General features: G+C 37.7%; 2 protein-coding genes and 1 long non-coding RNA gene across 7 annotated transcripts; 1 reads left to right on the top strand and 2 right to left on the bottom strand.

Annotated features, from left to right (window-relative positions):
* Positions 1-9,248: 9,248 nt before the first annotated feature.
* LOC149682636 (uncharacterized) lies at positions 9,249-73,817 on the bottom strand. 4 transcript variants are annotated; one of them, XR_016365454.1, is made up of 7 exons: positions 73,401-73,817; positions 73,263-73,309; positions 15,237-15,445; positions 15,139-15,158; positions 14,489-15,046; positions 14,388-14,418; positions 9,249-14,303 (listed from the first exon to the last, which is right to left on the bottom strand). It is a non-coding gene; the product is annotated as an uncharacterized LOC149682636 (long non-coding RNA). The 4 variants fall into 4 exon arrangements; XR_016365453.1 differs by having other exon boundaries at positions 14,388-15,046; XR_016365451.1 differs by having other exon boundaries at positions 9,249-15,046.
* A 2,986-nt stretch (positions 73,818-76,803) lies between these two features.
* Positions 76,804-85,500, bottom strand: LOC149682637 (uncharacterized). 2 transcript variants are annotated; one of them, XM_089834293.1, is made up of 3 exons: positions 84,349-85,500; positions 79,364-80,242; positions 76,804-79,294 (listed from the first exon to the last, which is right to left on the bottom strand). In XM_089834293.1, the coding sequence occupies exons 1-3, from the start codon at positions 84,944-84,946 to the stop codon at positions 78,921-78,923; spliced, it is 1,851 nt and encodes a 616-aa protein (XP_089690419.1). In that variant the 5' UTR covers positions 84,947-85,500; the 3' UTR covers positions 76,804-78,920. The 2 variants fall into 2 exon arrangements, with proteins under 2 accessions (XP_089690419.1, XP_089690418.1); XM_089834292.1 differs by having other exon boundaries at positions 76,804-80,242.
* A 677-nt stretch (positions 85,501-86,177) lies between these two features.
* LOC149682638 (uncharacterized) lies at positions 86,178-106,798 on the top strand. Its single transcript, XM_089834414.1, has 2 exons — positions 86,178-86,411; positions 105,788-106,798. The coding sequence occupies exon 2, from the start codon at positions 105,815-105,817 to the stop codon at positions 106,307-106,309; it is 495 nt and encodes a 164-aa protein (XP_089690540.1). The 5' UTR covers positions 86,178-86,411; positions 105,788-105,814; the 3' UTR covers positions 106,310-106,798.
* Positions 106,799-117,485: the final 10,687 nt, after the last annotated feature.

The following is a 117,485-nucleotide window of genomic DNA, read 5'->3' on the forward strand; positions in this document are numbered from 1 at the left end:
TAACCTAACCTAACCTAACCTAACCTAACCTAACCTAACCTAACCTAACCTAACCTAACCTAACCTAACCTAACCTAACCTAACCTAACCTAACCTAACCTAACCTAACCTAACCTAACCTAACCTAACCTAACCTAACCTAACCTAACCTAACCTAACCTAACCTAACCTAACCTAACCTAACCTAACCTAACCTAACCTAACCTAACCTAACCTAACCTAACCTAACCTAACCTAACCTAACCTAACCTAACCTAACCTAACCTAACCTAACCTAACCTAACCTAACCTAACCTAACCTAACCTAACCTAACCTAACCTAACCTAACCTAACCTAACCTAACCTAACCTAACCTAACCTAACCTAACCTAACCTAACCTAACCTAACCTAACCTAACCTAACCTAACCTAACCTAACCTAACCTAACCTAACCTAACCTAACCTAACCTAACCTAACCTAACCTAACCTAACCTAACCTAACCTAACCTAACCTAACCTAACCTAACCTAACCTAACCTAACCTAACCTAACCTAACCTAACCTAACCTAACCTAACCTAACCTAACCTAACCTAACCTAACCTAACCTAACCTAACCTAACCTAACCTAACCTAACCTAACCTAACCTAACCTAACCTAACCTAACCTAACCTAACCTAACCTAACCTAACCTAACCTAACCTAACCTAACCTAACCTAACCTAACCTAACCTAACCTAACCTAACCTAACCTAACCTAACCTAACCTAACCTAACCTAACCTAACCTAACCTAACCTAACCTAACCTAACCTAACCTAACCTAACCTAACCTAACCTAACCTAACCTAACCTAACCTAACCTAACCTAACCTAACCTAACCTAACCTAACCTAACCTAACCTAACCTAACCTAACCTAACCTAACCTAACCTAACCTAACCTAACCTAACCTAACCTAACCTAACCTAACCTAACCTAACCTAACCTAACCTAACCTAACCTAACCTAACCTAACCTAACCTAACCTAACCTAACCTAACCTAACCTAACCTAACCTAACCTAACCTAACCTAACCTAACCTAACCTAACCTAACCTAACCTAACCTAACCTAACCTAACCTAACCTAACCTAACCTAACCTAACCTAACCTAACCTAACCTAACCTAACCTAACCTAACCTAACCTAACCTAACCTAACCTAACCTAACCTAACCTAACCTAACCTAACCTAACCTAACCTAACCTAACCTAACCTAACCTAACCTAACCTAACCTAACCTAACCTAACCTAACCTAACCTAACCTAACCTAACCTAACCTAACCTAACCTAACCTAACCTAACCTAACCTAACCTAACCTAACCTAACCTAACCTAACCTAACCTAACCTAACCTAACCTAACCTAACCTAACCTAACCTAACCTAACCTAACCTAACCTAACCTAACCTAACCTAACCTAACCTAACCTAACCTAACCTAACCTAACCTAACCTAACCTAACCTAACCTAACCTAACCTAACCTAACCTAACCTAACCTAACCTAACCTAACCTAACCTAACCTAACCTAACCTAACCTAACCTAACCTAACCTAACCTAACCTAACCTAACCTAACCTAACCTAACCTAACCTAACCTAACCTAACCTAACCTAACCTAACCTAACCTAACCTAACCTAACCTAACCTAACCTAACCTAACCTAACCTAACCTAACCTAACCTAACCTAACCTAACCTAACCTAACCTAACCTAACCTAACCTAACCTAACCTAACCTAACCTAACCTAACCTAACCTAACCGTAAGGCAGATGCAACTAATTTAGTTTATAATGACTTTAGTATGCAAACACACGAATGTTAGTATTACGAAACTTACTTTTCCTTTCGAGGATTCGATCCAGGGTCTGTCGATTGATGGTCCGATACTCTTCCACTAGGCCACGGTGAGACGGAAACCACCATTGCTTAATTAACTTTTGACGAAGAATTATAAAACACTAACAACAGATAACATTTCTGATAAAAAATTCCCAATAGACAGAAACCGCCCAACGGGCTTGATTGAGAAAAGCAATACTTAAAATTTCGATTTATTGGGAATCGGTTTAACGGGATTCGATTTATTGGGATTTCGGTTTAACGGGATTCGGCGTAATGGGACAACTCCGGTGGAACATTGGGAGAGATCTGGAGGGTTTCCAAAAGATTAAAAGAGTCAAAACATTCCTCAATGAAAACCAGAATCTTATATGGGTATGCATACAGACTCTGTTTCAAAACATCATTAGATGATATAGAGAAGGAAGAGCAACTGCCAATTGAGCTAAAGAAATAAGACAGAGGTGGAATGTTCTTTCCGAAAGAGCCCCTAAGGTACTTTGTGCAGGAAGTTAATAACACAGTACGATTACACGCAAACTCAGATGCTTTTAAACGACATGGGAATAACATGATTAAGGTAAGGCAACTATAAAATTAAACTATATATTTGATAGGATAAAATGATAAATAGAAGTACAATTTTTAGGTCTGTGTTTCAAAGGTGATTGAAAATAAGAAAATTGAAGTTTCATTCTTTGAAGGAATGAACAAGATTCCTCATTTAATGGAACAGTTTAATAAAGAGAGTGTTGAGTTTTTTTTATAAAATATGACTTAGAAAACTCACACATGCGAGATTACAGGAATTCATAAGTATTCAAAGTAGTTGTCATGTTTAACAAAGGAGGCCAAAATCTCAGGGATAACTTGTACAGTCAACTAAAGAAGTTATATGCCAAACCATGAGTTAATAATATGTTAGCTCCCTATAAGTTGCTCAGGCTCCATAGGCGTAATGTATCCAGCGATTTCTTCTCATTTCGCCCGCGCGGGAAAAAAATCCGAATGTTGCGCTCTCTCTTGACGAAAAAAAAACCCGCTCGTTCGGCTCCTCGACCTCGAGTCGTCGGCTGCTTTTTCCCAAGGGAGTGTTTTAGTCGTGAATGTTTATGTTTAAAAATTTAACATTAAATCATGGCGTTGTGTCAGTACTGAGACAAAAAAATGCAGGAACTCAATGCAATTTACCGATATTGATAAAGAATTCTAAAGCTAAGAGTTGTTATTGTGACTTGAAACTAGAAAATTATACAACTGAGCTAAATCCAATACACTGATCTGTTAACTGTTTTCTTAACCGAGGCTACTGAGCGAAATATTTGGCTGCTTAAATAGCTCCGATATCATTGGCCAGCTTGCACTACACGCGCTTCCGGGGAAAAACCGGAATGAAGAGTAAATAAGATTTTCGTTCACGTGGCGGCCGCAGAGCGTCGCATATAATTGGGAAGCCGGCGGCGCGGGAGAAAACGCTGGAGTATAAAAATGAATTGCCTGAGTAACTTATAGGGAGCTAACATATTATTAACTCATGGCCAAACACAAGAATGAGAAAAAATCGTCCATGGAAACTGATGTATCAAGTAAAAAGGACGGAAAGCAATTGGTCACAAGAAAAAGAAAAGTGGATAATGGAACTAAAGAGCCAAAATTGAAAATCGCAAAGAAAACCACAACAGGGGAAGCAATGAAAACACCAAAGGAGAAGCCAAAGAAAGCACCAAAGGAGAACCCAAAGAAAGCACCAAAGGAGAACCCAAAGAAAACACCAAAGGAGAAACCAGAGAAACCAAATAAAACACCAAAGGACAAACCAGAGAAACCAAATAAAACACCAAAGGACAAACCAAAAAAAACACCAAAGGACAAACCAAAAAAAAAAAAAAACACCAAAGGAGAAAATACCAAAGGACAAGCCAAAGAAAACACCAAAGCAGTCAATCATGACAGAATTTAAACCAATGAAAACCTCAAAGGATAAACCAAATAAAACCATAACAGAAAAACCAGGAGCAGATGACAAAGGAGTCTCGGACGCTAGCTTCCATAATGTAGAGGGCAATGGGATCCGCGAACGTCACGGTTATTAACCAAAATCATTACGCCAGTGCCACCTCTCGTAGGAAATTTGAGCTTTATTTTCCAACCAATAGCGTGGCTGCAAAGTCTCGAAAGGAGATCTGGGAAATCGCGTCTGGAGCCTCTCTTTAAAAATATGTATCGTCTGCTTATAATTAGCCTAGGCTTAACGAGTATTAGAGTTAAAAAATGGATTTCAACGACTTTTTAATCTTTTTTTTAGACTAAAATTGATAATGAAAGGCCCAGTGAGTAACGTATGTACACTATTAAAAAACTAAAATGTGTTTAAGTGCCAATTTTTTCTAAATTTCTTCTTGAATTAAATGATAGCTACAAGAGGTTGGGAAAAGAAATCACTCACGATCTTTTAAAACCCAAAAAGTAAGAGACAGTGATTTCGTTTCCAACCTCTTGTAGCAGACAATTAATTCCTACCTTTAAGGTCACAAAATGTAGTCTTATCTTTTATCTTAATACCAACGGTTACAGCTGTTTGAAAAAAGTAATTATATTGTGTATATTTATGTCGCGATCGGGTAAGACGAACCTCAGTAGCCACCGTTAGTCCGTTATTACAAAAAAAATTCCCAGCAGACTTTGATGCCAGATATAATCCACCAAAAGCATCGTCTGCTATAATGTCTGATAGCGCCTCTATGGCAAACGATACCGCTACAGCTGTGACGTACGCGGGTCCCATTGCCCTCTATATTGTGGAAGCTAGCGTCCGAGACTCCTTTGTCATCTGCTCCTGGAAAAACCAATGAAAAGCAAAAAGGAGAAACCAAAGAAAACCCCATCGCAGAAACCAAAGAAAACTCCATCTGAAATCTCAAGGTATACGGACTAAATACCCCCAAGACAAAAGACCCCCGGTCATAATCCCCCCATTTTTAAAAACGTACAAAATCCCCCCTCTCTCAAGACAAAATCCCCCGGTCATTTTCCCCCCATCCTAGTTAAGAGTACAAAATCCCCCCACTCTGTAGACAAAATCCCCCCACCCTCTAGACAAAATCCCCCACGCTCTAGACAAATTCCCCGGTCATAATCCCCCGACAATAAAAAATACAATATCAATATTATCTAAAACACTGGAAGCCTCAGCGATCTGGTGGCGTAGTTAATTAATTAGCTGGCACCTTTTCGAAAATATTCTCCTATTAATTAGCTGGCACCTTTTCCAAAATATCCTCCTATTAATTAGGTGGCACCTTTTCCAAAATATTCTCCTATTAATTAGCTGGCACCTTTTCCAAAATATCCTCCTATTAATTAGGTGGCACCTTTTCCAAAATATTCTCCTATTAATTAGCTGGCACCTTTTCCAAAATATTCTCCTATTAATTAGGTGGCACCTTTTCCAAAATATTCTCCTATTAATTAGCTGCCACCTTTTCCAAAATATTCTCCTATTAATTAGCTGCCACCTTTTCCAAAATATTCTCCTATTAATTAGCTGCCACCTTTTCCAAAATATTCTCCTATTAATTAGCTGCCACCTTTTCCAAAATATATTAGCGACCAACAAAGGTATGCCTTTTCCAAAATGTTATTTTTTACATTTATTGGGGGGAATTTGTTCTGGGGCTGGGGGGAATTTGTCTTGGGGCTGGGGGGAATTTGTCCTAGGGCTGGGGGTATTTTGTCTTCATCATCTATTCGGGGGAAATTGTCCGGGGGATTTGGTCTCCTACCTGAGAGGATTATGTCCTTTTCTTCTCTAATGGGGGGATTATGTCCAGGGGGGATTATGTCCTACATTCAATCTCAAAGATAACGAAAGCGGAGAAACCAACGAAGACTTCAAGTATAAGAATGAAGGAAACCACAAAGGAGAAACCAAAGAAAAGCCCTAAGATACAATCCAAAAAAGCTTCCAGGAAAATAAATCAGTCTATTCTAACTAGTTCACAAATAGAAAATAATTTTCCCAGACTAACACTGAGAAATATTTCCAAAAATTGTGATAATGTCTTAACTAGTCCCTCAACGGGGAATAATATTTCCAAAAATTGTGATAATGTCTTAACTAGACCCTCAACGGGGAATAATATTTCCAAAAATTGTGATAATGTCCTAACTAGTCCCTCAACGGGGAATAATATTTCCAGAAATTGTGATAATGTCCTAACTAGTCCCTCAACGGGGAATAATATTTCCAGAAATTGTGTTAATGCCCAAACTAGTCCTTTAACGGGGTTTAATTTTTCAGGAACTTGTGATAAGGACAAATTCGTGATGCCTGTAAGGAAACTTTGTTTTTAAAGTAACTCTAGGCCAGACCATTTTAACTAGTTTATTCAATAATAAAACAAAACAATTTACTGTAAATGTCTTTTCCTTTTAATTCCTAGCTGTAGTAAAATAACTCATAACAGGCTCATATAACCCGCGTCATCTTTTAGACAATCACAACTGATTTTTAAAATTATTTTGACATATTTCCGATTTGACTAATTTATATTATCATCTACTAAAGCCAGATTATCATCGCGATATTCGGTGTTTGAAAAATGTCCACTGTGAATATTTTTCACTATGCGCACAGCCTTCTGGGAAGAGCTGTAATTGGTTCCAGTTAGCTTGCTTCCACTAGCATACTTTAGTTGAGAAAAGAGTGACTCCACTGCACTACCGTTAATTCGAGATGGTGATACAAAATTGTTCGGATATCTTGCGAGGAAATCTTCTGTGAACTGCAGAAACCCAAAAACTGCTATCCTCAACAAGTCCCACGTTTGCCAAGATAGGAATTATTTTTGTTTAGGACTTCGCAAATTTATATTGGGATCGTTTATTAAAATTTCGCTAAGCCAGTCACTAAAGTATTGGTAACCGCCTTTTATTGACTCTATTTCCTTGTCTGCCATGGAGAAAACTCTTCCCTTAGACAAAAAGCCGCTTTCAAATAGCTGATTACATGCTTGTAAATAGAGGTGGCATTCTTTAGTACTTTTGCGACTTGGTAAAAATTCACTGGGGTTTATAGAATGAGCATAAAGTTCTGATAAAACTTGTGGCTGTTGCATAATTTAGGCTGGTTTTACATTTAATTTGGTCCAAGCATCTCTGGTTATGCTGTTGCATGCATTTTTGGAATGTAGCGTAAAAGTCCCTTTCTCTGTGTTTCAATTTCCCTTCTGTCCATTTCAGTGATGTTTAGCCAACCAAATTCAACGCCGTTTCTTTGGAAACACTTCGTTCTTGACACGTAGGAAGAGTATAAAGCGTTAATTAGGCTTTTTAGTTCGTGTGATGGGCAAATGATCCAATATATTTTTCGTCCTGGGCAGAAAGGATTTTCGAAACTGGGGTTTATTTGGTAGTTTCTGAAAGAGTCTTCTACTATGTACGAAAAAGCTTCTTGGCCACCCATAGTCTTCTTAATAACGGCTAGGCTGGAACTGGCTCCCTCGCACGTTAGAACAGAAGTGGTAAAACCATATGCGTTTAAAGCACGTAAAGTTTCCAGAATGCAAGGAAGCAATTTACCTTGCCTAACAGGAGAACCATGTATTGAGTTGGTAGTGTTTCTGAAAGATCAGTAGAAATGTCATTAAGAAGAGGAAACTCCTTTTCTTCCATGGCAAACCCGAGAAATTGGTGATTTTTGGAATACCAAATAAGTTTTTCTATAACTTTAACTTCATCGAAAATTAGCACGCCATCTCCTTTTGGTATTGACAAACCTTTCTTTTCATTTGAGGATTTAAATTCTTCGTACTTGACTCGTTGTTCACATAAGTGCTTGTGGTTAATCCCCGGCGTGTTATCGTACACTTGAGACCTTTTTTTCAGGGTACTAGCCGATGGTAAATTGAAAATTTTGAACGATTTGAGCGCTTTGTAAGCAGCTGGACTTCTGGAAAACACTGACAGAGCGATCCTTGTGGTAATTGGGTTCCAGCGATTTCCAGTATTGCCTTGATTACACTTTCTTTGGTCCATGTAGAAATCTCTTTTGGCAGCTCGTTCTTTTTTTCAGCGTCTCTTTGCAAGGCCACTTTTAACAATTCTTTTTTTTCCCCGGAATCCATGATAACTCCTTCAACTTCGTCTTTAAAATCAGTTTTTAAAACCTTTATAATTGAATCAATTTCATTTGATTGTTCATTGTTTAACATTAAATCCTTATGTTCGAGCTGTGATTCGAGCTTTGCAATTCGGTTACTTAAAAACCTTCGGCTTCTTTTTATGCTCGCTAATCTGGATTTTACACTTCGTGGGGTCAGTTTACTAATAGGATATTTACTATCAACTCTTGTTCTTTTCACCTTAATGGCAGGATCTTCTTCGCGTTTCCTTTTCTTTTTGTTTGAGAGAACTTCAGCGCTTTTGAAGCAAAAGGAACATTGTCCTACTTTGGATGGTTTTTCAGACGGGTAGAAGACTTTGCAAAAAGTGGATTGAACTCTATGAAATGGTTCCGAAAAAATTTTGAACTTTGAGCCGGATGCTAAATCAGAATTGCATTTAATTCCAGGGCAAAATTTAATATTTAAACCCTTCACGAGGTTTAAAGCAGCATCGATATCATCCCACTTAAAAGTATTATCTAGGTTTAGAATCTGTTTTACTTCCACTTCACGGAAAGCAATGATAGTAGAACATTTTCCTTTTTCTGTGAGTATGAACTGAACTGGGTCTAAATCTTCTGGCAAAAGTCCAACATTTTTCCGTTTGTCACAAAAATTGTCCTTTCTTTTCTAATATTTAGAAAACTCTAGAATTTGAGGTAAAAATTCAGTTTGTAAGTGCTGTTTAAACTTTCAAGTATTACAAAGTTAATGTTTACCCTCGTATTAAGTTCTAAGGCGTGACATTTATTAAGAACTTCCTGTAATAATATTGCTCCGATGTCATTGGAAGCAAATATTCCTCTTTCAACTGAATTAGTTACCGAGTCATTCGTCTGAGTTGAATTATTTATCATCAAAGTTAACGTCTGTGACGTGAAATCTACATATTTTCATTGGATAAACAAATGCTTAAGCTTAAAGACAGAGGATAATCAAATTAAAACATACCCTTTGTTAATGGCCTGCTTAGAATTGCTACATCTTTAACCCTCGGATTTTATTTTGGTTATGGGAGAATTTAACCGAAGTCTGGCTGCTAGCCTGTTTGGTTCCAACATCCTTTAATTTTACAGTTTGTGACCCTCTATCTCTTAAAAGTTTCACATTTTGACGGTTACATTGAGTAGCTACAGAAATTAATTTCTTTGAAGATGACTCTTCCATGTTGATCCGTTTCGTTATGAAGTTATAGAGTTTAGCAGACGATATATTTTATTACATGCTTAGTTTTAAAACATTTCCCATTTTATTTTATTTTTAAACATTTTCTTTTGCATAGTCAGTAAGAATTTTCCGCTTATTTCAAATTTTTGATTAATATTTGTATAGTTTGATAACATTCCCGTTTCTTTTATCTTTAAACATTTTCTTTTGCATAGCCAGTAAGAATTGCCTGTTTATTTCGAATTTTTATTTATTATTACTAACAGTTTTATAACATTTCCTTTAAATTTTATCTCTAAATATTTGTTTCGCATAGTCCGTAAGATTTTTCTGTTTATTTCGAGTTTTTATTTAATATTTCAATTGATTGAAAACAGTTTCGTTTTCTTTAAATATTTTGTATTGTATAGCTGGTATAAATTCTCTGTTTATTTCCGTTATTTTTATAATTCTATCTTAGTTTGATAAAATTACTCTTTTATTTTATCTTGAAATATTTTCATTTGCATAGCAAGTGAGATTTTTTTATTTCTAGTTTTTATTTATTTGGTAATAAATAAAAACTAGAAATAAAAAAAAATTAATAATAATAAAATTTTTATCTTTAAACGCTGTGGTTTGCATAGTCCGTAAGATTCTTCTGTTTATTTCCATTGTTTTTATAATTCTGTGCCTAGTTTTATAACATTTTCCGGTTTTATTTTACTTGTAAACATTCCGTTTTACATAGTGCGTAAGATTTCTCCACTTATTTCCATTATTTATGTTTAAATGTATCAATGAAAATACGCTTTCCTATTCCAATCAAATAATGCGTAACAGCCTTAGTTACAATTTTTCGAACTTTAATCATGCATTTCTCTTTTTGAAAACACTATTAATTTAAGCATGGATATAACAATTCATATTTAAGAGTCATAATTTCGGTATTTCAAATTCGTGTCTCATCTTAGAGCTGTTCCCATACAATTTCGTGCTTTTTATATAATTTTTTACATGTTAATTGCACTAACATTTGTTATTTTAAAATACTCGTTTACATAGTAGGTAGAAAGTAGTTTCAACCAAGAGGAGTAAGCACTGCACCTGGGACATTTACACGAATTCAACCGGAGCCAATTCAACCATATAGCAAAAATACTTTTATAATCGACATATTCTCTGATAATTTTAAATATATTACACGGTTACACAATTAATATTTTGATTTATCTGTACTGTCTATTTATTTTGTTCAAGTGTTTGGTGGATTTCTGAATTAGTATTCGAATAGAAAAGTCATACCAAACTAAGAAGGATATGTACAGAAACTAGCATCAACTATATCAATGACTATTTAACGAAAAAGATGATAAAATTCCAAATTCTCTAATTACTGCAACAGCATGAGAACTGTAAACATCAACTTCTATTAACCTTCCTCTGCAAAAAGACAATTAAACATTATATCTTTGGAATAGGTATCAGTTACCCTTAATCCCCATACATTATAAATCTCCAATAAATCCCTATCACTTTTAAAAGCATCAATAAAAATCACCAATGAAATAAAATATTCATAGGTGAATAGCTCCTCGACGCGCTGCTTTTAACAGTGCTAAAATGATTACCCGGAACCACTAAATAACCCTCATTCCCAATCCCTTTTAAAATCGACAATGACTTTATAGTGAGTAGCCCCTCGACGCGCTACATTAAACGTTTCTAAAATTATTAAACGCAACCCCTAAGTAACCCTCATTCCCAATCCCTTTTAAAATCACTAATATAAATCCCCAATGAGTGAAAATTACCATTAGAGAATAGCTCCTCGACGCGTTATCTTTAACAGTGCTAAGTTGATTACCCGAAGTATACCTTAATCCCAATTTAAAATCGACGAGTGTGTAGCACCTCGATATTAACCGTAATCCAGACAAAACCAATAATCCTCATTCAATTTAAATCACCAATGAATCCCTTATAAAGCATTAATGAAAATCACCAATAAATCCCCAACCCTTTTAAAAGCATCAATGGAAATCACCAATGAACGAAGATTTTCATTAGTACATAGCCCCTCGACGCCTTTAACAGTGCTAAAATGATAACCTGTAACATCTATGTGAACCTTAATAGAAGAACAATGTTTTAGTGATTATCTCCTCGATGAGTTACTTTTAACAGTGCTAAAATTATTAAACACGTAACGCTCAATTAATACACGCACTGAAAGTTTAAGTTTACATCATAGACTTATACCCATGCATATTTATAAATGTTTAACATTGACTTATGCCCAGGAGCGTTTGAAAGAGAAAGAGTTCGGTAAAACACCCAAACAACTAAGTTTTTATTTTGTAGAAAGTTGATCGGGTTCTTATATTTATGGCTTGATAGGTGAGAAATTTTAAAGAGAGTATGATTTTTCCCATTTTATGTTGGGCAATATGACAAATTTGTGTGCTCACAAAAGACATACAGATACTAGTGTTTGTTCATTAATATTCTTACAGAGCATCCGCATTTTACACTGTCATAGATAAATCATATTCCTTTCTCCTTTAAAATCACCAATGAATGAAAAATATCACCTTAACACAATTTATCCCTTTTCACTCTGTGTTAATTTATATGTTCAGAGTACATTCCCAATGCACTGTTATAGACAAATCATAATCCTCTCCCTTAGAAAATCAGCAATCAATCTTTTTATTCTCCCTTTAAAAAGACGACTATACCTCTCCTACATCTACATCTTCTTCAGACCAAGTCAAACTTATACCCCCATCGTTCGATGTTCATCAAACGATGTGGCTAAAAAAGAAAATCTCCCAGTTTCTGGTCCTTCTAGATTGATTGTTCATGCGTAGAGACACACGAACCTCCTTACCTCGCCTCGTACCCTTGCTCGTACTAGTGTTTGGGCTATAGCCTTCTTGTATCGGTCGTCCAAATTGCAAATTCCAAGCTAGTTTTTCGCGCCATCTATTAATATATTATGATAATTTTGACATTCACTTAGTCACTTACAATTATCATAATAATAACTTCAAGACCTTTAACGAATTAATTATAATAAAAAATTTGAAAATTCTTTAAACAAATATAATGAATGGAAGAAAATGCTGTCTTCAATGGAGAGTTTCATACTTATAGGGAGCTTTATTTTATTTTCTTATGGTTAAATAAATAATATTTTTATTCCTCTGAAACAACACACAGTTGACATTGAATTACCATTAATTTGAATTGTGACCACCGAACTCTACGCGCATGTCTTAGCACGGAGTATTCATAAGGAATGAACAGAATGTCTCTTTATGTAACGTAATGGACATAATGAAGCAAGTACTTAGTTCCTCAAGACCTATTGATGTTCAGTGCGGTTCAAATGCATCTATTCAGTGACTATCTATTCATTTCCCTCTCCATTAGAGTTCACTCAGCTTGGCCCGCTTCTATCTCCTATCTCCCCTGCCATCTCTGCTACCTGTAGGCGAGGCTGTACGGCATTTGGCTGTCGATCCGAAGGGTGGCGGTTCATATCTCGATGGAGGAAAAAACAAGACGGCCCAAGGGCTCGTAATAGTAGCCATATCGTACGAGTGAATAGCCCCTCTATACCCTACCCTAATGAGTGGATAAGCCCTCTATACCTTACCCTAATGAGTGAATAGCGCTATCTTTTTCAATGCTTAAATGATTTACCGTGCATAAAATCAGAGTGAATAGCCCCTCGATTCCCTACTCTAAACAGTGATTAAATTATAACCGTATAAATTTACTTATGCTGTAATTCTAATATTCCGGCGAATCGAAGAACAGATAGTTTTTAGTGATAATCCCCTCGATGAGATTACAACATAGACTTATGCCGATGCACACTTATCGCATCTTATATATTTCTAACAAGGACTTATGCCCAGAAACTTTTGAAAGAGAGAGTTTAGTTATAGTGATTACGCATTTTAGTGATTATCCCCTCGAATTACCTTTAGCAATGCTAAAATGATCAAACGCATAACGCTCATTTAACACTATGTTAGCTCTATCTAAAACCACATTTGAATTAACCGCCAAAACGTTCCAGTCAAACATAAAATAGATGACGATAGCTACCGAACGAGAACGAAACACATGAGGAGCGCGGTAGGAAACGGGGAGAATCGTTATCTATTTAATTAGCACATACATAAAAAGAAAATAAATATAAAAACCCCAAACATACAAATTCATAAGTATCCGACCCCACAGATAGAAATTCAAAAGTTTCCGACCCCACAGATTAAGAGGTACCCCACCCCACATCACCCCGACATTTTAGAGATCAGAATAAGTAATAAAAAGCTCGAAGTTTCCATCAAGTCTCTATGGTTCAGTTGGTAGAATGTCTGCCTCTTGCGCCAGCGACCCGGGTTCGATTCCCGGGTCTGACCTGAAAAAATTTTAATTAAAATTAAATCTCTAACCGAGCCCAGTAACCCCTATGGGTGGGTTGTGGTAATATAAAGTTCCTTTTAAGCTAAAATCTGACGATAACGAAGCGACAACCCCGGCCACTACTACTACTACTACTACTACTACTACGGCTCGGGTCAAACTAAGAGCCTATCGTATACTACGATATGGCTAAAAACTTATAAATGTCCAAAAAATATTGCCATACAGCTAGGAGCCAGCTCCACCTGGTGGTAGTTCTGAGAAGTACTATTTAAAAATAACGAATGAAACAAATCTGGATTGACTATCTTCCACGTACACTGAAATTTTATTTTAAACCAAAAGTCAAGAATATTTCTTTTTTAAGCGTGCATATAATGCTGAAAATTTTCTCGTTAGTCCTGGCTGTATTCCTCTACCGGCATGATCAAATGCTTAAAATTCAAGAGAGGTCGCTAAAAGGCATCATCGATACTGAGAGGGAATATTTGGTGAGGCATAAAGGGGAAGAGAGAATCAAAACCTGAGAGCCTCAAATACGAGTATACGACGAATAAATAAGGGGAGCCGTTAAAGGCCAGTATTAAAAATAGAGGGCGATGTAATTCGATTATGTTGACTAGGGTTTCCAAGTCTTCAAACCCTAATATGGTTACAGTAAATATACGAGGGGACATGTGCCTGTGGAAAATAAACACGTAAGGGATTTATTATAAGCAGACGAAAGTAAATTAATATAGTTTACAAATGCTAGAGGTTTGTAACCTTTGTTAAAGTCCAGATCTTTGTAATGGCGCTATGAAATAATTCACACCGGTTTACTACTGCTTTCTTTCAATATCCCTTAACACTATAGACTATTTTACCTGCCTGCCCGGCGTTGTCCGGGTGTTTCAAGGGAGTGGAAACCTAGAATCGTTTCCGGTCTATGTAGATAGTAAACAATTAATAGACTTTAGGTACACCCGTATCAAATGTCTGCATGTTACTGTTTTTAAAGAAAGGTTTCAATGCTTAATTAGGGATTAAACATTAAACTATAGAATACGACGTTCTCTGCTTTGTGCTGATTGGGTAATTCAGATCATAATGACAGAGTAATGTTGTAGAAAGGTAGCTCCAAGCTGGTTCAACAGTGGAAGTAATTAAAAATAGAGTTCGAAGTTCAGCTAAGTAATTTTTGTCTGGAACTTGGCGCTCGAAGTATAACAATGACTAGCAGAGCAAGAAACCTATGGAGACGAATGAAAACTGATCGCCAAAGTTTAGTATTGGTTTTTATAGAATTGGCTTTTCTTTTAACGATTTCATGTCAAGTAGTGCAAATTAGTTTGTTACAAAATTACAAGGAGTTACTAGAATGTTCTGCATCATCGACGTTTTCTTTGACAATTGGATATGCGACTCATAATAAAAATCCCCTTCTAGAAAAGATTATTGGTTAAATTTAAGGATTTTTCTTAGACAAAGTTTCCAATATTTAATATGAATCTAAAATCGGAAAAATTCATCATACTCATAAGATCAGAACTCCCGCTGAAATGATGTATAATTTATTTTAAAAAGAACACATTAGCTCAAAATGAACTTAACACCGTAAAGAATACTACATACGTTCGACTGAAACGTTGGTATGAAATATTGCTACTTGCATCTGTTTTTTCCCCAAAATTAGCGATTTAGAAATACAGCGTTCGAGCTCAACTTAAAGCGGACGCCACCGGAGGCTCGCGGGCGCTGTAGCTTTGCTGGAAGTAAATGAGGTCCGTCTTTTGTGTGTCCTTTAATAGCTCCGCCGATTACAAAACCTGAACACTGATGGGCTGTAAAAATAGCATAATTTACTATACGTGACATTAAGAGATAAGATGACACTTGAATTTCATATGGCCTACAACTATCTCAATAAGTTAGTTCTATATAGTCACACAGGAGTTGCATGGAAATGTTAATATTTATCTTATTCTTCTTTCCTATTGGTCCCAACTATAAACCTATACAATTGTTAAACAGAAAATTGAAGCAGAGTGGACAATAGACCATTTTCAAAATAGGGCCGTGTTATAGGGTTGACACGAAACACCCGGTATGTGGATCCAAAGACGTTAGATAGTTCACCAGAGTCCTTTAATTTGAAGCATTATCTAAAGTCTTCGGATCCACGCAACGGATGTTGCGTCTAATGAAATCAAATTGGTCAAATACAAGACTATTTCACACTCGACTTTGGAAAATGATCTATTATTTCATAATTTTGAGCTAATTTACTTCCTTCGGCTGGGGGGGGGTCAATCGTCCTGCCTCGCTTTCGTTGCCTCTGGTGCAAAACGATAGGATGGAGAGCTGAAGCGCTTACTAGTTGTATATCTTAATCCATAAACTGGTTTCCCAGGATTCCTCCTGTCACTCAGAGCGTATTAGTGCCACAACGTATGTACACGATTGACATTCAAACTGTTTATTTATCCTCCCCCATATCGTTTTTTACATAAAGGGGGCCAAATAATAATGGCGTCATCATTGTTCCTTGCGGTGACTAGCCAGCAGCCAAACACGATTGACAGTGCAAAACAATATTTGTGACTTTAGTTGTAGAAACTTTAAATATCGATAAAAATTTCATAAGGCCTACCACGGTCAGGAAGTGAACCGGGCCTGCGCGCAGTAGCAAAATCAATCGTAGAGCCTGGCATTTTCTATCCATTATCCAGTGGTTGATAAACGATTATTTATAAACAAAGGTGTGAGTATAAAACGATTTAACATTCAAGTTCTGTGGATAATTTTCGAGTACAGATAAAGGTAAAACGACGTGAATAATGGATATATATTGCCGAGTTCTAATCAGTAGCAAGAACGAATTCAGGTTACCATAAGAACGTTGAAACAAGGCAATGATGCCGCCATCAAGTCATACTTTTCATAATATGAGGGAGGGGTCTATATTTTTGGGAATATGGTAAATGGAGTCTCCTATGTCTATGGGCGTTGGTGTCGGTGTTAAGAAAAAAAAAAACAGTCCAAATCGTTAATGATGAACTGATACATTTAACAAGTTGGGAAAACCAAAATATTACCTCTCCGAGTCAAGATAACTACAAAGTTATTTACCTAGATATGGAATTATTTCTCTTTTTTGAAGTAAAAATTTACGAAATATTGAAGCAGTATTCCAAGCATAGCGAATATACAGTAAAGCAGACGACATTTTACATCCAATAAGGATAATCTTGGACACATGGAAATCAGTTAATGGCAAAAAGAACAGGAAATGAAGTCTACGCTTCAGCTGTTTACCGTATATTCTAATAGCTACATTCACAACTGGTTTGCAGTGTAAACACTACCGTCTCGTCTCACCTCAACAATATTCTTAGTTTCCCAACATGAGTGTTAACGTTAAATAATACCTAAGCTAAATTGTAGCTAGACGCACTGATAGTCAATGCACACCATTAAGAGAATAAAAACTCTGTAGCTTAGCCCTACTAATCTAATTGCCACCATGATCTTTCCTTCTAATATAAAATCTTAACCTGATTATTTAAGAGTGTATTTAACTTTCGGCTCACTCTGAACCGTTGATGTCTCTTCATTTCAGACACGAAAATCAAAACCCAAAGTTTACTTCACCTCAGGTCTCAATTATTTACTCTATATTTCACTAAGCTTATTGCAAGTTATACTAGATATACCCGCCGGAGTCTAGATCTTAGCTTTCTTCATGAAATTACTAAATCAAGGATTATTCTATATACAGATGTAGTATAGCTTAAGTAATATATAAACAGCCATTTCAAATAATAATATTAAAAAAAATCTTTGGAATATCAAAATGAAACAGAGCTTTAAAGCTACAAAAGCACTAAATGCATCATAATTACGAAAAATATTTCATCATATTCACTTTATATTAAGGATAAAGGGAATATTATGGTTCTGTAGGATTTATTTACACATCAAAACAAAACGAACTTCTAACGCAGCGCACTGCGGCACTAGTGTAATAACGGACGGACACTTACAGACAATTCTAGAGGGCCGGTAGGCCCTTCTAGATAAGAACCCACACCCTCCCGTAATGTTAAAGAAATAATTCACAGATTTTAGGCTTAGCGTCCCATAGAAAAATCATGGGATTTTTGGAGGTCCACTCCATCGAGTAACTCAGAAACTACTGCGAAGTTAAGGTTCGGAACACATTTGAATTATCAAGCAACTATTCAATGTTGAACTTCTGAAGTTTGATTAAGACCAATTAAGTCTAAGTATTTTATTTTAATTAATTTATAAATCATGGTGAAACCGTTACATATATTACACTGTTTGCATAGCATTTTGTTCAGCCTCCATCGGGTTTGTGGCGCATAGGATAACGCGTCTACCTATGGAGCAGAAGATTGCAGGTTCGAGTCCTGGCAAGCTCAGTGTTAATTTTTACATATCTTTTATTCAACATAAATGAAATAATCCTATAAATACAATGTTTGGATATCTTTTTGTTACGAAGTACGGGCTTGTGGCGTAATGGATAACGCGTTTGCATTCGAGCCAAAACATTGCAGGTTCGAGTCTTTGATAGTTCGTTGCCTATTTTTGATGAAGAATCTTAGTATATATAAGGGAAAATTCTTAAATAACAAACTTTCAATGAAATGTGCGCGTGCTGGCGCGTGGTTTAGAAATAACTTTTTTTTTAAATCTATACAAAAAGGTCAACTAAACTTAATTGAGTCACCAACCGCCTTTTTACATGAAATAAGTTACCACCCGCCTATCTATGGTGAATTAATTTACCACCCGCCTACCAATTGTGAATTAATTCACCACTCCCCTGCCAAATGATTTAAAATTTTAATCTTTCCCATAAAATAATGAGAGGCACTTGGAGTGAGCCAATATGCTCACAAACATCTTACTGGAACATCGAATTAATGACGTTTGACATGCATATTATTATTTTTATAATAGATTAATACAAATTAAGGCTGAAGGAACAGATATTATATAAAAAAGAGTTGGTTTGCCCAAGCCTTAAAAACAAAACGATAAGTTTTTCCAGTTGACTGAAGCGGGGATATTATTTTTTTTCTATTGAATTTTAAAGACAATCCGTATTTTACTACTCTTTAGAATTTAATTCAATCACCTGATTTTACTGCTAATGGATTAGTTTCCTATAAATTAATTGAAATAAAAAATTACTTATCTCAGATTTTTCAACAACAATTCCATTTTCCTGAAACATTTTATCATGCATTTATTATTTTGAGGGATATCGTGTAAATTTAATCAAATTGACTCTTTCTTTTTTAACTTCCGAGAATTTTCCTTTCAAAAGGCTTTAAACTCAACCAACACTTCTAAAATCTTCCCCACAAGTACTGATATACACAGTTCAATATTTTTAAAGCATCTAGAATCCCTGCCATAATGAAGTTGTAAAGAATCTAGATTTTTTCTATTGGAGAGCCAGATTTATCTGGGGCAAAGTCAGTACAACGGATTTCTCAAACTTATAACGCCAAGGCTAAGCTTAGCGTGATACTAGCCACTAATGGAGCTAAAAACGGATTTTAAAGCGTTACCTAGAACGAAGGCGGTAACGGTTTTCGAAAGAAGTATGACTTCACGGTATCAGTGGACAATGTTAGTATTCCACGTTCTTATGGTATCCTGAATTCGTTCTTGTCAGTAGTAATATGAATAAAGTCAATAGCATGAATAATTATGAACAGTGCAGGAATTCGACTCCTAAAGGTTGAGATATTGTGTTAAGTCAAGGAACTGTCATTTGACATACTAACTTACTTCTCATTAAGGATATAATAATTAATAGTGTTAAGACAATACCGTGGGGCTAATCACTGTCAGATTCGCTATACACCGATTATGGATTACGTGTAATCATTTTAGCACTGTCAAGAGCAGGGCTTTTAAATATTACGCGCAATCACTTTAGTACAGTCAAGGTACAGCCGTGTACACCGATTACACTGAGTGATCAGCCCCTCGGACAATACATTGCTGTTTCAACCGTATACCCATACGGATTTCAGGCAGAAGTATTTAGGGTTCGGCATTTTTTATCCATTATCGGTGAATTAGTGGATAACCAATTATTTATAAACAAAGTTACGGATATAATTCGATTTAACATTCAAGTTCTGGGGATAAGTTTCGAATACGGATAAAGATAAAATGACGTGGATAATGGATAGATAACGCCGAGCTCTAGCCGTATTTTGATTTAGAACCGCGACCGTCCCATGTACTATAAGAGTTCAAATTCAATCATACCCCGATTATACGACAAGCCTTAAACGTTTATTACAACTCAAATTAACAGGAAAATATATTTTTGACAAAGGCTTGTACACTAATCTAAGTTAAAGTAAATGAGAAGTGCGGATAACATAACACTATGAAGAAGAGTCTTTTTCTAAATATAAAAGGAAAAATAAATGTCTTATTACAGAATAATTAGCGTTTAATTATTTTTAAAAACGAGAGCTACTCTGCCGCTATTGCTTTAGTGGCGTCTGCTTAACCGAGCCTCTTACCCCTACCTTAAACTTACCTCTCTCAGTCTGTGAGAATTCAACCAATCCCGGCTGTATTGGTAAGAAGTTCGATTTAGCAGGCGCCACTTCACCAATGGGAGCGAACTAGTCCTCTCTTCTAAGACTAATTAAATGCCAATCATTTTGTAAAACGAAATCATTTACTTCTTGTAATATTTTTCGTTTAATATTTAGAAAAAGGCCGTTCTTATAAGCGTTGCCTACGGGATAAGAATTCTTATTCCGTGGACAACGTTATAAGGTATCAGGTATAATGTTATGTTGGTAATGCTTTTCCTTTAATATTTGTTAAGACTGTGTAATGTATTGTAGCTTTGCCTTCCTCAGGCTTCCTGGCTGCCATTTACCAAGATGGCGGCGAAAGCCTGCACGCTAGAGCAGGGCATTTTCAGTCTATTATTTCTGTCTCAAATACATCTCAAGTACTATTTTTCATCATTATATTCAAATGTTCTGGGTCAAACCCTTTTAAGCCTATCTATCATGTACTTATTGCTAGGTGGGTTCATTAATGCGGTATCAGATAATAAAAAAGCTAGCGGCATATGCAACGACGTACATTTGCTAGGGTGTGAAAACATTGAAAGGGAATGGGAGGCCCACAAACATAGACGAAGCTCTTGCGTAAGCGTTTTCCTCTTCAGTTAGCAAATTGGGACCGCCCGAGGTCGCCTTTATACCATTAACAAGTATAACAATTTTGACAGAACACTACTAAACGCAATAGAAACACAGCGACTGAATTTAGAGAGCTCTATTTGGACTTAGCAAGGATAGATTTACGTCTCTGCTGACAACGGTTTATTTATCACATGCAATAGTTTCTTGAGTTGTGGAATTAACAAAAGTTTATAAGCAAAGTATATTGGAGAGTTTTTACGTTGATATTTCTTGTTAAGCGTTTTTTTTGGTAATGGAGATGTGGGGTTGTTATAACATAACAGTTCTTAGTGTTCATGATCACACAGACAGTTTTAATAGCAGTTTTCTCAAGGACATGTACAAATATAGTTGAGAGGGAGGAATTAAGAATGATAGCGAGTTTCTGAAATTGGTCTCTCATAAAATTAGCACAGTGTGAATAGTAAAAAATGTAATTGTAGATATGAGCAAAGAATACTCTGATAATGGGATTAGATTGTTATGAAGCACGATATAAAAGCGTCAAGTGAAAATATTAAGAATCAGTTTGTAAATTGGCGTGAAGTGACAATAATTTGAAATAAGATAATGAATTGTTATATACTTTTAAAGGTAAAATAAGGCACCTTGGTAAGATAAGACCATCCAAAACGAACGCACGGGGGCGGGGCCACCATTGGAGGCTATTTCCCTCGCGCCAAGAGGCAACACCAGACGGATCATTACACGTGCGGGAGGCTAGTCAACTCGCACTGCCTCTTGCTGTACTTTTTGGCGCGAGGGACATAGAATCCGATGGCGGCACCGACCCTGAGGTTTTTATTCCTATTATTGCATTAATGTAATTGTCTACAATGGCCATGAAATAACCGTGTGTCATGTTTCAAAGTGTGCCCTTGTGCTGTAAGACAACACACGTCTTACAAAATAAACATCAAATTAATCAAATTAAGCTTGACAGACACGCAACTGTTCTATTTGTTAATTTTTCCATCACCATTATCGTTAAATTGACAAAATAGACAACTCTATTTATTTTGCGACATAGCAAAAGTTTCAAATCAGCTGTGTAAAAGAATTTCGTTTTCTTACCAAAGCTGGATTAAGAAAGTTTCCAAAACGTCTCATTTCATTTTACTGTCATGGCAAAATACTCGGTATTCTGTATTCCAAGGGTTTAAAAAGGCATGGTAACGAAAGCGAGAAAACTAGGAATTGAGTAGGCGGCGAAATTGATAGCACTATTCCCTCGTCATTCAACGCCCCTTCGTCTTGAAAACGTACGTCTTCTTTAGTAGAGAGCCCGCGGGCGAGAAAACGGAAAGGAAAGGACATTGTGAATATGTTGCGTTTCTTCGGCCTCTGGTACAATATCACTTTTGAAAAAACCTTTTTTTGGTGATTAATAAAAGGGGAACAAAATAAGGTATGACACTGCTCCTTGTGTCACTCATAGAGCAACATATATGGAGTACATTACATCGTACGGCTTATAGCTTCCTATTGGTTAATAATTTCGTCTGCTCCAGTGCTCCTTGCTTAGCCCCTCTGAATGTTGCTTAACCAGGGATAAGGGAGGTGAGATGGATTGGAAATGATGATGGGCGACTTGCGGCACCGTATTTCTCCCAGTGTATTTCGCGCAGGCGATTGCTAAAGTTCTGCCACGTATCGCCACTTTTTTGTATGAGAGCTGGCTTCTAGTTTTTAAGACAGAGGGAGCGTCCTTAAGAATTTCGTCCGGTACGACCCTAACTAACCAGTGAGGATGCTGGGAGGACTACGGTGCCGTAGGTGGGGGTACACAGGCAACGCTATTGGTATGGGGGTTTCCACTCCATTTCTCTCACCTTCAAGGCTTAACCAGCCAATATGAAACAACACCTCATACTAATAATGCACTAGACACCCCACAAAAAACCGTTAGGGAATTCAAATGTTATTTTTAACGTGTAGTTAACCGATGAAAACCAGTGTTTAAGATTTACTATTTCTTAGTGTAGGTTCATAACCACTTTAATTTCTTTACTTGTAGAAATCAGTCATTTGCTTAAAAAGGTTTCTAATACAAACTTTCAATACAGATTAGCAGACTAGACAATGCACCGTGTTGTTGGGGTCAAAACTTTCGTCATTTATGTAGAGACCCAAAACTCACCATATAGTGGCAATGCCCTTTGAAATTCTTTCCCTACTTGTTATTAGCCTCTCGTCCCTTTCGGCCAACCCTGCTTAAAGCCCTCGAAAATCTCCCTTGATTCGCTATGTCAACATCGGTTCCCCGGAAAAGTTTCCGCGCCTCTAATTTTCCGACCTGATTCGCTCGATAAATTTAACCAGGGCTTAGTTACTGTCAGTTGTTTGCTTTTGCGCTAGGCGAAGTTTCTCGTGAAAAGGAGATAGTTGAAGAAAATTTCTATACCAAGAGATCTAACGCCTCATATATTAAACAGAAAACTGACCATTTTACCTATTTGGGGGAAAAGAAAGGCGTCTGAAAGTATTATCCATTCTTTGTGCACAGTCAGGGCAAAATGATTTAAAAAAACTTGGTTTATAAAACCTTCCCACGCGCTTGTGCAGTCCTATATTTTAATTTGCAGGGGTTTTTTTTTATTTACTAATTATTGAACATTAGAGATCTCTGGCCCTTTCAAATATTTCTTGAGCGTAATCTTAATCTTCTGGTGGAAAAATGTAAATTGCAACATATATCTTTTGATTTGCTACAGATATGGGAATACAGTGTAATCAGCTGGGGTAAATCATGATTCCTACCATTTGCTTATTTTTCCGTTTATCTGTTTAATTTTTCTTAATATTTATAAACTTTTCTTATTACAGTTCAAACTTTGCATATAACTTTTTCATATAACTGTTCAAACTTCTCATATTACTGTTCAAACTCTACATATTACTGTTCAATCTTTCATATTTTTCTACAAACGTTTCTAATTACTGTTGAAATTTTTGATATCATTTTTCAAACTTTTCATATTTCTATTAAAATTTTTATTATACTGTTCAAAGTTCTAATTTCTGATCAATTCTTCCTTATTTTTGTTTAATAAACTAAGATAAACATTGTTTCAAATTATGTCTTCAAAAGTTAAAAATTTAATATCTGCACTTCAGGCAATTAATTTTCTAGACTTATCTTTTAAAATCTTCCGTCTTTGTCTACAAAGTCAGTTTTTAGCCACATCGTAGTATACGATGAGGCTCTTAGTTTGACCCGAGCCGTAGTAGTAATTCTAGAGGGCCGGTAGGCCCTTCTATATATGATCCCACACCCTCCCGTAATTAGTGGTCGGCGTTTGGACAAGATAATCCACAGAATTTTGGTTAATCAGTTATTCATGAATAATAATCAGATAATTATTCGTGATTACATTGCATTTATCATAGACTTCCCGTGGATAATTTCAAATTATGAATAAAGATAAAACAAACAGATATTATCCTATCCAAATGCCGACCACGGCCCGTAATGTTAAATGAAAATTCACAGTTTTTAGCTGATTTTCCCATAGGAATAACATGGTGTTTTTGGTGCTCCAGCACATGGAATCATTTAAAAACTAAAGCGAAGTTACGTTTTGGAATACCTTCAAATTAACAAGTAACTATTCAAGGTGTGCCTTTTTCAAGTTTCATAAAAATCAATTAAGTCTAAGTATGTGCAAAACGAAGCACTGCATATTTTTGCACGTTAGTTTTTTTTTAAATTAGGATCTCACTTTTTTTAACTGGTTTTTAAGTGAGAACTAAAACACAATTTTCTCATGTCGCGCGCAAATTTTATCAAATCTCGCGATAAATTTCATTCGGCATGGAACTTGCCACGAGAATTTTGTTAATAAAAAGGCAAGGCGTTACGCGATTGGTCGGAGGACCTTCTTTAAAATTATCCTTAAAATCGGAACCTAATTTGAATTTTAAAATCATTCGGAAGTATTTCCTGAATGTTTGACTATGCAGACTGGTCTTATAATTAGTAGAAGAATCGTTAAAAAATCACTTGATTTTCTACTTCACCCTCCCTTTAAAAGTTTTACTTGATATTTTTCAATTAATATAACACTGTATTTACTAAAACTTTTACTGACGTGTCTAATTTTTGTTTAATTATGTGTCTCAGTTGAAATGCTTTACTTAGGATACCGTTTTAATTTTTTTTTAGATGTTAGTTTTGACCAAGACTTAAGTTGCCTACTCAGGCAGACTATTGAGTGAGTCTATGCAATCAATGGGTGATTGTAAAAGCTTGAAGGATAGATGGATGGTTTCTAATTTTAGTATTTTCTTTTTCTTTCGAGATCTTAGCTACAGAGCATCCAGTGTCGTCTAGTTTTTTAAACAGATTCCCAGGATACACGGACTAGCCATAAAACAGTGATGGTGGTTGATATTCTACGGCAGGTTTCATTTTGATTAATTTTCGGGATAGTGACCAGTCTTCGAAATAGCACAGGTCCACACTCCACAGATCCAAAACCAGTTTTTTTATTCGAAATCTGGGGGTTTCTGGTCCTTGGGACCAGTTTATTAATTGAGAACTTTTATTCAAATTCAGGAGGGACCAGTTTAAAAATTCTAGTCATTAATTTGTACTCCACGGATAAAGACTCCTATCCTTGACTCGTTCTCATTCTTGCCTTCCTTGCTACAACCACAGCGCACTCGATCACGCTTTGACTTCACACGCTATGGAAGCCCCTCCACACAATATTTTTCCTATGTAAAAGCGCGTGTTGGTAATTTGGGCTCGAAAAATCCAAGGAGCCAACTTTTAACATGACCGGCTGTTGTATAAATAGATTATGCTTATCAGTAGACGATAATAGATGAATTAGTTTTTTAATAGACAATCTCTCATGTATATATATGGCAGTATTAACTCAGAACGATCACTCGACGATACTCGGTGTACATGTAATCTACCGACACAATAAGTACTTTTTACCTCTCCGTGTGACGTAGTCCAGGAGAGGTTCTGTAACGGCCGTGTCTGTCTGTGTGTCTGTGTGTGTGTCTGTCTGTCTGTCCGTTGTTACACCCACGTGACCGCGTTCGCAGTTTGCGTATCGGAGCAAACGTGTTCGCCATTTCCGAACTGCTTTCACAGTCACGGAAATGGCTCCTCTACTTGAGTTCTCACACCACCAATCTTCTGGTCTTTGTCCATACCACACGGACACTAGTCTGTTCTTACTGGCTGCTAATCACCACCATCTTCTGGTCTTCGTCCATTCCACGTGGACACCAGTCTGTACATACTGGCTTCTAATCACCACCATCTTCTGTTCTTTGTCAATCCCACATTGACACCAGTCTGCACTTACACTGGCTTCTAACACCACCATCCACTGGTCATCCGTCTATTCCACATAGACACCAATCTGTATCATTGGCTTCTACTCCATTATCATCGTTTGGTTTTAGGATATACGCGGCGATCAGCTAGGGTTACGAGAAACGTCTAGCCTCCCTAAGGTGGGATCGCCACCAAAGGTTTTCGCAATTGCGCTTTTTCCTTATTATTATAATGGAAACGAATCGTATATATACCCCAAATTTGAAAAAAGCGGGCAAGAGGGGTACCCTTCACTTTAAACGTCAATATTAGCAAAGTTTGAGAAGATAATAGGTATAACTTTATTTTAAACGATTTAACTATTATTAATGTTAATTATTGAAGATTAAAATAATTAAAAATAATTATATTTATTTAAATATTAAAGATAAACCTCTCGTGCAAAGAGAGAGATTATCATTGCCTCCAATATCTACCAAGGCCCGTGCATGCGTTATATTTCCTTCATTGCCTCCTATATCTATCAAGGCCCGTGCATTGTGATATATTTCATTCATTGCATAAACATAAGCGAGATTGTTTTGGGAAAAAAATACTGCTTCCACTAATGGGTTTATACTCCTTGTTACTGTTGTATAGAGTAATCATGAGAAAAGCTTTAAAAATTACGAGAGGATAGACCTTTTTTATCCTCATTCAAAAATATTTTTTGGTGCCAAGATTGCTTTAAAAAATCCAAACGGTTAGGCATTGGTAAAAAAGACAAATGATATTTTTCAAATCTAATGAGATAACGCCCACCTAGTTGAAAATTGCCGTTTTTTTACCGCGGGAGCCATTCTTAATGAGAATTTCGATGCTAGTAGGTTGTCAATTAAACTACCGGTATATTATTGTTGTTGGAAATTGGATATTAAGTCAAATTAAGTGGTTGTAAAGAGCCAGCAGGTTTTTGCCACTTCTTTTTGTGAGTATTTGATTTTTATATGTAAAATGGAGGAAGATAATGTTGAGAGTAAGGATGAAATGCGGAAGCGCAAAGCGCGGGAAAGGATGAGGGCATAAAGGTCGACGTTTTCATTGGATACTTAAGGTTATATAATCTTCTCGACACGGAGAGGTAATATTTTGGTTTTCCCGACTTGTATTTCCTAAAGTCTTGCGCGTTACTTTTCGTACCTAAACACTAGAAGGCTATGGGAGGAACCACAAGTAGAATAATCTTACACTAAGTTTCAATGTAAGATTTTTTGCCGTAGCCTCTGGGTCTGAAAGTTCTGACGTTAAGCTTTTTAAAGTTCCCAACGGAGCTCGCGTGAATGGAGAGATAAAATTTCTAAAATATTGGCCACGACCGAGAACGAGCTTTTGAAGCAGCGCTCCACAGCGGTGGAGAGTGAAGTTAAACAGGCGGGGTTAATTTTTTAATCCGAGTAAGTTCAAGCATGGAGGGTTCATCCAAGTGCACGGTGTTTGCGTTTTTTATGGCAACGGTGTATCGTGTGGAGTGCAAACCTTTTTAAAGAAAGCCGACGGAATTATATTTTTCTGGCACGGAAATACTCTGAGTTTGTTTTGAGACCCTTTTATCCATTTCTAAATTAATACATTTACACTCGATTCGTTATTCGTAACTTGCTCCGCCATAACGGAAACTCCGATCGTCTTATAAGATATCCGTCTCTCTATTGGCTGAGTAACTCATCACAAGCGGAACCAACCTCCAATCCAAAAATTGAAGTTTCGTTAATTTTTTAAGAGTGGTGGAATTTTTTTAGTGAGACCTAGCTTTCCGCGGCTGATGTTAGTTGGCGCCGAGAAAAAATGTTAGTAGAGAAAAACTTTGGGTGTTCAACTACCATTTACTCTACAGTAAATACATTCGGCCTAGCCTTGGAATATCAAGTTTTAGGAACACTCGAGATGACACGTTCGTTAGAGAGAACCTGACACACAATACCCTCATTCCTAGGCTGGAAAGCTATGTCCTTTCAGATCATCTCCTTTTGGAGGAACTCAGTTATTTAGCCCAATTTATGAAACTACTGGTTATAATCTCTTGAAATTTTAAAGAGATGTGCAAAACAACGCTTGCTATTTTGGGGAAATTTTCAAAAGTTTCCCTTTTATAGTTTTTTGTATAAATATTAGAACGAAAATTAGCCCTAATTAAAGGGCTTGGTCATCGAACGGTTTAATAAGTTTCTTCCGTTTCACTTGATCGAATCTCTTGCAATTTTAGTGAGAGGCATTTTGAAGGGTTTTAAATTATGATGCAATGATGCAAAGTTTTTAGACGAACAATTCACTTCCAAAATATTCATTAAAATTTTGTTTTACCTTTTTAGTCGCTTAGGGAAATTTTAGGAAAAGAACTATTTGTTTTAAAACCTCGAAATTTTAACACCTTTCAATATGCGTCTCACTAAAATTCAAGAGATTCGAACCAGTGAAACTGAAGGAAACAAATTTAAACTGTTTGAGTCTAAGCCATTAAATTATGGTTATTTTCGAAAGAGAAAAACTTCGCACAAAAATTCCAAACATTAAGGCCCGTTCAGACGACACTCTTTTTCTCGCTACGCTCGCTGTGCTGAGCTCATCAGATTTTCTGGCTTCACCAGCCTCTAGAAATTGCACTGTTGAAAAAGTCTACTTTTTTCTCTCTTTGCTCGGCACAGCCAATAGAGTGCTTCCGAAAGTGACGTCACTCTTTGTTCTGTAGTCTGCTACTCTGTGGAAATGTGTTTTCTTCACTTTCACTAGTTCGAACTCTTGAAATTTTAATGAGAGGTATATTGAAGGATTTTAAATTATCGTTCAAAGTTTTAAAACGAATATTTCTTTTCTTAAAAATTTCCTAGGTAAGTAAATAGGTTGTGATTGTACACAAACAAAATTTTAATGAATTTTTAGGAAAACAACTAATCGTTTTAAAACTTCGAACGATAATTTAAAACCCTTCAACATACCTCTCATTAAAATTTCAAGAGATTCGAACTAGTGAAACTGAAGAAGACACATTTCCACAGAGTAGCAGACTACACAACAAAGAGTGATATCATTTTCGGAAGCACTCTATTGGCTGTGTTTAATTTTTTCAACTTTGTTTTCCGAGACCAAGAATGAGAAAAATTTGGCCCTGTGAACAGTGCATTTTCTAGAGGCTGGTGAAGCCAGAAAATCTGATGAGCTCAGCACAGCGAGCGTAGCGAGAAAAAGAGTGTCGTCTGAACGGGCCTTTATTTTGCAAATCTCATTAAAATTTCAAGAGATTTCAATCAGTATTTTCAAAATTCGGACCAAAAAACGGTGTTCCTCCCATTGACGGCAATGTTAAGAGTTAACTCTGGTTTTTGGCACAATTGTGTGTATTTCGCGTTTTGAGGCCAATTGGCTTCTATAGCCCGTGAAGCCAAAGCGTGATCGAATGTGCTGTGCATCAACGAAATACTCCCTTAATTTTTTAATAGGATTAGTAAAAAAATAGATTAGGGATAGGGTCACTGGTCCCAAAAAAACAGTTTAATATTGTAGACGCTGGGGGTCAATGGTCCCGAGGACTAGTTTAAAAAAATCCTTATTTCCAAGACTGATAGTGACATTGCAACGGTTTAGGCCTACCGTTGAAGACGACAGTGTACCGAAGCTTCAATTTTTAGACCTTTAGCTTATGCTCAGTCCACTGCCGTCATGTAACTACCTCGACCCCAAACATCTAGTTCGTTCCTGTTACCACTAGAACCGTGCAGACTTCGTTACTATTTGGTCGGACCAAATAATTTGGTCAAAATTGAGGTTTACTATTCGCACTAACGAATCTAATAATGGTTTTCAAAATTCTAGAATACCAAATAATGAGCTTCGAAAAACCGACTATTCTATGACGAATAAAACCACTAAAAAATTTTTATCAGTCTATTGACCAAATTATTTGGTTTTCGAAACACGATTTTTGAATTCTTCTCTTGATCTTGTGAACTTGAGGGCACTGTGATATCGTTCCGCAGGACCATGTGGCGTCGCTAGGTCTTTTTTTGGGGGGGGGGCTATAGCTATAGCCCCCCCCCCAAATAATCCGTAAACCCTAACAAAAATTTCTGTTAGCAACCTAAAATTCTGAAGCAATATATAAAAAATTTTCAATATTAAACTGTAAAATTTTGAAGAAAAAAACAGATGGAGACAAGTAAAATGTTTCATATTCTTTCGAAGTGAGCCCCAATAGTGTGGACTAAAAACTAACCAAAACTAAAAATAAACCTAAGACGAGTGAAATCCTTCATATTCGGTTCCGTAGTCTTTATCAATAAAAGGTTGTATATCTTTATAATACTATAAGTTTATGAGATATGTGACATAAGTGTGTCACTCGTTAATGAGAGCTTGTCATGAAGTGACGTAGGTGAAACGTCATATATTCTTGTAAAGCGACGCGTAGTGAGGCCTTGTCAAAAGCTTAGTACAGACTAAAGAGGAGGATGGACTGCAAAACCGAGTGTAGTCAATTCTCACGTCGTTCTTGAACTAGCTCTCATTAAGCCTCTAACATTACGAAGTAGAGGTAGTGACATACTTATGGAGCATATCTTATAAACTTATAATAATAATAATAATTCCACGTTGACATAAATTTACGGATAGTTTTAAAGGTCTACACATTTTACTATGAACCCATTATGGAATTTTTTATATTAAGTTCTTATAATAACTTTCAAATAGTTTGCCCAGATTTAGCCCCCCCCCCCAAATTTCAAACCCTAGCGACGCTACTGCCCATAGATGACGTGACTAGGCAGACAGCCTAAAAATTCTGACGTGGCTATTGTTAAATCGCTCCCTACGTTAACGTAGGCGTTTGTCGAGTCGCGTGATCTATAAGGCTATAGCTGGAATCAGCCACTCAGTCTTTAGAAGTTCATAGACAAGAAAAATCCATTAAACGATTAAAGGGTAATTCTAGATACGAACCCACACCCTCCCGTAATGTTAAAGCAGAAGTAAATAGATTATAAACAAGAAGTTAATATCTCCCCGGCATGGGCGCGTTATGAAAGTTGAGATTCCCGCTCCTATTCCGCGGCAGCGCACAAATGGCGTAGCACCTAGCGAACCACTTGACATGTACCTAACGTATCTAGTGTCGCGCCGCTCAGACAAAGTAGTGCGGGTTGATGAAGGTTTAATCGACGCGCATGCGTTCTAAAGGTAATTTCAATCAGCTGTCTGCTGTAAGACTGTGACAGTATAGCCTAGGCCTAGGACAAAATCTGTGAAGACTACATATGATTGCCTATGAATGTGATAAAATAGTAATATGAAAAATGGATAAGGAATATGATTATGACGAATTCGTGAAACAAAAAGATGAACGTATACAATACTACAATGTTGGGAGAGCCAAGGACGTTTGAAAACTTTTGTTTGCAACATGATGGAAGAGTATGCGGTATTATTCGTAGATTTCAGATAAAAATTGCACTGGGTCGATACCAAAGGCGAAACTAAAATCGTCTTTTGCGCGGCATTATGAAACTAATTACAGTTTTAGACTTTAGTATTTTAATATAATTACCATAATTCCGCAATTACCCGCACTACTACGGCGCCATTTTCCATCACATAAGCGCGGCTACCAATGATATTGCCCTAAATTTACTCCCATGATGCTCAGTAATTTGTACTGCTTTCCAATATCTCTTGTCGCTTCTATGACGTCATGCGAACATCCTATTGGTTACAAGCAAGCCACGTGATACTCGATACTCATTTTACATAGCATGCAGGCGGGAAGGTATGATTGACTTAAAGCTATTAACTTTTTGATACTACATCTGTATATAGCATAAACCTTGCTATTAATATTTCAAGAAGATGCATAGGACGCTAAGGCTTAGGTTATGTTATTATAATCAAGTTTTATGTACTTTTAGGCATATGGCATAATGAAATTAAAAGGTTGAGGCCTGATATGAAATAAAATGTGAATATTGGTTTTTGTGTCTGTTATGAAGAGGCATTAACGGTTCTGGGTGAGCCGAAAGTTAAATACACTTTCAAATATCAGGTTTAGATTTTATAATAGAAATAAGCATCATGATGACCATCATTTCAGTGAAAGGTATGGAACTATGGAACGCCGTTTCGACCAAAATTAGAGCTGGTTGTAGGATTATTTTTTTTTTCAGTTTCAATAATTCAATATATAATGTATAAAATCATTAGTTAATGGCATAAGTGGGTCATATTACAGCTCCCTATAAGTACTGGACGTAGGTTATGCTTTTGGAAACTGCGTTTTCTTCCAAGACATCCAAGCCCTTCATCTATAGCTCAGTTTTAGAAGTATAGTTTTCCCATTAACCCGGATCTGGAGTTACAACCTACGGAAGTTCCGGTTGATGGTAAAGGCTGTCAGACCGCCGTCAGTGTCGTGATTAGTAGGAAGCTTGCTATCGAGTTATAATTTTGATTTAGAATTGCTTACGTTTCTTTGCTAATTAGGAAAAACGCATAGGATCAATGTAACTAATTGCATGCCCAAATGAAAGACACAAATGAACACGATCTATGTGATATTAAAAGCACTAAACCGTAAGCGACTAAAACGTTTTGTAAAACTGAAAAATATTGACCAGCATTCTTCGGAAACGGAAAACGTTAAAGCATTGAAAATTTTTTTCAGATTTAAAAAAGGAAAACAACTTTCTATGTCGACGCACATAACCTTAAATTGGTAATAAATCGGTCCAACTATCTCCGCTAAAAACCTTTAAATCGGTGGAAACTCAGTGCTGTATTAGGGATGTATTAAAAATGTTCTGGCATGATGAAGGCTATTTTGATCATTTGAATTCATATTAATTTCCTTAAAACCTAAGCGTTTAAAAATTGCGCGAAATACATATGGACCGCCAATTATTTTTTAAAATCGGAAAAATAAAGTGGACTTCTACTATTATATTCACGACCCAAAACTATGTATGGAACAACTTGTTCCCTTCTCTCATTGGCTACCACGTACTTCCGTTTGCTTAACCCGCTTATTAAAAATTTCTTTCGCGCCAAAATCATTCCTCTGGTTTAGTTCACAGATTCGCCACTGCGTTTCGCATATACCCTTTTCCCTTCAGTGCTGGGAGACAATGACGATGCACAGCGATGTTATATCGTCCAGTACTTCTAGGGAGCTGTAATATGATTCACTTCTGTTAATGCTTGATAAACGGGTTTTGCATGCAATATTACCGCATGAAGCTTGGACACTATTCAAAATCTCATACATTGTGGTCGAAAACCCAAAATCCCTAAATATTTAAATCTCAAATTCCCTCCAAAAAATGGGTTTAAAATATCAAAATCTCTCAAATATTCAGCATCCAGCACACAAAAACGACCCCTCTTCGTGAAGTCATTACTTTAAATTTTACAGTAAATTATTTTAGATTTTGACCATTAAAATTTGAAGAAAGAAAGGTCACAAATTTCCAAATTCATTCATATACATCGGAGAATATGCTGGAGCCGCGCTATGCTTTAAAAAATAGGTACGTTTCAAGATAAATGTTTCTCAAACCAAAAGCCCAATCAAAGAGGAGAGAGAGAGGGAGATAGAATCGCGCTTTATAAAATCCGCCGAAAAATGGGAAAATAGGGGGTAGTAAAAACTATTTTCGGTGCGTTTGATTTTAGGACGCACATCCTTTGCGCAAGGGGGGATTGACCTCCTCGCCTTATCTCTGTCATCCCCTACATCAACTCTGCGCGAGAAAGCTGCGCTCAGGCACCGCGGTGAACCATTTTCACCACGCATGGATCCCGGCTGCCTATACTGATTCTCTCTCCGTCTTTCTCTACTCTTTGGCCCAATAACCCCACTAGGACGTCTTGAAGTCTTGACCCAGAAAGGACATGCGTAGAGGTTGAAACATTTTTATTTGAAATGGGAAGAATATACACCTTCCATCTCGAACATCACCCTCGTTTAATCCAAAAATGATTAAACTAGTCTTAAATGGAGTACAAAGTAGTTGCTCCTCAAAGTAAAATTCATTAAAATTCTGACTCAATCATGGAATCGTAGGTGGTCGCCCGTTTCCGCACACAATAATTTGTATGTTTTTTAACGCGTCAACGGCGATAAACACATTTGGGTGGGATTTATAAAACTCGTTGCCTAATTGCAAATGATAGTTTTCTGCACCATTGGTGGTCCTCGGATTTGTGTTAGGTGTTTCGGCCCATACCGTCGGTGGAAAATGTTCAGTTTCTATATAATTTTTTAGTACGTATATAGTCTGAAAAACTTTGAATTTTTCGCCACCATGACTGCCAAAGATTAAGTCTACACCCTTTAATTCTAATGTTTGGGAATATATCTTTGCTGCTAAGTGGGCGGCTAGCTCAAAGTCGAACAGGTTTTGATATGATATCGCCAAACTATATGGCCTGTTTTCTTGATTTCTGGAAATAGGCTTTAAATATTGTGCGGAAATGGGGTATGGTAAAAAAATGTGGAATAAAATTTCAATGTAAAAAGTGTGCGGAAATGGACCATAAAAAGTGTGCGGAATTGGACTATGATTCTCGAAAATTGTGCGCAAATGGGCATCCTCGGAATCGTAACTCGTAAACGGTGGCACTTAGGACAAAATCGGTTGTTATAGAAGTATACTAGTATAGAACATTTTTAACTCAAAATTGATGTCCCATAGAACAATCCTACTGCATGTACTTCGGTCCTATAATTATCCTCCCATTTTGGAAAACACCCTATAATTTTTCAGATACTATAATTTAATTATAATGATCGAGATTCATTTATTTTATTAATTTGTTCTTAGAGACTGATTTAGTCGCGGAATATGGAGGAGGGGGCACCGTTGTTTCCCCTGACGGCGTGACCCTAATTTGTTAATTATCAAATAATATTCAAATATATTTTCCAAATTGTAATTTGGGCTTTCCTGCATTAAGTTATAATAACTGTACAACTCTAAAGGTCTTTTCAGACTAGATGAGTCAAAATGTTCAGTCAGCAAAAATTGGTCAGTGATCAATTTATAATTTTGTGATTCAACTTGTCGCACGGTGCAACTAGTTTACTCTACACAAAGTGGACTCATCTAAATGAATCTAAAAGTTGTATCGTCTGAAAATGACTTTGAGAAAGCCATATTTTTCTTAAATTTGGTTCAATTTGACGCTAACTCAAGTCACACGTGTAACAGTATTTTATGACACTATCCCTTTAAACGGGCACTGCCCCTTTATTTTTCTAACCAGGCTGGTTTTACCTTTTTAACCACGAAGTTTTTTAGCTATTCAAAGTTTAAAACTCTGACGTCAATGAAAAACCCGAAGGCCTATAGGAACGTGAACTTCGTGAAGACAGACGCCACGAGTAGGCCACGTGTTTGTGCGCCTAATAGAAACGCTTTCGTGCTATAAAAGGGGCCTCAACCTTTGTCTGATCTCTCTCACACTGCTCCTGCTTGGTTGGACCTCTGCTCGCCGCTCTACGCCCTTGAGCATGGATTATTCACGTCACGGATTTTTCGTGAAGTCTCCGGACTAAAAAATAATCAACATGCCGGTACCTGGTCGATTCTACTTTTCGCGCCGGACGCTTTAGTGCGGGTCTCATAATCTTAAATATAAACTGAACTATTATTTAAATAAAACCCAGCCAGGGTTACATTTAATATATAAATTATTAAAATTATTATTATGTCAATGATGACTGTTATTTTATAATAATAATAATAATAATAATAAAGTTTGGTTTATTAGTGCAAAAAGCATTGAGCTTTATTTCTTTGAAAGGATTTCCCCTAGAACTTTAAAGTTTAATTTCTGAAGTAAATGATTAAATATATTAAAAACGGTAGTCACAAGTTACAATCACTTAAATATAATTGAAAGGAGATCTATTTATGTTTTTTTTTGCTAGATAGTTCAAGGATTATACTGTGGGGATTCTAATCTGTACTTGAAAACGTACGTTTGTTGTTTTTCATTTCTCCGAGTGACGATGAGGTCACGAAGAGGTATTAAACTAGACCTGTCTGGTGCGTGTGTCTTTCTCTCTCTGTCTTTATGCCTGTCACCGCCTTCGCAGTTGGCAGATAGGAGCAAACGTGTTCCATAAATTTTGAAATATTTAAATTATTCAATTATTCCTTGTCAAGAATCATATTTCGTGGATAGAAAAAATCTTTCCATCTTCTGAGAACTTCATCGTCAACTTGAAACTCTACGCTCTTGAACTTGTTGCTGGTAAGAAAACTTTGGCTTTTTAGCCACATCGTAGTATACGATGAGGCTCTTAGTTTGACCCGAGCCGTAGTAGTAGAAGTGGCCGGGGTTGTCGCTTTCGTTATCATTAGATTTTAGCTTTAAAGGAACTCGATAGTACCTCAACCTACCAATAGGGGTAGCTGAGCTTTATTTTAATTAAAATGTTTTCACATCGCACCCAGGTCGCTTGCGCAGCAGTAAGACACGCTACCACTGAGCCATAGAGACTCGACAGAACATTCGAGTTTTCATCGTTAAGTTTATCTCTTAAGTGTCGGGGATAGGGGAGGGTACCTCTCTATCTGTGGGGTCGGATACTTTTGAATTTTTATCTGTGGGGTCGGATACTTTTGAATTTTTATCTGTGGGGTCGGATACTTTTGAATTTTTATCTGTGGGGTCGGATACTTTTGAATTTTTATCTGTGGGGTCGGATACTTTTGAATTTTTATCTGTGGGGTCGGACACTTCTGATTTTTTTAAGGGTCTTTGAATTTTTTCTTTCTATTTGTGTGCTAATTAAATAGATAACGATGTGGCTGCTATTACGAGCCCTTGGGTCGACTTGTTTTTCTTTGTGTGTCCAAATATTTATGTTCCGGGCTCGCCAAGCATTTCCGTTCGTGATTTCTAGAGATGGGCACAAACCGATATGATATTGGTGACCGACATGGTACTGTACTTTAACTCGGATCCAGCTTCATTTACCAATTTCATAGATAAATCGTTTCGAGGTTAATTTACCAGTTTATCGGATAATAATCGGTAAAAATCTGTCTATAATCGGTAAAAATAGGTCAATAATCCTTAACAATTAATTAATGTCAAAATAACTTTCCTCATTAATTGCATAAAAACGCGTGAAAAATGTTAATTTTAATTAACTTTTACATGCAACCTTTAATTCACAACGAAAAGTGAAATTCATCTTTTTCATTAAGTGCATAAAAACGCTGAGAAAACTTTAATTTTAATTATCTTTTTCACGCACTTGTTTATTCACAATTATCAGCCTAGGGCTCGGGGATCGATTAACTATTAATATAAAAAATTAACATACAAAAATTTGTAAAACGAAGATTATTTGAAAGTAATTCGTCTTGATTTTCTTTGGAAAAAGGTAGATTGATGCAGATATTAGTCGTAAGAACTTTTTATCAAAAACCAACAATCTCAACATAATCATAACAATAGTAAACAAATATGTTTTTTGCGATACGTTTTGTACGGTTACGAGAAAAAAAATTGTGATCTGTATATTTCTTGAGACAAATGTAGTTTTGATTTCATTTATCGAATAGTCTTTGGACGAGTAACCGCCACTATATTTTTTTTACTATAAACTTTGATCTATTTGTAATTGTTTGAGTTCTATTTTAACGAAAAAAAGCACAAACTTGATATCATAAAAAAAAGTAATTATATTAAAAAAAAACCTAATAATTGGGAAAATGAATTTCTCTAGTCTGAACACATTAGTTGTCGATTGGGTATTACCGCGATTACCGAATAAAAGTTTGATTATGGCCGGCGCGGTTGATCGTACTGAAGTTGCGGGTGCACTTGATGAGTTGCCACGTAAAAGAAGCCAAGTATGGGGTAACTTCCACATAGAAAAAGAAATTGCAAGTTGCAAGCACTGCGAAAAGTGAGCGTTATTGCCGTTATGGCATTGTTTTTATGCCGTATATAATGAATTTATCATTGTGGACAAATTGTAATAAGTGTATGCGTTTAATGTTACCGTAGAACGTATAAAATGCCTAAGGATAGTAAATATATGGGAACAAGTCATCTACGCTATCATCTCGAAAAGAAACATCCTGAAGTTTACAGGACAAATGTGCCAGCAATGGTAATGTACCTATGGGGCTTCGTTAACAAATAATAATAATAATAATAATAATAAAAAGGCTTTTATTGGAGCAACCTTTAAGAGGCAAAGTCTTATTTACAAAGGTGTCCACTAGTTACATATTTACAGACGATTAAATTAAAGTTAGAGTTAAGATTGTATCAGAATAAATTATTAAGATAAGAAATTACAAGATTTTTAAATAGTCTTGGGGATTCTATAGATTTAATGGAGTTTTCGAGGTCGTTCCAGGCTTTAATGCCTCTAAACTTAGCGCTTTTGGTTCGAAATTTTGAAGTAAAGCTTTCAACATAGAAATTACTATCGTGGTTTCTAGAATAACTTCTTTGCCTAGGAAATATTTAAAATAAACAAATTTATAGTCGAATTAGGTTTCTCTTAATTTAAAAGCAAATCGCCTGAGTCGAATTAGTTTTGCCTAGAAGTAAATGGACTGTAATTCTAATTATTTCGTTAAAAATAGTTTTCAACTCGGGGTTTTGACTACTCGACTAGGAACGGTAATGAAAAATCGGGGTTCATTGCGCGAATGGTAATGAAAAATCGGGGTTCATTGCGCGAATGGTAATGAAAAATCGGGGTTCATTGCGCGAATGGTAATGAAAAATCGGGGTTCATTGCGCGAATGGTAATGAAAAATCGGGGTTCATTGCGCGAATGGTAATGAAAAATCGGGGTTCATTGCGCGAATGGTAATGAAAAATCGGGGTTCATTGCGCGAATGGTAATGAAAAATCGGGGTTCATTGCGCGAATGGTAATGAAAAATCGGGGTTCATTGCGCGAATGGTAATGAAAAATCGGTGCTCATTGCGAGAATGTTAATGAAAAATCGGGGTTCATTGCGCGAATGGTAATGAAAAATCGGGGTTCATTGCGCGAATGGTAATGAAAAATCGGTGCTCATTGCGAGAATGGTAATGAAAACAACAGAGTATATATTGAAGAAATGGTAATGATTGAAATTAATACAGCTTGTTTCGACTTTCGACAATTTCAATAGCTCTCCATCTAAGGAAGTAATTTAACTTTAAACAAGCAGAAGTGCAAGAAAAGGTTACAAGTATACTGGAACTTTATTAGCTTTACATAACCTTTTTAATGTACTTCTGCTAGTTGACGGTTCCACTTCTTAGGTCATGAAATGAAACGTTTACGTGTTTCTAAACTTTTACTCGAGTTGATACTATTTCAAGATAGGGTTGAGCTCCCTCCTAAATGGTAACAGAGATTTCGAGGGTTGAGTTGAATTGCAAAGTCTTTTGTAAATGGAATAAAACTATATGAAATAGTTCATCGAAACATTTTCGGTATACAATTTCAGCCTAACAAATCGGACACTGATCACGCTGCGCAATGTGTAAAGAAATGGGTGGTACAAACAGACCAAGCATTTAAAGCCGTTGAACACCCGTCGTTTAAACAAATGTTATTATCCATTAATCCTAAAAACTCTGCAATTGCACGTAGCGTACCTCAAAGTGCTAGAATAATTAAACAGGAGTTATTTGCGTCGTATGAAAACGAATTCCAAAAAGTGGTAGAATTATGCAAGGTACGTCCGTGAACCATCGAAATGTACTTTTACCTAATTTCGTGAAGTCGATTTTATTGATGAAATAAGTACCATTCTTATGGATATTATAGGCGATTCCCAGTCAGATTTCTTACACCCTGGATGCTTGGACTTCAAATAACCGGCTCCCATTTCTTGGAGTTACGTGCCATTGGATCGATATAAACTGGGAACTTAAGAACACCCTGATAGGCTTCGTACCATTTTCTCAACGCCACACTGGTAAAAATATTTGCACTGCCTTCGTGACCATCGTACAGGCTACAACTTCAAAGGTGAAGTACTAATTTTATGCGCAGCTGAAAGCGGGTGATACCAAACTAGTTCATTAGAGATAGTATTTCACTAGCTAGAGTTTAAATACACGGAAATTCGTGATGAAGTCCAAAATCAAAATAATTTAATGCAAACACTACCGTTGACCGGTTGAAAATGCCGATCTCACAGTATTTTTAATTGTTCGAGCAATGCTTTATATCATATATGAACATTTATAGAATCGCTTTTTCACGCTCTTTTCGAAAATTCTACCCAAATTTCACTTGAATTTTATGAAGAATTAGTGACGCTGTAATTTTATCGCTCGAACTCTATATAAACTCAGTCTAATCTTACAAGTAAAATGTAAGATGTTAACGAACGTTTCAATATTTATAAACCGTAGGTTCTGGGTATTACGATGGATAATGCCAGTAATAATGATGCATTTGCTAAGGAATTACAATCCAAAAGTGCACAGCTCGGCATCAGATTTAGTGATGAAACACGTGTGCGCTGCTTTGCACACATCCTCAACCTAGCAGTTCAGGATTTGCTAAAACACCTGAAATCGCAAGCGCAATACGAAAATGAAGCCGACTACGAGGATACAGCGGACGACATATCCACGCAAATATCCATCGGGCATTCAGTAACTAAGGTACTGGATTACATCACACACTTTCTGAACGTCACGTTAATGAACGTCAAATCCATTTATACATTAGATAAGGGCTATAGTTTTGAAAATAAGACTGTCGAATCATAAAGAAATACACCTTTCCGATTTAAACGTATCATTTGGATTAAATGATCTTAAGGTCATTCTCGATGTATCTACGCGATGGAATTCAACATATGCGATGTTGGCTCGTGCAACATATCTAAAACAGGTAACCGTGTTACAACAAAAGGAGTGTGAAAACATCAAAACTCGCTTTGAATTACTGGCAACCAATGGTTTCTCCACATAGTAGAGTATTTAATATTCCCATTTTGAGGTTGAATTGATCAACTCTATTTTAGGGTTGTGAATCTCAATCTACCAATATTTTGTGTCCATATGTAAGGCACACTAAGTACGACATCTTATGTTTATTTTGTTCAGTCAATCGAAGCCCTTATTAAATCTGATGCCGATTTACGAAAATTCTCACTAAGTGATCCTGAATGGGAAAATATAGACACCCTTCTCGTGCTACTCAAGGTAATAACATTATGACATACTGGACGTCACTAACAAACTGGTCCCATAACTTTAGTATGTACGTTTACTGTTCACCAAATTCCACCCGTATTTTTAATTTAAATTGTTATTGTGACGCAAATACATTATTAAAATACTGTATTTGCAATTATCTTTGGGGAAAACCGTTGATAAACGCGGTTTTTTTGTGTCATGTTAACAAGGACAAATGTCTTTCTATAGGATTTCGACCTTGCAACAAAAATCTATTCGTCCAGTCAATATCCTACAATATCTGCTGTTATGCCTGCCTATTTCTGGTTGGTCGATAAGTTAGCAAAGGATCATAATGATCCAGTGATCAATGGTGCGTGTATGGTAGCTAAAGAAAAATTAGCTAACTACATTGAAATGTCTCGCACAGAAGCGTTTTGGGTGGCTATGGGTAAGAAGGTTTCCATACAAAATTACATTTACACAACGGGATGCAGATTATGTCCAAAAATAGCACGCAAGGCATATATCTGACGGTATTTTAAGTGAAGTTCTAGGAACTTGTCCTTAAAGGGAGGGTGAAAAGGAAAATCAAGTGATTTTCCACAGTTGCAAAATGTTTTGATAATGTTTCTAGAAAGTATATATGTCAAAAATTAACACACTTTTTACGGGGTATAAAGTGTCTGAAAAGTTTTATAACTCTTTGGGCTAAAGCGCTCCGTTTCGAGGTTGTGGCTCTCAAAAATAGGCTGGAAAAAGTAAAACTCTAATATTAAAAGTAAAAATTCGTATTATGGCTTTGGTCCAATTATTCTACATTATTGACCATGAGGAATTTATCAAACAAAGTTCAAACCTAGTAGACCATGAAAGTTTCGAAAGTTCCGCTAACGTTCAACCGTTGTTTTTAGTAATGGTTTAAATTAATTACATGTTAAACAACGTAGCTCAGACGTCTGTTAATGGTTTCTTCAGCTTTACTGGTACATAATTGTATTCTTAATTTCGGTTGAAAATATTCGGAAGACCATGTTTACGATTACAAAATTGTTCAAACATGGGCATCATCAGCGATTAAGCAAACAAGCACGTTTATTTCGAATTATTGGTGAACACGTTCGAAGATTTCAGAGGTGTTACAAATGTCATCATATCCATGAAGTATACTTAGGGCTCGGGGATCGATTAACTATTAATATAAAAAATTAACATACAAAAATTTGTAAAACGAAGATTATTTGAAAGTAATTCGTCTTGATTTTCTTTGGAAAAAGGTAGATTGATGCAGATATTAGTCGTAAGAACTTTTTATCAAAAACCAACAATCTCAACATAATCATAACAATAGTAAACAAATATGTTTTTTGCGATACGTTTTGTACGGTTACGAGAAAAAAAATTGTGATCTGTATATTTCTTGAGACAAATGTATAGTTTTGATTTCATTTATCGAATAGTCTTTGGACGAGTAACCGCCACTATATTTTTTTTACTATAAACTTTGATCTATTTGTAATTGTTTGAGTTCTATTTTAACGAAAAAAAGCACAAACTTGATATCATAAAAAAAAGTAATTATATTAAAAAAAAACCTAATAATTGGGAAAATGAATTTCTCTAGTCTGAACACATTAGTTGTCGATTGGGTATTACCGCGATTACCGAATAAAAGTTTGATTATGGCCGGCGCGGTTGATCGTACTGAACTTGCGGGTGCACTTGATGAGTTGCCACGTAAAAGAAGCCAAGTATGGGGTAACTTCCACATAGAAAAAGAAATTGCAAGTTGCAAGCACTGCGAAAAGTGAGCGTTATTGCCGTCATGGCATTGTTTTTATGCCGTATATAATGAATTCATCATTGTGGACAAATTGTAATAAGTGTATGCGTTTAATGTTACCGAAGAACGTATAAAATGCCTAAGGATAGTAAATATATGGGAACAAGTCATCTACGCTATCATCTCGAAAAGAAACATCCTGAAGTTTACAGGACAAATGTGCCCGCAATGGTAATGTACCTATGGGGCTTCGTTAACAAATAATAATAATAATAATAATAATAAAAAGGCTTTTATTGGAGCAACCTTTAAGAGGCAAAGTCTTATTTACAAAGGTGTCCACTAGTTACATATTTACAGACGATTAAATTAAAGTTAGAGTTAAGATTGTATCAGAATAAATTATTAAGATAAGAAATTACAAGATTTTTAAATAGTCTTGGGGATTCTATAGATTTAATGGAGTTTTCGAGGTCGTTCCAGGCTTTAATGCCTCTAAACTTAGCGCTTTTGGTTCGAAATTTTGAAGTAAAGCTTTCAACATAGAAATTACTATCGTGGTTTCTAGAATAACTTCTTTGCCTAGGAAATATTTAAAATAAACAAATTTATAGTCGAATTAGGTTTCTCTTAATTTAAAAGCAAATCGCCTGAGTCGAATTAGTTTTGCCTAGAAGTAAATGGACTGTAATTCTAATTATTTCGTTAAAAATAGTTTTCAACTCGGGGTTTTGACTACTCGACTAGGAACGGTAATGAAAAATTGGGGTTCATTGCGCGAATGGTAATGAAAAATCGGGGTTCATTGCGCGAATGGTAATGAAAAATCGGGGTTCATTGCGCGAATGGTAATGAAAAATCGGGGTTCATTGCGCGAATGGTAATGAAAAATCGGGGTTCATTGCGCGAATGGTAATGAAAAATCGGGGTTCATTGCGCGAATGGTAATGAAAAATCGGGGTTCATTGCGCGAATGGTAATGAAAAATCGGGGTTCATTGCGCGAATGGTAATGAAAAATCGGGGTTCATTGCGCGAATGGTAATGAAAAATCGGGGTTCATTGCGCGAATGGTAATGAAAAATCGGGGTTCATTGCGCGAATGGTAATGAAAAATCGGGGTTCATTGCGCGAATGGTAATGAAAAATCGGGGTTCATTGCGCGAATGGTAATGAAAAATCGGGGTTCATTGCGCGAATGGTAATGAAAAATCGGGGTTCATTGCGCGAATGGTAATGAAAAATCGGTGCTCATTGCGAGAATGTTAATGAAAAATCGGGGTTCATTGCGCGAATGGTAATGAAAAATCGGGGTTCATTGCGCGAATGGTAATGAAAAATCGGTGCTCATTGCGAGAATGGTAATGAAAACAACAGAGTATATATTGAAGAAATGGTAATGATTGAAATTAATACAGCTTGTTTCGACTTTCGACAATTTCAATAGCTCTCCATCTAAGGAAGTAATTTAACTTTAAACAAGCAGAAGTGCAAGAAAAGGTTACAAGTATACTGGAACTTTATTAGCTTTACATAACCTTTTTAATGTACTTCTGCTAGTTGACGGTTCCACTTCTTAGGTCATGAAATGAAACGTTTACGTGTTTCTAAACTTTTACTCGAGTTGATACTATTTCAAGATAGGGTTGAGCTTCCTCCTAAATGGTAACAGAGATTTCGAGGGTTGAGTTGAATTGCAAAGTCTTTTGTAAATGGAATAAAACTATATGAAATAGTTCATCGAAACATTTTCGGTATACAATTTCAGCCTAACAAATCGGACACTGATCACGCTGCGCAATGTGTAAAGAAATGGGTGGTACAAACAGACCAAGCATTTAAAGCCGTTGAACACCCGTCGTTTAAACAAATGTTATTATCCATTAATCCTAAAAACTCTGCAATTGCACGTAGCGTACCTCAAAGTGCTAGAATAATTAAACAGGAGTTATTTGCGTCGTATGAAAACGAATTCCAAAAAGTGGTAGAATTATGCAAGGTACGTCCGTGAACCATCGAAATGTACTTTTACCTAATTTCGTGAAGTCGATTTTATTGATGAAATAAGTACCATTCTTATGGATATTATAGGCGATTCCCAGTCAGATTTCTTACACCCTGGATGCTTGGACTTCAAATAACCGGCTCCCATTTCTTGGAGTTACGTGCCATTGGATCGATATAAACTGGGAACTTAAGAACACCCTGATAGGCTTCGTACCATTTTCTCAACGCCACACTGGTAAAAATATTTGCACTGCCTTCGTGACCATCGTACAGGCTACAACTCCAAAGGTGAAGTACTAATTTTATGCGCAGCTGAAAGCGGGTGATACCAAACTAGTTCATTAGAGATAGTATTTCACTAGCTAGAGTTTAAATACACGGGAATTCGTGATGAAGTCCAAAATCAAAATAATTTAATGCAAACACTACCGTTGACCGGTTGAAAATGCCGATCTCACAGTATTTTTAATTGTTCGAGCAATGCTTTATATCATATATGAACATTTATAGAATCGCTTTTTCACGCTCTTTTCGAAAATTCTACCCAAATTTCACTTGAATTTTATGAAGAATTAGTGACGCTGTAATTTTATCGCTCGAACTCTATATAAACTCAGTCTAATCTTACAAGTAAAATGTAAGATGTTAACGAACGTTTCAATATTTATAAACCGTAGGTTCTGGGTATTACGATGGATAATGCCAGTAATAATGATGCATTTGCTAAGGAATTACAATCCAAAAGTGCACAGCTCGGCATCAGATTTAGTGATGAAACACGTGTGCGCTGCTTTGCACACATCCTCAACCTAGCAGTTCAGGATTTGCTAAAACACCTGAAATCGCAAGCGCAATACGAAAATGAAGCCGACTACGAGGATACAGCGGACGACATATCCACGCAAATATCCATCGGGCATTCAGTAACTAAGGTACTGGATTACATCACACACTTTCTGAACGTCACGTTAATGAACGTCAAATCCATTTATACATTAGATAAGGGCTATAGTTTTGAAAATAAGACTGTCGAATCATAAAGAAATACACCTTTCCGATTTAAACGTATCATTTGGATTAAATGATCTTAAGGTCATTCTCGATGTATCTACGCGATGGAATTCAACATATGCGATGTTGGCTCGTGCAACATATCTAAAACAGGTAACCGTGTTACAACAAAAGGAGTGTGAAAACATCAAAACTCGCTTTGAATTACTGGCAACCAATGGTTTCTCCACATAGTAGAGTATTTAATATTCCCATTTTGAGGTTGAATTGATCAACTCTATTTTAGGGTTGTGAATCTCAATCTACCAATATTTTGTGTCCATATGTAAGGCACACTAAGTACGACATCTTATGTTTATTTTGTTCAGTCAATCGAAGCCCTTATTAAATCTGATGCCGATTTACGAAAATTCTCACTAAGTGATCCTGAATGGGAAAATATAGACACCCTTCTCGTGCTACTCAAGGTAATAACATTATGACATACTGGACGTCACTAACAAACTGGTCCCATAACTTTAGTATGTACGTTTACTGTTCACCAAATTCCACCCGTATTTTTAATTTAAATTGTTATTGTGACGCAAATACATTATTAAAATACTGTATTTGCAATTATCTTTGGGGAAAACCGTTGATAAACGCGGTTTTTTTGTGTCATGTTAACAAGGACAAATGTCTTTCTATAGGATTTCGACCTTGCAACAAAAATCTATTCGTCCAGTCAATATCCTACAATATCTGCTGTTATGCCTGCCTATTTCTGGTTGGTCGATAAGTTAGCAAAGGATCATAATGATCCAGTGATCAATGGTGCGTGTATGGTAGCTAAAGAAAAATTAGCTAACTACATTGAAATGTCTCGCACAGAAGCGTTTTGGGTGGCTATGGGTAAGAAGGTTTCCATACAAAATTACATTTACACAACGGGATGCAGATTATGTCCAAAAATAGCACGCAAGGCATATATCTGACGGTATTTTAAGTGAAGTTCTAGGAACTTGTCCTTAAAGGGAGGGTGAAAAGGAAAATCAAGTGATTTTCCACAGTTGCAAAATGTTTTGATAATGTTTCTAGAAAGTATATATGTCAAAAATTAACACACTTTTTACGGGGTATAAAGTGTCTGAAAAGTTTTATAACTCTTTGGGCTAAAGCGCTCCGTTTCGAGGTTGTGGCTCTCAAAAATAGGCTGGAAAAAGTAAAACTCTAATATTAAAAGTAAAAATTCGTATTATGGCTTTGGTCCAATTATTCTACATTATTGACCATGAGGAATTTATCAAACAAAGTTCAAACCTAGTAGACCATGAAAGTTTCGAAAGGTCCGCTAACGTTCAACAGTTGTTTTTAGTAATGGTTTAAATTAATTACATGTTAAACAACGTAGCTCAGACGTCTGTTAATGGTTTCTTCAGCTTTACTGGTACATAATTGTATTCTTAATTTCGGTTGAAAATATTCGGAAGACCATGTTTACGATTACAAAATTGTTCAAACATGGGCATCATCAGCGATTAAGCAAACAAGCACGTTTATTTCGAATTATTGGTGAACACGTTCGAAGATTTCAGAGGTGTTACAAATGTCATCATATCCATGAAGTATACTTTGTTGTAAGTCTTTCTTGGATATCGCCAACTTCACTTTCCACATACCAAGTCCTTGAGATAGCACCAAAGAAGCAATGTGCACTGGTTTAGATTTGAAAATCTTGCTGACCACGCAACTGTCTAACCTCGACCTACCCACCTCCGAAGGAACGCGACATTAAGATAAACTTGAAGAAGGGTAAAATGTGGTGATGGTCCATCATGAATAAACTACATCATAGTCGCAACCGATCATGCATGATGGCGCACCAATCCTTTTTAATCTTTGAGTGAAGTTCGCGTTGTACAAGACAAATAATATTTAATGGATGTTCTAACATCCGCATCGCGTCAGGAATCTTTGAACGTGTTAACCAATCCTTCAAAAGACGCGCGCAAGTCGGCTTAAACATTGGTGCCCAGTTTTAACAACCCTGTAAATATAATTAAAGTGTCTTCCATTTCTTGTAATAGAAATGAAGAGTAACACTCCGTTAATTTGTTAGTAAATCTCAACAAATTACCAACGTCTAAGCTACTTAGATATTAAATTGGAATTATTTAAAACCATTAATAATAAGAAACGTATTAACGTTCGCGGACTTTTAAACACATTCACGCTCTTCTAGGTTTGAACTTTTTTCGATAACGTCCTTATGGTCTTCAATCTAACTGTCACAATACTGAACAATTTCCTTTCTTTCGGCCTATCTTTTGTGAGCCCATAACTCCGAGACGGAGCACTTTAGCCCAAAATTTCATATCTTTTCTGACGTCTTTGACTCGAAAACGCGCTAGTTAAGTTTTTGCAAACTTGCCAGAAACACACTGTATGTAATTAGATTTAATGTAATTGAAAGCCAAAAACTGTTAGTTTGAAGATGACATGGAATATATGAACTTCTCTTAGTTGTTGACCCGACCCTGAAGATGGATTTCATCCAAGCGAACTACCCAAAGGCTATGGCGAAAACAATAAAAGCGCAGGTCTTAGCTGTGTTTAACGCGTACTACGAAAGTAGTTCTCCATCAACAAGCATTAGTGGGTCCACAGAGGAGTCTGTGGGCATTTTGTCTTACTACCCTAAACGACCACTGAGATTAACGAAGGGTTCAGAACTACTAAGGTATCTGAAAGACGATCTTCAACCTCCAAAAACAAACGTTCTTCAGTGGTGGAAGGTAAACCTATAGATAAGGAAAATCAAATGATTTGTTTTATCGACTCTTCTAGAATTACGAGATCTATGTATACGGGATTTAAGCTAGGCATTTTATGGGCGCGATCATGACCTATCGGTGAACGGTGTGCGCCTTAATTTGTTTGTGGCTGACATTTCCCGTTGGTGATCGCTCTCCGTACCCATCTCTCCTATAGAAGGGGACGGCAGCCTCGTAAATCCAGTATAGTGTAACATCCATCAAATATCTCGGAATGGTTTTAAAAACCGACAAAAGGTAGCACCTCCGACAAAACGCGTAACGCGCTGCCATCCAAGGAACAAACTTTCCGTTGCACGCACTGTATGCCAAAATGTTCATATAACACGAGTGTTATTTTTTGTATCTCGTGCTAAATGTTCAACGACATATAGAGCGTGCCACGGAACAAGGCAAGGTGTTAAACGATTGGTTGGAGTCGCTACTTTCAAATTATGCATGAAATTTGAATCGAATTTGATTTTTAAAACCATTCTTAGATGTTTCCTGGATGCTCCACTCCGCACAGAACTCTTATAGTAGAATAATAGATCAAATATCACTTGACATTTTTAAAGACACGGCTATTCGAATTGGTATGAACAATAAAAAATAACATTGTGATTTTCAATATTATCAGAAGTATATAATAATTATCTTCGAGAACATAAGGACCAAGGTTACTAAACGGAATCAAAACGCGGTAAATAGTACCCTCATCATTACTCTATTAGCGCTTGACTATTTTCCAAGGCACGCTTGTGAGTTTTTGGCCCATGTCAAGACGCGGTGGGTTGATTGCTTAGGCTTTTGTATCGAATAGATCTGGAATTCACCCCAACCGAATTTCGATTAGCATGAAAGTAAACATTAAGTGTGAACCTTTGAAGAATAATATGTTACCGAACTAAAGTATAAGAGGATACATTGTGTCATCCTTCGGCTATTATGAGCTTCTGATATTACACGTTAATTTTTGTTGCAAATGCATATGTTAATTTGAACTATATGGATATGTATCAAACCGGGTCACCTGTCTAAACTAACCTTTCTGGCTTTATGTCCTGCAAGTTCAGCATAACCTTTTACTTACTAGGCTAATGAAGATACGTATCCGGGAGTTGCCAACATGGCAAGGGACTTCCTTGCCATTCCTGCAACTTCGGTTCCTTCGGAAGAAGTTTTTTCCAAAGGGTCGAATCTTGTCACGTGTAAGAGAGGAAGCCTTAATCCCGAAACAATCTCTAAGATAATGTGTTTAAAAATGTGGTGGAACAAATAGTTGGAAAGACTCAATATTAAAGTAGATGAAAGTAAATAAAGACTATTAAAGGTTTCATGTGTCCGTTTATCGATAATTTACTTCGAAAATACTTCCACAACGCAAAAGTAGTTTTCAAGCCCGGTAATCAAAGACTAAGTTCACACACACTCATTTCACTTTGCCCACTAAAACCTGTGTAATTTTGCTATTATTAACATGGTATTTGATGGTTATAAGGTGGTATAGAATGTTCCACAAGGCGAAAATATCACAGATATACTTTTTTAGTGCTTGGACGACAGGATTTTGCAGCATAGTCCACCTAAAACGTAATAACTATGATTTTTCGGATTTAATCAAAAAGATGGTGACAATAAGTGAGCTCGGCGATGAAATGTAATGAAAAAGTCTTCCATAAATATCTAATACGGAGAAAACCATATACATATTAAATTCCACAAAACAATACTAGTGATAATATTACAGATGAATGTATACAAGAAAAAAAAATATTAGGTTATTTTTTACAAATCTTAAATCAAAAAATACTACGCTAAAAGCTAGACATTGAAGCAAGTGGATTTTGCAATAGAAAATATGTTGAATTTAACCGAACATAGAATACAACCTTTTTTTCAATATAATTTTCTTCGGAAAATTTTGCCGATTAAACGCATTTGTCGGTTAAAATCCTACTAACATTATTCAGTCTCAAAAAATATCGTCTAAAAAAGTTTTTTCTTTAAACGAATAAACTTCTGAATAATTTTCGATTATTTGTAGTTAATCGTATTTTTCGGAAAAATCGTTCAAAAAACCCCGAGCCCTACTTTAAACCCCACCTTATCATAACCACATCCAGTTATGAAAGAATTGTTTTCTGAACCTTTTTTTCTCAAATGTCTCGATTTGAGATTCTTTTCTTGGTGTGGTATTGATTTCAGATTTAAGACTGAAGACTTTTCAATTCGGGTGTGATAGTGTAGGAAAAGAACCAAGACATTCCGCTACTACAATGGCTAGAAAACGATTTAAACTGCGAAGAATGGGGATGGGTTCGCGATCCCGAATCCTAAGTCCCATTCACGCCACTTAAGACCAACGTTTGATACTCATTATCTGTAACTGCGGAACCTCTTGTGTGAAAAACTGTGGATGTAGACGATTCGAATTAGTTTGCTCAGTATTGCGTGGACATTGTCGCTGTACTAGCTGTGATGGATCAAAGCAAAAGGGCTTCTTGTGGCGGAGGGGTCCCGAGTTCGGTGTGCCGGTTCGGGAGTTGCTTGGGTTCGCCCTTGGTTCAGACCGTTCCTTGCCCCGTTCGCTGAAGGTTTTGCTCGGCCGCTTCGCCCCCCGCCCAGGTGTTGCCTTAATTGGCTATTGACAAACCTCTGAGGGTCGCGGATACATTGTTTCGGTCGTGTGGCACTGATGTGCTTGGAGGGAAATCCTCCGTCCCCTCGAGCCTCCTGCTGTCTTAATCCTTCCCTGTCACCGACCACTTTCTGGCTGGGCTCGCCGCTGACGGTGTTCAGCTTCTGTCACCTGCTCAAGGGGCGTTTGTCGGGTCCGCTGGCCGATCCCGTGTGCCTTGACGGCGTTTTCGCAGGTTCAACTTGGAATATGATGAGCCCCCTCCTAATCAAGGCCTCTGACATGCAGTTATTGTGAAAAAAATCTTCAGGCTGACGAGATGAATATGAACGAACTGTTAGAGATTTGTCTTAAGTCTAATCTTTAACAACACAAGAATTATAAACCCCCATATTAAATTATATACCATAATCAACATGTTGAGAATTACAGCTTTGAATAACTTTCCTTTCTCTCAGAATTTAGGGTAAGAATTTTCGAGTGGCCATTTTTAAAGATGGCGTCCATAATATCGACTTGCAAATGGCTATTTTTTGGTGTTTATTACGTTAATGAAAATCATCTACTCAATCTAAGAATTTCGAAAAGATTTATATGTTTGAAATATATTTAGTATTTCTAGCAGTTATTTTCCAAGATGGCGCCAAAACTATAAGTAGCACGTCTTCAATATTCAACAATTGTGTTTAGACGGTCTTCAACATAATTATTACCAATTTCCATAATTTTGAAGAATATACTGTATCTAAATGACATTCCCGGCAGCCATTTTCCAACATGGCGGCCAAACTATCTAATGAATGGCTTCAATATTTTACTATGAGGTTAACACGGCTCTGATTATAATATTTATCAATTTTCATAATTTTCCAACAACATGGTGAATTATACTGTACCTAGCATTGACGGCGGCCATTTTCCAATATGGCGACCAAACTATCAAACACAGCTGTAAAATTTTTTTATGATGCTCATGTGGTCTCAGTCATAATATGTACCAATTTTTATAATTTTTGAAGAAGAATGTGGAATACATTGTAGCTGGCATTGCCGGCGGCCATTTTTCAAGATGGCGGCGAAAGCTCGCGCTCTACAGCAGGGGACTTTAAGTATATTTTTTGTTGGGTCGAAAATAACTCATGTACCAATTTTCGTCTTTATGTTCAAATGTTCTAGGTCAAACCCTAAAAGTCCTGGGCTGTAAGTGAAATTCATCATTTTCAATGATTGTATAAAAACGCGGAGAAAACTTTAATTTTAATTATCTTTTTCACGCTCTTGTTAATTCAAAGTTATCAGCCTTTTGTACGTGAAACTCATCTTTTTCAGTGATTGCATAAGACGCGGTGAAAATTTTAATTATCTTTTTCACGCACTTGTTAAATCACAATTATAAGACTTTGGCACGTGAAATTCATCTTTTTATTGAGTGCCTAAAAACGCGGATAAAACTTTAAATTATCTTTAACACCCACGTTTTAACTCGCAATGATAACTTTGCTGTAGAAAAAAAAACGTTTTCAATCAGTTATATTTCTATTCTTTAAATCTACATTTACGTTTACAATCTAAAATATGTACATAACAAATTCAACGTGGACTCCAGAACAAGATGTGGCATGATTTGATAATATTTATACAATATTAATTTAAACACAGGTGAAAAAAGAGGCAGTGAATAAACTAACAAGTTACGCTAATTGGAAACTGGAATCTTCAAAGACACTGAAGCACACGGGATTAAAATTCACGGGGACACTGAGCACATCTTTAATATTATGAAGATTCCTTTCATGACAGTATGATTATATAATTCGAAATAAAAATATATATTCAGCATTAGATGCAAATTTGTCAAACATGTTTTCACCGATTTTAGTACATTAGTTATAAGTACTGAAAATTATGAACAATTCCTGAAACCCATTTAAGGGAAAAACCTTGCGAGTTCGAAAACTGATTCAAATTTAGATTATAAAATAGATATATTTTAAACAAAATGTTTCACAAAAGAAAAAACCTCATAGCCCTAGTATAATCTCTTGAACTCTGAACCCAGAAGGGACGTGATTATAGGGTGAAACATTTTTACTTGAAATGGATAGAAAATACACCTTATACAGTATATGCAGTCTTTCATCTTGACTAACACATTCATTTTCTCCAAAATTGATTAAACTAATCTTAAATGGAGTCTAAAGTTGTTACGCTTTTTGAAACGAAAAATATTACACAAAAAAATTGGTTTATTTAATATTATGACTCATGGAACGCTCAGAATTAATTAAGCAAACTTAACCAAACTTTAACAAAAATTAGTAAGCGATCAATATATTATTTGGTGATTCAACTTGTACAACTTCTGTTCACGCGTCGCAACAAGTTAATTCGACTCGAAGAGACTTAAGAAAGACTATTTTTCTTTCAGTTTAAAAACAGCCCAAAAATAACCCACGGGTTTTACACACCTTAAAAAACCCACTTAATAATCTCATCACTAAGAACTTAAATTTTCATGAATTTGATAGTTTAAGACATTTGTTAGATATTTCTTGTTTCAGCTTCTAAAGTATTATTTAATAATATTGTTAGATATTTCTTGTTTCAGCTTCTAAAGTATTATTTAATAATATTAATTCTTTTTATAACACTTTTAAGTTTTTTTAATAAGCAGTTACTTTTGACTGACAATTTCTACCATGCACGCAACTGCTAAACATAAAAAACCCAAAACCAAATAAAACCCACAAAAACTTAATAAAACCCGGGGGGCAAGTTTTTTTAACCCTGCTTTTAGCGAAATTACAATTACTTTTAGTGAACTCATAATTACTTTTATATAAACTATAATTACTTTTATCTAAACTATAATTACTTTTAACGAAAGTATAAGCGAAATTATAATTACTTTTAGCGAAACTGTTATTAGGTTTAGGGAAATTGTAATTACTTTTAGCTAAATTGTAATTACTTTTAGCGAAATTATAATTAATTTTAGCAAAACTATTATTACTTTCGCAAAACTATAATTTCTTTTAGCGAAATTACAATTTCTTTTAGCGAAATTACAATTTCTTTTATTGAAATTATAATTACATAAAGCGAAACTATAATTATTTTTAGCGAAACTATAATTATTTTTAGCGAAACTATAATGACTTTTAGCGAAATTATAATTATTTTAGCGAAATTATAATTATTTTAGCGATATTATAATTTCTTTTAGCGAAGTTATAATTACTTTTAGCGTTATTGTAATTACTTTTAGTGTTATTGTAATTACTTTTCGACAAATTACAATAATATTAGCGAAACTATAGGGGCTATTTGCACTTCCCTTAACGTTATAGACTGCGAAGTAAAAGACGACCCCCATCATGTACATCTTAGTATCTGGCTAAAAAAGGAAATCCATATGCAGAGTTGTAGAATATATCCTTTCATTTTGTTATTTGCTCACTATCAATTGCCAGCGCAGTTTCCTCGTTTCGGGAATATAAAGACCAATTCGTACGCTTCTAAAAACTAAAGCCATTTTCTATTTTGAAGTGTGTACTCAACGATCGTCTAAAATAGTGTGAGAATGACTTGTGTAAATTTCGGATGGGCCAATTTGCTTTTATTTCTGAGGCCTTTTAGCGGAGCGCGGTGCTTTTGGCGGGATTGCCACGAAGAAGGACCACCCCGGTGGTACACTATAGCAGGATCTTTGATGAACCGCCACTGAGCCGCACTTTACGAAAGGTTGACGAAATATTTTAACGTGTTTTCACTCGAAATTCTTTTCCATAATACGTTTTCACTATAAAAGATCAATGTTGATCTTTCCCTGGATAAATAAAATACGGGAGAGATCAGAGAAAATCCTTTAGACCGAAGTTGTATTAGCGATGTGTTTCTATTTCCCCGTTCTTTCTTCAATTTCTTCACCTTGTAAATGTTTTAAAGCATATATTTACCCTAACGCGGCACATTTGATGTATTAGATACTTTACTATAATTATTGTAATAAGGTTGATACATGCGAGCAATAAACGAAATAGTATCAATTAGTTATAAACCCAATAAATATTCAAAAGTTCGGAAGCCCAAGAAATTGTTTCATAAAATCAATTAGAAGAGAATATAAAATGACAAAAATAAATCCCTTATCAAAAAGAGTCAGTGTTTTAGTTCTCCACATAAAACTTGTTAGTCCAAGGACGATGGAGGGAGGATGTGAAATCTGTGAGAAATAGGCACTCTAACTGTGGAACAGCTCAGGTTGAGTGGGAAGACAAAATGGGGAGGAATAGTCGGATAAATTGGTAATTGGTCAAGAAGGGCTACAGACGAACTAATTAGAATTAAGTCCGACTATTTCTCCCCCATTTTGTTATGTCCCACCCAACCTGAGCCATTCCACAGTTGGCGCGACTATTTCTCTCAGATTTCCTATCCTCCCTCCATCATTTTTGGTTAATCCTTCGACGATAAGAATGGCAGAAATGAAACCGCTATATAATATTAGATGGTGGGGTGGTGAAGTGGTTAGCACTTTCGCCTCGCAGCAAGAGGGTCCTGGGTTCGATCCCGGACTGTGGCACCGGGTGAAAAACCTGGGAACAAACCATTCTGCGTAGAGTTTGCAAGTTCTCTCCTCACTTGTTGAAGAAGTTTTCCTGCGCGTCTTACCCGGTTTCTCCTTTCCATCAAAACTTGCCGTGGTTAATTGTAATAGTTAGTATAGGGCGCTGTTGGTTAGCTGTGGCATAGGGGCTAGCCACCACCTCTCTATGCATTAAAATCGTGACCCATTGAAATATAGCCCACTGGGTGTTATGGACACGAAATAAAGCTAAATTATTGTTAATTTTTCTTTTTAATTGAAACTTAAAACAACGTTCCATTTCCGTTTTCTGTTGAAATAGCTTACTTTACTGGTAATCAATTTCAAAAATTTACTTATCTCGGCTTTTCGACCACAATTAAATTCCCCGAAAACATTTTATCATTACATCAATTACTTTTGAGAGAGTACGTGTATGCCGTTGCGTTTTAAAAGGTTCCTAAAGACGTTACATCCCCATTGTATTCGTAATGTCTGGCTTTTATCCCAAAGAACCGAAGTTGTAGTTGCCTATAACATCAACAATTCAACATAACGAGATTTTGATCGAGGCTTAGCAAAATTGCTTAATAATAAAATATTCTGGTGATTTTAAAGATTAAAATATTTGTAGTAAATTTCAATGACGTTTTTGTTACGAAAATCTTAGAAGCCATTGTTTGTTGGTTGGCTCACGTAAAGTGGCATCGTATCAAACTGAGCTTCATCCATCAAGCGTTACATTCATATAACCACAATTATTAAAACTTGTTAAAAGTGTGTCAATTATAGCACTTTGAGCTAAAATTATAATAAATGAGGACTTTTAGTTAACAAAATAAGGTGTGCAGTCATTACTTATTTCATTTGAAAATCACTGCTAACGGTAGCCATTTCTTGTGTTTAAAAGTTTAAAATGTAAACAAAGATGTTAAGTTAGTTGTTCTGTAGTAAGCGTGGTCTTTCATAAAGCATTACTTAATTAAATATTTCAATTATTTGGGCAGAAATGCAATTTTTTAATTAATACAATGGAGATATGGAAATAGCGGTAACGGATAAAAGCGCATGTGTAGTAAAGAACACGACTACATGGTTTTCTACCCTGATTTGAGCAAATTAGATAACGGTATCCTGAATTAACTAGCGCTACTGTTACCTATGGTGACGAGATAAACAAAGCATAAAATCATAGCATAATTACGACTTAGAAGATAAGAACAGAGGATCAGGATATGAGGAAACCTGGGTAATAAGAATGACCGAGCTACCAAGGGAAATTGTTTTGACCAAGGCTTAGTCTAATGAAATAGATTAATTTACAATAATTTACAAATTTAATGATAATTCTTACCTTAAGCGTTTTATATTTAAACAAGTTGGGAAAACCAAAATTTACCTCTCCGTGTCGAGAAGATTATATAAACTTAAGTATCCAATGAAAACGTCGACCTTTTTGCCCTCATCCTTTCCCGCGCTTTGCGCTTCCGCATTTCATCCTTACTCTCAACATTATCTTCCTCCATTTTACATACAAAAATCAAATACTCACAAAAAGAAGCGGCAAAAACCTGCAGGCTCTTTACAACCACTTAATTTGACTTAATATCCAATTTCCAACAACAATAATATACCGGTAGTTTAATTGACAACCTACTAGCATCGAAATTCTCATTAAGAATGGCTCACGCGGATAAAAAAGGGCAACTTTCAACTAGGTGAGCGTTATCTCATTAGATTTGAAAAATATCATTTGTTTTTTTACCAATGGCTAACCGATTGGATTTTTTTAAAGCAATCTTAGCACCAAAAAATAATTTTTGATACAAAATAAGTGTTTTATATTCTTATTAAGAATAAAACAAGAGGATAAAAAAGGTCTGTCCTCTCGTAATTTTTTGAGCTTTTATCATGATTACTCTATACAAGAGTAACAAGGAGTATAAACCCATTAGTGGAAGCAGTATTTTTTTTCCGAAACAATCTCGCTTATGTTTATCCTCTTTAGACTTCGCTAAAAACGTACTTCTCCTACGTAAAGTATTAATAGGCAGGCAAGGATTCATACCATTAAAGAAGGAGCGCAATATTATCCATATTTTCATTTCATATACAGAGAAAAGAAATTATTATGTTTCCGAGAGGAGCTTCCCATGTTTCTTGTTGTTTTGAAAAATAAATCGCAATGCATGGGCCTTGATAGATATAGGAGGCAATGAATGAAATATATCACAATGCACGCGCCTTGATAGATATAGGATGCAATTATTGAAGTATATCAAAATGCACGGACCTTGATAGATATAGGAGGCAATGAAGGAAATATATCGCATGCACGGGCCTTGGTAGATATAGGAGGCAATGATAATCTCTCTCTTTGCACGAGAGGTTTATCTTTAATATTTAAATAAATATAATTATTTTTAATTATTTTAATCTTCAATAATTAACATTAATAATAGTTAAATCGTTTAAAATAAAGTTATCCCTATTATCATCTCAAACTTTGCTAATATTGACGTTTAAAGTGATGGGTACCCCTCTTGCCCGCTTTCTTCAAATTTTGGGGTATATATACTATTCGTCTCCATTATAATAGTAAGGAAAAAGCGCAATTGCGAAAACCTTTGGTGGCGATCCCACCTTAGGGAGGCTAGACGTTTCACGTAACCCTAACTGATCGCCGCGTATATCCTGAAACCAAACGATGATAATGGAGTAGAAGCAAATGATACAGATTGGTGTCTATTTGGAATAGACGGGAGACCATTGGATGGTGGTGTTAGAAGCCAGTGTAAGTGCAGACTGGTGTCAATGTGGGATTGACAAAGAACAGAAGATGGTGGTGATTGGAAGCCAGTATGTACAGACTGGTGTCCACGTCGAATGGACGAAGACCAGAAGATGGTGGTGATTAGAAGCCAGTAAGAACCGACTGGTGTCCGTGTGGGATGAACAAAGACCAGAAGATGGTGGTGTGAGAACTCAAGTAGAGGAGCCATTTCCGTGACTGTGAAAGCAGTTCGGAAATGGCGAACACGTTTGCTCCGATACGCAAACTGCGAACGCGGTCACGTGGGTGTAACAACGGACAGACAGACAGACACACAGACACGGCCGTTACAGAACCTCTCCTGGACTACGTCACACGGAGAGGTAATAATATTAAGTTTAAGCAACTAAAAATACTAAAATTAGACCAAAATACTTTCCTAAAGCTTCACAAAGTTCATAAACGCTATTTATGGCGACGATTTAGACTCGAGTATTTGATGGCGTCCCCAACTTATCGCCGTTTCAACGTCACGGAGGCTCCGCGGCATTATAGCCCAGGACTTTTAGGGTTTGACCTAGCACATTTGAACATACAGATGAAAATTGGTACATGTGTTATTTTCAACCCAACAAAAAATATACTAAAAGTCCCCTGCTTTAGAGCGCGAGCTTTCGCCGCCATCTTGGAAAATGGCCGCCGGGAATGCCAGCTACAATGTATTCCACATTCATCTTCAAAAATTATGAAAACTGGTACACATTATGACTGGTACCACATGAGCATCATAGAAAAATTTTATAGCTCTGTGTTCGATAGTTTGGTCGCCATATTGGAAAATGGCCGCCGTGAGTGCTAGGTAAAGTATATTTCACCATGTTGTTGGAAAATTATGAAAATTGATAGATATTATAATCAGAGCTGTGTAAGTAAAATATTGAAGCCATTCATCAGATAGTTTGGCCGCCATGTTGGAAAATGGCCGCCGGGAATGTCATTTAGATACAGCATATTATTCATAAATTATGAAAATTGGTAATAAGTATATTATTCATAAATTATGAAAATTGGTAATAATTATGTTGAAGACCGTCTAAAAATCATTATTGAATATTGAAGACGTGCTATCGATAGTTTGGGCGCCATCTTGGAAAAAGAATTCTGGAAATACTAAATATATTTCAAACATATAAATCTTTTCGAAATTCCTATATTGAGTAGATGATTTTCATTAACGTAATAAACACCAAAAAATAGCCATCTCCAAGTCGATATTATCAACGCCATCTTTAAAAATGGCCACTCGAAAATTATTACCCTAAATTCTGAGAGAAAGAAAAGTTATTCAAAGCTGTAATTCTCAACCTGTTGATTTGGGTATATAATTTAATATGGGGGTTTATACATTCTCGTGTTGTTAAAGATTAGATTTAAGACAAATCTCTAACAGTTCGTTCATATTCATCTCGTCAGTCTGAAGATTTTTTTCATAATAATTGCATGTCAGAGGCCTTGATTAGGCGCAGCACCTAGCTGGGGGCTCATCATATTCCAAATTGAACCTGCGGAAACGCCGTCAAGGCACACGGGATCGGCCAGCGGCCCCGACAAACGCCCCTTCAGCACGTGACAGAAGCTGAACACCGCCCCAGTAGCACATGGGCTCCACAGTACAGTCTTTTAACAGTCCGTGTGTTCGCTAGGTGTCCTAAAAACTCGGGACTGATAATACACGTAAAAACAAGCCGAAAAGCAATAATGTAAACAGTCCATTATTATTACTAATTTTATAAGTCGGTTGACAGTCTTCCGAATGCTCTAAATTTAGCCTGTTTTTCTTACTCTAGATTATATTAAATCAGGCGCGACCAAGTTTTAGTCTTGTTTTGAAACATTCCGCCTACTTGACTATATAAAGTCTCGGATTTTCAGTGTTAGTCTGGTTATGAGACAGTCCGCTGGCTTCTCAATTTCAACTTTGGCAAGATAAAGTTTTAATCTTGATATGGGACAGTCCGCCGGCTTGACTATATTATGTCGCGCATTATCAGGTTTATTCTAGTTATGAGACAGTCCACTGGCTTCTCTGTATTAAGAGTCGCATTTTCATTTTTAGTCTGGTTATGAGACAGTCCGCTGGCTTCTCCATTTTAACTCAGGAACGATCAAGTTTTAATCTTGTTATGTGACAGTCAGCCGACTTGACTATATTAAGCCTCGGATTTCAAGTTTTAGTCTTGTTATGAGACAGTCCGCCGGCTTCTCTAAATTAAGCCTCGCATTTTCAGTTTTAGTCTGTTTATGAGACAGTCCGCTGGTTTTACTATATCAAATTTCGCCTTTTCAGTTTAAGTTTGGTTATGAGACAGTCCGCCGGCGACTCTGCAATTCAGTATCTGATATCCATTATTAGTATTGTTATTATATGTTTTAGGTGTCATTTGTTTTTATTTTATTCCTTATTTCAGTCCCTGACTTCCTTGGTTTTATCTTGTAATGAGGCATTCCCCTGGCTCTCCCATAATAAGTCTATGGGTACGTTCAGTAACGAAAATCTCAAGGAAATCGCTGTTTTCTAGATGTGTGGTTGATGGGCTCGAGACGTCACAGTGACGTAAAAGGCTGTTGAACGGAAAAGTGACACTTTAAAGTTAGCGCTGGTTTAGAAAATGGAGTTGGGGAAAGGTCTTACTGGGCCTCAAAACGTTACGAAGCACAAATGGCTCTTTTTAAGTATAAACGAGCTTACAAATAATGAAATTGTTTAAGAAAATTATGTCTATTTGAATGGTAGAAGTAGTTTTGTAATGAAAACTAATACAATTACTGTAGGAATAACATTATTGGAATTTAATAGTTAAATCCCGCGCCAACTTTTCGTCTGTCAAGTGTTCATCAGTCAAACGCTACGTCACGCCATCAAAAAAACCATATCGATTAGTTGGTTTTTTTGATGGGCAAGCGCTGAGCATCATGACGTCAAAACCGGAAACGCGAAAAAGCGTACAGTAGGAAAAATCTCACATCGCTTAGTAAGCGCTGCCATCAAAGAGGGTTACTGAACGTACCCTATGACTTCCTTATTTCAGAACTCTAATCAGACAGTCCAATAGTTACGATATACAGTGTGGAAGAGATCAGAGCAACATCTACCTTTGTGGAAAACCCCCAAAACCCCTGACGGACTACTTCACTGCAGTACATTTTCGACCTCGTATACAGGGTGTGACATGTGTCATTGTATGCAAATGAGAACGTGCAACAAGTATCATAGTGAATATCGTTTAATGATACGCACTTTGAAACGTTAAAGACCTACGATTAAGCTTAGGAACTAAGGCATCACACTACAAATTAAAGGGCTGTTTGGTGTAGACTCTTCAAGACGATTGTCCATTGTTTACGTTTTCAAGCATTTGAGGAGTGATTCCTTATCTAGTAGACCAAAGCATAAGGGTTCACGAGGTTACGAAGGTCAGAATTATCCGCGGCATTGAGCATATGGCACATTATTCAATCAAACGTACGCGTCGTTACTAGCAGCTTAGTTCGTATAAACGTTGTAAGTCCTGTGTCGTAGACGAATGGCAGCCTACTCCAACCGAGAAAAATTGGACATGACGTTTATTTTGGTTGAATGTCGCGGTAACATTCAACAAGCGGCATTGCTTTATGTCGAACGCTTCCCACACCGACGAAGGCCGGTTCGAAGAACCTTCACGAACATTAGAGACAACCTACGAGATTTCGGGAGTTTCGTCGTGCAAGACCGTCAACGTAGAAGAGACCGTATAATTGGTAATCATGATAGGGAAGTCGACATTCTAGCACGTTTTGAAGCCAATCCTCATACTAGTAGAAGAGGTTGGTCTAAGCCATTCAACTGTTCTTGCCATTTTACATCGGCATCACTACCGGCCCTATCATATCCACCTCCATCAAGCCTTAACGGACGATGACTACCTAAGACGTCAAGACTTCTGTCTTACCATGCGCGAGCTAATTGAAGCCGATCCAATGTTCTTAAGAAAGGTTATTTCTTCAGATGAGGCGACATTTCACAGGGATGGTACGGTAAACCGACATAACTTACATTACTGGGCCCAACGAAATCCATACTGGTTACATTACCATCAAATTCGATGGAAGATAAATGTTTGGTGTGGCATTCTGGGGAACAGAATCATCGGACCTTTCTTCTTCGAGGACAACATTACTGGTGACAGGTATTTGCACTTCCTGCGCCACGAGTTTAGTGATGCGATAGACGCATTACCATTAGCAGTGATGCAGGACCTGTGGTTCCAACAGGATGGTGCGCCACCACATTGGGCGGTCAATGTTCGCCAAGGGCTAACTGAGCACTTTCCAAACCGTTGGATCGGTAGAGGTGGACCAATTCCGTGGCCAGCAAGATCGCCTGACCTAACCCCACTTGATTTCTTCTTATGGGGATATGTTAAGGGGGAGGTGTATGCAACAGAACCTTTAAATGTAGTCGACTTGAAGGCCAGAATTCGAAGCGCAATTGAACGAATCACTTCTCAAATGCTAGAAAACGTAATACAAGGCATGGACAATCGTCTTGAAGAGTGCCTACACCACGACGGTAGGCACATCGAACAATTACGCTGATGGGTTTACCAAACAGCCCTTTAATTTGTAGTGTGATGCCTTAGTTCCTAAGCTTAATCGTAGGTCTTTAACGTTTCAAAGTGCGTATCATTAAACGATATTCACTATGATACTTGTTGCACGTTCTCATTTGCATACAATGACACATGTCACACCCTGTATACGAGGTCGAAAATGTACTGCAGTGAAGTAGTCCGTCAGGGGTTTCGGGGGTTTTCCACAAAGGTAGGTGTTGCTCTGATCTCTTCCACACTGTATTAAGCTTCGAGCGTGCTAAATTTAGACTTGTAATGGAACAATCTGCCGGCTGCTCTATTTTTAGTTTCCAACCTCGTCGAGCTTGTTGGAATTTATCTGAATTGTATCTATATCATGTAAACGTTTGACTTCTTCAATTCGTTCCGTTTTTCATTCTAAACTTCTGTTATTTTATTTAAATGATAAAAGTTTATGGAAATGTGTGGTTTCCTTTAATGCCAATGGATAGCGACATGCTCTTCAAGTGATCACGACTCCCACACTCTACGTGAACGGCCCAAAGTGTAGGATTTCGGTTGAAATAAAGGTTTAGAAAATCCAAATAATAACGAAACCTATTCTCCACTAAAGTTCCACGATTCTGCTGATGTAAATTTGAACTACAAGCAAAACTTTATTTAAAAATCCATTATATCTCAACAACTAACTGTAACATGTTAATTTACCCAGATTTAAATATAAATTTATCTTTATAAACATGATTTTACAATAATATCAAAGGAAATGTTACGGATTATGGCTAATTTCATCTTTCCCTTATATTTAGATATGCCTTCAAATCGTTCTAAATCATATATCTTTGTTCTTCTGTTATTATCGGAGATTAAATAGCAATGAACACTATCGTTAAGTGCAGTCATTTGAAAATATTTACCACTTTACGAAAGTCGCCAAATGTGCGGGAGTTCGGTCGAATGAGGCCTCCGAATTAATTTTTCGATCGAATGGTTTGTAACCGTCCATTTACCAGCCGATATCGTGTCCATTCGCCAGCCGATATCGTGTCCATTCGCCAGCCGATATCGTGTCCATTTTGCCAGCCAATATCGTGTCCATTTTGCCAGCCAATATCGTGTCCATTTTGCCAGCCAATATCGTGTCCATTTTGCCAGCCAATATCGTGTCCATTTTGCCAGCCAATATCGTGTCCATTTTGCCAGCCAATATCGTGTCCATTTTGTCAGCCAATATCGTGTCCATTTTGCCAGCCAATATCGTGTCCATTTCCCCAGCCGATATCGTGTCCATTTTTCCAACCAATATCGTGTTCATTTCCCCAGCCGATATCGTGTCCATTTCCCCAGCCGATATGGTGTTCATTCCCCAGCCGGTATCGTGTCCATTTCGCCAGCCGATATCGTGTTCATTCCCCAGCCGATATCGTGTCCATTCGCCAGCCGATATCGTGTCCCTTCCCCAGCCGATATCGTGTCCATTCGCCAGCCGATATCGTGTCCATTAGCCGGCCGTTATGTTGTCCATCCGCAAGCCGATTTTGCGTCTATTCACCTTGGGATTTCATAACCATTTACCAGATGATTTCGTGTCCATCCGCTTGCCGATTTTCTGACCGTTTGCTTGCAAATTTCGTGTCCTCTAGACTACCAATTTCGTGTCCACTAGACTACCAATTTTTAGAGTCCATTCGCCACCTGTTTTTCAGACCATGTTATTGCAAATTTCTTGCCCATTCGCTTACCGATTTTGAATCCAAGTGCATTTTGCAATCAACCGCAGTAAACGTTGGGATAGCAAGACACTTATCTGGGCGGACATTTCGCACTATAGGGTAGGGTCTAAAGTCACAAATCAGGCGATCCAAAAAACCGTCCAGCTAGTTAAAATTCGTACTGTCCCCGCAGTTGATTTTTGTTGCAGGGGCGTCAGCGGCGAGCCCAGCCAGAAGATGGTCGGTGACAAGGAAGGATTAAGGCAGCAGGAGGCTCGAGGGGACGGAGGATTTTCCTCCAAGCACATCAGTGCCACACGACCGAAACAATGTATCCGCGACCCTCAGAGGGTTGCCAATAGCGGGGTGAGCCAATTAAGGCAACACCTGGGCGGGGGCGTAGCGGCCGAGAAAAACCTTCAGGGAACGGGGCAAGGAACGGTCTGAACCAAGGGCGATCCCAAGCAAGTCCCGAACCGGCACACCGAACTCGGGCCCCTCCGCCACAAGAAGCCCTGTTGCTCTGATCCATCACAGCTAGTACAGCGACAATGTCCACGCAATGCTGAGCAAACTAATTCGGATCGTCTACATCCACAGTTCTTTACACAAGAGGTTCCGCAGTTACAGATAATGAGTATTAAACGTTGGTCTTGAGTGGCGTGAATGGGACTTAGGATTCGGGATTGCGAACCCATCCCCATTCTTCGCGGTTTAAATGGTTTCCTAACTATTGTAGTAGCGGAATAGCTTGGTTCTTTTGCTAGACTATCACACCTGAATTGGAGCGTCTTCATTCTTAAATCTGAAACCAAAACGACACCAAGAAGAGAATCTCAAATGGAGGCATTTGAGAAAAAAAAAGGTTCAGAGAACACTTCTTTAATTTACATGCTGTAATTGGATGTGGTTATGATAAGGCGGGGTTTAAAGTAATGACAGATAATCAACATCTTACAAATACGTTGAGAGTTTTTAATGAAAATATTGAGTCAACAATAACTAGGAAACGATTTATTCCAGAACATGCAGTGGGGATGGGTTCGCTATCGCTAAAGTCAAAGACCCATTCACACCACTCTGATTCTTGCATCAGATATAGCTTTGCTTTTCTTTGTTTCAGATTTTAGGATAGTAATCTTTCAGTGACCATTTTTAAAGATGGGGTCGATAACTTAGACTTGGAAATAGTTATTTTTATGGTGTGTTTAAATACGTTCATGAAAATCATCTACTCAGTAAAGAAATATCGAAAAATTTATATATCGGTAATATATTTGGCATTTCACGCAGTCATTTTCCAAGATGGCGCCCAAACTATCAGCAGCACGCCTTCAATATTCAAGTATGATGTTAAGACGGTCTTCAACAATAAATTTACCAATTTTCATAATTTTTGAAAGGTAAACTGTATCTAAATGACACACCCGGCGGCCATTTTCCAACATGGCGGCCAAACTATCTCATAAATGGCTTCAATATTTTACTATGAGATTCACACAGCTTTCATTATGATATCTATAAATTATCATAATTTTCCAACAAAATGGTGAAATTAACTGTACCTAGCATTCACGGCGGCCATTTTCCAGTATGGCGACCAAACTATCAAACACAGAGCTGTGAAATTTTACTATGATGTTCAAGTTGTTACATTCATAATTTGCACCAATTTTCGTAATTTTTGAAGACGAATGTGGAATACATTGATGCTGGCATTCCTGGCGGCCATTTTCCAAGATGGCGGCGAAAGCTCGCGCTCTACAGCAGGGGATTTTTAGTATATTTTTTGTTGGGTCAAAAACAACACATGTACCAATTTTCATCTTTATGTTCAAATGTTCTAGGTCAAGCCCTTTTTTAGCCTATCTGTCCTGGCCCATTATTAAAGCCGTCTTATCGCGCTCTCTATAGGCCATTTCATCCAAAAAGCATTATGAAGAAACTCTCAAATTATTATGAGGCAACTAAACGTTAAAATACGCCAATTTTGGTCGCGCTGATATTTTCTAGTAAATTAGTGTATCCATGATATAAAATCGCAAATCGAGTTATGTTCTAAATGTTATCAAAATTAATACTTAAACTTAATTATTTTCCATGAAAATCGCTTAGCGGAATGAGAAATGTTGTACCTTTCATTTAAGACCGTTCCCAAAACTAACAAACGTATAGTTTTTCTAACATCGGATTAACCCGATCGTTTTTTTCAGAAAATTTCCCATGTTATTTCGATGGGAAAAATTCCTGTTTTTCATAAAAAGGTGTGAATAATTTTATTGAAATGAAAACCACCCTTAGCAACTTTATTTGTATAAAATAAAATAAAGGATGGATCTTTTTGAAATTTTAACCACATATTTAGGGCCCGAATTGTAGTTCTGCGGAATGTTTTCAAAACAGCAAACGTAATAAAAAAAGTTACATCCAATCAAAAAACCACCCATATACATTAAGGGCAGTATGACGTCTTATCTAAGAGAGCTACCGCTCTCTCCGAATAAATAATTCAGCTTCCCTTTTGTTAAATAAATGAAAGAAACGTAGCTCCAGCGTTGTTGCATTGTGTTAAGTGTTTGTGTTTCAAGCTCGGGTAAAACAAGATTCTCTAGTTGAATATCAGTTACCATATACGTGCTCGTATTGTTAAAATATAAATAGGTATCATTATGGCTTCTGAGGTGCCGTCAGTTCCAGACTAATACCATTTATCTTCTCCTCGAATAGAGAACTTACACTACGCAAGTTTGCATCCCGTAATTCTCGACAGGTTTTCTGACACCATACTCTTAAGGCGTTGCTTTAAAGAATTAACAGGTTAATGTACGAGGGGCTTATGTACGAGCCAATATCTCGGGAATGGTGAATCTAATAGTATCTTTAACTTCCAGTTATTAATGGTATTACCTTGTATATCTATGGTGTTGTAGGTCACGTTGTCATGTCCGCTTAAACGCGAAAGGTCCCAGAATCGAGCCTTGGTAAATACGTGTTCTCACTAAGATTTGTTAAGTTTGAGTTACCGAATTTTTTCAAGACTGTATCTATCCCAATTTCCAATGCGGTAGAGAAAATATCGTGTACAAATGTTTCTTCCCGGTTTATGTGCCTTTTATAATTTTACCAAAGCAACGAAAACCTTTTCTCTCTCAATATTTTATGTGGTTCACTCTATTAGTCAAAGCCCGACTCAGTCAGCCCATCAGATTCATGGCTTCTTTTGACGGCTGTCACCAGTCACCAAGTTAAATCAGCTCCTGAGCTTCATTTTGACAACTTTAAAGATCTAGTTACTAAAGTTGACAAGCAGTTTACTTTGTTATTCTACTCCCTAAGAATGTGTCACTATAGCCACTACTAGTCTCTTAGCATAATTTTACGACAAAAAGGTTCGTCAACTGTGAAGTTGAACACGTGATCTAAAGAAAATAGAATTTAGCCTGAAAATTAAGTTTTCGTTAATTCTCCTATCACGCTGATAACGTTTCATCAGAGTTCTTTTAAAATGGTTAAAACACTACATTTTTGGTACGTTCTGAGTACATCAGAATTTTTAGGACTCGGAGTGTATTTAAGGACTGAGACGCTTTTGCAGAGACGAGGCTTACTATACCTTCTCGCTACTTTGAACTTCATTAATCCTTAGGTGAACTAGTGTCTCGTAAACCCCCAAAAATAAAAATAACAAGATTGTCTAGTCTAGCCCCTAATTAAACCACATCGATTGCATACTTTCGCTATCCCTGCTACAAAAACTTTTCTCCTAGCGAAATATTCCCTAAATAAAGATATTTTTTCTTTGGCTACAAGGCAGCGTGAATCACACGCCGCCAACTACTTACTTAGTTCCTCATTTATTTTTTCATTACAGCTAGGAGCCAGTACTTACTAAAAATAACGAACGCAAAATCTTCTACACACCAGGTCAAACTAATAGCGCATAGTTTAGCTACGACGTATCTAAAAATAACCATGTATACCAGCCTAATGTTTTTGCCGTCTACCAGTCTCTGGGCTTCCTTGTATTGCACTGGAGTCGTAAGGTTTTACGTTTCACATGAAGTTCACTTATACAGGGTGTTTATGAAATGTCCATCACAATTGAATGGATTTGAGTTAAAAAGGCTTTGGTGAAAATGAATAAAAAGCGCAAATGAAACCATTGCCCTATATCGCTCCGTTTTGGTGCTATTGGCCATGGGACAACCAAATCAAGAACTATAGAATAGTAAAATCTTTGAATAAGATAAGCTTATTAAAAGGGCAGAAACTCATAGCAGTAAGGTATTCAACAACTTTAATGGATAAGCTGATGGCAAGAACAGTGTGCAACAGGTTAGGTCGATCTTCACGGGGAGCCAATGCCTATAGATTTCAGATAGCTACTAGCCGTGCTTTAAATGCATTTAGTGATTGTGATAATAAACCATACTGCAATTGATTTACTTCTGATGAAAATAAAAAATACTTCATTTGATTTACTTCTGATGAAAATTAAAAATACTTCATTTGATTTACTTCTGATGAAAATTAAAAATACTTCAATTGATTAGCTTCTGTTGTAAAAAATTGCGGTTTGCGTTATCAACGTTATAGAGAATTTTCTCTATAAATTATTATATTGCTTTATTTGTACTCCGGTTAGCCCAGCTTAATATTCTGTAGAGTGAATAATCCTTGTCAAATATATTGTGCTTGCTCAGTCCTGGGATAGAAAATGTAAAGTTAATTTTGTAAAACTTTGATCGTATTTGATACAACAAAATTTAGCAGCTTCTGATTGAAAATTGATGAACTAGGTTAGAATTTGTACAATTTGGATTATAGCCTAAACAAATATTTTTTAATCAGGATTGGTTAAAAACGTTTTGTCGTTTGGGTATGATATAACCTAGATCATGAACTAAACAGGTTCTGACTTAAAGGTTAACATGATCAAAAGATTACGGTCCAATCTTTATCAAGTATTAAACAAATGTGGATCCAATGTTAATCAATTATTACAAATATATGGATCCTACCTTGATCATACTATAAACATTTTTGAATCCAAATCTTTATCATACTATAAACATGTATAGATCCAATCTCGATCATACTATGAGCATGAATGGATTCAAACTTGGTCAATGTTAATATGATTTAGATTTCACCTTCATAATGTTTTGATCAAGCATGAATAAGATTTGGATTTCGCCTTCATGATGTTTTGAGAGTATTAATAAGATTTGGATTTCACCTCCATAATGTTTTGATCAAGTATTAATATGATTTGGATTTCACCTTCATAATGTTTTAACCTAGTTTTGAACCATAACTTGAGATTGTATTAACCAAGGGTATAGAAAGATTCTTCTTTTATGAACCTATATAGTTAAACTCGAAATATATAAAAATAAGCGTTCTTTCACATAGGCTTACACTCTGCTATTCGGGTTTCCCCTGGAAAAGAGAGTGGTGTATATTGGGATATAGAAACGCAGAGTCAGCCAATACAAGAAAACAAACAGTCTTTGGTGAACATCAGGAACAGCTTAGTTCTGTCATACGCTTTTATCAAAAGGCTGATAATGCGCCTCGAAGTTGCTAGTCTGGTAAACTCTGGACCATTATTTTGCAGTGCGGATATGTTAGTGTCAAAATAAAGTATACACGAAAGAAAAGCATGTGCGAAACAGAAAGATGAAACGCAAGCCTTTTTAGTGTTGATTTAGTATCAGAGTAAAAAAATACCAAGGCGGGCAGACCGATTTACCCCCAACTCGAGCTAGTTGTCCATCAAAAGAGCGAAAACCAACAAACAGCGCAAGAGCATCACAAAGCCATGACTGACTTTAAACGTGCGCAAGGCAAGTTTCTTCTATTCAAACTAGTTTCGGGAGAACGAATTCTATTTCAAATAGAAATGGGGCGGGAGAATTAAAGAATTCTGTAAAAGTAAACAAGACGACCCAAGGGCTCGTAATAATAGCCACATCGTACCGTACTAAACAGGCGTACAAATATTTTTACTGAATAGCCCATCGATGCGCTACCATTAACTGTGCTAAAATGATTACTCGTAATTCTAACTTCATAGAAGTACAGAAAATTTGAGTGATTAGCTTCTCCATATGCTATCTTTTATAGTGCTAAATTCCTATCCCAATGAGTGATTAGCCTCTCGAATGGCTTGAAAGCGTAACATACAATGAACACCGTCTTAAGACAATTCTAAAAATTACACCAGTATATAGTTCCTTTTGCTTTCCCGCCATTTATTTGAATGTTGAAATAGGGGAGCGGGATTGAAGACGTGAAATCATTATTGTCGACGGGTGAAAGAAATTTTAAAGGGATTAGGAAACCTTCCATTTAAATTAAAGCAATACCCTAATCCTCTCTCCCTCGTTTTAAATATATCGAGGAAACATAAAACATAATTCACAATACAGTTAAATGATATGATATACTTAAGCTTCCTATTATAATCCCCATCCTTTTAAAACACAGGATGAAAAAAATATAACTTCAACACAATCCTCTCCCATTCATTCTCCCTTCAATGACGAACGAAATTTTTTATTCTACGAGAATTAGAAAAGGGCAGGTCAACTAATAGCCTCATCGTAGATATACATCATACGATGTGGCTAAAAACAGCTAAAACATGGAACAGATACAACCTTTGCTGATTGATTTAATGCAATAATTCATTTGGAAAACCAGTTAGAACTTAAGAAAGCTTGAAAGTGCAGTATTGTATTGCTTTAGCTTTAGCTTTAATTACTTTACCTTTTATGATAAACTGGATAATGTAATATCAAGAAGCGATATCTAGTTTACTAAGGAGAAGGTATAAAGTCGCCAAATTTCTAGCTTTATCCAAACGCAGGTCCGGAGTTATAATTGTCCCCCCTTGTATTTTGAAAAAGGGACTGGAACTATGGTACGCGAATACTTAGGCATCTTATACCTTCTCTCTAGTAAACTAGATATCGCTTCTGGCTAATCTACATACACCACGTACGTTGCTGAGTCAGGAACGGCAACCTAAACCGTCCTGGCTTTGTTTCGTCACTACGTCACTTGTTTAGGATTTTCGCGGCATTAAATAAGGGCAACCTATAATCGGAAGTTGTCCACTAGCCTTGCATTATGATAATGTTTCAACTGAAAACCGGAACTGTTTTGTCTCGTTTGGCCTAAGCCTGGTCACTCGCATAAAACACCTGAACTGCAGGGATTTATTCCCTTGAACATTCAGTAGGGTACTCGAGCGGAAGTGACGGCAGTTTTTGGCGCAACTCATCGGAAAATTAAGGGCTCTCCCCGAATTTGTCATGAAAATGAGTTGTCTCTCTTATTTTGTTCAGAAGGCACACTTAGGAAAATTTATAATAACATTTAAATGGGGGCCAATGAGCGGTCCGACAGGTGAGTGTTAGGCTACTTCTAGGCAGGCAATACCCGACAGGGGAATGGTTATTTTTATAACATTCAAAATTACTATTACAAAACGTTTAAAATCATGTTTTGCATCTCAGCTAAAGACTGTTTCTAACAGATTTACCTCGCATCTTCTTTTCCTAATGATTTTATTCATTCGTTAATAAGATTATCACAAAAAAGACAAGTATCGATAAAGCTGTTTTAAACGATTTAAAACATTTTCTCTTTGTACCGAATTTTTTTTCTTAGGTAAAAAACATCTGCAATCACCGAAATATTTATATATATAAATATCTGAGATAAACCGTGTTAACTAATGCAATAGCAATTTACTTTAAACTCAAAAAAACTATAACTAATCAAACCATTCTTATCCTGATCTCTTTAGACAGTTTAAACAACCATTGCCTTTATGGCAAACTAAAAATGGTTAACAACAAGGTGCTTGTTAAATTTTAGATTTTAATTCCAATTTACAAATGACATTTCATATTATTTTTTCGCTTTTTTTAATTATGCAGAAAGCAAAGCAGCAACTCACCAAAAATGTTAGTTGAATTTCCTTAAAACTTTACATAGATTTCAGACCTATTTATAAATAAATATACAAATTTATATAAAAATGTACGTAAGACAGCAAACAGAGAGGGTGAAAAACATGCTATGTAAATGATCTTACTAATTGAATGATATCCCTTTCCAAATGAGGAGATCTGTTTATCCTGCGCACAGAGATGGGAGATGCAGTCCATCTCAGACTTGTACATACAACACCTCGTAATGAGATTAGCCCTTTTTTCACTAACCAGATAAAATAACACTTCTCTCGCTGTCGGATTATGCAGCGTTGGTGTTTGTATTGGCTGAGTTCTTTTGACGAGACTAAATAGGTTTTTATTTAAATGTCATATAATACCACGAGGCCTCAAGTCTACACACTACTTCAACCCTCTTTATTCCTATCATTTCATCGCCCGCAGTGTAAACCGAAAAGATTCAAATAGCAGCTGTGACAAATCGGTGGGAGTTTTTCCCCCCTTGGTTTTCTGTGGAGTTACACTAAAAAAATCAATATGATAGCGTACCATTAACAAAGGCACAGGGATCTTTCTTTGTCATATCTATTTTTCTCTCTGAAATTTATAAAAGAGCGCCATCTAGTTTCAATCCTGTTTCTCAAACTTCACCGAAATCCCAAGGTATTAACGGCCTGACGGCTTTCCATGGTTTGTAAAATGGATGGTTGAAAAAGCGATACTCGTCCGAGTCGAGTGCGGGTATGCGTACGATTTAACTTAGATAGAAAGGGTGTAACTTCAAAAACGCCTGAAACTAATAGATCAAATATGACTTTGTGAGATATAGACCCTGGTCCCTTTCAAAAGTTGGGTGAAAAATATAGTCACCCTAGACGGAATGCTTTGATCTGGTATGTGGATCAAAGCAGATTATATCAACAAGATAATACTTCGCCCCTCACCTTTGAAGTTAAAGCCTTAGACGCGCTAATTTTACTAAAACAGAAATATAACGGTTTAAACATTTGGAATAGCAATGAACTATAACTTCGAATAAAGTAAAGCTTCCAAACCTTCTATTTTACAAACCATGCCAAAGTCTCTACAAACACAAACGGCGATAAAACGTTGAAACAGGATCTGCTTCCTCTAAAGCCTATAGGATATGCCAGGGGATCAGTTTTCGGTGATTTTTGGTAGAAAACGTTCTAGCATCAAGGCTCGGAGGCGTCAGAGGCAGGCAGGGCTATCGCCGCAATGTTGACACAAGAATATAGAGTGTCTTGAAGTTAGCCACCGCAAGAGGGGCCAAATAATTTTTTCACCCGATCCATAGCAGCTGAGCCCGAGAAGTTTTTTTCTGGATGAAAATGTTGCTCAATTGTATTTCTTGTATGTATATATGTTCTAAAGTTTTGCTGCTATACGGAAGTATGTCAGAATACACAATATTTTTCTTCCGGCATGTATGACGTCTAATTTTTATTAATATCTATTATTTTGTTGCTATGCATTTGTCATAATTATGACTTTATAACAGTTCTTGGCATAAATTGAACTGGAAAAATAACAAACACTTTCTTACACTTTGACTATAAACGTCCAATTTTGACTCTATTTTGAAGGTCGAAACATCTAGTTAAACAGAAATATTTCTTTTTATATCTTTTATATGCTTTTAGACGCTATTTGCGTACGTGTAACAACATTTTTGTCACAAAAAATTTAAAATTATCAGACGGAAACGATCTACCGGGATAAAGGTATCCTCATGAGTGAATCATATACTAGCTCCCTGTAAGTTACTCAGCCACACTGGCCTAATGCATCCAGCATTTTCTTTCCGCTGAAAAAGTGTTACCTATATGCGACCCCCAGTGAGAGAAAATAACACTACTCTCGGCACTTACGTATTTCCCGTAAAAACCGGAAAAGGGGATCAACCAATGAAACTTTGAACTGAAACGTAGTTAGTATAAGCAGACGACGCTTCAGAAATGTTGTGATTGTTTGCGGACGGTTCACAGTCGTATTTTATCTTCGAAATTATTTTAATGGGTTAAGGTTGGCCCAATAGGAAGTTTTATTTTTTCGCATTAAAATTGCAGAATTTTGGATATTTTTTGACTAAGCCCAAATGAAAGAAACTCTTTTAAATTCAGAGGCAGGAACTATTTATTAAAAAATAAGAGCTAAACAACAATTTAATAGTTATCTCGAAAACCTTACTAAACTTTTTAATAATGCGTCTAAAGAACTAATAGAAAAACTTAAAGAAAGGCCCAACCCATTTTTAACGAAGCCTGTTGTGAAACCCAAATTATTTTTAAATTAGCAAAGTAATGAATGTGACGCAAAGAAACCAAAACCTTTAATACCATTTGGAACTACCATCACTTTCAAGTTCTCGATGTATTAATTTCAAAGCCCTAAGAGAGGGCGCCGTCTACTATCACTTTCACCCGCCTCCCCTCCTCTCGAGTATTTGGAAGAAAATGCTGGATACATTAGGCCAGTGTGACTGAGTAACTTATAGGGAGCTAGTATATGATTCACTCAACGGTATCCTACATGTTAATCTAGGTTATAGTCTACCTGCGTGGCAAATATTTGGGTAACCAAATCCGTTCACGGCGTTAATAAAGAGGGATCGAGTTTGAAACATTAAAACGTACAATCTTTCAAATTTATAAAATTAGTAGGACTATACTTCTAAATAAAATCCTTAAAAAATAGTTAAATTCTCTAAATTTTTATATCAATCCATTTATAAATATTTCGATATAAAATATGTTTTAATGAACAAAACCGTATTATCGAGTCACTTGCTGCGGATAAAAAGTTAACTTGAGTCAACTTTCTCAATAATCACCGTTATAATCTGATCTCTCGTTTTCTATTTTAATTTATTTCTATAAAGCATTTAATCATCGTCCAAAATGAAAAACTAGGAATGGAATACAAGTTTCAAAGGAAATTTTGAATATGGTTAATTCTACCAAGAGGTTATGCATAGATTAGGGATGTGAGTCGGCAATTTACTGTCGGTCATTTACCATTAATTTACCAAATACCGTGGTAACTTACCATTTTACTGGACTGGTAATTTTCAAGATAAATTTAACGTCCGTTGACTCTCTTTTGAATATGATCTATTTCCTTCAATATTTATGTATTTTGTTGTACAAAACAAGACGGCGTCGGCCAAATTAGAGCCCAATCGTTGTAAGGCTCTAGCTATCGTGATAGGTTTTTACTACTTACGGTGATTATCCGTAACCCAGACGTAACTCTTAATCCCATCCCTTTTAAATTCATCAGTCAAAATCCCCTATGAATCTTAATCCCTTCTAAAAGAATCAATGAAAAGCACCAATATCTTCGACGCGCTACCTTTAACTGTGTTAAATTGATTATCCGTAACCCTGTTCGTTTTATATTTAATAAACATATAGTGATGTGTCACTTTTAGAGTATAATTGTTATAGTGTAAAATTAAATGTTATTTCTTTGGCCCCAATAGTGAAAGTGAAGCGATATACCCGGAATAAAAAGCGGGACATATGGATTTCAAATGAATTTCGCCTTGTATTATGGCATTTATTTCATATTTTCATTAAAGCAAGGTTAAAGGAAACGTACAGAAGGTTAAGTATTTTCATGTAAGGAGCTTATGGTATTTTATATCGCACTGTGCAAGCTTATTTACACACTCAAAAGCTACTTTTCGACAATAAATTAATAGCTTGCATGAAATATGTAAGGGAATTTGCTTTATCGCTACAGCACACAATGTTAAAAACGCAGGGTTAAAAAACCGGTTCTTTTTTTTTTCAAGAAAAACCCAGCCCACCGGGTTTTATTGGGTTTTTCTTGGCTTTATAGAAAATTTGGGTTTTATCTTTAGCAATTGCGTGTATGGTAGAAATTGCCATTCAAAGGTAACTGCTTATTAATGAAAGTCTTAGAATGTTTCATAAAATATAATAAATATTATTACAGGATACTTTTGAAGTTGAAACAACAAATATCTTAAACTATCTTTAAAATGAAATTGTTCTAGCATTCATATTCATCAAAATTGAAGATTTTAGTGATGGGTTTTATCATGAGTGAATCATATACTAGCTCCCTATAAGTTGCTCAGCCACACTGGCCTAATGTATCCAGCATTTTCTTCCCGCTGAAAGAGTGTTACCTATATGCGACCCCCAGTGAGAGAAAATAACACTACTCTCGGCACTTACGTATTTCCCGTAAAAAAAAGTTCGACAAAGATCAGATTAAGATTTCTTTTATATACCGGCTTTAATGTTGCAAAAGTATAGCAAGGCATTATAGTTTCAGATACCTTTAGTATAACCAATTACATTCTCTGTGCATGAAATCTGCAGAACTCCTTTTATCATGATAAAACGAGTTCCTCTTTCGTTAATAACAAGTAAATATTGTTATTTGTTCCAGAAAAGCATGCTTTCAATACGTGGCAATTAAGTGTAGAACAAGAAAAAAAACCAAAAAATAAAACTGTGACGTAAATGAATTCTTGCTTGATCTTTTTGACCTCGGAAATCGAATTTTTAAACAGTTGGATTTACGCTTTTTGGTTACGATTAAGTAATTTTGTTGAAAGTAAAATAGTTCAACTAAATTTGCAAATATTACAAAGTTACAAATCTTAAATTTATTTAATTCTTTAAAATTAATAGAGCTTTTTTATTTCTTCCAAAACATTACACTCTATTTTAATTATAGTAGACTTAAGTATTTTGGTAGTTTTACATTGAAAATTGGCGTTTCAGCGCACCTTTATCAAACCAAAAAAGCTAACGCCACGAGGTGCAGCAATGGTCTGGCGAAAGCTGACTCAAAACGTTAGGTTTAGCGTCTGAAAAAGAATGCGCTCAAACTCCTTTTTAAATGCATTTTCAATTATTTTTTACGAACTTACTGTTTATACTTTATACAGTACATTTCCCCATTTTCAGGTGATTGTAAGAAGTTAAAGCAGATATTTATGTATTATAAAACAAGTTGGCGGAATATAATATATTATTCAAATTTAAGGAAAAGAAAATACGATACGTAGACTGATATACATCTAAATTGATGCCATTAATATACCTCAAAACGGTGTGCTCGTTGCGTGGTTTTACATAAAGTACTTCCTCGTTAACATTTACTGTACGATAATGTCAACTACTATACATAGTTACTGGTTATTAAATAAATTGTATTCTAAAACCTATTGAAATAAATTTAATTGAAAAAATATCAATTATTGAAGTAAATAACTTACTGTGGGTCTAGTGGGTTTTATCGGGTAACACTCGATTGAATATGGCGTGATGTAAATGAAATTAAAACTAATAGGAACTCTTTATGAAGTAATGTTAGGCTATTTTATACAATTTAAATATTCGTGTACTAAATAAGTTATACTTTTATACTAAAAGTGAAGTAAATTAATTTTCTTTACCGAAAGTTCTTAGCCCTTGCTTTGATTTGGCACTATACGCGAAAATTTGCGACTTATGTGGTTGTTAGGTAAACATTTAGTGAAGTAATATAGCAGAAATTTACAAAACTTATTTTTGTGGGTAATAGATGCTTTCTAAAACAAACCAAAAAATCTAAACCGTTCGTTTTAAATATTTTTACTAAAAAGTCCTACTAAAATATTATTTCTCATCTTTGGCTTTTTCATGAGCGGCCGGCCACGTTATAAACCTGTCAGATAAATCAACCACAGAATTGGAAATTGGCGCTTCGTTCAACGCTTCCTCGGCTATTCCTTCCCGACCGAGTCTCTCTCCCGAAACTGGGCTTCGACTATCTTCGGTAGACGACGCTGGTAAGAGAGGCGATTCTTCGACGGGCCGACACTGAGAGCAGCCAGGCGGGCAGGCGGTAACCGCCTTAACCGTAGATACTCCACCATTCCCAGATATATGTTGATGAAGTAGTAACGGAGATCCAGTGGCAAAGGCGTATGAACCGGGTCCGAACGGGAATGCGGCGTATGTGGGACCCGAATTACCCGTCATCCTATGAACTGACGAAAATAATGAAGTCGCGGTTGAGGGTAAAATAGTACCTGATCCACCGAAAGCCCGAATATTACCTAATGATGAAATGTCCACGCTTGGCCCGAACCTGAGAGAGGCAGTCCCGAACCCTGATGACATCGTGTTAAAAAAACTACTCTTATGCGCAACCGGGGGCTCCCTAGTTGAAGTAGCGTTTCCAATTAAAGGCGTGAAGGCCGATTTAACTGAGCCTATACCATTGCAAGGGCTGTTATCGTTATTCCCACCTAAATGAAAAGGTGGAGATGGAGTGTCTGGAGGCAATCCAGATGAGCGTGGATAAACGTTATTCTGGTGAACCCCAATTCCTTGAAGTTGGTGAGCTTGAATTCCCAGCTGTTGCAAATGCCTTTCACCAATTTGAAGCTGTTGCTGATGTTGTTGATGTATTTGCGCTTGTTGTAAGTAAATTGCGTCATTCGCCGACAGAAAATGCTCAATTGCTTTCACTAAATCACCGTTGCACCCTTGAAGCACTAGTTCTAGAATGGTTTTCTTTTGGGTAGGGAATACACGTCCCAGTATTTCAATTGGGCTGAGGCGACCAGGTCGGAAATCGGTCGGCATTTGAAAGTAGCCACCACCACCGCTACTGGAAGAACTGGTGGCACCACGGGTGCTTTTGTTGGCTTGTTCAAGTTCTAAGCATCCGGTATGACGGCAATGTGACTTAGAACATGTAATTCGGCTTTTTTTAATAGGTGATGAAGATGGGGAGGTATTGCTGGCTGAGGGAACGCGTCGACTGTAGCTGGGAGAACCTGGCGGGCCAGTTGTAGTGCTGACGGTGGCTGGCGGCGTTGTAGATCTGGAGTTAGGTGAAGATGGTCGGTCCATTTTGTAGTTGAATAAAGAATTGCCGATACGTCTACCAGTTTCGTCCGTTGAGGGAGAATCGCAGTTGTGACTCTTGTCTGTAAGAAAACAGTGTTATTAAAAATACATATTATAGAAAGAGTAAACAATAATGAATTGTAGACATATTCCTCGCATACAGGAGGTTATAGGACCTCTATTTTCTATGAAATTTTTCTAAAGGGGCACAGAAACTGAAAGACTGCTATAGGCCTACGTCATCTGTAAAACACTCTAATCATAACTTGTTTAGGGTGGCCCTTGGGGCAAAATGTCATAGAACATTTTCAACTCAAAATTGCAAATGGAACACACTGTACTGAACACCCCATATATGTGACTCAATCTTTTGTCTAGTTTTCAATGGCAGAGTGATTTGAATCGACAAATAAAAATCGCCGTTTAATAAAAGACCTAATGCAAATACCAAAGACAGATCACTAGAAGGTACAAATTCGTCTTTTATCCGATTTAAACAACTAAGGTTACATACATAGATAAGATTATAAGAAATGTTCCAAAAGTATGACACTACCTATATTTCGTAATACTAGACTTGCTGAGAGCAGTTCGAGAATTGACTAAAGTCCATCTTCCTATTTAGTCTTTGAGCGCCTCACCAGGCGTCGCTTTACGAGAATCTTAAACTTTTCACCTACGTCACTTCATGACAAGCTATAACTAATCAGTGACAAACTTTTGGAACATATCTTATGAACTTATGATACTCATGATAGTGCCTTGCCCTTTGCACAATAATTCATTTAACCGAAAAATTTACATCCAGCAGCAGCAGGCAATGTAAAATTCAACGATAACTATTCTCGAAGTTGAAAATGTGAATAAGTTTGAATATACCGCTGATATAAAATGCATAGACGTTTTCAAAAACTACTATATAGCAACCGCCCCCTTTTTTAAAAACAAATCATACGTTCTTGAATCTTTTATACGATCGAATGAAAGATATTGATATTGATCGCAAATCAAATTCCTTCTATGACAGTTTCATGCGCGGATTTATTTCTTTACCTATCGACTTGAAGGTGTTCCCTAATGTTAGTTTTCCACTCACGGACACAGTAATTCAATAGATATAGTGACGGCTAAAAACCTCTCGATCCTGCCTTTCAGAGCTGTCTATGAGAAAGGTATGAGCCCGCCTACGCCCCCCTCTCCTCTATCACGAAACAGATTCACCCTTCGAAATATCTCCAGGGGCATTTACCTCGGTCTATCAGTCTGATTTTAAGGTTCACCCAGAAAATCTTAGATTCTGTGGAAGATGTTTCTTTGTAAAAGAGAACTACGTTTGATTTCCTTCTATAATAAAAACCCTATTACCAAAGTATAATAAAAGAGCGTGCTAACAAAACAGAAGAAAATGTCATTATATGAATGAGCATATACTGGGTAAATATTCCATCAAATAGCATGTTATTTTAAACTGTTACGGCGCAAAGCAGCTTAACATTCCCATAAAATCACATCAATTATACAAATTTTAATTCGTAAAACGTTTGTCACCCTAAAGTGAAGGCATTTGCAAATAAGAGCTCGACATAATCCATGGATTATGCAGGTCATTTGATCTGTATCCGTACTCGGGAATTATCCACAGAACTTATCTTAAAGCATATTATATCCATAATATGGCTTATTAATTGGGTATCACAAATTTGCAGATAATAGATAATTCCAAGCTCTATTTGCACAATTTTAATAAACCAAAAAAGGAGGAGTGGAAAAAGCGATAGATTGCGAGAAGCTTCGCCAAGTTATCATGCATGTGGATTTTAAATTGCTAAGAGATCTAAAAAAAACTGGAAGCAAAAGCAGAAAGACATTCTTCCTCGTAGGATATTAGTAATAAATAAGTACCGAGTTTCAGTCTTCCATACAAACGAAAATTCCAGCCCATGCATTAGAAACGAGATCAAGGATAAAATATAATATGATTCTCCGTTCGATCGAAAATACACTTGTTAATCTAACTTGCAAGGGCGTGCCAACTACGGGGGCTGCGGGGGCGAAAGGCCCCAGCTCAAATTTTCAACTCTATGGGAATTTAACATTAGGCAGCCATTTTGCCCCTCCTCCAGTAGAAAATTTTGGCCCATGTTTGCTAAAATAGTACTTTTCATTTCTATATCTTGTTTCCACTTCCATGTGACTATAAAATTAAGTCATAGAACTCGCAGTTGTGAGACCTTGACGCTCAACTTGGTAGTTTCGCGTCATATATATTATTATTTTTTTTTGCCATTTCACATTTCAGCCTCTCATGGGATAGGAAAAAATTAAACAAGGAACTTCAGGAAGTGACACAACCGCTATTGAACATATACGCGCTTCTCGTGGAAAATGTTTCTCCGTAAATAAATATGTATCATTGCTTTAGACGGAATTTTTCATGCCGTAATTTTTATGTTTCACCATAACACCCAGTTTGATAACTTGCTTAAGAAGGGGCTCTTGTTGATTTCTATATTAAGTAAAATTAATGCCAGACATTATGAAAAGCATTACGCCTGTAAATATTAATTAAAAATAAACTGCTAAGCACTATACATTGTGAAGACTTCCAAATAAATAAATATGTTTCTTAGAAAGTTACAAATATTAAATTGTCTTTACAATTATGAAATGCCACTATTGACTATTTTATAATGTGGATTTTATATCCAACGAGCCGAGCAGTTTTTTAAATCTAAGACAGCGCCAAATAAACTTTTATTAAATTTGTTACTCTCTAACAATAAAATATTTCCTTGAAATCCAATTGTAAACATAATTGGGATTATTCATGTTTATTATTCATTGTTCTCTTAACTCTTTGTTACGTGGAATGAAAGCGATTTGCCAAAATTGTTACAGGTATAAAGTCCAAAACAACGCACTTTTTATGCCTTTTTTGGCAAAGACTTATATAGGTTCCATGAATAATAATAGCGTTGGTTTATTTTAGCCCAAATTTTATTGGTATATTTTAGCCCTAATTGTATTGGTTTATTTTAGCTCTAATCTAAACTTTAACGACTTATTTTTTTCTAATTAAATACAGTAAAGCTTTTACTTTGAACGCCAAAATTTCATTGAAACTATTTTCATAATACCTTTAAACCTTTCAAAGTATCTATAACTAAATGTAGATTATAAAATGGCGAATTACCTTATATAATTGATTTGAATTTATACCTTTAAGCGCCATATCGCCTTCTATAATTGATTTGAAATTATACCTTTAAGCGCCATATTACCTTCTATAATTGATTTGAAATTATACCTTTAAGCACCATATTAACTAAGAAGGGTTTCCATGCAACGTACCAAAAATTATACCCTGCTATGAAGGAAAAAACTCTGCAACATAGATGCTTCTCGTGACTCGTTTGGGCCTGTACATATCATCTGAGAAAGTAGTCCAGTTGAGCATTGGAAGTAAGGGTTTAAATATCTTGTTTGTAAAAGTTCTAACTGAAAATACCGATAACCAGCCCAATTGCTTTTTATTTCCTTATGAAGCTGAAATCTCTCAGACACGTTATATTAATAAATATTTACAGTCCGTGGTCATCTTGGAATATGGCGGACAGAAATGTAAAAAACCTCCCTACGGAATGACAGTTCTATGTATTTGATATGATTTTTATAACATTTAGTTAACTGCATGGTTCGTTATGGTTTTTGGTTTTAAATATATCGAAATCTTTAGATATGGAATCCGAAAAAAAGAACGAAAACATTCTGACGAGAATCTCCTAGCCGCTTTCGTATATTAGTTACAAGAAAACTCAAGTAATTCAACTTTGATAATTTTTTAGCTAAACTCAGCTAAATAGAAGGCTTCTATTTCAGTATATTGCAATTGAGACTTAATTTCTAAATTAAATTTCAACCGATAAATAGGTGCTTTCCGTGTATATTTAAAAAAAAATACTTATTTCATGATATTCAACATTTCTTTCATTGAAAATGAAACGATATGTATATTAGAATATCAAATAAAGATTTTCAGATTACCGTTTTTTGAAAAGTGAGTATTTATGAGAAATTTTTTTAAAAAATACTACGATTAATTTTATATTAAATTTAATTAAATTATTAGGCCTATTTCATTTGATATTCTTATTATTGTTATTATATTAAGCAAAAATATACATACCGGGTATAAATTCGTTATCGGGTCGGCTCATTGCAGCAGGTTCGCTCCCAATATCCATATCAGTCGAAACTGAATCGTTTAAATTGTCATCATCAGACCCCTCGAAATCAGAGGAGCCGTCTTTCATCCCCGCTGAACCAAAGGCCGCTGTCGTCCTGGAATTACCGATTGCACCTTGTTCCGCCGTCTGTTCCGGTTGTACACCTCGACAATTAGGCGGTTGCGACAAAGGAATGCCGAAAATGGGTCCAGGTGGCAGGTATCCTAATGGAGTTCCTGTTGCCACGGCTCGGAGTCCCATGGCTATAGCATCTTCGGCGGCTTGTTGTCTCTTCAAGGCAACTTGTGCCGCCATAATACGTTGCCGCTCCGCAATCAATTTACACTTAGGGCATTCACAGTCTCTGAATCGACAGTGTCTTTTGTGCCCTTTCAGCCATGATATCATGCCGTGATTACGACACCGTGCGCATTTGGGACGCCTAGCTCCGTGTTCCGTAGTGGGGGGTCCGGGAGGCAGACCAGAACCCGAGTTTGAATGTCCCATAGTTAACGAATGACTCGATGAATTGTTACGTTGATTACTGTTGTGATGCATTGTGTCAAAATAATTAAATTACTCCTCGTGAAGTAAATATTTAAAGCTTGGCCTATTCGTTCACTTTTACATTAATAAATTTATGTCGCTTAAAACGCTAAGAGCTTACAAGAAACGATATCAATAAATCATCAACTTGTAATGGGGTGCTGAAACATTCCAACTCTGAGAAAAGTCAAAATAAAATAGCATTTTTCTTTCATTCTATTGCCGAAAAGTAGGCGGTAACCGAGGTGGATATTTGGATCTATTGTATCACGAGGCATCTGAGATAGAGATGAATGCACGATGTAACTTGCACTTACTTCGTAAAGCCAGTGAGATATGCAGTTGCTACGGAATAGGAATGACAGGTCAGGCTGCGGAGTTGTATAGAGATTTTCCTTAATATATATAAATGTATCGGTCCTCCTTTTTCCGGTTCGAGATTCGTCCGACAGGAGGCGTGCAGTCGCGAGTTGAATGTGTCCAATGAGGTTTTCTATCAGGTTCAAGCGGCATATCCCTAGCTCGTAACAGAATAATTCAACCACCACGCTCGCTTCTATGGGAGTTGCTAGCTCCCTTTTCGGCCCGCTGACGTCGTTATATTTGTATCTACAGGGCGCCCACGAGGGGGTGTTTCCTTGTTTTCCCCGCTGCATCGCGGTGTAGCATCTCGCGAAGGCACTCGGGGCTTATCCGAAAGAGAAGATAGAATCAAAGCCGCAACAGTACGGACTTAGTGGTATCTCTAAATGTTTGAAATGTGACATGTGGGAGGAGTAAAGATTTTGCTAGCTCGGGTCGTCAGTCCCATATTTTGCGCGCGCACGGGCGTATTCTCTCTTTGCTTGGGCTCTTGATATAACTGAATCTGAATCTTTTCGGTTGGGTGCGGGTTTGGAAGAAATGAGACTATTATATACAGGGTGTTTGTGAAATGTCCATCAATAATGAAAGGGCGTATTTATTGGGCCACTTTGAGTCGAAAATGTTCTATGACATTTTTCCGTCCGAGCCACTGTTTTCAAGTTATGATTGGAGTAATTTACGGATGACCCCTTAAATTTAATTAAGAAATTGAAAGACAGCGCTAATTTAATGAAGGGGTCATCCCTAAAATATTCAAATCATAACTCGAAAACCGTGGCTCGGACGGCAAAATGTCATAGAACATTTTCGACTCAAAATGGCCCAATAAATACGCCCTTTCATTATTGATGGACTTTTCACAAACACCCTGTATACTTCATATTCCTTTGGTAACACTGACAAAAGGACAGTTTCACGATAGCAAACTAGTATTATTGATTATTATGAGTAACTGATATATTTTTAATTGGCATAGGAAGGTTAACGTAACGTATTTAGTTTCAGTTTCGGTTTGAATTTAAAAACAACAGGTTAATTACAGGTACGTCTTTAGCGCTTTGTTAAAATATATACGAAACCGAAAATATGTGAAGCTGATTAGAAAAATAAGGTAATTATTGACAGAACTATTTTACGCTTTACTCGTTCGATTTATCAGACGTCACTAAACCAATGGAGGTTGGCGCAGTATAGTCCTCGCTTTTGAAATGAAAGGAGGATTAAGACTAGTTAAATGATAATTATTTTGTAATCAGAGGTAATTGATTTTTTTAATATTTTTCCTTTCATATTTAGAAAGAGGCCGTTGTTTTAAAGTATAATGTTATGTTATCTGAAATTTTCTTTTAATATGCAGTTCAAAAGATAACGCTTATTTTTGATAAACAAAACCTGTTGTTTTTTTAAGAAATAATACCGTACTAACTCTAATCAATTAAAGTCACGTGGTGTTGCGATCGTTAATTGGCTATATTCGCCAAGACAATGTTTTTTATTCACACGCTTGATGCAAATTTTGCACTTAGACCTAATTAAGTCGGACTTTAAACTTCGTAAAATTATACTAAATTAATTAAGTAGGCCTAAAATTTTTTTTTTAATTGTCTTAATTTTAATTATTGTATATCGATTAAACAATAGTTTTCTGTACAGACTGTTAAAAAAGTCTTTGCGCGTTGCGTTTTTCGCACATATTTTACTATATTTCAAAAACTATACAAGCTAGCGCTCTGGAATAAAGTGCGTTATAAAAGTTTTGCATTCCTCTTTCATATTTTACCCGTTCCAAAGTTGTCCTTTGCATACTTATACCGGAAACCGGAAATGTCAAAATTATCAACTTTGAAAATATTGGATTCTCGAGGATATAAATGCGATTTTCGGATTCCTTGGGGTCGATTCATATTTGAAAAGTGTTCACCAAATTCAATTCGGATGAATAGGTCACGAGTAATCAGCCTTTATTCAAAATCTGGCAAACTTGGTTAGAGTGGCGATAATTCATAATCGAGTATCGAATCTTTGTCGTAATAATGCTTGTTATGACACTTTATGCATATATATATGATTGGTGTTGTGGCGCAATACTTTTAAACAAATCAGTCGTTCATTAAAGGGATGGTGAAGTGGAAAATAAAGTAATTTTTTTTTGATTCTTCTATAAGACCAATCTGCATCGTGAAACATCCAGGAAATAACACCGAACGATTTTTAAACGACAATTAGTTTGAAATTTCATGGATAATTTTAAATAGGGATCTCCGACCAATCGTGTAGCGCCCCGCCTTTTTGTCAACAATTTTCTCTTGGCACGCTCCGTGTTGAATCAATTTATCGCGAGATTTGAAAAAATTTGCACGATGTGACAATTGTGGTGCGAGACATGGAGTGTGCCACGAGAATTTTGTTAACACAAAGGCACGGCGTTACGGGATTGGTCGGAGTTCCTTATTTAAAACTATTCTTAAAATCATAGCCTAATTTGAATATTAAAATCAATGGGAGGTATTTCCTAAATTTTTCATTGTGCAGACTGGTCTTATAATTAGTAGCAGAATCGATAAAAAATCACTTTATTTTCCACTTCCCACTCCCTTTAAGAGAAAACTCGCGTCTTTTGAAGAGGAGAAGCGGTTTGAAAATATTGTTATTTGGGCCATGAGCCCGTGATATCATAATATTTAGAACTCATATTAATTACGTCTAGGTCTTCAGCCCGATTCATTGCAGCCTAGTGAAAATCTCATTCATGATGGCATATGCGCTTCACGAGATCCCTTCAAATTGACATAATCGACTATTCCATATAAGAAACAACTTCAGAGGAGATGGCTTCTATGCTAGGATCGTTCGCTGAGCGATTGAGCTTCGCTAAACGGAGCCGGGGGTTGCCCATAGCCTTCCGCGTTTAGCGCAAATGTGAGGCCATTGAAAGATTTTTTATTTTAGAAGCTGAAATAGGGAACAGAGTAATCTGGGCGCGCGTCAAAGTCCCGGACCCCCTTCCTCGGGACGGTGGGATATGAAAGAAGAGGCTGGTCATAGCGACAAAGGTAAAAGGGAATTACGTATTTTTTGCCGTCCCAGTAAGCAACGTCATAAAAATCTAGTTTAAGTGAGCCAGTCTGAAATTTTAAACTTTTCATTACGTGTTGGAGGGAGGGGCTCTATATTGGGCTATGAGTCGGACTGAATTAAACGCTAACCGTTCTCTATTCCTACCTCTAAAATTAAATCTATCTCTGTTGAGGCCTAATAATAAAGCCGACCGCAACCAAAGCATGGGCAAAGGCGTATTTCACAACTGACGTTCAAATGGAAAAGCCTAAAAATTAAATGAAAAAAAAAATGAATGCCGGTAGCAATGATCACTAGTGAAAATAACAGCTAACAGCTAAAACGAACCCGAACGGTAAACACTTGAAGTTGGTCTCTCTGCGCTGCTGGTCTGTTACTCCTTTCGTTTATTTTCTATGGCTAAACAACTAACTTTGGGAGATATTGGGATATTAGGCCATTTGTGTTTTAACTTTTTAAGACTTTTATTGTGTAGGAAAGAAAAACTACCCTGTTTAAAGAAACTTTGGATAAATTTTAATATTTAGTTAAAAGTTGAAATTTATTTATAAAATTTGGACGAAAATTTTTAAATAACAAGACTTTCAAATTAAAGAATGTTCGTGTGCTTTATTAAACTATTTTTTTACAAAAAAGACAGTCACTTTCAGTTTTAATTGTTGCTTTTATTGGACATCCCCTAGTCGTTAAAGGAAGGATGAAGAGGAAAAATAAAAAGATTTTTTGATCGATTTTTCTTATTATGAGACCATTATATGCACAGTGAAACATCCAGGAAATACAGTGTCCGAATGATTTTAAAATTCAAATTAGGTTCAGATTTTAAAGATAATTTCAAATAAGCACCACTGACTAATAGCTTAACGCCCTGCCTTCCTGTTAACATAATTTCCGTTGCACGCTCTATATCTCGCGCCACGATAGTCACATCGCAAGCAACTTTTATTAAATCTCGCGATAAATTTCATTCGGCATGGAGCGTGCCACGAGAATTTTGTCAATAGGAAGGCAGGGCGTTACGCGATGGGGCGGAAGGTCATTATTTCAAATTTTCCGTAAAATCTGAACCTAATTGGAATTTCAAAACCATTCGGAGATATTTTCTGGATGTTTCACTATGCAGAATGGTCTTATAATTAGTAGAAGAATCGATAAAAAATTATTAGATTTTTAATTTCACCATCCCATTAAACACATTCTTAATCGTATTCTAAAACACAGACATAAACTCTAATGAAATTAGGAGGTAAAGCATTGTAATATTAAAAATAGAGATGCGCCCTGTTCGCTGGTATTTTTTTCTCCGTATGAGTAACCAGCCCACGTCGTGACCGGTATTAATATTAATAACCTGATAGTTATTCTTGACTAACTTAAAACATTGTTTTAGTGTATGGTTTCAGGCTCAACAGGACAATTGCCCAACCCATACGTCCCGACTCGTTGCAAGATTTCTGGAGAACGAAGGAATTAACGCTTTGGATTGGCCCGACTTGAACCCGATTTAGCGTTTATGTCTGTCATGTAATAAAAGATTAAAAATGTGTTTAAGGGCTGAGGGAGGTTAAGTCAAATATTAAGCTTAAATTGAAACAGAAAATAACAGTCTTGTTTGTAATAGATAGTTCAAGAATGCAGACGGTATTTCCTGGATGTATCACTGTGCAAAATGGTCTTATAATTAGAAGAAGAATCGTTAAAAAAATCACTTTATTGTCCTCTTCATCCTCCCTTTAAGGGCTAGGCGAGGGCTAGGGGATGTCCAATAAAATATCAAGCAACAATTCAAGCTGAAAGTGACTGTCTTGTTTGTATAAAATAGTTCAATAAACCACACGAGCATTCTTCAATTTGAAACTCGAAGGAAGTCTTGTTATTTGAAAATTTTCGTCCAAATTTTTTAAATATTTTTCAACTAGTTATCAATAATGATATTAATAGTTATCCAAAATTTCTTTTAAAAGGCTAGTTATCTTTCCTACACAATAAAAGTCTTAAAACACAAAATGGCCTAATATCCCAATACCTCCCAAAGTTAGTATTTTTGCCATAGAAAATACAGCGAACATTCCTAGCATAGAAGCCCTCTCCTCTGAAGTTGTTTCATATATGGAATAGTCGATTATGTCAATTTGAAGGGATCTCGTGAAGCGCATATGCCATCATGAATGACATTTTCTCTAGGCTGCAATGAATCGGGCTTAAGACCTAGACGTAATTAATATGAGTTCTAAATATTATGATATCACGGGCTCATGGCCCAAATAACAATAATTTCAAACCGCTTCTCCTCTTCAAAAGACGCGAGTTTTCTCTTAAAGGGAGTGGGAAGTGGAAAATAAAGTGATTTTTTTATTGATTCTTCTACTAATCATGAGACCAGTATGCATAATGAAAAATTCCCATTGATTTTAATATTCAAATGAGGTTACGATTTTAAGAATAATTTCAAAAAATTAACTCCGACCAATCCCGTAACGCTGTGCCTTTTCGTTAACAAAATTCTCGTGGCACACTCCATGTCTCGCGCCACAATTGTCACATCGTTTCCAAATCTCGCGATAAATTGATTCAACACGGAGCGTGCCAAGAGAAAATTGTTGATAAAAAGGCGGGGCGCTACGCGATTGGTCGGAGATCCCTATTTAAAATTATCCATGAAATTTCAAACTAATTGTCGTTTAAAAATCGTTCGGTGTTATTTCCTGGATGTTTCACGATGCAGATTGGTCTTATAGAAGAATCAATAAAAAATTACTTTATTTTCCACTTCACCATCCCTTTAATGAACGTCTGATTTGTTTCAAAGTATTGCGCCACAACACCAATCATATATATATGCATAAAGTGTCATAACATCTAACAAGCATTATTACGACAAAGATTCGATACTCGATTATGAATTATCGCCACTCTAACCAAGTTTGCCAGATTTTGAATAAAGGCTGATTACTCGTGACCTATTCATCCGAATTGAATTTGGTGAACACTTTTCAAATATGAATTGACCCCAAGGAATCCGAAAATCGCATTTATATCCTCGAGAATCCAATATTTTCAAAGTTGATAATTTTGACATTTCCGGTTTCCGGTATAAGTATGCAAAGGACAACTTTGGAACGGGTAAAATATGAAAGAGGAATGCAAAACTTTTATAACGCACTTTATTCCAGAGCGCTAGCTTGAATAGTTTTTGAAATATAGTAAAATATGTGCGAAAAACGCAACGCGCAAAGACTTTTTTAACAGTCTGTACATTCCATTCTCCACCAAACAGGTTTGTTTTCTGAAAGTATGTAATTAATATAATTCATTAAGTCAGAATGCTAATCATGGCTTCGCACTTCATCAAAATTTTAATCTTCCAAAATGTATACTAAAATGTAAAGTTTGTACATTTCATTCTCCACCAAAAGCTTTTTTTCTGAAAATGTCTAATTAATGCAATTCGTTAAGTCAGAATGGTTATCAAGACTGAACACTTTCGGGTTAAAAATCAGATGAAAATCGTAAAATTTTATCTTTTTCACCTGAACATGGGACACTAAATATTATCTTATGGTGAAACTGGAAAACTGTGAACTGCATGCATCATATCGAGTGGTTATAGTATAAGTATGTTCATTATAAAACCAGGAATTAGGGGCCGCTTACCACGTGGAACAAATATCAACCCAATTTTAGGAAATGACTTTTGGGGAGTGGACAAAGGGGTGAAAATCTCCACTACTAAGCGTCAGACCCTAGCTTAGCCAATCAGAAGCCTTCCCCCACTAGCCTTTCTCTCTGTGAAGTTTGCCGCCATCCCTATGGGTGAAGTAAATTACAAAAGAGAAGCCCTTTACTTCCCCGTATACCTTCAAGAATAAGAGGCATTTCATAAATTATTTGCACTAAAAACATCTTAGAACGGAGACGGTATTGGCGGTAAGCGGTAGCCTTCCACTGTAAAATTTGTCTCTACCATATGATAGATCAGCTTAAGCAACTGTTCAGGAGTATCATGGGACCATTTTTTCAAATTAGAGACACTGTACGAGATTTTGGTGATTAACGCCCCCTTTTTGAAGAGTTGTTCTGTCAATGCTACGTAGCTTGATCACCGACATGGGATGTGAGGCACGAACAAGAGGCACACGCAGCTTATACCTCTCTTAAATACAATATGGACGACGATTTTTCCTAAAAATTACCTTGAATTGCACTTCGGACTGTGATTGGTTCGCCAGGGCTAAAAACTGGCTCCTTAGCTGGTTTCTGTTCCTCTATGATCTTGGTAACGCCAAGAGGCAATGTCAGACGGAGCTCCAGTTCAGTACAAGCACTGCCTCTAGCGGTGTTTTTTGCACGAACGAAATAACCAAGGTTCGACTATATGTTTGCTATTCTCCAGGAATTAATCAATTGATCCATATCAAATTCCAGAAATCAAAAAGAAACCTGCCTAGGTCGATCTAAAGGGCAATAATTCAAGCACAGAAGAATAATTAACTATTTAATAAATTACAATAGCTGCATATTCAGGTAAATAAGTGTGTAGATACTCCTCAACTCGACTCGGATAATTAATATTTTGGTTTCCTAACTTGTTTATACTTTTAGTTATTAATGATGTACGTTTCAGTGCATAACTTCAACGCTTCATTATTTTAATTTAATTAAAGGTTTCTTTGATTTGTGTTCTATTCATATTGATTTGCTTTTGCGATAAAGGTTTTGTTTGTTTACTTCGCGATAATTAAGTGTTAATTGAAAATAGTACTAATTCCAGCCGAACAGAGTCGAGGGTGACAGTTAATTATAAATATTTTTTTAAAGTTGACATGCGATCAAAACCAGTAACCAGTTTGCGTCCCATTCTCAACTAATTTTCACCGCGAGTTAAGTCACAAACCTTTGGTTCAAGACAAAATAGTAGCAAGCGCTTTCAATCACCCCAAAAATCAAGTCAAATTTCGGAAGCTAACGCAGAGGTTAGAACCCATGTTAGAACTTATTTAACGAACTGTTGAGATGCAAAGCATACGCTATAAATGTGAAAGTTTGCGTTTGGATGTATATTCCTCAATCACGCTTTAACGGCTTAAGGGATTTGGATGAAAATTGGCACGCAAGTAGACTACAGCCCGGATTAAGATAGAGGATACTTTTTATCCCGAAAGTATGTGTCAGTCGTTAAGTTTGGAAGTTTTTGCACCATTATATCGAAATTTTCAATACCTTTTAAGATATATGACACTTTCACTTCGTACTTAGCATACGTTTCCGTGAGATCATTTCAACGTTTTTCAGAACAAACATTGTTGGCATTTACTCCGTGTTGTTATGTAATAGCCAATGGAGTAATGCGCTGGTACCCAGTTATTAGTTAATTTTTTAGTTATTCCTTTATTTAGTTATTTTGTTGCGCGATTCTATGGATATTACAGTCGAAAAGGGACTGTTAAAAGTGACCGCTTTTATAGTTCAAAAATCGTGGCACGAGGACGGTTTTGAAGTTCAGAATAAAGGAGTTGTGAAACGTATTTATAAGAATTTGTAGAAGTGTAGAATCATTTTCAAACTCGTCCTAGAAATAAATAATTTCGCATTTTTTATAGTCCCGTATGAGTCCCTGACTTAGACCAGTCTTACACCAGAACCAGTTTTCGTATACATATACATATACGTGTTCACTGACGGGTGATTCGATACGGTGGGGTTACTTTCAAAATTACATAGACATCGGGTATACCTTCAATAGACCAGTAAGTTGATGGATTTAGCTTTTGGCAAAGAAATTCTGAACTTTATAATAAGACTTTATTTCTGATTGTGTTGATTTTATACGACTTACGAAAAGAGAAAAATGTATGATAAATTAGAAATGGCACGTTTTCGTGTCGTGTTCAACGTATTTTGCGTGTATTGAATTGGACATGAATTTCTTATGTTTATGTCGCACTCTTCGTAACTGTATAGTGTATTTGAGCCACTGTATAGCCTTATTAGATCGTTTCACATTGGAAACCTCACGGAGTAAGGCAAAACGATTCTTGCCTCGTTTATTTTATTATTTCAACTTTCTAGTTTTTACCCACATTGCATGATGTGCATCTACGACGTGGGTATTAGTATGAGCTACTATGGAACGCCGTTTCGGCCAAAATTATAGCTGGTTGTTGTCTATATGGCGGGATGTGGCCTAGATAGCGGGTTGTGGTCTAGATGGCGGGTTGTTATGATTTTATACCTGTTGATTTATTAAAACTGAAAAAAAGAAATCCTACACTAAACGCCGCTTCAGTCTGAAGGATAACATTTTTCAAAGAAAAAAAACTGAGTCCATCTATGCCACAACCCGCCATCTAGGAAACAACCCGCCATCTAGGAAACAACCCGCCATCTAGGACACAACCCGCCATCTAGGACACAACCCGCCATCTAGGACACAACCCGCCATCTTGACCACAACCCGCCATCTAGACCACAACCCGCCATCTTGACCACAACCCACCATCTAGGACACAACCCGCCATCTTGACCACAACCCGCCATCTTGACCACAACCCGCCATCTAGGACACAACCCGCCATCTTGACCACAACCCGCCATCTTGACCACAACCCGTCATCTAGACCACAACCCGCCATCTAGACCACAACCCGCCATCTTGACCACTACCCGCCATCTAGACCACAACCCGCCATCTAGACCACAACCCGCCATCTAGACCACAACCCGCCATTTAGACCACAACCCGCCATCTAGGAAACAACCCGCCATCTAGGACACAACCCGCCATCTAGGACACAACCCGCCATCTTGACCACAACCCGCCATCTAGACCACAACCCGCCATCTTGACCACAACCCGCCATCTAGGACACAACCCGCCATCTTGACCACAACCCGCCATCTAGACCACAACCCGCCATCTTGACCACAACCCGCCATCTAGACCACTACCCGCCATCTAGACCACAACCCGCCATCTAGACCACAACCCGCCATCTAGACCACAACCCGCCATTTAGACCACAACCCGCCATCTAGGAAACAACCCGCCATCTAGGACACAACCCGCCATCTAGGACACAACCCGCCATCTTGACCACAACCCGCCATCTAGACCACAACCCGCCATCTTGACCACAACCCGCCATCTAGGACACAACCCGCCATCTTGACCACAACCCGCCATCTAGACCACAACCCGCCATCTTGACCACAACCCGCCATCTAGACCACAACCCGCCATCTAGACCACAACCCGCCATCTAGACCACAACCCGCCATCTAGGAAACAACCCGCCATCTTGACCACAACCCGCCATCTTGACCACAACCCGTCATCTAGACCACAACCCGCCATCTTGACCACAACCCGCCATCTAGACCACAACCCGCCATCTAGACCACAACCCGCCATCTTGACCACAACCCGCCATCTTGACCACAACCCGCCGTCTGGGCCACAACCCGCCGTCTAGACCACAACCCGTCGTCTAGACCACAACCCGCCATCTTGACCACAACCCGCCATCTTGACCACTACCCGCCATCTTGACCACAACCCGCCATCTTGACCACAACCCGCCATTTTGACCACAAACCGCCATCTTGACCACAACCCGCGATCTTGACCACAACCCGCCATCTTGACCACAACCCGCCATCTTGACCACAACCCGCCATCTTGACCACAACCCGCCATCTAGACCACAACCCGCCATCTGGGCCACAACCCGCCGTCTAGACCACAACCCGCCGTCTAGACCACAACCCGTCGTCTAGACCACAACCCGCCATCTTGACCACAACCCGCCATCTAGACCACAACCCGCCATCTTGACCACAACCCGTCATCTAGACCACAACCCGCCATCTTGACCACAACCCGCCATCTTGACCACTACCCGCCATCTTGACCACAACCCGCCATCTTGACCACAACCCGCCATTTTGACCACAAACCGCCATTTTGACCACAACCCGCCATCTTGACCACAACCCGCCATCTTGACCACAACCCGCCATCTAGACCACAACCCGCCATCTAAGCCACAACCCGTCATCTAGACCACAACCCGCCATCTAGACCACAACCCGCCATCTTGACCACAACCCGCCATCTTGACCACAACCCGCCATCTTGACCACAACCCGCCATCTGGGCCACAACCCGCCGTCTAGACCACAACCCGTCGTCTAGACCACAACCCGCCATCTTGACCACAACCCGCCATCTTGACCACAACCCGCCATCTTGACCACAACCCGCCATCTTGACCACAACCCGCCATTTTGACCACAACCCGCCATTTTGACCACAACCCGCCATCTTGACCACAACCCGCCATCTTGACCACAACCCGCCATCTTGACCACAACCCGCCATCTTGACCACAACCCGCCATCTAGACCACAACCCGCCATCTGGGCCACAACCCGCCGTCTAGACCACAACCCGCCGTCTAGACCACAACCCGTCGTCTAGACCACAACCCGTCGTCTAGACCACAACCCGCCATCTAGACCACAACCCACCATCTAGACCACCACCCGCCATGTAAACAACCACCCGCCATGTAAACAACCACCTGCCATACTTTTGTTTAATTATCCTATACAAATTAAGATTTTCTTCATTTTGCTTTTTTAAGTCTAGTGTTCCAATTACTTTCGAATCAATATTATCTCTGAATACCATTACGCTAAGATTTACTGGTTAGGCGACTATGGCCCAAGGCTCACCCATAAGGGTCCACGGTTAAGGGGCCCTATAGTTATTGTTTAGCCCAGTCTTATAACGTCTAAAGACGGCTAAAATGAATATTCAATCCGTAATCGGGATTATGAGAGTGATAAGCCCCACTTCAATTACTGATCCCGATTTGGCTAGTATCGGATAAGATAGACTAAACAAGACGACCCAAGGGCTCGTAATAGTAGACACATCGTACCTTATTTAACAGGCGTAGAGAAAATTTGAGTGAATAGCACCTCTATACCCTACCCTAAAGAGTGAATAGCCCTTATTTACCCTACCTAATGAGTGAATAGCCGCTCTATTCCCCACCCTAATGAGTGGATAATCCCTCTATACTTACCGTAATGAGTGTAGAACGCTATCTTTTATAATGCTTAAATTATTTACCGTGCATAAAATCAGAGTGAATAGCCCCCTCGATGCCCTACTCTAAACAGTGACAAAATTATTACTCGTATAAATTTACTTATGCTGTAATTATAATATTCCGGCGAATCGAAGAACAGATAGGTTTAATGATTATCCCCTCGATGAGTTTTCCACAGACTAATGCCGATGCACACTTCTGGCATCTTATTCTTATAAATTTCTAACATGGACTTATGCCCAGAACCTTTTAAAAAAGAAAATTCTAAGGGAGCGGTAGACGGCTTTAATGTATAGGGAAGGTTTTCTGATTTTATGCAACTTTTTTCTTATTATGTTTAGTGTTTTGAAATTTTTCCAGTGAACTAAAATCTAGGCCCTTAATATGTTGTTAAAATTTCAAGGAGATCCTTCCAATAGTTTATTTTATAAACCTTAAAGTTGCTAAGGGTGGTTTTCATTTGCATAAAATTAATCACAGATTTTGTCGAAAAACTGGAAAATCGCCATAGAAATAACATGCAAAATTTTTCAAACTTACACATTTTGTAACTACCCCTACAGAATTAACAATACGTTTCTTAGATTTGAAAATGGTCTTGAATGAAAGCCTCATTTTTATAATTGGCGCCTATTTTGTTTTCATTAAGAACAATTAAGTTCAAGTATTGTTTTTAACAGTTTTAATTACATACTCCGACTTGCGTTGTTTTACCCTAAATGAAATACTGTTGAACTTACGATGTTTTATCATGGGTTAAGTCATGTTTAAAGCCACTCTTGGACTTACGTTGTATTACCACAAATCATAGAAAAGATTTTAAAAATAGAGACTACCGCCATGGATTTAGTATAGAACCTCACGCTTCATGGATATATCACTGTAGCCTTCGGTAAGGCAATTCGATTTTAACTACATTTATGTCATAAACATTCACGAGGGTGGGGGTACAAGCTCGCTGATGACGTAAAAATTGAAGCAAACTTTCTTTTTCTCGGCGCGTCCCCCTTGAAGTTATCTCAAATTGTTCGTCACAAAGGCGCTTTTCACTGGATTTTTCTCAACTCCTACGTCACAAACCAGTTTGCGCCATTTCAGACGAGGAATAAAGGTGGAAATCATAAACGTCGGACGCAACGCAATATAGTACAGGCATGAATTTATTTATTAACATGAATATATATGTGTATCATTAGCCTTACTATCATGTTATTCAGGGATGGGAGGAACCTTTCTATTACATACGCGTGTAACGTCATCGCGGTAGCCAATCAAAATCGAGACACCTATAAGTTCCAACAGCAGACGACCAGTTTAACAAAATTGTATGAGGGATACAATTTTTGGTTAGGTTTACCAAACAGCATCAGCTGATTATTAACAAGACGGCCCAAGGGCTCGTAATAGTAGCCACATCGTAGGAGTGAATAGCCCCTCTATACCCTACCCTAATGAGTGGATAACCCCTCTATACCTAATGAGTGAATAGCGCTATCTTTTACGATGCTTAAATGATTTACCGTGCATAAAATCAGATTCCCTACTCTAAACAGTGATAAAATTATAACCGTATAAATTTACTTATGCTGTAATTCTAATATTCCGGTGAATCGAAGAACAGATAGTTTTAGTGATAATCACTTATCGCATCTTACAAATTTCTAAGAAGGACTTATGCCCAGAAACGTTTGAAAGAGAAAGTTTAGTTATAGTAATTACCCATTTTGATGATTATCCCCTCGAATTACCTATAGCAATGCTAAAATGATCAAGCGCACATAGCTCATTTAACAATATGTTAGCTCTATCTAAACCCACATTTGAATTAACCGCCAAAACTTTCCAGTCAAACATAACATAGATGACGATAGCTACCGAACGAGAACGAAACACATGAGGAGCGCGGTAGGAAACGGTAAAATCGTTATCTATTTAATTAGCACTTAAATAAAATGAAAATAAATATAAAATCCGACCCCACAGATAGAGGTACCATTACCCACCATCCCCGACACTTTAGAGATATACTAAAGGATGAAAACTCGACCGTTCTATCGAGTCTCTATGGTTCCGTGGTAGCGTGTCTTACTGCTACGCCAGCGACCCGAGTTCTAGTCTCGGGTGCGACGTGAAAAAATTTTAATTAAAATAAAATCTCTAACTCAGCTCAGCTACCCCTATTGGTGGGTTGAGGTACTCCTTCTAAGCAAAAATCTGACGATACTGAAAGAAGTTTTTTATATATTTTTATCTCGACGAAAAGGTTCATGTGAGTTACTGAGTAGGGTTTAACTATAATGTAAAATCACTCTTGTTAGACTGCTTGAATAAAATGCTCCATTGAAACTCGGTGAATTATTAAACTTTAACATGGTGATAGAGGTGGGATACCTTATTCCGCGCTACTTACACCCATTATGACGTCGTTCAAGAGTCCGACGCATTTTAACCCTGGTGCCCACCCCGCCTTGGCTTGGAGACAGTACAAAGAGGACTATCAATACTATGCAGCCGCCGCCAAACTGAATGCGGAATCTCCCGCCACTCAACGTGCCACGTTTCTTCACATCATCGGCGCCACGGGTCGTAGACTCTACAACACTTTAAAAATCACCACTACACTCGCAGACGGCACCGTGACCGACGTAGCTGAGGTAAACCGTACAGTACCACAGATCATCAACGCTTTTGACAAGTACTATGCACCACACAAACACCTAGCCTATCTACGCTACATTCTCTTAACGACTAAACAAGAGGCGCATCAAACATTTGACGATTTCCTTACTGATTGGAAGACGAAGGCCCTCGACTGTGAACTAGGCGACCTCACTGACTCCAGCATAGCCACCCCAATCATTACTGGCATACGGAAAGATGAATTGCGCAAAACGCTCATTAAAGAACTACACAACAACCTGGACCTCGACATAGCCACCGAAATATGCCAAGCTGACTCCATGTCCACCACGTATTCCGAGGCCATGAATACTGGTCCCGTGACACACACAAGTTCATCAGACGCTATAAACCACCAACGATGGGTGCCACAAAGAAATAACAACCTACAGCGCTATCGACAACACTCGCACTCTTCTCTCAACAACAGAAACAACCTTCATCCACATCGGCCCTCACAATACGCAACAGGACATCAGAGAATGCAACGCCCGCAACAACGGTTCCGGCACAACAAAGCTCGACCAAACCACTTTAGCGATGTAGCGGCTCAACCTGCTACAAATACTGGCAGAAACCTATGCCGTTTTGTGGCTCAAGACATGACTCTCGAACATGCCCTGTGCACAACACCAGATGCCTGAGATGCCATAACCCCGGCCACTGGGCAGCAGTTTGCAAAGCAACCAACACAATATATGAAACCGAACCCGAATGTAACAGACCCGAATACAACAGGCAACAAGACGAGCATGCTGACCCAGACGATCTCTTGCAACCACAGGAATATCACCACTACATCGACGACCAAAACGCAGTAACTGATGCTATAGGGACGAGGGAGGACCTCTTCACATTTTCCCTCACGCTGACATCGCACTCTCTTAACCAACGCTAAGTGCATGCCCTACCGACATTGCCACTCAAACGAAATAAGGAAGACGAAATTTACAACAAAATCTACCTCTATAACAAAGCCACGACGTTCAAGATAGACACCGGATCTCAAGTGAATATTATCACGCAGGAAATGTATGATGCTTTACCATTTTGTCCACCACTACGTCCGTCAGAATATATAGTAACAGCATATTCAGGACATCCGGTGCCCATTGCCGGCGTTGCCAACATACCATGCACATCATATACGGCGACTGCAAGTAATCTCTTCTACATCACCACGGAGGAAAGACCACCGATCCTTGGTGCCCAAACTTCTAGATGTCTTGGCTTGATCGAGCATCACCAATACCCTCTGGGTCCACCACCAAAAAACCTGCATCTGCTATATCAGCTGCCGTTGCCAAACTTGCGGCACCTAACCGTATGTCACCTACCAGTTATAGACCCTACGCAGCAAAACTCGATTTCAACACAACTTGGATTCACCTTCGAACAACTAGTACAACAATATCCGATGGCATTCGACTCCATTGGTATACTGCCTGGCAAATACTTAATTGCGCTACGATCTAACGTCACACCGTCTATATCGCCGGCGCTCCAGATACCGTCCGCCTACCGCAACGCAGTCCACATAGAGCTGCAGCGAATGCTTCAACACGGCATTATAGTTCCTGAGGCAGAACCAACGGATTGGGTTCATCCGATGGTTGTTGTCCCTAAGCCATGCAAAGAAACAACGGAAAAAACGGATAGCCTTCAGACTACCGAGGAACCCAAAGACATGGCGGTACGCATCTGTATAGATCCCCGGAAACTAAACAGCGCCATTAAACGCCAACCATACCCATTGCCTACAACGCAAGAAATATTTTCAGAGCTAAGGGGCTCTAGAATACTCACCGTTCTCGATGTCCAAAGTGCGTTTTGGCAGATCCCTTTAACGGAAGAAAGTTCCAAACTTTGTACCTTCGCCACACCCTTTGGACGATTCCGTTTCTTGCGTTTACCATACGGCGTTGCAACCGGAACTGAGATATGCCAGCGCACCATGAGAGAAATTTACCCAACAAATGAATTCCCAAATATACACATCTCAACAGATGACTTTTTACTGGACTCTCCGGACATAGAAATGCACAAGAAAACAATCTTCAAAGTCCTGGATCGAGCGGCAGAAGTTGGGTTATGTTTCGGATCAAAGAAGGCGCAGTTTCCACGCACAGAAGTCAAGTTCCTAGGCCACATACTTACGCCACAAGGCGTGAAAGTCGATCCGGCTAAAGTTGAAGCAATTACAACGATGCCACCACCAACTGAAAAAGCTGCACTCCAAAGATTCCTTGGAATGATTAATTATATCGTCCGTTTCATACCCGAATCCAGTAAAGACACAGCGCCATTACGGGTACTACTGAAGAAGGAAGTAATCTACAATTGGGAACGACACCACCAACAACACTTCAACAACCTTAAGCAACTGGTCACCACTACACCAATTCTCTCCTATTTCAATCCATCTATTCCTATAACAATTTCAGTAGACGCAAGTCAGGTCGGAGCGGGAGCAGTATTAACGCAAAACGGCCATCCTATACAATATGCTTCAACATCCTTCACAGAAACGCAAGGACGATACTCTCAGATCGAAAAGGAGATGCTGGCATTAACCTGGGCCTGTGAACACTTTAACTTTTACTTGGCTGGAAGATAATTCACGGCGGAAACCGACCATAAACTACTCACAGGCTAGAGAGCTGCATGGAAACGGTAAATTTCCATTTACCGCGGTAACCATGGAAAACCGTGGGAATGGGTGGCTTTTCTAGTAATATTCGGATCGGGAATGGATGGAAAACAACCAATATGGAATGGAAGTGGTTAAATTGATATACATTTTAGATTGGAAATGGTTGGTAAATGGATGGAACCTCTTTTCTATCGAAGATCCTAAAATTCTAAAAAGACTTAAAAAGGTTTTTGCCACTGAGTAATGGCAGCTCTCTGCCTTTGACTGTATTAGACGAGATATGGCAATATAAATAGGTGCCTCTACTACTCATCTCACTTATTTTGTTGTAGCCTAGCTGGCTTAGCTAACAGTACCGTCTTCTAGCTCAACCTCCTATTACTTTAGCACACAAGATTCACGGCTATTATAGCTGTCAATATGTTCTCGCGCTAAATTCTTGGAATAAATATTTTGGGAAGTGATTCATGGTACTTGGCGACGGGCGAGCAGGAGTCCCTCAGTGCAGTCAGATTTTTCCACAGTTGTTCAGCCCCCTTATTTTTACTAAAATTCCCGATGAAGAACCGAAATTGCAGTGGTAATTTTGGGCCAAACCAAGACGCTCAAGGGTTATATTCTTTCGAACACTATGGTAGGGAAATGGTTTTTTGCTATTGTTCATTTCGGTAATGGTTGGAAATGTAATAACGTTTCTTTATCGCGAAAGGGAAAGGTTGGTATTTGGAAACCACGGATCGGTAACGGATGGGGAGGTTGATGAAAAATATGGGTGGAATTGGTAAACAAAAATATGAACAAAAACGGTATGGAAATGGTAACGTTTGAAACTGAAATGCAGCTCTCTATCACAGGCATAATAAAAAAGCCACTACATCTGATCTCGCCTAGACTGCAACGCCTAGTGATGAGACTCTTTCGCTATCAAATGGAATTGGTTTATGTCCCAGGATCACAACTCCATATCGCTGATAACCTATCTCGAGCACCGCAGCCGCACACCATAATAAACACAGACAACTTAGAAGGCCCACACACTGCTGTACATGCACTCTCCACACTACCCAAACCAACTCAGGAACGCTACAAATTAGCCACACGAAACGATACAACGCTTACAAAGGTCATAGATCTAACGCAACGGGGGTGGCCGTCCTGTTACAAGAAATTGTCGGCTGAGACGCAAACATACTGGTCGCATCAAGAAGAGTTACACGTTTCGGATGGACTTCTGTATAGAGGAACATGTCTGGTTATTCCAACCAACATGAGGACTGAAATTATGGCAAAACTGCATGCAACACATCAGGGGATTAACGCTTGCACGGCCAAAGCAAAAGTCAATGTATTCTGGCCACGCCTGCAAGACGATCTGATAAATTATATTCGGAACTGTGCAACATGCCGCAACAGAGAACGAGCGAATCCACCCATGCCAATGAAACCATATCCTATACCAAGATTGCCATTTGAAACAGTCGGAACAGATCTGTTTCAAGTAGACTCGAAGCACTTTATACTACTAGTGGATTACTTTTCGAAATTTGTTGAAGCCAAGGAGCTAAACACGACCAACGCACAAGCCATCACTGATTTCCTCAAGCCACTATTCGCTCGCCACAGCGCACCTCAACGCTTGATATCAGACAACGGTCCCCCGTTTAGTTCCATCGAAATCAAAAAATTCTTGGAACAATGGGGTGTTCAGCATATAACGTCTTCTCCATACTATCCCAGATCCAACGGGATGACCGAGAGAACCATGCAGACTATCAAAAATTCGTTAATAAAGGCCGAACATGAAGCGAAAGACTTATCATATGTGCACTGCCTTCTCTAATACTAGGCCTGGAAATGTACAACAGAAATATTTTTTATTTGACAATTTGAATTTGCGCTTAGTAACCGTTAGATGGCTCTTTTCTGGGGAGAATTTTCGCGATGACGAAAGTAAATTCGTACTGCGCAGTCTCGCATGACGTCACTTCTTTCGCTTATGGCGGACCAGGGTGGGAAATAGGGTTTTTTTAAAACTGGACTAAATAACCTGGTCCATTTCACAATGACCATTGACCAGGGCACGCCGTCTGCTAAACTAGAGAAGTGGATAATTAAACTATTAGAGTTAATGTTTGGACTCTAGTTACCCTTGAATTATCTTAGTGGTCCCGAGGACCCTTGACCCCCTCCGATTTAATTTTTAAACTGGACCAGGCAATTTTTAAAGTGGTCATTTGCCCTGTGCCACCGCCTTATTTCTCACGCTGTGGCGGGCTATGGGTGCAATTCGTCGCTAAAATGATACTTAGGTATGGATTGTATTTTTCGTCAAATTCAGTTAAATCTGAAGCCCAACTACAATGAATAGATCAATGTGTTTGGATCGTGTCTCTCAACCTAGAACCAACGCAAAAACTTTTGAGTTTAATACATTTGCTAGATCGATAGAGACGAACAGTTTAATTGATGTTGCAGATTTTGTGAAGGAAGCAATGCACTTCATTGATGATACTTGTATATTTCATTCAATCATATTTTGCGAAGGATTTAAAATATGACTGTGATACATATTTGGCATTAATGAAACTACTGTTAACAAAGTTTATAAGACCATTGTTAGACAACTACGCAAAAGATTTAACAGGTCGCAAAGAATCGTACAAAAAAAGTTCAAGAACAAACTTCTCCCATGAAAAAATCTAAAGATGTAAATACATTTTACCCACACTGTGATACATGCCTTTTTATATTGGCGTTTGAATTTCTATGTGTCTTTTTATTTAAGTCAGCTGCTATATTATCCTCAATACCTTTACTTTAACCGTTGTCTTGCAAGCTTTCAAAAAATTCCCCTAGTTTTGAATTTCCCGCCAGTTTAAAACCCCAGAAAAGCGACATCTACCGCCATTTGTGAAATACTAACTGCCACCCCCTTTTTTTTCGTATTGCATGGCCTAGTATTTGAGATGGCACTGATATGTGCTAATGGAGTATCGTTCAACTCCAAAACAAGACTTACCTTCACCGGCGGAACTTTGTATGGGCAGAAGGATCAGAACCCCTATAACCATGAAAACCAGGTCACCGGAACCTCACTATCCGCTTCGAAGCGCCAGGTACTTGCAAGAACGTCAACAAGTAATGATTGACAATCAGAAAACAGCCATACCGTTACCTCCATTAAAAGTTGGTCAAAAGGTCACGTATCAGGCTGGCCATCGAAATTGGTTACCTGCCATAGTTGTCGCCGTAGGACCAGAACCAAGATCCTATCACATTAGAACAAACGAAAATCAAGTCTACAGAAGAACACGGACCCAGTTAAGGGAAATCCCTACGGAACCAATTAAAATGACGAACACCTTCCAGGAGACACTACCAAAGAATCAATATGCATCAGCAGAAATAGGAACGGAACCAGGGTGTAACGAATATATATTTATATTCTTAATCAAATATAAGTTGTTTGAAACTATCTGAAAATATAAAATAGCGCATATTCTCGTGGCCAAAAGTGTCCTATTATTGTTCATTTTGATTTACGATAGGGTAAGGGAAATAGTAACTCTACGAGTTCTAGGGCGCGGGAAAGCGTCATTCTTTAACTCTTTTTAAGATTTCGTAAAAGATAACCTTGATGGGTAAAGGTGCGGCGACCTGCTGGCCAGGGGTCACGTCTAAGCCCATTAGGCGGCGACGAGTGTTCTTTTTATGAGACTGAACTCGTATCTTAGAGGGGCACTTAAGGGCACGAGGAATTGCAATAAGGGTAACTGTGTTGTCAAGCCAATGCTAATTTTAGTTATATACCAATACCAATACCAGAGTCTTAAATCTCTTAATGTATAATTGTGACACTTTTATTGAACCTTGACCGTGAACTAAGTATAACCATAGTAGGTATCTTTTAAGAAAACCTTTCTTATTGAACCTTTGCTTCACTTTTCAAAAGTAGAAGCAACCCGCTAATTAAACCCAGGTGTCCGCGATGGCGACTCGGCCATAAAAGTTCAAAGCTTGTGCGCGATGGCGACTCGGCAATAAAAGTTCAAAGCTTGTGCGCGATGGAAATCGTGGGCATTAAAATCTAATTAAGCCCAAAGATGCGCGGTGGTGACTTTACCATGTAGGATGTGCGGATCCAACGGAGTGCATGGGAAACTTTAATACAGCCAATCATGTATGGCTTTGGGTCACGTGACCATCGAGCATGACCCTCGTGGTCATACTAGAACCATGCCCCTTGAATTCTATTGCGCCTACCTTTGGTACCTACAAGAGGTCAGGTATAAAACCAAAGGACAAGGACCTAAGAGATATACTTTTCTTGATTCCTGACCGACTGATCAGACTTGGAGCCACCACTGAAGTTGGAGAAAACCGCTAACCTCCAAGAGTTCTTAAACTCTGGCACCCCGCTCTCTTCAAGACCATTAAAGGCCTTATGAGCCAATGTAATATCTAAAGGCCTCATGCGCCTGTTTAAGTTTTAAAGGCCTTATGCGCCTGTTTAATTTTTAAAGGCCTTATGCGCCTGTTTAATTTTTAAAGGCCTTATGCGCCTAATTAAATTAAAAGGCCTAATGCGCCTATTATTTCCAAAGGCTTAATGCGCCTATTATTTTCAACGGCTTAATGCGCCTATTATTTTATACGGCCTAATGTGCCTATTATTTTATACGGCCTAATGTGCCTGTTATTTTATTATTGTCATATCAATTTGTTGGTTCAAATCATTTAAAAATATTGACTCTGGTAATTAAATATATTGGTTAATTGGCAACACAATTTAAGTTCCCTTGTCTTAACCTAAGCTTACACATCTAATGCATGAAAACCCCTAGACAACTGCCGTTACTTGTTTTAGTTTTTTTATCTCGCTCAACCCAATAGTGCAATTGACGCGAGCTACCCGGACCACCTAGTTTAATATTAAACGTAGCGCCCATTAAACTAAGCTTAAATATAAAGCTAAAGTAACAATTCTAAATTAAACTTGATTAAATTCGCTACAAATTGGGGGTCCGTCCGGGATGTTAATTAATCTTATTAATTAATCTATTGCATGATAATATTTATTTATTTTTTTACTTAAGACTAGTTTTAATGAACATATATAGTCGTTTTGATGACATAGATATAGCTATTTGTCGTAGTTCTCGTGCTTCTCGATATATTAATCGAACTGAGCGAATAGATCAAATTAATTCTGAAGCCATGGCTTTGTTTCGTACCCCACCAGGCTCTAGAACGTTTCGCCAACTCCATCAATGGGCAATAATGACCCGTTAATTAATTTAAATGCTAACACAAATAGTACTGCTGGTATAAGTAATCCTCAGGGTAACTCTGGTGTTCAGGTTAATGTTGGTACTTCAGTTATGCCGTCAGGTGGGGCTGCTGCCACTCCTTTGAGTCCTGCTTTATCTGTAGTTAATGGGGCGGCTAATGGTAGTGGAAGTGTAACTATTCCTGCTACGCTGTTACAAAATTTAATAGATCAGTTGACTCAGGTAACTAGGCAACAACAGCAGATGCAAATTGCCTTAAATCAAATGCAAGCTAATTTATCGCCAAATAACGTAGCTTTTTCGGTTCCAAATGCCATGCCTATTCAAAATCCCCCTTTGGCACCCGTTGCGCCTGTCGTAAATAACTCTACCGTTCCTAGTCTACCCGTACCAGGTAACCATAGTACAACGGGAGCAAACCCCATTATACCGAATAGTAATGCACCGGCCCTCGTTTCCTCAAACAACCCCTTCGGCTCTTTGAACCCTCCTTCTCAGGCTTGCGTAGTAAGTCAAAATACAAATACTAGTGGGATGAATGCGGCTAGTTCCTCTCACCGATTACTTTCGGGAGTACCGTTTTTATACTCAAACCCCCTGCCTACGCCCTGTTATCATGGGAGACCCACCGACCCTGGGCCGAAGGATTTTCTTCGGAAAGTAAAGCAAATGCGTTTGACAAACAAAGTACCCGATGACATATTTTTAGATCAGTGGATGCCGTCTTTATTTGATGGTCCGGCATTGGATTGGTTTTATGATAACCAACCATTTAGGTCTTATAATGAGTTTGAAGCTTCATTCACTTCTCGTTTTCAGCGAAAATCGAATGATGATGTCATTAGGGATCGGATTCATGATCGCGTGCAGAGACACCAGGAAACGATGTACGAATATGCGGATGCCTTACAGAAATTAATTAGGCAACTTCACAGTCCAATGTCGGATGAAGAAGAAGTCCGCATAACATTGCGTAACATTAGGGAAGATATCCACCCCTATTTAACCACCAAAGATTTTAGTAATGTTAGGGATTTATTGGATGACGCTGCTGCGGTAGAACGATCAGTAAATAAGAAAAATCGTTCTGAAACCAAAATTGCCCCTAACAGTAATGCTACCCAAGTTAGGGATAGGCAAAATTTTAAAGGGTCTACCGGAAACGGAAGCTATCGAGGCCCGACAAACAATAGTAATCGTGGGTCAACAAATGAAAATACCCAAGCGCGTAGTTTTCCGCCACCCCAGACAAATGTAGGTGCACCCAAGAATCCGCCACATAACCCTAATTCGCAACGCAGTAGGTCCTACTATAATCCAGACTACACTTGTCATCACTGCAATAGGGTAGGGCATACTAGACCCTTTTGTCCTTACAAAAATCAGCCGCCGAAGGGAAACGACGGAGCGGGCGGGTCCAGTGCACCCGCGGCGCCGGCCGCGAACAATTCCCAATAGATCAAAATGTAGATGGCACGGGGCCATTTTCTGTTAAACCAGCGCAACTTCTTAAAGTGGGAAACCAAGATTTTCTCAATATTTACTTAGGATCCACCCCGTGTCTAGCCCTACTTGATAATGGGTCCACCAATACTCTAATACATAGTCAGTTAAAACCAATTTTAGAAAGCCAAGGTTATATAACCAAAAATCAAAATTTGGCGTTGCGTCAGAGCGATAATACCTTATTAGCCACTTCGGGGTCCGTTACTATTCCTATTTGTTTGCCCCGAACACAGATGGAGTTTGAAGCCGTTTATGTATCTAATTTAGTACATCCCTGCATTTTAGGGAGAGATTTTATTGGCCATGTTGGTCTGGTAGTGGACTTCGGGAAAAATAACTACTGTTTATCCAATAGTCTATCTTTTAAGTTACCTTACTTACGTGTAAGGGTCAACCCCACTTGTCTACCTTAGCTTTGGAAGACATAGATACCGACGGCATAAATAAAGCCTTATCAAACGCTCCTTTAGACGACCAACAACGCCAATCCTTGGAATCCCTAGTCCATAGATATCAAAATATATTTACAACCAAACCGGGCCGTACTAACATTATCGAACATTATATCGATGTTGGAGATAGTCTCCCCATTTCAAAAGCACCTTATAGATTTGCTCCTGCAAAACGTGCCATTATAGACGACATTCTCGATGAGATGTTGGAACAAGATCTAATAGAACCAAGTTGTAGCCCCTGTTATTGGTTGGAAAGAAAGATGATATTTTGGATTTTGAAAAGGAAGATTTCTTTCAGAGAGAAAAGGATAAAAGTCATTGGCGTATGTGCAATGATTATAGGGGGCTCAATTCTGTAACTCGTCGGGATGCATACCCCCTCCCTAGGATCGACGATATCTTAGAATCGATAACTAAACCGAAATTTATAACTACCCTCGATATGAGGAGTGGATATTGGCAGGTGCCATTACATGAAGCGCATCGCGATTACGCCGCTTTTGTGTGCCATAGAGGTTTATTCCGACCGAAGATTTTGATGTTCGGGTTAACAAATGCGCCCGCTACCTTCCAGCGCATGGTAAATAGTTTATTCTTGGATATGGCGACATCCGGAGTATGTGCTTACTTGGATGATCTAATCATTGCTTCAAGCGACTTCCCCACTCACCTCAAAGTTCTCGAGGAGGTTTTTAACAGGTTAATGAAAGCCGGTCTGACCATTAAAGCGTCGAAAACGCAATTTTGTAAACAACAAGACGGCCCAAGGGCTCGTAATAGTAGCCATATCGTACGAGTGAATAGCCCCTCTATACCCTACCCTAATGAGTGGATAACCCCTCTATAACTTACCATAATGAGTGACTAGCGCTATCTTTTTCAATGCTTAAATGATTTACCGTGCATAAAATCAAAGTGAATAGCCCCTCGATTCCCTACTCTAAACAGTGATTAAATTATAACCGTATAAATTTACTGTAATTCTAATATTCCGGCGAATCGAAGAACAGATAGTTTTTAGTGATAATCCCCTCGATGAGTTTACAACATAGACTTATGCCGATGCACACTTATCGCATCTTATAAATTTCTAACAAGGACTTATGCCCAGAAACTTTTGAAAGAGATAGTTTAGTTATAGTGATTACGCATTTTAGTGATTATCCCCTCGAATTACCTTTAGCAATGCCAAAATGATCAAACGCATAACGCTCATTTAACACTATGTTAGCTCTATCTAAACCCACATTTGAATTAACCGCCAAAACGTTCCAGTCAAACATAACATAGTTGACGATGGCTACCGAACGAGAACGAAACACGTGAGGAGCGCGGTAGCAAACGGGGAAAATCGTTATCTATTTAATTAGCACATACATAAAAAGAAAATAATTATAAAACCCCCAAACATACAAATTCATAAGTATCCGACCCCACAGATAAAAATTGAAAAGTTTCCGACCCCACAGATTAAGAGGTACCCCACCCCACATCAACCCGACATTTTAGAGATAAGAATAAATAATAAAAAACTCGAGGTTTCTATCAACTCTCTATGGTTCAGTTGGTAGAATATCTGCCCATGGCGCCAGAGACCCGGGTTCGATTCCCGGGTCTGACCTGAAAAAATTTTAATTATAATTAAATCTCTAACCGAGCCCAGTAACCCCTATGGGTGGGTTGTGGTAATATAAAGTTCCTTTTAAGCTAAAATCTGACGATAACGAAGCGACAACCCCGGCCACTACTACTACTACGGCTCGGGTCAAACTAAGAGCCTATCGTATACTACGATATGGCTAAAAAGCCAAAATTTTGGGACATATAGTTTCCCACGAGGGACTTATGGTAGACCCAGATAAAACGGAAGTTATGAAAAACTTTCCGATACCGAAAAACATAAGACAGCTTCGCCGATTTCTAGGCATGGCGTCTTATTATCGCCGTTTTGTTAAAAACTTTTCGAGAGTGGCGAGCCCGCTGAATAATTTGCTGCACAAAGACGTCCAGTGGCGATGGACGGAGAAACAAGATGTCGCGTTTAACACCCTTAAAGATAATGTAGGTTTAGGAGCTGTTTTGTCCCAAGTAATTAATGGCAAAAAGCATGTTATTCAATATGCAAGCAAATCATTAAGCACAGCCGAACGTCGTTACTCTACGACCGAACGTGAAGTTTTAGGAGTAGTCTTCGCGGTTGAAAAATTTCGACCATATATAGAAGGGACTAAGTTTGAGGTCTATACTGACCATAGCGCTATACGCTGGCTTCACCGAGCACCAGACCCAACTGGGAAATTCTCTCGGTGGAATACCAGACTTCAGGCGTTCGACTTCAATGTAATTCATGTACCGGGGAAGGACAATGCCGTAGCGGATGCCCTCTCGCGTATCTACGAAAACGAAGGTCAGAATGGGTAAGTAGGGGAACCCTTACAGGAAGGCAAGATATCCAGTATTTCGGGTGTCACGCAGCAAATAATCTTTGATAAAAATTTAATAATAGAAAGTCAAGTTGCAGATCCTAAAATAGGACCCCTTAGGTTATTCGTAGAAAAGGGTATTTTACCCACTGATAAAGACTTACTTGTCTATGTTGAAAAAGCAGCTCCTCATTGTGAAATGAGAGAAAATATTTTATATAAAGATTTTGGAAAAATGCTTAGTAATGGGTGGGATAGTTTCCGAATCTTGGTACCCCCCCTCCCTTAAGCCCCATGTCTTACATATTTGCCATGACCTCCCGTCCTCAGGGCATTTTGGAACCAAAAAGACCTTAAACAGGGTAAGAAGCCAATTTTATTGGGATGGTCTCACCCTTGATGTAATAAAGTACTACAAAAGTTGCATCATCTGTCAAAAAAACAAGGTGTCTCCTCAGCTACCCGCCGGTCTAATGAAGCCGAGCGATATAGCTGAGCCGTTTGAGGTAATATCTATTGATATTAAAGGACCTTTTGTACGAAGTAAACGGGGATTCAAATATATTTTAGTAATTACCGACTCCCTCACTAAGTGGGTAGAGATATTTCCCCTTCGTCAGGCCACTACGAGGCCAATTATTAAACACCTTGTCGACGATGTGTTTGCCAGGTTTGGTTTGCCATCAACCGTTGTTTCGGACAATGGTAAGCAATTCACGGGCAAACTTATGAGCAATGTCCTAAAAACTTTGGGAATTAAGCAGATGTTTACTTTGGTGTATTCACCACAAAGTAATCCTTTTGAACGAACCAATCGTACAATCGGTACTATGTTGTCCTCATTTGTGGGGGACAATCAGAAGGAGTGGGATTTGGGGCTGCAACAGTTCGCTATGGCGATCAGGAGTGCAGTACAGGAGTCAACTGGATTTAGCCCCTCCATGTTGATGTTTGGGCGGGAAATTAAGACCGCCGCTAATGTGATTTTGAATAAAGATCCTAATGATTATCTTAATGAAGATATTCAAAAATGTTATGGTCTCAGAGTTATACCTAAGGTACAAAAAGCCATTGAGATAGCTCGAACCAATATTAACAAGGCTCAACTGAAGCTAAAGTCCTATTATGATAAGCATCATAGGCATATGAAGTTGGCGGAGGGCGATCTAGTGTTAAAAAAATCGCATTTTATCTCCAAGGCGGCTGAAGATTTCGCCGCTAAGTTAGCTGACCGATATGAGGGTCCTTTCCGTGTTTTTCAGAAGCTTAGCTCCCATAGTTACAAGCTTGCAACTATGGATGGTAAAAAGGTGCTATATGGGACTTATCACGTCTCCCAGCTTAAGCCTTATCATGAAAGAACGGAAAACAAACTTAAGGATAGTGATTACTTTCACGAGAACTTAGGCAAAGGCGATGTTAATTTGGTACCACTTGTAACGTGTGGTGGGCGCACATTGCGTCCACGGGATCCCCTTTGGTACCTACTAGAGGTCAGGTATAAAACCAAAGGACAAAGACCTAAGAGATATACTTTTCTTGATTCCTGACCGACTGATCAGACTTGGAGCCACCACTGAAGTTGGAGAAAACCGCTAACCTCCAAGAGTTCTTAAACTCTGGCACCCCGCTCTCTTCAAGACCGACTCACGGTAATGTGAAAACTTTAACTATCGGAACTTGCTAACGCGGCTCGAAATGAACGCGCTCTCAACCATTAAAGGCCTTATGAGCCAATGTAATATCTAAAGGCCTCGTGCGCCTGTTTAAGTTTTAAAGGCCTTATGCGCCTGTTTAATTTTTAAAGGCCTTATGCGCCTGTTTAATTTTTAAAGGCCTTATGCGCCTAATTAATTTAAAAGGCCTAATGCGCCTATTATTTTAAAAGGCCTAATGCGCCTAAGTATTTTCAAAGGCCTAATGCGCCTATTATTTTAAAAGGCCTAATGCGCCTAAGTATTTACAAAGGCCTAATGTGCCTATTATTTACAAAGGCCTAATGCGCCTATTATTTTCAACGCCCTAATGTGCCAATTATTTTATACGGCCTAATGTGCCTATTATTTTATACGGCCTAATGTGCCTGTTATTTTATTATTGTCATATCAATTTGTTGGTTCAAATCATTTAAAAATATTGACTCTGGTAATTAAATATATTGGTTAATTGGCAACACAATTTAAGTTCCCTTGTCTTAACCTAAGCTTACACATCTAATGCATGAAAACCCCTAGACAACTGCCGTTACTTGTTTTAGTTTTTTATCTCGCTCAACCCAATAGTGCAATTGACGCGAGCTACCCGGACCACCTAGTTTAATATTAAACGTAGCGCCCATTAAACTAAGCTTAAATATAAAGCTAAAGTAACAATTCTAAATTAAACTTAATTAAATTCGCTACAAGGGGCCGAAACTAAAATTGGTCAAGGACAGTCATCCCAACCTGAAATGTCCTCATGCCGAGCTGGAATGCCGAGGACAACAATGCAAGATATACTCATCGACGAGGACCAGCTGAACAGTGATGGCACGGGACAACTAGCACATCATATTCCAACAATAACGTCTTCACCGCCACACACTGGCCCACCCAATCGAATAGCTCCGTTTTCGCTGCGTCAAGGAGAGAACCACTCCTGGCCAACAGTAACCAGATCGGGACGGATAAGACAACCGCCCACAAGATATCAAGGAGGGTCGAATTTACCTGACCAAAGTTAATTAAACGTAATTAGGGAAAAAGAAAGATGTTATATGTTATCGTAGTTTTTTAGTATTAATTGACAACACTACATTGTGGACAAGAAGTTTGTTTATATATTTTTATCTCGACGAAAAGGGGGCGTATTCCGGTTCATGGGAGTTATCGAGTAGGGTTTAACTATAATGTAAAATCACTCTTGTTAGACTGCTTGAATAAAATGCTTGTTTGAAACTCGGTGAATTATTAAACTTTAACAGATACGATAGCGAAAACTCCAGCCACTACTACAGCTCGGGTCAAACTAAGAGCCTCATCGAATACTACGTATACATAATGTTCTGTAGACTGCAGGTACAAATAATGAATGTTATAAGTTTATCTGATGTCGGAAGGAGAATGGTGTGAATGGGTCTTCGACTTTCGCGATCGCGAACCAATCCCCACCGGTCGGGATTAAATCGTTTCCTAGCTATTGTTGGACTTGAAGAAACGCTCGGAAAGAATGTCGTTTAGCGGCGTCGGTTGTTGGATGAAGCTTAGCGAGATAAAATGAGGACTTTACAGTAAGTGTGCCAACGGTTCCATTATACGTGTAATATCTACATAGTTGAAGCGTGACGTGTCAATTATCACCTTAAAAAAGCGAAAAGAAATCTCTCTTCGGCAGCAGCTATGGCTTCCTTAGATGCAATATGGTCATTAAAAAAAGCGCAACGAATTTGTAAGATGATGTTTATTTGTCATTACTTTAAACCACGCCTTATCATAACCACACCCAGGTACAGCACGTAAATGAAAGAAGTGTTCTCTTAACCTTTGTATCTCAAAGGACTTGTGGCGGAGGGGGCCCGAGTTCAGTGTGACGGTTCGGCAGTTCCTTGGGTTCACCCTTGGTTCAGACCGTTCCGTCAAGGTTTTGCTAGGCCGCTCCACCCCCGCCCAGGTGTTGCCTTGGCTCGCCCCCGCTATTAGCAACCCTCTCGGGGTCACGGATGAATTATTTGTTTGGGCCGTATGGCACTGTTGTGCTTGGAGGGAACTCGAGCCTTCTGCTGCCTTAATCCTCCCCTGTCACCGACGACCTCCTGACTGGGCTTTCCGCTGACGGTGTCCAGCTTCTGTCACCTGCTCAAGTGGCGTTTTTCGGGCCGGCTGGCCGATCCCTTGTGCCATAACGGCGGTTCCGCAGGTTCAATTTGGAATATGACGGGGAGGGGTGCTGATAAGGCCCCAGCTAGGTCTAGCGCCTAATCCAGGCCTCTGACATGCAATTATTATGAAAAAATCTTCAGGATTGAAATATGAATGAAATATTAGAGATTTGTCTAAAATCTAATCTTAAACAACACTAGAATGTACAAACCCCATATTAAATAATATTCTCTAGTCAACATGTTGAGAATAACAGCTTTGAATAACTTTTATTTCAGATTTTAGGGCAATAATTTTCGTGTGGCCATTTTTAAAGATGGCGTCGATAATTTCAACTTCGAGATGGCCATTTTTTGTTGTTTATTACGTTAATGAAAATCATCTATTCAAAAAAGGAATTTCGAAAAGATTTTTATATTTGAAATATATTAAGCATTTCCGGCAGCCATTTTCGAAGATGGTGCCTAAACTATCAGTAGCACGTCTTCAATATTCAAGTATCATGTTAAGACGGTCTTCAACCTAATTATTACCAATTTTCATAATTTTTTAACCATATAATGTATCTAAATGACATTGATGGCGGCCATTTTCCAACATGGCGGCCAAACTATCTGATTAATGGCTTCGATATTTTACTATGAGGTTCACACACCTCTGATTATTATACCTGTCAATTTTCATAATTTTCCAACAACATGGTAAAATATACTGTACCTAGCATTCATGACGGCCATTTTCCAATATGGCGACCAAACTATTGAACACAGAGATGTAAAATTTTGCCATGATGTTTATGTGGTTCCAGTCATAATGTGTTCCAATTTTCATAATTTTTGAAGAAGAGTGTGCCATAGATTGTAGCTGGTATTCCCGGTGGCCATTTTCCAAGATGGCGTCGAAAGCTCGCGCTCTGCAGCAGGGGACTTTTAGTATATTTTTTGTTGGGTCAAAAACAACACATGTACCAATTTTCATCTTTATGTTCAAATGTTTTAAGTCAAACCCTAAAAGTCCTGGGCTATTAGGTCTGATATCAATATTTGTCGTAAGTAAAACTCAATTATAATTTTATACAAAATTATTTAAATGTAGGATTTAGCCGATAATTTATAAATTCATCG

This window comes from Phalangium opilio, unplaced genomic scaffold, assembly GCF_054372755.1.
Source record: "Phalangium opilio isolate 3A_F unplaced genomic scaffold, DU_Popi_V2 ptg000038l_1, whole genome shotgun sequence".
In the NCBI taxonomy this organism is placed as follows: Eukaryota; Metazoa; Arthropoda; class Arachnida; order Opiliones; family Phalangiidae; genus Phalangium; species Phalangium opilio.

Coding starts and splice junctions, on each gene's coding strand:
- LOC149682637 (XM_089834292.1), bottom strand. CDS start 84,946: ATGCATCACAACAGTAATCAACGTAACAATTCATCGAGTCATTCGTTA. Junction 80,243..84,348: donor CGATAACGAATTTATACCCG/GTATGTATATTT, acceptor GTTTTCTTACAG/ACAAGAGTCACAACTGCGAT.
- LOC149682638 (XM_089834414.1), top strand. CDS start 105,815: ATGGAGTATCGTTCAACTCCAAAACAAGACTTACCTTCACCGGCGGAA.